The 144,179-nt window shown below is 42.8% G+C and overlaps 5 protein-coding genes across 13 annotated transcripts; 2 read left to right on the top strand and 3 right to left on the bottom strand.

Moving 5' to 3' along the window:
* Positions 1–36,965: 36,965 nt before the first annotated feature.
* LOC110501007 (tetraspanin-11) lies at positions 36,966–100,498 on the bottom strand. 4 transcript variants are annotated; one of them, XM_036957119.1, is made up of 9 exons: positions 75,515–75,640; positions 72,653–72,754; positions 67,110–67,301; positions 51,715–51,789; positions 50,759–50,863; positions 50,202–50,360; positions 48,204–48,290; positions 41,419–41,541; positions 36,966–39,178 (listed from the first exon to the last, which is right to left on the bottom strand). In XM_036957119.1, the coding sequence occupies exons 2-8, from the start codon at positions 72,737–72,739 to the stop codon at positions 41,464–41,466; spliced, it is 783 nt and encodes a 260-aa protein (XP_036813014.1). In that variant the 5' UTR covers positions 72,740–72,754; positions 75,515–75,640; the 3' UTR covers positions 36,966–39,178; positions 41,419–41,463. The 4 variants fall into 4 exon arrangements, with proteins under 4 accessions (XP_036813014.1, XP_036813015.1, XP_036813016.1 ...); XM_036957120.1 differs by having other exon boundaries at positions 75,524–75,640; XM_036957121.1 differs by lacking the exon at positions 75,515–75,640 and adding an exon at positions 74,985–75,479.
* LOC118942893 (protein arginine N-methyltransferase 8-B-like) lies at positions 85,718–104,095 on the top strand. 2 transcript variants are annotated; one of them, XM_036957117.1, is made up of 10 exons: positions 85,718–86,561; positions 87,374–87,598; positions 91,522–91,677; positions 92,623–92,686; positions 95,992–96,134; positions 97,010–97,094; positions 98,224–98,339; positions 99,517–99,667; positions 101,340–101,461; positions 103,325–104,095. In XM_036957117.1, exons 1-10 carry the CDS (start codon positions 86,496–86,498, stop codon positions 103,406–103,408), a joined length of 1,212 nt encoding a protein of 403 aa, XP_036813012.1. In that variant the 5' UTR covers positions 85,718–86,495; the 3' UTR covers positions 103,409–104,095. The 2 variants fall into 2 exon arrangements, with proteins under 2 accessions (XP_036813012.1, XP_036813011.1); XM_036957116.1 differs by having other exon boundaries at positions 85,726–86,561; positions 97,007–97,094.
* Positions 104,096–104,117: 22 nt separating this feature from the next.
* LOC110499861 (ras and EF-hand domain-containing protein) lies at positions 104,118–120,100 on the bottom strand. 4 transcript variants are annotated; one of them, XR_005038540.1, is made up of 18 exons: positions 119,950–120,100; positions 117,446–118,338; positions 116,034–116,145; positions 115,425–115,617; positions 114,745–114,891; positions 109,825–109,915; positions 109,518–109,613; positions 108,767–108,954; positions 108,519–108,590; positions 108,367–108,415; positions 108,119–108,201; positions 107,075–107,708; positions 106,673–106,811; positions 106,123–106,204; positions 105,828–105,942; positions 105,604–105,705; positions 104,949–105,080; positions 104,118–104,778 (listed from the first exon to the last, which is right to left on the bottom strand). XR_005038540.1 is itself a non-coding variant. In XM_036957114.1 (18 exons), the coding sequence occupies exons 2-18, from the start codon at positions 117,671–117,673 to the stop codon at positions 104,771–104,773; spliced, it is 2,469 nt and encodes an 822-aa protein (XP_036813009.1). In that variant the 5' UTR covers positions 117,674–118,338; positions 119,950–120,100; the 3' UTR covers positions 104,118–104,770. The 4 variants fall into 4 exon arrangements, 3 of the variants coding, with proteins under 3 accessions (XP_036813009.1, XP_036813008.1, XP_036813010.1); XM_036957114.1 differs by having other exon boundaries at positions 104,118–104,831; positions 105,004–105,080; XM_036957113.1 differs by having other exon boundaries at positions 105,004–105,080.
* A 395-nt stretch (positions 120,101–120,495) lies between these two features.
* Positions 120,496–122,526, bottom strand: LOC110499863 (thyroid transcription factor 1-associated protein 26 homolog). The gene is given in 7 exon segments (XM_021576924.2): positions 120,496–120,811; positions 120,813–120,878; positions 120,880–120,897; positions 121,002–121,097; positions 121,099–121,111; positions 121,566–121,935; positions 122,291–122,526. Coding segments are annotated over 7 exon segments (876 nt in total). The 5' UTR covers positions 122,436–122,526; the 3' UTR covers positions 120,496–120,643.
* A 65-nt stretch (positions 122,527–122,591) lies between these two features.
* LOC110501003 (methyltransferase-like protein 25) lies at positions 122,592–142,997 on the top strand. 2 transcript variants are annotated; one of them, XM_036957112.1, is made up of 13 exons: positions 122,592–122,997; positions 123,150–123,320; positions 123,565–123,677; positions 124,062–124,724; positions 125,027–125,174; positions 132,983–133,080; positions 136,127–136,156; positions 136,947–137,020; positions 137,567–137,660; positions 138,764–138,838; positions 139,275–139,346; positions 142,328–142,396; positions 142,446–142,997. In XM_036957112.1, exons 1-13 carry the CDS (start codon positions 122,766–122,768, stop codon positions 142,482–142,484), a joined length of 1,878 nt encoding a protein of 625 aa, XP_036813007.1. In that variant the 5' UTR covers positions 122,592–122,765; the 3' UTR covers positions 142,485–142,997. The 2 variants fall into 2 exon arrangements, with proteins under 2 accessions (XP_036813007.1, XP_036813006.1); XM_036957111.1 differs by having other exon boundaries at positions 122,596–122,997; positions 142,328–142,997.
* The last annotated feature ends 1,182 nt before the right edge of the window (positions 142,998–144,179 follow it).

The raw sequence follows: 144,179 nt of genomic DNA, 5'->3' as shown, positions 1-144,179 counted from the left end.
GTGGTTAAGGTTAGGGTTATGGTTAAAAACCAGATTTTATTACTTTGTGGCTGTGCCAGTTACTAACCTGTGCCTCTTAAGGAACATTACATTACATTACTAGTAACTGTAACAGATTACATTTAGAAAGTAACCTACCCAACCCTGCCTATATCTGTAGATGTATTTCAACAAACTACATATTATTTGACATTAAAACATACTGTACCTAAGACAAACAGCTGAAAATGACATGTAGCCCAAATCATGGAAACATTTAATCCCTCAAACAATTGTTTTCTGATTAGTGTCGACGTTGGCCTCCAAATAAACAAAAGTTGTCCAGATGTGAGCTCTTTCTGGTGTTTATTCCTGTCTTGTCGATGTTGGTCAAAGGAACGGTTTGATCAACTGGACATTATTTACACCACTGATTTCCCAACATTTCAAACTTTAGTTGTGTAACTGTTAGATCAAACCCATTCTGTGTCATTAACAACTGTTTTCTACAGAAAACTTGCAGCTTTCAATTATCGTCAAATCCGTGAGAAACACACAAACACTCCACCAAAGTGATTCACTTACATTTACGCACTAAGTTAATATGACAAGCAGTTTACCGACGGCAATGAAGCTGAAACCTGAAAGAGAGATAAGAGTTGAAACATTCCTGGCAGCTAAGACCACTCCTGAACAGGGAAGTCATCACAGTTCCTGGAATTAAAGACATCATGAAGCGAAGGAGAACATTGAGTTCAGGAATAGATACCATCTGAGAGCCATTACCCAGTGTTCTCTGCCTCCTCAACAGGAAAGAAACACAAACATGAATACGCCTCAGAAACGCAAGTCGTTTATTGTTCTTAAACCTTGTCTAATCAATGTTTTAGAAACAGGAATGGTCCGGAACGGTTCTTTATAACTGAGAATGTGACTGCACCTAAGGGTCTAGAGCAGGGATCATCAACAAGATTCAGCTGCGGGCCAATTTTTTATTGAGCGGATGGCCAGGGGATACCTAAGGGCCGGGCTGTTGGGGGGAACCCTGGGACAGAGGGAAGCTGAGTGGGGTGAGAGGTGAGGGGTGCAAGAAGCTTCACAGACCATTGCACCTCAAGACACTAGTGTGTGCCACTGGTTGGGGTAGGAGTTCAGTCTGGCTTCAGTCTCTGCATGCCATTCAGTATGGCTACAGTCTCTGCATGCCATTCAGTCTGGCTTCCGTGTGTGATTTCCTGTTTGAGCTGTATTATTACCATTTATCTCCAAGATGGCACCCAGCCCACCTTGTGTCTGTGGGATAATCTACATCTCCATTCAAACTGCCTGCTGTAATGCTGGGAATGGATGACATTGAAACGGCATCTCGATTTCACTGATTATCTTAGCAACATCTACAAGTGATGCGCCAAGTGTCATCCGCTGACATTGATTCCCCGGTTCATCGGCCAAACCACTAATATAGCTACCGTAAACGGTCTACGCAGCCAAACAAAGTTGCATCAAGTTCAGACCTTGAAGGGAATTGTGGAGAAGTTGAAGGGAGGAGTATAGAGAACAAACCATAGATGCTGTCAGGAGATCATTGAAAGGATCTGACTACAAATGAGTCTGTGGGTTCATGGTAATGTGAGGCCTTCATCAGAAGAGTACAGGCTCCAGATCCCAGTGGTATTAGAGAGGCCAGGAAGGCAGCGTCATATACTCTGATCTTCATTGAGCCATCTATACTGATGACATAAGGGAAAGACTGCACAACACCACGTGTCTAATGTCAGATTCCTGTCCCGTTTTATTGAAACATGCCCAAAGAGCGAACTTGCAAAGGTATCTTGTAATATAAATGTTCCATTGTGATTTCCTGAATCAAATTGGTTTGAATTTCAATTGAAGTTCATGTGGTTTATAGAGCGTAGTACAATACTTGATGCAACTTTTAGCAGACTGTATCCCTGCAACAGATGAGTAAAAAAACGACAAAGTATGTTCATTTATCAAGGCATGTGCCGAAAGTTAGCAGGTGTTATCCCCTTACATCCCTAACACCCCCAAAACGAAGACTAAAACACTACCCCCATTCATTCTCCAAGGACACACAACCCTGGTGAAAGTTTTGCCCTCCTCCTCCACCCTCAATGCAGTCATTTTTAAAACCAGGAGGGCACAAGTGGTAAAACAATCAGCTATAAGTGAGAGGGAGTGGTGGTAGGGGAGGGGAGGGGAGAAAGGGGGAGAAAGGGGGAGGCGAGCGTGGTCTGTTCTGCTTAAACAAACAAGGGTTATTAGCACTTCCAGAGGGAGCACGGCAGGGGGGCCGAAGTTTAGGAGTTTGATCTCAGTGAGTGTGTCTGAAGCCATGGAACCCGGGGGCACACACAAACCATGGGGAGGGCACAAATGGTAGAGTGATCACAGGGCAACCAAAGGCCTCGTATAAAAGGCCAAATGGTAGAGTGATCACAGGGCTACCGAAGGCCTCTTATAAAAGGGGTCAGGTGGCTTTTTCTATCTCTGCCAAATGAGCCTGGGGAAAGTGACGTGATGTACCAAAGAAGGGCTCTCTGTGATTGACAGACTCTGAAGAGGGGAGTGGGGAGGTTAGGGTTAATGCTATTCCATTAACTCCCTTACTGAGCACGTCTAAACAAAAGAACAATAAAAGGAGAGAACAGCCCGGTCTCTTTTTCTCTGAGGCAGGAGGATATAAAAAATATTGGACTTTTTATCTGACGGAGATAAACTGTCAGTTTTAATGGGCGGTGGTGTAAGAGCCCTGTCCAATGATCAACACAAGGGAGCCAATTAAAAAGCAGAATCTGGCAGCCGAATGCATTACTCTGACCCTTCTGTGAGGCTGGAAACAACAGAAACCGTTGGGGTTTTTGGTACAGAACTCAACCCACCCCCCTCCATCATCCCATCAGATGGAGGGAGAGCGCACTATGACAAGGTCACTCTAAGGGAGGAAGTTTCCTCTTCTTGAGATAACACACTTCAAATGAGACTACATTCCTCTCTTCCGTTCTGTCCATCTCCACTGTATAGATCAAAGCTTCAGACAGTGTTTACAGTCTTTACTTGAGTTTGTCTTCTTTCTCCAGGTTTAGCTTAGTTTTTCTCCCACTAATTGGAGGGAAGACTCTGGGAGGAAGATAGCTGGAACTAGAGGAGGTCAGAGATATCCTGCTCTTTTATTCGATGCTTTGAAATGGATTCCGAAGCACAATCACGGTTTCCCTGGAGACAGAGAGGGGTACTGAAAGCTGCCAGGTGACCGTGATGAAGCAAGGAGGACTCTGCCAATTGAGAAGCGTTAAAAACACAGAGCATGCAGATATAAAGACTAGCACATGGGACCAGTGATTACTTGTTATACAATCAGTCTCAAAATAAGAATAGACCAGGTTAACTAACAGACTGTGCATCCTGGAAAATATGTAACATGTAGGCCCTATTATATTTTATTGGGACATGCTGCATGAGCATAGGCATTCATATAGTGCTCATAGAACATTTACAATTTCCTATTATTTACAAAACATATCCCAGACAACTCAGCGTGCTATATGGACGGACATCAATATCAATCTAAAAATCGCATTGCATGTAACCGGCTTAGGTTGTAATGTTTCCACATCATAGTAGAAACATTGATGGACTTGGTGACAGAGATAGTGAGTGGTGCATGTCAGAGATGTTTGAGTGTATCCACCCGACCCTGCATCGTAACCGCCAGAGAGCTGGGTGAGGCCAGCTGGAAATAGCAGTCCTCAACGAGGCTTCGGAGTCTCCTCATTTTACACTCATATGACCGACATTTCCACCCGACTCACATTCAGTGTTTTAATATACTCACCGAAAACAAATAAAAGTTAAATGAGGCTTTGAGGGTCATACCTGTCATTCCTTGTCGGTGTTTTATCATAAGCTGCTGTAGTTAGTCATCCTTGTCTCCGAGGTGGGTTGAGTCACCACGTTGCTCCTTTTCATCAAGCGTCGCCGTTTTCTAACGGAGAAATCAGACGGTTCTTCTATCATCCCCTCCCCGGACTTCCAGCAGCATGCTACATCTGTCGAGCAGCCTGCCAAACATCCTCAAGACTGATTACATGTCACATCTGTACCATTCACAATAACTGTAATTCTTCCGTTTGAAGCAGCCTATCGAAAACACATGTCTGTCATTCACCCTTAGGACACGGGGGAAAACAATGCCATAGTTGGAGAGAGTTATGGCTTGTTGCCGATGAACTAGGAGATGTTGGCCCAAATGTGGCATTACTGAACATTAAATTAACGCAGATCTTAGGACGTGTACTTAACACCCCTTTCAGCCAGTCACAACCCTATGGGTTTCCCAGAGGGTGTCTTTCCGAAGAAGCTAAAAGTAGTATCCCAGATCACAGGTCAAGGGTCGGGGGTTCAAAGGGTCGCTGCCAGTCAACACATCAATTGGACACATTCTCTGCCCGACGTCTTTCTTAAGGTGTTATGAGTTATGGCCGCAGTCCTCAACAGTGGAAGTTCAAGCACAGTTCACACGTGGCCCATTGTCGTTGGTAGAACATACTGTATAAAGGCAGAGTAAACATGTCAAGAAGCCTCTCGCTTATCACTCGAAAACAAAAATCAGCTGAAGAAATCAAAGAAATGTGGATGTTTAGCAAACACGCTAGAGCAATGCTTTACTGTGGTCAAGTCAGACTCATAGACTTCGATAGACATCGTCTCATTATGGCATCTGTGAGAGCATGGGCAGTGCCATTGAGGACATCTCCATTTTGAAGTAGTGCATTTTCTTCTTCTACTATTCCTATGAGTTGACAAACAAACTGAATGGGTGCATACTGCACCTAGAGTGTGTTGTTTTAACAGGTATAAAGCCAAGGTTTGCGATTTAAGCCAAGGTTTGCGATTCACAACCTGCAGTTGTGGAATGTTTGCTCACAAGTATAATTAATTGGCTGATCCCCCCCCCTGATGCCCGGATGGAATCATGTGATCCTTCCTTAACCAATAGGAAGTCCCATCCAGTTGACTACTTCCTGCTAAAACAGGCTTTTAGGCACTAGAGTCCTCCATCTATATCTATGGTCAGACTTCAGTGGTCCAAACCTGAGTGACTAACCTTCCAATGCCATTGAAAGCACAGCCTTGTCATTGGCCACAGCTTGTTGAATGAAGACATTTGGGAAGGTATTATTGCTCATAAGGATTAAGGCTAGTTGATCATACAAATAAATAGTGTTTGGGTGTGGTGAGAACTTCCTTACCGCACACTATTCTGGGATTGGCATGAGCCTGTCTGCAGACGGAGTCATCTTTCCAGTCGGGAGAATGTCAGTGCGGCTGCCTGGATTCCTTCCCCTGGTTCTGGGGGTTTGACCTTTGCTCCAGTCTCAGGCCCACCTCCAAGATGGCGCCCGAGGGAGTCGTGACCGGCAGATGAGACGGAGGGAAAGGGGCTGGTTCTCATCAGTCACATTCACCTGTGGTGAAGGCCTTTTAGACAGGGATCCGTTACGCTGTCTGTTAGTAAGGCTGGAAGACTCATTTGCACTTTTCAGTGTTCAGACCCTTTTTCCATTACAACCTCTAAGGCCCGTTTCAGAAAGTGTCCTTAGTCCTGACCACCTAGCCAGTTGTGTAGATCTGAAGGGTCGGATAGGTGTAAGGAGTGTGGCAACAAATGCAGAATCAGAAGACAAGGTGAGGTTAACTATATTTCTAAAATATGATGAATAAAGGGGTTGAGGGGAGTTCATGGACAAGGCCTTTCTCTTCCCTTCTTACTGCTTCTCTCCTACACAGTCTCCCCAATCTTTTCATCGCTCACTACCTCTCCCCCTGCCTCTTCCTCTACCTACCCTGCTCTCTCTATTTCTCCCCCACCTACTCTGTGTGTCTCTCTCTCTCTCTCTCTCACGGTGTAGTGCCTGAAATCTCTCCATCACTGAGAGGCACTGGAATCAGACAGCTTCTAGAGCAGGTGGTAATTAAACAACTCAAGCCTCTGGTAATTACCTCATGCCGGGCCTGATTACCCCATTCTCAGGGTAATTACTGCCTATGAGGGGGGTTACTGTATAAAGGCCCCTCCCTAGGAGTGAAGGGGGAGGTGGGGGACAGTGTGGGAGTTGTCTGAGGCATTAATGGTGTCATTGGGTAAATGAGCAGGTACATTAGCACTGGGAGAGATAGTTGGTCTCTGACAGGATGAGATTACAGCTCTGTGCAGGAAATGACCCATTAGTGTCAATTTGCCCCGATGGGGGAGCTGGAAAGCGGGGAGCAGGGAGCGAGAAGGAGAGGTAGGATGGTGGAGTTAATGTCCCTCTCATGTAGTCGCAGGTTGAGGTTTATTGGGATTAGTCTTGTCCTGGAGGCAGAACTGAGCGATTTCCGTAGATGGGCCAGCTGCGAAGTCAAAATTGTCTATATTGTTTTAAAAAATCATGAAAACAGAAATGAGCTTTTTGGTCTTAATTTAAGTTTAGGGTTAGGTATTAGGGATAGCAGTGTTGTTAAGGTTTGGGATAAGCTTAGGGTTAGGTTTAAAATCTGACTTTACAAATTTGTGGCTGTGCCAGCTAGTGACTGTTCTGTAGAGCTGCCTCCTGAACAAGATTCATGGTGGAAAAATGGTCATGTAGACCATGTAGACACCAAATATACTCCCGAGTGGCATTGGACTCATCACAGAGGGGAGTTGGCACAATGTCAGAGAAACATGTCACAATGCACCAGAGAGGGTGGTTAGCTGTTTGCATTTATACTCCATGTGAATATTTTACCAACCCTGCAATTACTGCTACCATTACAAACAGCCATAGCCACCCCAGGTCGATTTTATTTGAATTACAGCAAGCATTATGACCTCTACCACTACTACCAATGCATTAACAACCTTTATGTCAGCTTTTGTTGTTAACATTACTGTACAGTATGCCTTGAAACTTGGCCAAGAGGCTACAGCTTATCGCGTCCATCATGCTGTGTACCGGGAGTGTATCGTCCACAGCCCAGCCCGTCCCCTCTCTCTGTCTCAGCGTTTTCTGGGGGCCGTGCTGCTCTAAGCACATCTCTCACCATCCTTCTGGACTGCTGACTCCTACAGGGGAGCGGGAAGGGGGATGGATGGGGGTCAGGGAGGGATCGATGCTTCGCTCCGACAGACAACTGTGTGTCGATTCAGCACCTGACTGGAGGACGAAGAAAAAAACACATCACCTCCAAACTAGGAAGAACTCCCCACAAACTAGGAAGAACTCCCCACAAACTAGCAAGAACTCCCCACAAACTAGCAAGAACTCCCCACAAACTAGGAAGAACTCACCACAAACTAGGAAGAACTCCTCACAAACTAGGAAGAACTCCTCACAAACTAGGAAGAACTCCCCACAAACTAGGAAGAACTCCCCACAAACTAGGGTGAACTCCCCACAAACTAGGGTGAACTCCCCACAAACTAGGGTGAACTCCCCACAAACTAGGGTGAACTCCCCACAAACTAGGGTGAACTCCTCCACAAACTAGGAATAACTCCCCACAAACTAGGAAGATCTCCCCACAAACTAGGAAGAACTCCCCACAAACTAGGGTGAACTCCTCCACAAACTAGGGTGAACTCCTCCACAAACTAGGAAGAACTCCCCACAAACTAGGGTGAACTCCCCACAAACTAGGGTGAACTCCCCACAAACTAGGGTGAACTCCCCACAAACTAGGGTGAACTCCCCACAAACTAGGGTGAACTCCCCACAAACTAGGGTGAACTCCCCACAAACTAGGAAGAACTCCCCACAAACTAGGAAGAACTCCTCCACAAACTAGGAAGAACTCCTCCACAAACTAGGGTGAACTCCTCCACAAACTAGGGTGAACTCCTCCACAAACTAGGAAGAACTCCCCACAAACTAGGAAGAACTCCCCACAAACTAGGAAGAACTCCTCCACAAACTAGGGTGAACTCCTCCACAAACTAGGGTGAACTCCTCCACAAACTAGGGTGAACTCCTCCACAAACTAGGGTGAACTCCCCACAAACTAGGGTGAACTCCCCACAAACTAGGGTGAACTCCCCACCAACTAGGGTGAACTCTCCACAAACTAGGAAGAACCCCCCACAAACTTGGGTGAACTCCCCACAAACTAGGAAGAACTCCCCACAAACTAGGGTGAACTCCCCACAAACTAGGGTGAACTCCCCACAAACCAGGAAGAACTCCCCACAAACTAGGGTGAACTCCTCCACAAACTAGGAAGAACTCCTCCACAAACTAAGAAGAACTCCCCACAAACTAGGGTGAACTCCCCACAAACTAGGGTGAACTCCCCACAAACTAGGGTGAACTCCCCACAAACTAGGGTGAACTCCCCACAAACTAGGAAGAACTCCTCCACAAACTAGGAAGAACTCCCCACAAACTAGGAAGAACTCCCCACAAACTAGGAAGAACTCCCCACAAACTAGGGTGAACTCCCCACAATCTAGGGTGAACTCCCCACAAACTAGGGTGAACTCCCCACAAACTAGGGTGAACTCCCCACAAACTAGGGTGAACTCCCCACAAACTAGGGTGAACTCTCCACAAACTAAGAAGAACCCCCCACAAACTTGGGTGAACTCCCCACAAACTAGGAAGAACTCCCCACAAACTTGGGTGAACTCCCCACAAACTAGGAAGAACTCCCCACAAACTAGGGTGAACTCCCCACAAACTAGGAAGAACTCCCCACAAACTAGGGTGAACTCCCCACAAACTAGGGTGAACTCCTCCACAAACTAGGAAGAACTCCTCCACAAACTAAGAAGAACTCCCCACAAACTAGGGTGAACTCCTCCACAAACTAGGGTGAACTCCCCACAAACTAGGGTGAACTCCCCACAAACTAGGGTGAACTCCCCACAAACTAGGGTGAACTCCTCCACAAACTAGGGTGAACTCCCCACAAACTAGGGTGAACTCCTCCACAAACTAGGAAGAACTCCTCCACAAACTAAGAAGAACTCCCCACAAACTAGGGTGAACTCCTCCACAAACTAGGGTGAACTCCCCACAAACTAGGGTGAACTCCCCACAAACTAGGGTGAACTCCCCACAAACTAGGGTGAACTCCCCACAAACTAGGGTGAACTCCTCTACAAACTAGGGTGAACTCCTCTACAAACTAGGGTGAACTCCTCTACAAACTAGGGTGAACTCCTCTACAAACTAGGGTGAACTCCTCTACAAACTAGGGTGAACTCCTCTACAAACTAGGGTGAACTCTTCTACAAACTAGGGTGAACTCCTCTACAAACTAGGGTGAACTCCTCTACAAACTAGGGAGAACTCCTCTACAATCTAGGAAGAATCCTTTATGAAGGTGAGTCACTTTATCACAGAGCCATGAGGGGACCTCCAGGGATGGCCTCGTCCTTCAAGAGGAAAACAACCCAGGAAAAGGTCAGTGATATGGGGGAGAGCAAATGAAGGCTCTGCAGTGCCATGGATAAGAGCGAAACGACACCCAGCCGCCGTACCCCACGCCTGGCGCCCATTTGTCCCAATAATGGGGGTTTGTTTTGCCATTGGCTTCATTAGCATACTGCTTTGGCATAATTTATGCACAGCGGCAACGGACGGCAGATCAGAGCGAGACATCTGCCGCACGTTGAGTGAGCAAGGAAAGGCTGTGTGAGCCAGCGAAGAGGCCCTGATTGATGTCACACATCAGCGAATCCCGGAGGTCCCATTAGCCGCTACAGTCTGCATTACTGTCACTCCCCGTCACCTCTGATGGAGGACTCCTTTAAAGCCGTCACTGTCGGTAACCCCCGCTCGGGGAACAACGCGTGTGGTAGACAAATTAAATGGATTGCACGTTCCCCAAATGAACAGGGGTTGAAACCAGAGATGAGCTACACTTTAATACGGCCCGCAGCCCCTGTGAAATCGCCTCGTTTCCACCAGAGTGCATTTGGCATTCATCAAAATCGATATCGTCTTTCAGGCCTGTCGCTTCCGCAGTCCATTCCCAGAAATGTAATGAAAACCGAATCCTGTATGATTCCTTAAGAATATTTACATGATAACAAAATATGATACTCTGTATGCTGAGCAGCCTCAATGATCCAGATGGCAGATTTCATTACAACTGTTTCTCTTGGGGTGGATTAGTAATATAGTCTCTTCAGTTCAGGTGGTGAAGATTTGAATCACCCCCACGACAAACAGTCTGTGTAGGAACACAACGTTCTTGTTGTTGAAGACGCAATGTCAGCCATCTGAACTCCAGGGGAGTTCTGGAAAACTAAGACATGTCTCAAGTAGCTTCAGTCTAGTTGGATTACATAGAAAGCCTCGGGGACATAGCCATATGCCACAACACATCCTAAATACTAATTAAACATCTTAGCTATTCAAAGAGCCCGGTGTTTGACAACAGGAGACAATGTAACAAAACAAAAAGTTATTGTAGATTTCCTCTAGTGGTGAGCCACATCCACAGAACAATTAGCTACCTACATGACAAGGGAGAATTCTCAGTTGTGGTTGAGGGAAAAAATATTCACCCTTTCCATTTAATTATCCCTCTTCCTCTATCGCTACCAGGCTTATACCTTACAATGGAGATGCTTCTGAAGAACAGAGAGGGGATTTTAACTGACATAACTGAGATAAATATGTGTCCCAAGCAAGAAAAACAACCACACTGTAATTGAATTGAGTAATGAAAAGATGGGTTTTGTGCTCAACGTGTTCACTGACAGAAGCCCCAGTGATAGAGAATCAATAGAGAGCTGAAGTCTTTGACAGCTTCATCTGCGTGTGTGCGCATTTGCATTATTTTGGTTTGTGTGTAACTAAATGTGTGTCACTCATTAAGCAACATGTGACATACAGTACATCACTGAATCTCAAGGACACCAGATATAATCAGTGTCTTGGCTGGGGCTAGATAGTTCACTTCAAAGAAGCAGGCTGTTTATGAAAAGAGCAGACAATAGTCAGATCTCACTGGGGCTTCATGTGGGAAACACAGAAGATCTTCTGATGTCATTCCCTGAACATTTAAGCCATAGGCCATGTACTTTAGTTTTTTGTTTTGTATTCAATTACATGCAAACGTCTTTCACCTGAGCTCTGTTTTCCAAGGGAATCTATTCAAGTTAACATTCCCTAGATGTTGTCACGACCTCCACCGAAGTAGGTTCCTCTCCTTGTTCGTGCGGTTTTCGGTGGTCGGCGTCACCGGTCTTCTAGCCATCGGCGATCCACTTTTCATTTTCCATTTGTTTTGTCTTGTTTTCCTACACACCTGCTTTTCATTTCCCTCATTAATTGTTGTGTATTTAACCCTCTGTCTTTGTGTGGGATTGTTAATTGTAAGTGCTTGTGCACATGGTGACTGGTGTGCGAAGGGTTTTGTACCCATGTTTTGTTATTCTTTATGCCGTTGGTTTTGAAATGAAACTGCTCCGGCTATTACCTAGTTCTGCTCTCCTGCTTCTGACGTCCCTGCCACCGGTTACGCACCCCTTACAGATGTACTGTAACTTAGCACCACTGTGCTACATGTACAGCGCAGACACTGATATACTGTGTACTCAAGTTTCCAGCTGTATTTGTCATGTGTACAGGATACACATGGTATACACTCTCCAACAAAATGCTTACTTGCAGGTACCTTCTGGACAACGCAACAATAACATGAAATAAGATAAGAATCCGAACATAAAGTAAATGGCTCATGGAGCAGCGGTCTAAGGCACTGCATCTCAGTGCTAGAGGCGTCACTACAGACACCCTGGTTTGAATCCAGGCTGTATCACAACCGGCCGTGATTGGGAGTCCCATAGGGAGGCGCACAATTGGCGTAGCGTCGTCCGGGTAAATAAGAATTTGTTCTTAACTGACTTGCCTAGTTAAATAAAGGTAAAAAAAAAAATAATAATAAAAGAACAGAATAATCCTTGTAGCATACGTATAATGCTTATTACTGAAACTGAAATTATGTTGCACTACAGGGCTTATAGACCTATAAGAAAACTGACATTCCATTATATAATAGAGCTGATATTGATCTACTGAATCTGAAATACTGCAGAATTATAGTGCATGCTTGGGAATACTGTTGGAACTGAAACAGATGTTTTGAAACTAAAATGCTGCTGAGATTAATTGCAGACATTTTGAATCTGAAAGCTAGGAAACTGAAAGGCTCCTGCTACGTTACAGAAGACATATCAGGAAACAGAAAGCCTTCTGCTATGTTACAGAAGACATATCAGGAAACAGAAAGCCTCCTGCTATGTTACAGAAGACATATCAGGAAACTGAAAGCCTCCTGCTACGTTACAGAAGACATATCAGGAAACAGAAAGCCTCCTGCTATGTTACAGAAGAAATATCAGGAAACTGAAAGCCTCCTGCTACGTTACAGAAGACATATCAGGAAACAGAAAGCCTCCTGCTATGTTACAGAAGACATATCAGGAAACTGAAAGCCTCCTGCTACGTTACAGAAGACATATCAGGAAACAGAAAGCCTCCTGCTACGTTACAGAAGACATATCAGGAAACAGAAAGCCTCCTGCTGTGTTACAGAAGACATATCAGGAAACTGAAAGCCTCCTGCTACGTTACAGAAGACATATCAGGAAACAGAAAGCCTCCTGCTATGTTACAGAAGACATATCAGGAAACTGAAAGCCTCCTGCTACGTTACAGAAGACATATCAGGAAACTGAAAGCCTCCTGCTACGTTACAGAAGACATATCAGGAAACAGAAAGCCTCCTGGTACGTTACAGAAGACATATCAGGAAACTGAAAGCCTCCTGCTACGTTACAGAAGACATATCAGGAAACTGAAAGCCTCCTGCTGTGTTATAGCACAAACATACTCAAATCATAATAGTTTGTAGATGGTGAGTTATGTTATAGCATTGACCTGTTCTAAATGTAACATGTGGTTAGTACACAGACAATAAACCTGAACCACTGCTGTGGTTGGCACACGTCACAAACTGAACAGCCATTATACTTCAATTGTAACACCACTGAAAACACATCTCCTAACAACCACTGTTTCAGTGCACATTTTTTACTTGAAATGCTGTCATACACACAATGTACGCTGAAGTAGCGTAGAAAATGCTGTTGTGACTGAAGTACTGTAGTAGTCTGGTACACAGTGCATTGCTCTCTGTGACTGAAGTACTGTAGTAGTCTGGTACACAGTGCATTGCTCTCTCTGACTGAAGTACTGTAGTAGTCTAGTACGGAGTGCCTTGCTCTCTGTTACTGAAGTACTGTAGTAGTCTAGTACGGAGTGCCTTGCTCTCTGTGACTGAAATACTGTAGTAGTCTAGTACGGAGTGCCTTGCTCTCTGTGACTGAAGTACTGTAGTAGTCTAGTACGGAGTGTCTTGCTCTCTGTTACTGAAATACTGTAATAGTCTAGTACGGAGTGCCTTGCTCTCTGTTACTGAAATACTGTAGTAGTGTAGTACGGAGTGCCTTGCTCTCTGTTACTGAAGTACTGTAGTAGTCTAGTACGGAGTGTCTTGCTCCCTGTTACTGAAGTACTGTAGTAGTCTAGTACGGAGTGCCTTGCTCTCTGTTACTGAAATACTGTAGTAGTCTAGTACGGAGTGTCTTGCTCCCTGTTACTGAAGTACTGTAGTAGTCTAGTACGGAGTGCCTTGCTCTCTGTTACTGAAATACTGTAGTAGTGTAGTACGGAGTGCCTTGCTCTCTGTTACTGAAGTACTGTAGTAGTCTAGTACGGAGTGCCTTGCTCTCTGTGACTGAAATACTGTAGTAGTCTAGTACGGAGTGTCTTGCTCTCTGTTACTGAAGTACTGTAGTAGTCTAGTACGGAGTGTCTTGCTCTCTGTGACTGAAGTACTGTAGTAGTCTAGTACGGAGTGCCTTGCTCCCTGTTACTGAAGTACTGTAGTAGTCTAGTACGGAGTGCCTTGCTCTCTGTGACTGAAGTACTGTAGTAGTCTAGTACGGAGTGCCTTGCTCTCTGTTACTGAAATACTGTAATAGTCTAGTACGGAGTGCCTTGCTCTCTGTTACTGAAATACTGTAGTAGTGTAGTACGGAGTGCCTTGCTCCCTGTTACTGAAGTACTGTAGTAGTCTAGTACGGAGTGCATTGCTCTCTGTGACTGAAGTACTGTAGTAGTCTAGTACGGAGTGCCTTGCTCTCTGTGACTGAAGTACTGTAGTAGTCTAGTACGGAGTGCCTTGCTCTCTGTTACTGAAATACTGTAGTAGTGTAGTACGGAGTGCCTTGCTCTCTGTGACTGAAGTACTGTAGTAGTCTAGTACGGAGTGTCTTGCTCTCTGTGACTGAAGTACTGTAGTAGTCTAGTACGGAGTGCCTTGCTCCCTGTTACTGAAGTACTGTAGTAGTCTAGTACGGAGTGCCTTGCTCTCTGTGACTGAAGTACTGTAGTAGTCTAGTACGGAGTGCCTTGCTCTCTGTTACTGAAATACTGTAATAGTCTAGTACGGAGTGCCTTGCTCTCTGTTACTGAAATACTGTAGTAGTGTAGTACGGAGTGCCTTGCTCTCTGTTACTGAAATACTGTAGTAGTCTAGTACGGAGTGCCTTGCTCTCTGTTACTGAAATACTGTAGTAGTGTAGTACGGAGTGCCTTGCTCTCTGTTACTGAAATACTGTAGTAGTCTAGTACGGAGTGCCTTGCTCTCTGTTACTGAAGTACTGTAGTAGTCTAGTACGGAGTGCATTGCTCTCTGTGACTGAAGTACTGTAGTAGTCTAGTACGGAGTGCCTTGCTCTCTGTGACTGAAGTACTGTAGTAGTCTAGTACGGAGTGCCTTGCTCTCTGTTACTGAAATACTGTAGTAGTGTAGTACGGAGTGCCTTGCTCTCTGTGACTGAAGTACTGTAGTAGTCTAGTACGGAGTGTCTTGCTCCCTGTTACTGAAGTACTGTAGTAGTCTAGTACGGAGTGCCTTGCTCTCTGTGACTGAAGTACTGTAGTAGTCTAGTACGGAGTGCCTTGCTCTCTGTTACTGAAATACTGTAGTAGTGTAGTACGGAGTGCCTTGCTCTCTGTGACTGAAGTACTGTAGTAGTGTAGTACGGAGTGTCTTGCTCCCTGTTACTGAAGTACTGTAGTAGTCTGGTACGGAGTGTCTTGCTCTCTGTTACTGAAGTACTGTAGTAGTCTAGTACGGAGTGCCTTGCTCTCTGTTACTGAAATACTGTAATAGTCTAGTACGGAGTGCCTTGCTCTCTGTTACTGAAATACTGTAGTAGTGTAGTACGGAGTGCCTTGCTCTCTGTTACTGAAATACTGTAGTAGTCTAGTACGGAGTGCCTTGCTCTCTGTTACTGAAATACTGTAGTAGTGTAGTACGGAGTGCCTTGCTCTCTGTTACTGAAATACTGTAGTAGTCTAGTACGGAGTGCCTTGCTCTCTGTTACTGAAATACTGTAGTAGTGTAGTACGGAGTGCCTTGCTCTCTGTTACTGAAATACTGTAGTAGTCTAGTACGGAGTGCCTTGCTCTCTGTGACTGAAGTACTGTAGTAGTCTAGTACGGAGTGCCTTGCTCTCTGTTACTGAAGTACTGTAGTAGTCTAGTACGGAGTGCCTTGCTCCCTGTTACTGAAGTACTGTAGTAGTCTAGTACGGAGTGCATTGCTCTCTGTGACTGAAGTACTGTAGTAGTCTAGTACGGAGTGCCTTGCTCTCTGTGACTGAAGTACTGTAGTAGTCTAGTACGGAGTGCCTTGCTCTCTGTTACTGAAATACTGTAGTAGTGTAGTACGGAGTGCCTTGCTCTCTGTGACTGAAGTACTGTAGTAGTCTAATACGGAGTGCCTTGCTCCCTGTTACTGAAGTACTGTAGTAGTCTAGTACGGAGTGCCTTGCTCTCTGTTACTGAAGTACTGTAGTAGTCTAGTACGGAGTGCCTTGCTCTCTGTGACTGAAGTACTGTAGTAGTCTAGTACGGAGTGTCTTGCTCTCTGTTACTGAAGTACTGTAGTAGTCTAGTACGGAGTGCCTTGCTCTCTGTTACTGAAATACTGTAGTAGTCTAGTACGGAGTGCCTTGCTCTCTGTTACTGAAATACTGTAGTAGTGTAGTACGGAGTGCCTTGCTCTCTGTTACTGAAATACTGTAGTAGTCTAGTACGGAGTGCCTTGCTCTCTGTTACTGAAGTACTGTAGTAGTCTAGTACGGAGTGCCTTGCTCCCTGTTACTGAAGTACTGTAGTAGTCTAGTACGGAGTGCATTGCTCTCTGTGACTGAAGTACTGTAGTAGTCTAGTACGGAGTGCCTTGCTCTCTGTGACTGAAGTACTGTAGTAGTCTAGTACGGAGTGCCTTGCTCTCTGTTACTGAAATACTGTAGTAGTGTAGTACGGAGTGCCTTGCTCTCTGTGACTGAAGTACTGTAGTAGTCTAGTACGGAGTGCCTTGCTCTCTGTGACTGAAGTACTGTAGTAGTCTAGTACGGAGTGCCTTGCTCTCTGTTACTGAAATACTGTAGTAGTGTAGTACGGAGTGCCTTGCTCTCTGTGACTGAAGTACTGTAGTAGTGTAGTACGGAGTGTCTTGCTCCCTGTTACTGAAGTACTGTAGTAGTCTGGTACGGAGTGTCTTGCTCTCTGTTACTGAAGTACTGTAGGAGTCTAGTACGGAGTGTCTTGCTCTCTGTGACTGAAGTACTGTAGTAGTGTAGTACGGAGTGCCTTGCTCTCTGTTACTGAAGTACTGTAGTAGTCTGGTACGGAGTGCCTTGCTCTCTGTGACTGAAGTACTGTAGTAGTCTAGTACGGAGTGTCTTGCTCCCTGTTACTGAAGTACTGTAGTAGTCTAGTGTGGAGTGCCTTGCTCTCTGTGACTGAAGTACTGTAGTAGTCTAGTACGGAGTGCCTTGCTCTCTGTGACTGAAGTACTGTAGTAGTCTAGTGTGGAGTGCCTTGCTCTCTGTGACTGAAGTACTGTAGTAGTCTAGTACGGAGTGCCTTGCTCTCTGTGACTGAAGTACTGTAGTAGTCTGGTACGGAGTGTCTTGCTCTCTGTGACTGAAGTACTGTAGTAGTCTGGTACGGAGTGTCTTGCTCTCTGTGACTGAAGTACTGTAGTAGTCTAGTACGGAGTGCCTTGCTCTCTGTTACTGAAGTACTGTAGTAGTCTGGTACGGAGTGCCTTGCTCTCTGTTACTGAAGTACTGTAGTAGTCTAGTACGGAGTGTCTTGCTCCCTGTTACTGAAGTACTGTAGTAGTCTAGTACGGAGTGCCTTGCTCTCTGTGACTGAAGTACTGTAGTAGTCTAGTACGGAGTGTCTTGCTCTCTGTTACTGAAATACTGTAGTAGTGTAGTACGGAGTGCCTTGCTCTCTGTTACTGAAATACTGTAGTAGTCTAGTACGGAGTGTCTTGCTCCCTGTTACTGAAGTACTGTAGTAGTCTAGTACGGAGTGCCTTGCTCTCTGTTACTGAAGTACTGTAGTAGTCTGGTACGGAGTGCCTTGCTCTCTGTTACTGAAGTACTGTAGTAGTCTAGTACGGAGTGCCTTGCTCCCTGTTACTGAAGTACTGTAGTAGTGTAGTACGGAGTGCCTTGCTCTCTGTTACTGAAGTACTGTAGTAGTCTAGTACGGAGTGCCTTGCTCCCTGTTACTGAAGTACTGTAGTAGTGTAGTACGGAGTGCCTTGCTCTCTGTTACTGAAGTACTGTAGTAGTCTAATACGGAGTGCCTTGCTCTCTGTGACTGAAGTACTGTAGTAGTCTAGTACGGAGTGCCTTGCTCTCTGTTACTGAAGTACTGTAGTAGTCTAGTACGGAGTGTCTTGCTCTCTGTGACTGAAGTACTGTAGTAGTCTAGTACGGAGTGTCTTGCTCTCTGTGACTGAAATACTGTAGTAGTCTAGTACGGAGTGCCTTGCTCTCTGTTACTGAAGTACTGTAGTAGTCTAGTACGGAGTGCCTTGCTCTCTGTGACTGAAATACTGTAGTAGTCTAGTACGGAGTGCCTTGCTCTCTGTTACTGAAGTACTGTAGTAGTCTAGTACGGAGTGCCTTGCTCCCTGTTACTGAAGTACTGTAGTAGTCTAGTACGGAGTGCATTGCTCTCTGTGACTGAAGTACTGTAGTAGTCTAGTACGGAGTGTCTTGCTCCCTGTTACTGAAGTACTGTAGTAGTCTGGTACGGAGTGTCTTGCTCTCTGTGACTGAAGTACTGTAGTAGTCTGGTACGGAGTGTCTTGCTCTCTGTGACTGAAGTACTGTAGTAGTCTAGTACGGAGTGTCTTGCTCTCTGTGACTGAAGTACTGTAGTAGTCTAGTACGGAGTGTCTTGCTCTCTGTGACTGAAGTACTGTAGTAGTCTGGTACGGAGTGTCTTGCTCTCTGTGACTGAAGTACTGTAGTAGTCTAGTACGGAGTGTCTTGCTCTCTGTGACTGAAGTACTGTAGTAGTCTAGTACGGAGTGTCTTGCTCTCTGTGACTGAAGTACTGTAGTAGTCTAGTACGGAGTGCCTTGCTCTCTGTTACTGAAGTACTGTAGTAGTCTAGTACGGAGTGCCTTGCTCCCTGTTACTGAAGTACTGTAGTAGTCTAGTACGGAGTGTCTTGCTCTCTGTGACTGAAGTACTGTAGTAGTCTAGTACGGAGTGCCTTGCTCTCTGTGACTGAAGTACTGTAGTAGTCTAGTACAGAGTGCCTTGCTCTCTTGAGTGGAAGAGAGATAGCAGAGACAGAGCCAAACAGCCGCCACCCAGCTAGGCCTTGTGGTGTCAGTAACGAGGATTACTGGTGTCTTGGCTGCAGCGTCTCAGCCTCATTGATCAAGGCCCTGTGGAAGACAGATGGGCTGCAGGCCAGGAGAGAGCTGTTCACATGCTTTAATTCCACTTTAATCCATTCCAATTTGGACCTTATTGATAACCCCTCCCGACCCTGTAGCAAGTACAGTAGTAGACCGTGTTAAAATGCACCCCGGAGCAAGTGGCCTTCAGCCCCCTATAGACTGACATTGATCATCAGGAGAAAAGGGCAGTTACTATAGACTGACATTGATCATCCGGAGGAAAGGGCAGTTACTATAGACTGACATTGATCATCCGGAGGAAAGGGCAGTTACTATAGACTGACATTGATCATCCGGAGGAAAGGGCAGTTACTATAGACTGACATTGATCATCAGGAGGAAAGGGCAGTTACTATAGACTGACATTGATCATCCGGAGGAAAGGGCAGTTACTATAGACTGACATTGATCATCAGGAGAAAAGGGCAGTTACTATAGACTGACATTGATCATCCGGAGGAAAGGGCAGTTACTATAGACTGACATTGATCATCAGGAGAAAAGGGCAGTTACTATAGACTGACATTGATCATCTGGAGAAAAGGGAAGTTACTGTAGACTGACATTGATCATCTGGAGAAAAGGGAAGTTACTGTAGACTGACAATGATCATCCGGAGGAAAGGGCAGTTACTATAGACTGACATTGATCATCAGGAGAAAAGGGCAGTTACAATTGGGAAACTTTGATGCAGGGAAAGCGCACACACGACTGTGTTGGTAGATGCAACCAACCGATCCACTATGTGTGAAGGCTATGTCACTCTGTGTGAAGGCTATGTCACTCTGTGTGAAGGCTATGTCACTCTGTGTGAAGGCTATGTCACTCTGTGTGAAGGCTATGTCACTCTGTGTGAAGACTATGTCACTCTGTGTGAAGGCTATGTCAATAAGAGTATTCATGGTTACTCTGGATGGGCAGTTCAGAGACGAATGACTCGATTAAGTTTTGTTAACGCTTGATTAGCTCTGGAGTCGCCCACATCGATCGGATTTACCAATCCAGCACAGAGGGAGCCGCTGGGGGCAAGTGAAGCTCTTTCTGATGCAGGGGCAAGTTCGTCTTCACGTAGATTTTCACCCCCCCCCCCCCCCCCCACACACACACACACACACACCCACTACTCCATCGTCTTCTTCAATAGTTCTGTTTGGTTGGAAGGTTGGGGGGCAGATTTGATGGACCATTGTGCCACCCTCCCTCTCCCTCTCTCCCTCTCTTCTTTCCCTTCCTCTTTCAGCCTCATAAATGTCATCTCACTCTGTCTGGGCATTAATCTCTATGAAGCTTGGGCGAGTGACTCCCCCACAAACGCAATTTTGTTGTACTGCTCCCCACTGAACTAGGGTTGGCAGGGCTGGAGGAAACAGAGGAGAAGGGGGAGGGGGTGTTGTCTCAGCCTATTTCTCAAGCAGAGGAGACGGCAGCAGCGGGGTCTCCAGTGGGAAAATATGAGGGGTATTATATAGAGGGCCTATGGCCCCTGCCATCACCCTCAATGAGAGAGGAAGCACAGTGACAGGACACACAGAGGACACACTCACCCAGCACTCAGAGAATACAGAGAGAGAGAGAGAAAGAGAGAGAGAGAGAGAGAGAGAGAGAGAGAGAGGGGGAGTGAAAAAGAGAGAGAAAAAGAGAGAGAGAGAGTAAAAAGATAAATGAACAGGTTTGTACTGGGAAAGAGAGCTATGGAGAGGCATAGATGGTGACATACATATGAAACAGAGACATACTGACACAAAAACAGAGAGAGAAGGGAGAGAGACAGAGAGAATGCATTGATAAACAACAAGCGAGAGAGAGAAGGAGAACACACCTATCAACCCAGCACAGAGCTGTGTCATGTGTCCTCCAACACGACAAGACACCAGTCTAGGCACTCGGCGAACACAAAAGTCCCCCGCCATCTGCGGCCCACAACACACCAAGCTGTCCGTCACCCGCTCACGACATGCCGGTGACATCATCCACCGGGTCCACTCACTGACAACTGGGGCCCGGTGACATCATCAGCGTTGGCCGGCGGCGCGACATGCCAAACAGTTAACCCCTGCAGTGGAGGATTTGAGTAATCTAGGCTTGGATTCCACCTCTAATGGTTATTCTGGATGTGTGGGAGGCATGAGGGAGAGACCGTTCAGACCGGAGCGAGCGAACGCTGGAACTGACCCAGAGTCAGTAATCTTCCTGGGGCATTTGGGAAGCTGTGGAGCTGGGGAGGTGGTGGCTGTTCCAGAATCAGAACTGCCAGTCTTTCTTTCTCCATCCCTCTCGCAATCCGAGTGGCTTGAGAACAGCTGTGGGTCTCGAATATGTCTAACACTGCACAGGGTGCTGGACTGGTCTGTCTGTCAAGTATGACTGACATCTGACATGGGGTGGTAGATACCCATGGAGGGAGAACAACCCTTGACCTGGATATGAAAAACAAACACTGGGGCCTGGGTTTATTAGTTACAGGGACTGGGGTCTAGATTGATGTCACTGGCTGGTAAATAACTCTGTTGTTTATGGTCTTTCAAGTTCCAGTTTATAATATGATTTATGCCAATTATGATGAACCCAGCGCTTGGGAGTATCTAAAGATCAAAACGACACAGAACCACTGCCATCCACGACAGCTGTAGAGACCGAAATCTCCCCTATCTATTTTGACTGACTTTCTCTGAATGCGAGCCTCTCATTCAATCCCTCTGAATAATCTATTCATACATGTGTGCCTGATTGCTCTTCAGCAGAATAGCAGTGCTGTGACTAGTTATCCTCATTTAAATAAGCTTTAGAAAAACTTCTCGTTTTCAAAAAGGTAAAGAAAAAAATAGTCAATAGCGTGCCCATGGCAACGGGTGAACTATCAAGTCCACTGAAAAAGAGGGGATCAACCTTGTATTCATTTTTCTGTGACGAGAAATGGAGATGTCTAGGGTATCTGAAAAAGATGACATCATAGACGTAGTCTGGAAAAAGCGGGCCAGTTCCAACAATGCATGCCGTACCAGAGCCATGGCCGGTATATATACGGTATATATATACACACATATATCGGAGAGAACAGTGGCTCTCCCTGGGCAGGTATCCAATTGGCCCTCCGATCCCAAAGCTTTGATGAAGTGGCCTGTCATGATGTCAGCCTCTCCTGGTCGCCTCTCACCTGGGACTTCTCACCCTCTAACAACTGCTGCCCGGGTGGAAAGAAAGGACAGAAGGAAATAAGGAAAGAAACTCACCCCTCCATCCCTCCCTCCATCTCACTTTCTTCCCGCCTTTCTCTTTCTTCAGAAGTACCTCACCGAAAAATAATAAGGGGAAGGTAATTTCCCACGAGCCTTCACTCTGAAGACAGGTCTCGGGCTGAGTCCATGTGCAAAACCGTCTTGTCTTCTCTTTGCTATCTTCCCGCTCTCCTTCTCACTGTCAGGACTTTAAAAATGGCCCCTGGCTGCGATCAACGGAGAAACAATTCCTCATCTACAGACTGACTTTATACTGTTGCACTCCCCCAACTCTAGGCGTGTGTTCTTAATTAGAATCTGCCCTGGTAAAATGATCAGAGCTTATATTGCATAATAAGCCTTCATAGAATACTGCAGATGGAATTGATACTGTGCCGATGCTATAGTGGGTTTATGTATCAGGGTAACAAATAGGAGCCTTGGTGGAGTGAAAGTAGCACCATAATGGCTATTGCTGAATAAATGCTTTCAATATATTTATTGTCATAACAAATTCTTAATAAATCCATTACAAGTATTAATAGCCAAGATTTAGAATCCAACAATAAACTGTTTAGAATTTGAAATTAGTTTTTAATGCTCTTACAATGATGTACTGTACTGTACTGTACTGTACTGTGCCTTTTCACATGTGTTTTTTAAAAGATTTCACGGCACCATTTGGTCAGGAGTAGCCGTGGACGACTCTTGTCCACCAAATGGAGGCATGTGCCATCTCCTCACAGACATTTTAATTCCAGGATATTGCCAGCTTTTGTTTGGAAGCGCACACTTAAATGGCCGTCTCCATGGTGATTGTTTTAGAGCACATGTGAACTTGTACTCATGCATCTGTTTGCCTGTTCTTCCCCTCACTTCAACCCACTACATTATTTACCCACTACATTATTTAAATCTGATCTCTAATTATTATAATCTGTTTTCCTGTTCTTCCCCTCACTTCAACCCACTACATTATTTACCCACTACATTATTTAAATCTGATCTCTAATTATTATAATCTGTTTTCCTGTTCTTCCCCTCACTTCAACCCACTACATTATTTACCCACTACATTATTTAAATCTGATCTCTAATTATTATAATCTGTTTTCCTGTTCTTCCCCTCACTTCAACCCACTACATTATTTAAATCTGATCTCTAATTATTATAATCTGTTTTCCTGTTCTTCCCCTCACTTCAACCTACTACATTATTTAAATCTGATCTCTAATTATTATAATCTGTTTGCCTGTTCTTCCCCTCACTTCAACCCACTACATTATTTACCCACTACATTATTTAAATCTGATCTCTAATTATTATAATCTGTTTGCCTGTTCTTCCCCTCACTTCAACCCACTACATTATTTACCCACTACATTATTTAAATCTGATCACTAATTATTATAATCTCTCAGGATTTATATTCTCTTCCATTGTAATGAGTTACTTAGCCCTAATCAAAAAGGTTGTCAACACAGCATCAAATGTGTTCATTTCTGTCGTCAGACACGTTAGCTAGCTGCTATCATCATCAGAAGGCACCAAATGCTGGGATTTGGCTCACCCGGACTTGATGGCAGTGGATGTTAACAGTACATGAATGCCAAAACTCTCATTTAGACCACTGGGTCCCTCTGCTGGTCAATACGAAACCTGCAAGTGGCAATATGTTCACACAGCTGTATATGCAGCGTATGCCCAACTTGTTTGGTATTTGGCAAGCCTTTCTCATGGTTAAGATATCTGTAATCTAAAACACTGGGAAGTAGTACTATTTATACAATTGTAATATACTATTGGAGACGCACCGTCTCTCACACACAAATGTACACAGACAGACAGCCAGACACACACACGTACATCTCCCTTGTAGAAGGGCTGAAGACGCCAGGAGTAATGTGAGGCATGTGTGTCAGAGACAGTCTAAACGCTGTGCTATGTAAGGCATGGATCCCCTCCTGGCAGTGGGACAGTAGACAGAGAGAGAGAAACAGACACACAGAGAGAGAGAGAGAGAGACAGAGAGAGAGAGAGAGAGAGAGAGAGACACACAGACAGAGAGAGACAGACAGAGAGAGAGAGACAGAGACACAGAGAGAGCGAGAGACACAGAGAGAGAGCGACAGACACAGAGAGAGAGAGAGAGAGAGAGAGAGAGAGAGAGCCACATCGAGACACACAGACAGAGACACACAGAGAGAGACAGAGAGTGTGTGTGCATGTGTTTTTCTACCTACATGTCTCTCTCTGTGTGTGTGTGTGTGTGTGTGTGTGTGTGTGTGTGTGTGTGTGTGTGTGTGTGTGTGTGTGTGTGTGTGTGTGTGTGTGTGTGTGTGTGTGTGTGTGTGTGTGTGTGTGTGTGTGTGTGTGTGTGTGTGTGTGTGTGTGTGTGTGTGTGTGTGTTCCAAAGCTGAAAGTATACATGCTTCAGAGTCAGCCAGAGTTTCACATACTCCTGCGGAAAAGGAAACGACTACACTTCCCCAGCCACACAGGAGAGTGGCTTACCACTGTCTACTGGACTGTCTGCACCCAACTATTCTTCTGCTGACTCCAGTTTATGTCTGACTCTGGATCAGTTATTCTTATTGCAGCCTTAATCTAAACCCATTATCAGCAACAAATACAGCTGTCCTGGAATCAGTAGTTAGGTTATGCCGACACCTCAAACCATAGGAAAATATGGCATAGGCTATAGGCCTAGTCCAGTGATGTGTTATGGGTAAGTAGCTCTCTAGCATGTCATAATGGAAATCGTACATGATATGGAAAAAATGTGTATAAACATTTAATTGGCTAATATCTTATACAGATTTAAAGAAACACCAACCGGACCAACAAAGAACATATGAAGACACTGAATCATGTTCACAGGAGAAATCATGATTTATTGAGACACATATTAACCTGGAGGAAGTTTTAAAGGATATCCAGATGGATAAAGGACTCGTATATTCTAACAGATGCAAACCTAACCCCCTAGAGTCCATGTCCACGCCCACTGGGAAAAATTAGCATAATAAAGAAATCCCCATAAGAATCCATCAGTTTAAGAGAAACTGTATCTGTTTTTTTGTCATTGGATACGTCTCAATCCACCACATGCGCCGATGTTGCACTTCTGCATCTGCAGTGAAAGGTGACAGAGCTATAGCAGTGTTGGTCAGACCATGAGACATGCTGAAAATCGGTCTTCTCACAAAATTGTCTGTAGCACCCGAATGGTTTGGCCTACAAACTGTTACTTTCTGAAGGTCCCACGGGAGCAGTTGAAAAAAATGAATGGAAGTACAGTTTATAATGGATAATTTTAGTGTCACAAATAAGGGGTTAAATACATGTAAAAAATATATATATAATAATGTTTCCTGATCTTTCTCATATCCCTCAGATATAGGACAGACACTTCAGAACAAACTTCCTTTAGATTTTAATGGGAGGGGACTATCTGCAGTGAATCTGTTATTCAATGCATTGGTACCGGCTAACAGCGTGAAGGCCAAATAAACATTTTTTTTAAATTGAAAAACTACAAAAAATTCTTGATTCTTCAAGGGGTCTTACAATTCAAAATCAAATAGCAAAATGATCCTTGGTATGACCTTTTTAAAACAATTCCATATACAGTTGAAGTCTGAAGTTTACATATACCTTAGCCAAATACATTTAAACTCTAGTAAAAGTTTACACCCTAGTAAAAATTCTCTGTCTTAGGTCAGTTAGGATCAACACTTTATTTTAAGAATGTGAAATGTCAGAATGATAGTAGAGAGAATGATTTATTTCAGCTTTTATTTCTTTCATCACATTCCCAGTGGGTCAGAAGTTTACACACACTCACAATAAGTTGGGTGAATCTTGGCCCATTCCTCCTGACAGAGCTGGTGTAACTGAGTCAGGTTTGTAGGCCTCCTTGCTCGCACACGCTTTTTCAGTTCTGCCCACATATTTTCTATAGGATTGAGGTCAGGGCTTTGTGATGGCCACTCCAATACCTTGACTTTGTTGTCCTTAAGCCCTTTTGCCACAACTTTGGAAGTATGCTTGGGGTCATTGTTCATTTTGAAAACCCATTTGTGATCAAGCTTTAACTTCCTGACTGATGTCTTGAGATGTTGCTTCAATATATCCACATCATTTTCCTACCTCATGATGCCATCTATTTTGTGAAGTGCACCAGTCCCTCCTGCAGCAAAGCACCCCCACAACATGATACTGCCACCCCCTGTGCTTCACGGTTGGGATGGTTTTTTTCGGCTTGCAAGCTTCCCCCCTTTTCCTCCAAACATAACAATGGTCATTATGGCCAAACAGTTCTATTTTGGTTTCATCAGACCAGAGGACATTTCTCCAAAAAGTACGATATTTGTCTCCATGTGCAGTTGCAAACCGTAGTCTGGGTGTTTTATGGCGGTTTTGGGTTCTTCCTTGCTGAGTGGCCTTTCAGGTTGTGTCGACATAGGACTCGTTTTACTGTGGAAATAGATACTTTTGTACCTGTTTCCTCCAGCATCTTCACAAGGTCCTATGTTGTTGTTCTGGGATTGATTTGCACTTTTCGCACCAAAGTCCGTTCATCTCTAGGTGACAGAACGCGTCTTCTTCCTGAGCGGTATGACGGCTGCGTGGTCCCATGGTGTTTATACTTGCGTACTATTGTTTGTACAGATGAACATGATACCTTCAGGTGTTTGGAAATTGCTCCCAAGGATGAACCAGACTTGTGGAGGTCTACAATTTTTTTCCGAGGTCTTGGCTAAATATTTTGGATTTTTCCATGACATCAAGCAAAGAGGCAGTGAGTTTGAAGGTAGGCCTTGAAATACATCCACAGGTACACCTCCAATTGATTCAAATGATGTCAATCAGCCTATCAGAAGCTTCTAATGCCATGACATCGTTTTCATACATTTTCAGAAATGGTTATATACAGTAATATCAAGATTTAGGAAGGTTAAAATGGATTGGGCATGCTGTACATGCACAGTTGATAGGTAGGTTAGATACAGGTAAATATGGTGTCAGCCAGGAAACTATCGCTGATTTCCCTGTTGGCCCAGCCTAGCTCCTACTCTATCAGCAGATATTTTTTATAGGCCTACCTATCAAATAATTTCAGATTTACAGTAATATTTCAGATCTACAGTAATATTTCAGATTTATATTAATCTTTCAGATCTACAGTAATATTTCAGATTAATATTAATATTTCAGATCTACAGTAATATTTCAGATTTATATTAATATTTCAGATCTACGGTAATATTTAAGCCAGCTGTTTTTAGTCAAGACTTTCGTATTTTTAATGTCAAATGTTTTTGTTGTACTGTATGTGTGTTTATAGTTGTGTTTAATGTTGTGTTAGTGTATGTAAGTTGTTTTGTCTGAAACGTTGTTCCCCTGCTGCTATTGGACCAGGTCTCTCTTGGAAAACAGATGTTATCTCAATGAGGAAAACCTGTATAAATAAAGGTCAAATAAAAATAAATCAAAAAATATTTCAGATTTATATTGATATTTCAAATCTACGGTAATATTTCAGATTTATATTGATATTTCAAATCTATGGTAATATTTCAGATTTATATTGATATTTCAAATTTACGGTAATATTTCAGATTTATATTGATATTTCAAATCTACGGTAATATTTCAGATTTATATTGATATTTCAAATCTACGGTAATATTTCAGATTTATATTGATATTTCAAATCTACGGTAATATTTCAGATTTATATTGATATTTCAAATCTACGGTAATATTTCAGATTTATATTGATATTTCAAATCTACGGTAATATTTCTGATTTATATTGATATTTCAAATCTACGGTAATATTTCAGATTTATATTGATATTTCAAATCTACGGTAATATTTCAGATTTATATTGATATTTCAAATCTACGGTAATATTTCAGATTTATATTGATATTTCAAATCTACGGTAATATTTCAGATTTATGTTAATATTTCAAATCTACAGTAATATTTCAGATTTATATTGATATTTCAAATCTACGGTAATATTTCAGATTTATATTGATATTTCAAATCTACGGTAATATTTCAGATTTATATTAATATTTCAGATCTATGGTAATATTTCTGATTTATATTAATATTTCAGATCTATGGTAATATTTCAGATTTATATTGATATTTCAAATCTACGGTAATATTTCAGATTTATATTGATATTTCAAATCTACGGTAATATTTCTGATTTATATTAATATTTCAGATCTATGGTAATATTTCAGATCTAGGGTAATTTTTCAGATTTATATTATTATTTCAGATCTATGGTAATATTTCAGATCTAGGGTAATTTTTCAGATCTATATTAATATTTCAGATCTAGGGTAATATTCCAGATTGACAGTAATATTTCAGATCTACAGTAATATTCCAGATTGACAGTGATATTCTAGATCTACAGTAAGCGTAGAAGGTAGAAGGTAGGGGCCGATGTTCCATTCAGATCCTGTCATGTGGTTATGGTAAGATGAACTGAGAAACTGTAACCAGGACATTGCTAGACTATGCAGTTGAAGCCTTACTTTGGCCTGGATAATCACACCAGATCAGTGGTTTGGTCAAGAGAAGAGGAAGGAAGAGAGCATTTATGAAGTACAGTTGATGAACAGCATGCCAATCCTGCACATTTCTATCCATTGACCACAAACCACTTTCCCTCAAACAGGCCAATGTTTTTTTTTTCAGTCTCTCCTATTTTGTCTCGTATTCCTCTGAAAGCCCCCAAGGGCAGCGCTGCACCCGTAAATGTGAGTGTTTACTTCCCCTTGGAAGTGAAATAAGGCTGTTTACCTTCCATTCTGATGATTCACTCTGTGTCCTCACTGCTCACCACTCTAAGGTCAAGCCAAAGTCTCTCTCATCTTTCCTTACCGTCAATCTCACACGATAAAGTGAACTCTTATTTCCACCCTCTCTCTCTCTCTTCCTCCTGCTCTCTCTCTCTAGTTCCCCGGGCGTCCCTCACACAAACACAAGGTGACAGCCTAATCTGTTTTAAATGGCGTTCCTCCTCTCTTTCTATTGGCTTAGAAAACAGGGTTAAATCTAATGGCAGACATTCTCATTACTCGGCCCATTGGGGACAGCATTGAGGAAGAAGAGATGCTCAGATATGATTCTGTGTAAACATTCACACAAAAAGTATTTCCCTCTCTCGAGGACCATAAATATCTAAATGTCCGGGAGCACACACACTCGTGCAAATGTGTGCCCACACACAACAAACTAAAAGTATCAGGCCTACATAAAACAACCGTATACTGTCAGTAACAAAAAGAAGGTTGGATGCAAGATGCAGCTTGGAACTCCATGCATCCACAAAAACGCAAACACGCAAACAAGCTCATTGGTTGATCTCGATTTTGTTAGGGGGCTGACCCAAGTGGGGGGAAATGAAGGGGGCTTCCAGAAAAACAGTCGCTTTCAAACTAGGGACTTCGCGGCTAACTGAGGTAAGACAGTAATTCTGCATGTGTGAACTACACATTGACACATCAAGCGCAAAGCAGGAGGTTCAAAAACAAAAACGTAGTAGTCGCCAAAGTTCTGAAGCATGTGATGAAGAGATTCACAGTCAGAAGCTAGTCTGACAAAGCATTACAAATCACAAACACAAATTCTTTAACACCTCCAGACCAGTTAGAAAGTCAATACAATGCACCAACATGACCTGGGCACTGACCCAAACACACCAAGCTAGACTACAACACTGACAACTATTCTTCAGTTCTGTCACTGCTGGGGCCTGTTCACTTGTCTTCAACACAGTGGGAAATATAGTTAAACAATGGCAGATCACTTACCTCCAGGTGACAGCTATTCCTAGGGTTTGAACTTCGTCCTTCTGTTGAGTGGTAGAATGCACTGCGCTTCCATGTCACGGCCAGAGAGCAGCAGGAAGCCGGACCGGCATCCATCTAGGTGTCCATTTTTAACTCCCATGTCAGAGACTCCTGCTGGGTCTTTCTCATTGTTTACAGCAGCTTCCTTTTTGAAACGCCATTAGAGACTGGAAAGGAAATGTCAATCCTTCATGGTGTGGCCATGGTAACCTTCAGACCACCCTCCTAATGTTTGGCATCCATCATCATCATCATACACCTGGATTTGAAATCCGTCTTGAAACACTTTACATTGTTTTCCATCTCACTCTGATTGAACACAACATACATACCTTGAAAACCACAGCTTTCTCCACATGCTTCCTAGTCCCACGCTTCCTGTTTAAGGAAAGTTCAAAGGTAATTATTGCATGCGGGCTCTTGTAAATGGCAGGGGGTTTCTCATTGGGTTGTATTCAGAGTATAAAGACGACACCACAACGACTGATTGATGGAGTGGATCTAAGTATTTACTTTTGGCCTCCTTCATAGAAAGGTCAAAGGTCATTACTGCATAGAGTTTTATAAAGCGATGGAGCAAAGTATATGGTACAAGCTTACAAGATATTACAACATTAATAAATGATGTAACATTTGCATTCCCATATCAAAAAAGCAGTATATTTACAGCTCTAATGAATACAATAACCCTCGGTGTCAGACCAGTGAAAATACAAACACACTGGTTCTACCAAGGAAAAAAGAGATCAAAACTCAGCATGCAACTTTAAGCTATGATCATCCTGTGTTATTTCCTTTGGTAAAAACCAGTGTATTTATGGGCCCTGGCTAATACTAGCAGTTGAAGCATGGAAATGGCTGTGAACATTCTGTTGAGTTAAGCTGGACATGCTTATCAGGGGGTGCTGCAGCACCCCTACTTCACAGGGCTATGTAGCTGGGGCACAAATATTCTATTCGAAGAAACATAAGTGTGACTTTGTTCACACATAAGTGTGAGCAAAGTCGACAAGGGAAATATTACTACTTTGTAAAAGCAATGGAGCGATATTTATACATTTTAGTGTCAGAATAAATAGAGTAGAAAAGTGCCTACCTTCTCGCAGGTGAGGTAAACTGAAAAGAGTGCAAAACAAATGGGTTTGACTAGAAGGGATGCAGCCTTTATAAAAATGGACTATTCGTGGCAGGTTAGGATAAGTTATGTAGCAGGTTAGAAGAATTAGGTTGAGGTTAGGAAAAGGGTAGGGTTAGCTAAAATACAAAAAATATCAAGGTACAATATTCATGTCAATTTACACACTTAGTTTATACCACATGTAGCCATAGGCTGCCACTCTAAAGTAAGAAATACATACAGATAAATTATTATATTGATCACACAGGATTTTGTAATAATACAATTGGTAAGTAAAGAAAAAATAAATAAAAAGAGGTGGGCCTACATCCAAAACTCCCCATCCCATTCCCCCAACCCCCCATTCCCCCAACTCCCCATCCCACTCCCCCAACTCCCCATCCCATCCCATTCCCCCCAACTCCCCATTCCTCTCCCCCAACTCCCCATCCCATCCCATTCCCCCCAACTCCCCATTCCACTCCCCCAACTCCCCATCCCATCCCATTCCCCCAACCCCCCATTCCCCCAACTCCCCATCCCACTCCCCCAACTCCCCATCCCACTCCCCCAACTCCCCATCCCATCCCATTCCCCCCAACTCCCCATTCCACTCCCCCAACTCCCCATTCCCCCAACTCCCCAGCCCATTCCCCCAAACTCCCCATTCCATTCCCCCAAACTCCCGGTCCCATTCCCCCTAGCCCAACATGTCCCCCAACTCCCCATCCCATCCCCCCAACTCCCCATCCCATTCTCTCCAACTCCCCATCCCATTCCCTCCAACTCCCCATCCCATTCCCCCTAGCCCAACATGTCCCCCAACTCTCCATTCCATTCTCCCCAACTCCCCATCCCATTCCCAAAGCCCAACATGTTCCCCAACTCCCCATTCCATTCCCCCCAACTCCCCATCCCATTCCCCCCAACTCCCCATCCCATTCCCCCCAACTCCCCATCCCACTCCCCCTAGCCCAACATGTCCCCCAGCTCCCCATCCCATTACTTCCAACTCCCCATCCCATTCTCCCCAACTCCCCATCCCATTCCCCCAGCCCAACATGTCTCTGTCCAAGTCCGTGTGACTATTGTTCATTAATTGGTGTGGTGTCATCACTGTGTTCATATCCTGGACAATAGGCAATATACTAATAACAAAGTCCAGTACTAATAGTAATAATGTTCATTGTACCATCTGGAGGGGGTGTCCTCGTCATTGTCTTATGCTGAGGACAGCATCATAGCCATAGGGCTAGGCTGTGTGATTGTACAGGGATAGCATACCTGAATATTGAGCTAATCATAACGTGCTTCCATCTGTCGACTCGTCAAAAATCTACTTTTGATGTCAATTTGACAAAACCTGTATCCCATCTAGACATGACCTGAAAAATGTAACGGTTAAACCAGGAAATGGACTGAACCATTGTGATATTTTACCTTCATATTCTCTTATAGCTGTGCTAAGATTAGACATACAGATCAAACAGATTTGCATTGATTTGAGAAATTACACAATACTATTGTTATGGTAAAATACTAAGGCAGTACACATTAATAGATGTGTTAACCCCTAATGTGACCTCATTGACCCAGTCCACTCTATCACTCCTCTGCTGAGTCAAAATAAATGTTGCAGAACTCTGGTATTTCAAAGTAAAATAGCTCTTGTTCCTAGACAACCTAGACTGGGGAAACAACATCCCCCCCTTTATACTAACATAATGGAATACATCTCTGTTCAGGAAATTAGTTCATGCATTTGTCATGTGTTTCTACATCTTAATTCAATTTCATGGCCAAGATGTGTAAACCTCACATAGCCTTCATTCTCAGGCTAAGTGATATATTTAATGAGATGAGAAGCTAACACAATGTGAACTCTATCTAAGATAAGAGGTCACATGCTAACCACAGATCGGATCAGATTACCCCACCTCCGAGCCTAAACTCAACCATAATACCAATCAAATATATCTGACCTCAGATCAGTGGTTACAGGCATCTTCCGCCCACTCTAACCAGCACATCTGGCATCTCTCTGTGTTTTTTGGTTCTGTGACGCTGACAACACATGGCCGTATGCTGACAGCGATATTATGTTGGATTTATGCTGGCTCTCTGGCCTCATGCACTCTGCCTGCCGGTGCTTTGGTTATCCCCCTTTGATCCCTGGAGGAATCTGTCCGACACATTTACTGCCGCAGCTAATATAATGCATTCATTCCCACAAGTAGCCCAGAGGGGTATACTACATAGCAGGGTCAAGGAGCTAGACAGCCAACTTGGCTGAATATTTTTAAATAACTTTTTATTTCTTTTGAAAGATAAGCTTGAAATGAGCACGATTTAGTTTATCCAGCAACCAAAAACACATATCAAGTTTAGCATTCTTAATGAACCAGAACATGTGTGGTTATTTCTGGTTGTTGATCAAAGTTAGTTGGCTAACTCATTGATGCTTTGTAGTATACCCCACAGGAGCAGGGACAGGAGGAGCCCCATTCAGCAGCTCTGAGGTCTGGCTGAGGACCACTGGGAGAAGGTCCAGACTAGTCCAGACCCCAGGTAACAGGCAGTCTAGAATAGGTCTAGTCCAGACCCCAGGTAACAGGCAGTCTAGAATAGGTCTAGTCCAGACCCCAGGTAACAGGCAGTCTAGAATAGGTCTAGTCCAGACCCAGGTAACAGGCAGTCTAGAATAGGTCTAGTCCATACTAGTCCTGACCCCGGGGAACAGGCAGTCTAGAATAGGTATAGTCCAGACCCCACGTAACAGGCAGGTCTAGTGCAGACCCCAGGTAACAGGCAGTCTAGAATAGGTCTAGTCCAGACCCCAGGTAACAGGCAGTCTAGAATAGGTCTAGTCCAGACTAGTCCAGACCCCGGATAACAGGCAGTCTAGAATAGGTCTAGTCCATACTAGTCCAGACCCCAGATAACAGGCAGTCTAGAATAAGTCTAGCCCATACCTCAGGTAACAGGCAGTCTAGAATAGGTCTAGTCCAGACTAGTCCAGACCCCAGGTAACAGGCAGTCTAGAATAGGTCTAGTCAATACTAGTCCAGACCCCGGGTAACAGGCAGTCTAGAATAGGTCTAGTCCAGACTAGTCCAGACCCCGGGTAACATGCAGTCTAGAATAGGTCTAGTCCAGACCCCAGGACCCAGGCAGTCTATAATAGGTCTAGTCCAGACCCCAGGACCCAGGCAGTCTAGAATAGGTCTAGTCCAGACCCCATGACCCAGGCAGTCTATAATAGGTCTAGTCCAGACCCCAGGTAACAGGCAGTCTAGAATAAGTATAGTCCAGACCCCAGGTAACAGGCAGTCTAGAATAGGTCCAAATCTTTCCAGACCAAGTCTAGACCATAGAATCTCATTCTAGATCTCTGGTCCAGATCTAGTCCAGGCCATGTTTAGACAGACAATCCAGATCAAGTCTAGACCAAGTCTGGACCTAGTCCAAATCCATTCCAAGTCTTATCTGGACCCAATCCACACAGAAAGGTCAGATCTGGTCCAGGCCCAGTCTAAACCCAGTACAGACCCAGACCACTTACAGTCTCATGACTCCACAGGCAGGTGAGGAGGAGTTGCATTTACACACATGCATCAGTTTACACAGGGCCTACGGCACTTCCTTGTACTGTACATCAACCGTATTTATTCATAGCTAAGCCTCCCAGCGTTTTCACACATATTGAGTGCAGGTGTAGGCCTACTGCTCGGACAATGGTTGTGTTGTAAAGTGCCATGATATATTATATGTGTTGAGGACAAAACCCTTTTCTGACATTAGATATCTATGCCACAATGATATCATCATACACTGAGTTCCACATGGCATAGGAATCAATACGGGTCATTTGTAAAAATGACTCCTATTCAAGCAGCATATTATCAATGTAAAAAGATATCCAGACCAGAAGTGTATGTGTGTCTGTGTGTGTGCATACGCCTGCGAGTGAGTGTATGTGTGTGTACAATATGGTATGTAGAGATGGAGAGAGTGTGTGGAGACCACAGCATGTGTTAGTAGCTGACTGCTGGATATCTCCCTCTGCATCGTCCATACCCTGGCTGTCAGAGGGTGAGATATGGGAGAGAAAGAAACGTCCACCCCCTGGCTGTCAGAGGGTGAGATATGGGAGAGGGTGTGTGTGAATGATGTGTATGATGTGCAGAGTCCACTATGGGAGGAGTGTATCTCCAGCTGCTTCCAATTCACCCCCATGTGTCGGCACCAGCAATGTGTGTGTAAAGCACGCTGTGTGTGTGTGTGTGTGTGTGTGTGTGTGTGTGTGTGTGTGTGTGTGTGTGTGTGTACAATATGTGTGTGTCCACATTAAAATATACTATAGTATACTACGGCTAAATACTATAGTATTTACAGTAGTTTTTGCGGACTTTACTGTAGGATTCACTTCACTGTTTCTGCAGACTTTACTATAGTATTTACTGTAATGTTTTGTGGACATTCCTGTAATATTTACTGTAGTGTTTTTGAGGTCTGTAGTATACTGTAGTATTTACTATAGTATACTACAAAATTATATAGTAAATAATGTATTATTCTATAGTAAACTGTAGTATTCTGTATTATTCTATAGTAAATACTGTATAGTAAAACTGAATGTTTTTTTCATGTGGGTGTGTCTGTGTGTTTGTAAGCTCTATCAGTGTGTGTGTGTTTATGTGTTTACAGTAGGTGTTTATGCATGCATGTACACCCTCACTCCAGGGTGTGTGTGACATGCTGTGGAAATAGGAGCCATCCTCTGCTTGCTGATGGAGATGGAAGTACTGACAGACTGACAGACTCCTCTGGCCCCATGTCTTGGACTATGTCCCAACACTCTAAACTGGCTCCCCTTCCTCATCTCCTTCCCTAACCGACTGATGTCTTGGACTGTCTCCCAACACTCTAAAATGTCTTCCTCTCCTTGCGTCCTTCCCTTACTGAGATATTAAAGCATTGGATCACACTGCGTCACAATGCACTCACTTAACATGTCATTTCAGATCAGTGGTTGTGAAAGAAACCAAATTTTGGGACACATCCACAGTCATATGGTAATACCGTTAACCTACAGATGAATCCTGCTATGGCCACAGCACTCTTGTATGTGTACTATGGCCACAGCACTCTTGTATGTGTACTATGGCCACAGCACTCTTGTATGTGTACTATGGCCACAGCACTCTTGTATGTGTACTATGGCCACAGCACTCTTGTATGTGTACATAACGGTGTATTGAGTTGAGGGTATTTAGTTGTCATAAGTGCAAATACAGTCAGCAAGCATAGTGAAGCATCACTACTGTAAGATTGATGGAGAATAGTAGCCTTGTATTACCAGACTGATTACCTCTGAGCTATGGTTGTACAAGGTTAGGAGAATAGTAGCCTTGTATTACCAGACTGATTACCTCTGAGCTATGGTTGTACGAGGTTAGGAGAATAGTAGCCTTGTATTACCAGACTGATTACCTCTGAGCTATGGTTGTACGAGGTTAGGAGAATAGTAGCCTTGTATTACCAGACTGATTACCTCTGAGCTATGGTTGTACAAGGTTAGGAGAATAGTTGAATATAACAGAGAAACAATGATCATGGCTTTTAAGTTTAGATTTGAAGGATGTACTTTTTGTGCTGTGAAAAATAACCTGTTAACAGGTTAACGGAAGTGGTAATAAACATGAACATTTTCTAACTAACTGATAAATCCATACAGGAACTGAGGAAGACAAAACATCCTGGGATGATTACCTTCAAATGCTTGCCAGGGGCACAACTTTGTCTCCACCTAGTGACAACATATCACCATAACATACACTATATCCACCACAACTAGACGATTCAACCCAACCACAATCTTCCACAACATTAATAAATAATCATATAAATATTCAGTAATATAGTATTATATTTATTGAGTAAGGTTTAGAAACCATGTATGTAGTCATATTGTATAGAACAAGTCACACAGTGCATCCCAATACCATTGTCACATCAGCTTTGACAAACATTTCCATTGTAGTCATTTAGCAGACGCTCTTATCCAGAGAGACTTACAGGAGCAATTGGGCTAAAGTGCCTTGCTCAAGGGCACATTGACAGATTTGTTTACCTTGCACCACTCTTAAAAGATAGACTACATGTCGCTGAAGATGAATGTGCCCATCCATATGCACTTCTTTCAAACATGGTCTGTGCACGTATAACCTTCTTCATATCTCAGAGTTTAAATATCAACATTTTATGATGTCTTAAAGTAGCAATAGTCATATACTGTAACAAAACATTCAAGACCTTGATGCAAAGAGACCGGCAGGGAATAATAATACCAAACCACTGAATGATGTAGGAAACACAAATAAAGTCTATCTGGTTAAAGACTACCATCAACATCAATTCAAAAGCTATTATGACATTGTTGTTAAACAGACAAAGGTATACTTTGATTACTACAGTCTACAGTATAGAAAGAGCCCAGATCATATATGTTTTATTAGATATTTTATATTAAACATACTATAATGTTATATCATATTTTGACCCATTTCGATTAGAAAAATACATGAACAACAAGAACAGCTTTCTGTTGGTCACTAGGAGGAATAGAACAAATACCATCTGTATAAGGGTCTACATGTCTTGGAAAACAGCAAAACATCCATAGAACTTTGACAAAGGATTGTTGTCATTGTATCAACTGGAACTGGTCAGCTGAATTACCAGCACTCCTAAAAAACAAAGACCCATGTCCTATCTTGGTAATGGGCAACCAATACTATTTGAATGTGTCCTTGACAATAGTCAAGCCAATGAATGCTCTCTTTGAAAGTGTCCTCTTGTGGAAACGTGTCAGACATAAGCAGACAATCCGGAATCCCCCAAACAGGATTTCTGGAAAACCAGGGAATTTATTGAAAGTTCTCCAAATTTTGCAACCTTACACAGAATACTACAGGAGCACTGCACAGGAGTATATACCAATATCTACCACTGGATGGGGATACTAACCCACACCAGAGGAGAGGACTGACTCATGACAGTTCAAACCTCTCCCGTTCAACTAGAAGTCACCCATAACCCCTGAATCCTAATCTTAACCAGTAGCGTGACAGAGAAAGATCTGACCCTGTATCAGTAGTAAATCACAACATGTTTCTCCAGCATAATAAAAGTGGTCGTAAAACAAGTCAACTGGTCCTGGTATTGAAAGATGAGTGGTAGGTTTATATGGTACTGCAAGAAAGGCGATTTCGTCGATATCAACACCTTTAGCATAGCATACAACACAGAACCAGATGTGTTAGTCAAACTACGGAGGCAACACATACAGAAATGCTGCAACGTTACTCTTAGCAGCGTTTAGTGCTGTTTTCATTCATATCAAGTATAGGTTTTCCCCATTTCTGCTTGATTATTCTGTGGATATCAATCAACTCATGATTGTTTTCTTTGTGACGTAGATCAAACATCGATTGACCATGGGATTCCCTTTGTGGTGAACCATTACATTGGTGTAACATTGCTATCAAAGAATACGTGATAAAACAATGACAGAGGCACGTTGGGGGCCACATCCGTGACACACTGGATATAGCACTAACTGAATAACCCTTCGTAAGCAGCAACACCATGAGAGTGTGTACAGTACACTTGATTCTCAGTCACAACCACTTCGGGTTGCCTTCCAGTTGTGTGGAATGTTGTGAAATCTACAGTAAGGATTTGACTGTATTGACAACATACAGTAAGAGCTACCTTACATAAACAGCAGTAGGTTACCTACAGAAAATAACAATACCATAATACCAAATCATCTCTTCTTCATTGGCCTTGTCTTTGAGAGGGGGGGGGGGGGGGGGGGGGGGCTATGCATGCATCCAAGCCAAGGGAGGGGTGCAGAAGGATTCAGGAGGGTCCAGGCAGGGTTGGATCGTAAGGTTCAGAGGTTAGGAGGGGTTAGAGGTCAAGGTTGAGTGTTCAGCAGGCATCGTTGCTCCCTGGCCCATGAGGCAGGATGGTGTTGGGGGGGCTTGACGGTAGGGTTCAGTAAGGATCCAACTTAATCCTTCTGTGTAAGCAGCATGTGAACACCATCCCACAGATCTGAAACACACACAATTGTTGTGAAGGTCAATCAAGGGTAAAGGTGAGTCGTCATGGTAGCATAGTGGAATAGCATGAGGAAGTGTGTGGTTACTATGGGAACAGGAGTGCCGAGCAGCCAGCAGCAGTGGTGTAATTGGGCCTGTGGTGAATGTTAAAGCTCCCACTATGACTGTTGGTGGAGAGAGATAATCTGTGAACAAACATTCATTTAGCAACTTCCATTTTTCAAAGGACATTTCTCTCTGAAGCCCTGCCAATGTTCTCAAAACCATAATTTAGTGTTATAATCCATTAATAATTAATCTACTAAAAATCACATGATTAAACTGAGGGAAAATATTGGGTACAATTAAATTGATGTTTTATAAAGTGAAGCATGTTTTATGATGTTTTTGTCATTTTCTGTGAGGCGTTTAAAATAATAAGAAATAACAAATTATGAATGTAACATATGTAAATACTTAGAAAGAAGTCTATGGACACAAGGAGTGTGGCATTTTGGAGGTTTGTGATGCAAAACATTTTGCCTAGTGCACTCCAAATTCTCCCACTTGATATTTCTTCTCCTTAAGTATTCTATAAAGTACATTCAAAGCTCCACTTGTGAGTTGGACTGCTTTAAGATCCTATGAATACGTTTGTGTGTAGGAAAAATAAAGAAGTGAAGTGATGCTGGGATACAACAGACCTGTGTCGGTACTTTGGTTGATCTGAGAACAATAAGTCATTTTCAGCCAGCGGCAGGACGGTCAGAGAGCTTTAGTTGGCGCTTGTTTGGATGAAGAAGCCGACATCAATAAGATGAGATTAAGGTAGAGAAGAAATGGGAGGATACAACAGGCCTTGACGCACACAACATAGCAACACACACACTTGTGCTTTCACTCTGCCAAAAGCATTAAACTGTCCTTATTTCTAACAAGATCATCCCACGTCATCACTATTAAGGGATAGGGGATATGAAAGGTCTCATTGATCTGTGAGACAACAGCAGAGTTACAGTAATACACAGGGAAAAGGCTGAGAGGTTAGGACTTAGATGAGGCACATTCGCTGGACGGGTGTTTGGTGTGTGTGTGTGTGTGTGTGTGTGTGTGTGTGTGTGTGTGTGTGTGTGTGTGACGGATGACAAACGACAAAGAGAGGAGGGCTGAGATTCAATCAACGGCCCCCCTGCAAGTCTTCTCCTCTCTGAGGGTATTATCGACCGGGGTCACAACATGGGGAGTAGATTCCTCAAAGAAGGCCTTGGCGGCTCGGCACTCAGGGCGGTTTTATGATGCCTCTAACCCTGCCAGCACCACTGAGAATTCAGATGACAGAGTGAGGAGGTAGAGAATGAAACTCACAACTCACAGAGAGATGGAGGGAGCTGGAGAAGGAGGAGGGAGGAGGGACGAGGAGACAGGGGATCAAGGAGGAAACGGAGGAGGGAGGAGCAGCCGGAGGGAGGAGGGAGGGAGGAAGGAGGAGACAGAAGCAAGGAGAAGGAGACAGAGGATGGAGGACAGAATGTGCTAAACTTCCTTTCTGCTCGTTAGTTTAGCATTTGGAATGACAAGGAATATATAGAAAGTAGTTTCAATGTGGCAGGTGAAGACAGTGACAAGAAATAAGTGATGTGCTGCAATCATAAGAAACTATGAAGAAAGAAATCATGAAGAATACATTTAGCAGTGTCCTCTTTTCTTATTATTACCCAATCTCAGATGATGAGAAATGTATTGTAAGGGTTTATTTCAAATCTGGTCCAGCACAGCTGTCATTCGCGTTTATCTGTGGGCATTAATCTCATAGTCTAGTCTGTGGGAGCACTTCAGTGAACTGTTTGTTTGTCCTTGGATTGTGGATAATATTGTCAAGACCTTTCAGCCATGCAAAGGTCAAAGGTCAACATGCATGTGGCGGTCAGCCTGGTGTCCCTATTGGGGTGGGCGTTGCTCGGTGGTACCGAGAATAAAGCATAGGCCAGGCAATATAGCATGCATGATCTGTGATCAACTGTCTCTTTGTCTTCTTCACACACACACTCACATATAAACAGAGACACACACAGGCACGCGCGCACACACACAGAAACACCCGCATGCACACACTCGCGCACACACACATGCACGAGTGCGCACACACACAAACATGCAGACAACACATATCTACATAAAACCACAAAAGACACAATCACAAAAATGAACAAATAGACACACACACAGAACACATTTCCAACAATGCCCTCCAACCTTGTCCCGTCCCCACTGAGTGTGACCAGACAGAGGCTTAGCCAATCACACGGCAGAGAAGTCCTCCTCCTCTTCTTTATACAGCAGATAGATAAAGCAGGCCGTCAACATGGCCCCGGCCAGCTATAGAGGTCACACACACACACACACACACACACACACACGCACACACAAAGAAATACAAGGACGTACAGAAATACATAGACACAAACGTAAACACACACATGCATACAAACAGACATACATAGAGATACACACACATACACACACAGAGGGGTTAGTGACCTATATTAGACAAAGTATAGGGGAACACTGAAAGAGGATAGAGACTAAATTGATTAGCGTAATTACAACCAAACTAAGAACAAAGCTACAGAGACTATGACTATTTCAGTTATTAAAGACAGAGGAACAGTTGACACAGAGACTATGACTATTTCAGTTATTAAAGACAGAGAGGAACAGTTGACACAGAGACTATGACTATTTCAGTTATTAAAAACAGAGGAACAGTTGACACAGAGACTATGACTATTTCAGTTATTAAAGACAGAGGAACAGTTGACACAGAGACTATGACTATTTCAGTTATTAAAGACATAGGAACAGTTGACACAGAGACTATGACTATTTCAGTTATTAAAGACAGAGAGGGACAGTTGACACAGAGACTATGACTATTTCAGTTATTAAAGACAGAGAGGAACAGTTGACACAGAGACTATGACTTTCAGTTATTAAAGACAGAGAGGAACAGTTGACACAGAGACTATGACTATTTCAGTTATTAAAGACAGAGAGGAACAGTTGACACAGAGACTATGACTATTTCAGTTATTAAAGACAGAGAGGAACAGTTGACACAGAGACTATGACTATTTCAGTTATTAAAGACATAGGAACAGTTGACACAGAGACTATGACTATTTCAGTTATTAAAGACAGAGAGGAACAGTTGACACAGAGACTATGACTATTTCAGTTATTAAAGACAGAGGAACAGTTGACACAGAGACAGTAAACATAGAGACATCACTGACAGACTGACATTACTGACATACAATCAGACAGAGACCTTCAAGCCCAATAGAGAAGAGCCCATTTAGATCAAAAGCTGGTCTAAATTAGTTTGGGACAAGATGGGTGATTTGTCAATGGACCACTAACACATATTAAGGACATAGCTACAGTAGTTATCTTACCCATGTATGCTTCATATATGTGTGTGGAAAAATGTCAGCGTTTTATTTGGGAATATTTTGTCTAAAAGGGGGAGGGTCTTTGGGCTAATAAAACATTTGTTTTTCTTAGGAACCCCAAATTCCCATGTAGACAGTCTCCACGGTGACAAGATCACATGACTCCTCTGTGGAATTCCAAGAGAAAAGCTATGGGAACACTGAGAAGAGTGGGAACCCTGGTTGGTTGGAAGGAGTAGCCAAGAGGGAGCCAGTACCGTATGTTCAGGTTTGGTCTGAGCTAGGGTGGGGCCGATATATGATTAAATCTAATATCATGATATTTGACAATGACGATATATCGTGAAGTGCAAGACTATACTTTATCTGAAATGTACAAATCAAAACGGTGCAGTTTTATCAGTTAGGCTGTATCAAAATGTTAGATCAAATCTAAATGAATTAACAAAGCCTTGTTTTCTTGCCATACAAAGATCATTTACGGAGAATACGACAATAATATTGTAAATAAGCAAAGAAATGGCACAGTCTGGAATTATTAACAGAGTGAAGTGGTACCACAGCTCCTGACCGCAAAACATCTAGCCTGGTCCCAGATGTGTTGATGCCGTATTGTGTGCTGTATATAACTGACTGATGTAGCATGACGAGAGTTGGCTAGAGAGCAAAAACTAAATCTGAGATTTGGCTACTAAACATCACCGGACTGCAATAAGAAACCTCTCAACCCAATCTATGAACAGCATTGGCTGAACAGTAAACCATTCTCAGGAGATTTTCAGGAGATCCATGCTGGGGGATGGAGAGTCCAGTCCAGTCCCTGTGGAGTTTATCTGCAGAGAGAAGATCGATGGTGGAGAGCAGCCGCCCCATCCAAGTGTTATTACAGAGCATGCTGGGAGAGAAAGGTATACAGTTTCCTGTCCATGGCCCCATTTCAATGTATCTTTCCTTGATTCTTTACTTCCTATCTCCTCACTTCCTCTTCAAAACACATTGGTCTGAGGGGGGGGACCTTTTTCTTCCGATACTGCTGAGAAGGGTTATATCGATCAGAAACGTTACGATACTGCTGAGAAGGGTTATATCGATCAGAAACGTTACGTTACTGCTGAGAAGGGTTAGGGTTATATCGATCAGAAACGTTACAATACTGCTGAGAAGGGTTAGGGTTATATCGATCAGAAACGTTACGATACTGCTGAGAAGGGTTATATCGATCAGAAACGTTACGATACTGCTGAGAAGGGTTAGGGTTATATCGATCAGAAACGTTACGATACTGCTGAGAAGGGTTAGGGTTATATCGATCAGAAACGTTACGATACTGCTGAGAAGGGTTATATCGATCAGAAACGTTACGTTACTGCTGAGAAGGGTTAGGGTTATATCGATCAGAAACGTTACGATACTGCTGAGAAGGGTTATATCGATCAGAAACGTTACGATACTGCTGAGAAGGGTTATATCGATCAGAAACGTTACGATACTGCTGAGAAGGGTTAGGGTTATATCAATCAGAAACGTTACGATACTGCTGAGAAGGGTTATATCGATCAGAAACGTTACGATACTGCTGAAAAGGGTTATATCGATCAGAAACGTTACAATACTGCTGAGAAGGGTTATATCGATCAGAAACGTTACGATACTGCTGAGAAGGTTTATATCAATCAGAAACGTTACGATACTGCTGAGAAGGGTTAGGGTTATATCAATCAGAAACGTTACGATACTGCTGAGAAGGGTTAGGGTTATATCAATCAGAAACGTTACGATACTGCTGAGAAGGGTTATATCGATCAGAAACGTTACGATACTGCTGAGAAGGGTTAGGGTTATATCGATCAGAAACGTTACTGCTGAGAAGGGTTAGGGTTATATCGATCAGAAACGTTACGATACTGCTGAGAAGGGTTATATCGATCAGAAACGTTACGATACTGCTGAGAAGGGTTATATCGATCAGAAACGTTACGATACTGCTGAGAAGGGTTAGGGTTATATCGATCAGAAACGTTACGATACTGCTGAGAAGGGTTATATCGATCAGAAACGTTACGATACTGCTGAGAAGGGTTAGGGTTATATCAATCAGAAACGTTACGATACTGCTGAGAAGGGTTAAATCAATCAGAAACGTTACGATACTGCTGAGAAGGGTTATATCGATCAGAAACGTTACGATACTGCTGAGAAGGGTTAGGGTTATATCAATCAGAAACGTTACGATACTGCTGAGAAGGGTTAGGGTTATATCGATCAGAAACGTTACAATACTGCTGAGAAGGGTTAGGGTTATATCGATCAGAAACGTTACGATACTGCTGAGAAGGGTTAGGGTTATATCAATCAGAAACGTTACAATACTGCTGAGAAGGGTTAGGGTTATATCAATCAGAAACGTTACGATACTGCTGAGAAGGGTTATATCGATCAGAAACGTTACGATACTGCTGAGAAGGGTTAGGGTTATATCGATCAGAAACGTTACGATACTGCTGAGAAGGGTTATATCGATCAGAAACGTTACGATACTGCTGAGAAGGGTTATATCGATCAGAAACGTTACGATACTGCTGAGAAGGGTTAGGGTTATATCAATCAGAAACGTTACGATACTGCTGAGAAGGGTTATATCGATCAGAAACGTTACGATACTGCTGAGAAGGGTTATATCGATCAGAAACGTTACAATACTGCTGAGAAGGGTTATATCGATCAGAAACGTTACGATACTGCTGAGAAGGTTTATATCAATCAGAAACGTTACGATACTGCTGAGAAGGGTTAGGGTTATATCAATCAGAAACGTTACGATACTGCTGAGAAGGGTTAGGGTTATATCAATCAGAAACGTTACGATACTGCTGAGAAGGGTTATATCGATCAGAAACGTTACGATACTGCTGAGAAGGGTTAGGGTTATATCGATCAGAAACGTTACGATACTGCTGAGAAGGGTTAGGGTTATATCGATCAGAAACGTTACGATACTGCTGAGAAGGGTTATATCGATCAGAAACGTTACGATACTGCTGAGAAGGGTTATATCGATCAGAAACGTTACGATACTGCTGAGAAGGGTTAGGGTTATATCGATCAGAAACGTTACGATACTGCTGAGAAGGGTTATATCGATCAGAAACGTTACGATACTGCTGAGAAGGGTTAGGGTTATATCAATCAGAAACGTTACGATACTGCTGAGAAGGGTTAGGGTTATATCGATCAGAAATGTTACGATACTGCTGAGAAGGGTTATATCAATCAGAAACGTTACGATACTGCTGAGAAGGGTTAGGGTTATATCAATCAGAAACGTTACGATACTGCTGAGAAGGGTTATATCGATCAGAAACGTTACGATACTGCTGAGAAGGGTTAGGGTTATATCAATCAGAAACGTTACAATACTGCTGAGAAGGGTTAGGGTTATATCAATCAGAAACGTTACGATACTGCTGAGAAGGGTTAGGGTTATATCAATCAGAAACGTTACGATACTGCTGAGAAGGGTTAGGGTTATATCAATCAGAAACGTTACGATACTGCTGAGAAGGGTTATATCGATCAGAAACGTTACGATACTGCTGAGAAGGGTTAGGGTTATGTCGATCAGAAACGTTACGATACTGCTGAGAAGGGTTATATCAATCAGAAACGTTACGATACTGCTGAGAAGGGTTATATCGATCAGAAACGTTACGATACTGCTGAGAAGGGTTAGGGTTATATCGATCAGAAACGTTACGATACTGCTGAGAAGGGTTATATCAATCAGAAACGTTACGATACTGCTGAGAAGGGTTAGGGTTATATCGATCAGAAACGTTACGATACTGCTGAGAAGGGTTAGGGTTATATCGATCAGAAACGTTACGATACTGCTGAGAAGGGTTAGGGTTATATCAATCAGAAACGTTACGATACTGCTGAGAAGGGTTAGGGTTATATCGATCAGAAACGTTACGATACTGCTGAGAAGGGTTATATCAATCAGAAACGTTACGATACTGCTGAGAAGGGTTAGGGTTATATCGATCAGAAACGTTACGATACTGCTGAGAAGGGTTATATCGATCAGAAACGTTACGATACTGCTGAGAAGGGTTATATCGATCAGAAACGTTACGATACTGCTGAGAAGGGTTATATCGATCAGAAACGTTATGATACTGTTGAGAAGGGTTATATCGATCAGAAACGTTACGATACTGCTGAGAAGGGTTATATCGATTAGAAACGTTACAATACTGCTGAGAAGGGTTATATCGATCAGAAACGTTACGATACTGCTGAGAAGGGTTAGGGTTATATCGATCAGAAACGTTACGATACTGCTGAGAAGGGTTAGGGTTATATCAATCAGAAACGTTACGATACTGCTGAGAAGGGTTATATCGATCAGAAACGTTACGATACTGCTGAGAAGGGTTAGGGTTATATCGATCAGAAACGTTACGATACTGCTGAGAAGGGTTATATCGATCAGAAACGTTACGATACTGCTGAGAAGGGTTATATCGATCAGAAACGTTACGATACTGTAAACTGAATGAGTTTCAAATATGGAAATATAAAGTGCACATTTGGACTCACGGGTGTGTGGTTTGCTTGTATGACATCAAAGCATTATTTATTATAATCCTCAACGCCTCATCTTTCCGAACATGTCGACTCCTCTCGATTTACAGCATTTATCTCACTCAGACAACAACAAATGTGCAAACGTAGCCCAATTAGCGGGAGGGATGGGGGCATCTTCTTGTCGCGGGCTGTGCTCAAGTTAACGGCTGTCAGTCAAAACCCATACAGAGCTGTGAAGCGGAGACCCAGAGCTCTGAAGTCAGGTATAGCATGTTACTGTACAGCCACTTGGATCCAATTCAGGCGCTTATCAATGACAAAATCTGCCATTTTGAAGCCGTATACGGGATGACAGGGGCTGTGAGTGGATTGGGCTACGAGCTTGGTCCATCTGAGACCGCAGCAAATCAAATCCCAGAATGTGAATGGGATCAGATTACAGCTGAGAGGATATAGGGAGGTAGAGTGCATTGAAAGGTTGTCTGACCGGTAATAGGAGTTACTGGATGCATCTTTGAGGTAATAGGAAGATTATGGCCACATTGATGTTTATAAAAAAAAAAAAAAATCGGAAAGGCTTTTATCATGTGGATATATTTTGAGACTGATATAAAAAATAAATAAAAAATTCTTAAGCTCACCTCTTAACCCGTTACTCTACTAAGAGGAACAAGCAAAGTTAACCTCGCCTTCTCTCTCTCTTTCTGTTCACAATCTCCCCACCTATCCATCTAGATACTAGCTAGCATTGAAGACATTTCAACAGCAAGGCTACCAATATCCACAGTAGCAGATTATATCCACTATTATCACTACATTATATTGATATCCACGACATCGGTGATACCCCAAATCCCCCAAAAACTAAATGATACTTTGTGATAGTCTGATAGTGATAGCTTGTGTCTGTTGTGAGGTGCTACCACAGTACTGAAATATAATAAGGCCTCGTCATTTCCTGTTAATAAAGACACTGGCCAGTGTTAGGGGACCGACCTGTAGACAGGCCACTCCTATCCCCACAGCTCCGATGATCAGCAGGTGGTCAGCCAGGAACTGCTCCAGCTTGGTGATGCAGCCACCCTGTGGGGCAAAGGTTACAGGTCAGGGGTCAAATCACTTCACACACACACACACACACACACACACACACAAGCACGCATGATGCACACGTATACATTATGAACACACACACAGACACACCTGATTGGTGTAGTCAGTGTCTATCATATTTGGATCAAACCAATGCTTTTAAATCCTTGAGGGGGTGTGAACAAGGAGAATTGAAATTGAGCTATGCTCTTCATTTACCATAGTATATTTATCAACCCTACCCTCTCCAGCTTTTTCTATGTCTGTCTCCAAATTGCTGCGTTAATTGTGTGTGTGTGTGATACAGAATTACACTGCAGAGAACAAACTACAGTAAGATAAAGGACTTGGGCAGTGTAAAGATAGTTTAAGATAATACACAACACAGAGGGCTAAAGGTCAAGAGGGAATTAACCATGAATGGAAATAGTGTTTTTTCTGTAATAGGGAATGAATGATCAATGGGTCAGAGACATGGGAGGAATTTGTCTATACATTGAGCCTGAAATAGGATACTTGTTATTTGGCCAGTGGCCCAGTTTATTTGCAAGGAATTCTAATTGGTCAACCCCAGGCTAGGGTTGGGTTATAAATTACATCCTGTCTCTTTGTTCTGTGGAGAGAATCACTGAGGACAGGGAATAATGAACATCTACCTCTCAGCATAACATCTATGATTTTTCCTCTTTGAATAAACCTATTTTTCTCCCCCTGATTTGCTTTGGGGTCTGTGTTATTGAAGAGTAACATCAACTGCTAACAGGCAGCCTGAGAGAAGTAGAGAGAACAGTGGGATTTATTAGGCCTCTCTCAGGAGGCTCCTTCTCTGACCACACACACACACACACACACACACACACACACACCACTCAGAAGTGGGTAGAGGGGGCATTGAGGAGCCATGGCTGTATGGAGTGCACGTACACGTCCATGTGCAGTCACCTCCGTACATCCGTGTCATACTGTTTTACCAAAGAGCTTTGACCAAGTAGGTTGTTTTAAGCCATGTTGTGAGTCACAGTTCTGAGGACATCTCGGCTTCCTAGACAAGTGAAAACACATTGACGAGCACATTTTTAACCCAAGTGTTTTCCGAGTGTGTGGGGAGCTGTCAACCACAGCTGACTCCCTAAATGCACAGTAAATATTTCAGTTCCACCCATAAAAACTTTGTTTAATTATAAAGAGAATTTATCAAAGTTTCACTCCTCTGAACTGGAGTGACATTGACAAGTGGAATGATGATAGCGGGAACCAAGGAGCGAGACGTGTTTGTGTGTGTGAGTGTGTGAAAGAGAGAAACAAGCACAGACTTCTCCTGCTTGTCACAGATAAAAGCGAAAGGAGCATCTCAAATATTGTATGAAATATTCTCCGAGCTCTTACACTCTCAGCCCTTACTGATAAGAAAGCCTGTCAAGTAGAGAAAAGTTGTTGGCTAAAGTGACTTTCCAAACCAGATTATTTGACTGTTTCACTTTCATTGACAGAATAAGAAAGGAGACAGTTGAGCTCTGAGGGACATATCATCTGTCTGTCCCCATTTCAGACATTAGAAATCATTTGATGCCAAATACAACCATCTGGTCCTGAAATATTGATCAATTGTTCCATGTCGAGATCCATTCATTTTTTTTGAAATATTTATTTGAAGGAATATTTTAGGATCCAACTTGAATTGCATTGATCCATTAAATATGAACAAATGGTTAGATCTGAAATCATGATGGACCGTTCCATTCCACTGACAGTGCTGGGCTCTGCTGTCATCGCTATGAAATAGAATGACAACATAACACATTTTTACTGTGAAAGAGTCGAGTTATGACATCCTAAAGTCTGCTGGAACCCATTTGGCACATATTTGCTGTTGAATGATGATTTTCCAATGGTCCCACCCACCTCAGTCTTGTAGATGTTGGAGGGGTGGTCTCTGCGGCCACAGAGGGTGGTGATGGTCTTACAGCAGCTGTCCGGGACCACCCTGCCCTCCGACACAGCCGAGGTCATGTACACACTATGCAGCCAATCAAATGAGTTGTTGCTGCCACAGCACTTGAACTGACCAACAGAAGAAGAAAAGTGGAATTGTGTTTATCATTAGCTACACTTAGTTGATGTCTGAAAACCATCACATCTAATTCAAATCAATCAACAACATAATGAAGAGGCAGAAAAAAACACATCACAAAAAACATTTGTAAACCAAGTAGTCATAACTACGTATTACAGACTGCATTGACATCTTGCATCATACTGTACCCATATAGTGGATGTGACCTCGCATATGATTAACATTGAACCTCACATGCTTCAAGGTGAAAAGGGATGATTGTGTGTGTGTGTGTGTGTGTGTGTAACAACTATGTACCATAACTAGTATCAACCAGCTTTACCACTGGCGCTCCTGTCCCTTCAAGAAAAACTAAGCAAAGGCTAATGGGAGATTGAGTCCATACATCCTGCTGTAGTCTGTCCACAGCCAGGGTGATGGCCTCTTTCCCTGGCTGGGCGTAGTTCTCTGTCATGGTCTCATTCAGGTGCTGCTTCAGCTCCTCACTGAGCTAGGGGAGGGAGGGAAGGGGGAGAGAGGGAGAGAGAGAGAGAGAGAGAGAGAGAGAACACCTCAGTTAGAGTGGCAGAGGAGAGTGAAGTGGGGTTGCCTTGCTTGTGTGATCAGGGCTCAGGATTGCGCTCTGTCTGGAGATCAGGGCTCAGGGTTGAGATCTGTCTGGAGATCAGGGCTCAGGGTTGAGATCTGTCTGGAGATCAGGGCTCAGGGTTGAGGTCTGTCTGGAGATCAGGGCTCAGAGTTGAGGTCTGTCTGGAGATCAGGGCTCAGAGTTGAGGTCTGCCTGGAGATCAGGGCTCAGGATTGCGCTCTGTCTGGAGATCAGGGCTCAGGGTTGAGATCTGTCTGGAGATCAGGGCTCAGGGTTGAGATCTGTCTGGAGATCAGGGCTCAGGGTTGAGGTCTGTCTGGAGATCAGGGCTCAGAGTTGAGGTCTGTCTGGAGATCAGGGCTCAGAGTTGAGGTCTGCCTGGAGATCAGGGCTCAGAGTTTAGGTCTGCCTGGAGATCAGGGCTCAGGGTTGTGCTCTGTCTGGAGATCAGGGCTCAGGGTTGTGCTCTGTCTGGAGATCAGGGCTCAGGGTTGTGCTCTGTCTGGAGATCAGGGCTCAGGGTTGAGCTCTGTCTGGAGATCAGGGCTCCAGATACATGGTCTTTACACAGGTATCATACACACACCAGGTAAGCATGCACACACATGGCCGCTCAAATGCAATGGAGATCCCAGAACTGCACTCCAGACTCAATGAATTGATGTATTTAAAAATAAAACAAATACAGGGGGGGGGGGGGGGGGGGGGTACACAAGAGGATAAAAGATGAAGGTGGAGAAGTAGTCACTCACCCTCTGGTAATACACGTAGGCCAGGACTCCTGCCACCAGCTCTATGAGAAAGATCAATAACAGACAGCAGAAATACTGGAGAGACAGAGAGACAGAGAGAGACAGAGAGATCAGTCTTAACACAGTTCAGTTCAACACTTACAGGCAAAACTCTCTTGAATATAAGACAAAATGCATCATTAACTGTATGTCTCTGTTTAGAACAGTCTCACTTAACATCTTTACCAACACTCACTCTCAGACTCCTACCAAAAATCACAGTTATTGTGACAATGCAGATATAAAACGTTCCATCAAGTGTCTTTGTATTGTCACGCACCCGCATTCCCAAAGCTGACAGAGAGAATGAAAAAAGACCAGAGGAATAGAGAGCAATATGACAGACTATGCAGAATGAGGAGAAATTGATTTTGGGGTGTGAGGTGTCTGTCATACATCTCCTAGCAGAGAAAGAGAGGGGGGAATAGGGAGCGAACAGTGTAGAGGGGGGGATACATTTAATATTTGAGAGAGAGAGAGCAGGAGAGAGAGAAAAATAAAAGCGAGAGAGAGGTTTTGATTTCCGCCACAGACAGCTAAATGTACTGAGAACTAAGAGAAACATAAAACACCACTATCTCATGAGGGAACAACAATGAACAGAACACCACAAACCCTGCAACACCTCCAAACCAGTCCTCAGTAAAACAAAAACTGCAACACCTATAAACTAATAGTTAAAACCCTACAACACCTCCAAACCAGTCCTCAGTAAAAAAAACTGCAACACCTCCAAACCAGTCCTCAGTAAAAAAAAACTGCAACACCTCCAAACCAGTCCTCAGTTAAAAAAAAACTTTTAAAAAACTGCAACACCTATAAACTAAATAGTAAAAAAACCTGCAACACCTCCAAACTAATAGTAAATAACCCTGCAACACCTCCAAACTAATAGTAAAAAACCATGCAACACCTCCAAACTAATAGTAAATAACCCTGCAACACCTCCAAACTAATAGTAAAAAACCATGCAACACCTCCAAACTAATAGTAAATAACCCTGCAACACCTCCAAACTAATAGTAAAAAACCATGCAACACCTCCAAACTAATAGTAAAAAACCAAGCAACACCTCCAAACCAGTCCTCAGTAAAAAAAAACTGCAACACCTCCAAACCAGTCCTCAGTAAAAAAGAAAAATGCAACACCTCCAAACCAGTCCTCAGTTAAAAAAAAACTTTTAAAAAACTGCAACACCTATAAACTAATAGTCAAAACCCTGCAACACATCCAAACCAGTCCTCAGTAAATAACCCTGCAACACCTCCAAACTAATAGTAAATAACCCTGCAACACCTCCAAACTAATAGTAAAAAACCAAGCAACACCTCCAAACTAATAGTAAAAAACCCTGCAACACCTCTAAACTAATAGTAAAAAACCAAGCAACAACTCCAAACTAATATTAAAAAACCAAGCAACACCTCCAAACTAATAGTAAGAAACCCTGCAACACCTCTAAACTAATAGTAAATAACCCAGCAACACCTCCAAACTAATAGTAAGAAACCCCACAACACCTCCAAACTAATAGTAAGAAACCCAGCAACACCTCTAAACTAATAGTAAAAAACCCTGCAACACCTCTAAACTAATAGTAAAAAACCAAGCAACAATTCCAAACTAATATTAAAAAACCAAGCAACACCTCCAAACTAATAGTAAGAAACCCTGCAACACCTCTAAACTAATAGTAAATAACCCAGCAACACCTCCAAACTAATAGTAAGAAACCCCACAACACCTCCAAACTAATAGTAAGAAACTGTAATGAGTTTCGTCTTCATACGAAGGAGAGTCGGACCAAAATGCAGCGTGTGGTTTACGATCCATGTTTTAATGAACAAACGTAAAACACGAATCAATGCAAACACTACAAAATAAAGAACGTGATGAACGTAACGAAAACCTAAAACAGCCTATCTGGTGAAAAACACATAGACAGGAACAATCACCCACAAACACACAGTGAAACCCAGGCTACCTAAATATGGTTCCCAATCAGAGACAATGACGAACACCTGCCTCTGACTGAGAACCATATCAGGCTGAACATAGAAATAGACAAACAAGACATGAAACATAGAATACCCACTCAGATCACACCCTGACCAATCAAAACATAGAAAATACAAAGTAAACTATGGTCAGGGCGTGACAGTACCCCCCCCCCCCAAGGTGCGGACTCCGGCCGCAAAACCTGAACCTATAGGGGAGGGTCTGGGTGGGCATCTGTCCGCGGTGGCGGCTCTGGCGCTGGACGTGGACCCCACTCCATGACAGTTTTAATCCCCCTCCTAAACGTCCCTAAATAGGTTACCCACCACAATGATAACATGGGACAGAGGGACAGCTCGGGACAGAGGTAACTCGGGACAGATGGGTAGCTCAGCACTGAGAGGAAGCTCAGCACTGAGAAGAAGCCCAGGCAGGTAGTAGAAACTACCAGAACCTGGCTGGCTGGCGGTTTCAGCAGATCCTGGTCGACTAGCAGATCTGGAAGAATCTGGTCGACTGGCGGATCTGGGAGAATCTGGTCGACTGGCGGATCTGGGAGAATCTGGTCGACTGGCGGATCTGGGAGAATCTGGTCGACTGGCGGATCTGGGAGAATCTGGTCGACTGGCGGATCTGGGAGAATCTGGTCGACTGGCGGATCTGGGAGAATCTGGTCGACTGGCGGATCTGGAAGAGTCTGGACGACTGGCAGATCTGGAAGAGTCTGGACGACTGGCAGATCTGGAAGAGTCTGGACGACTGGCAGATCTGGAAGAGTCTGGTCGACTGGCAGATCTGGAAGAGTCTGGTCGACTGGCAGATCTGGAAGAGTCTGGTCGACTGGCAGATCTGGAAGAGTCTGGTCGACTGGCAGATCTGGAAGAGTCTGGTCGACTGGCAGATCTGGAAGAGTCTGGTCGACTGGCAGATCTGGAAGAGTCTGGTCGACTGGCAGATCTGGAAGAGTCTGGTCGACTGGCAGATCTGGAAGAGTCTGGACGACTGGCAGATCTGGAAGAGTCTGGACGACTGGCAGATCTGGAAGAGTCTGGACGACTGGCAGATCTGGAAGAGTCTGGACGACGGGCAGATCTGGAAGAGTCTGGTCGACTGGCAGATCTGGAAGAGTCTGGTCGACTGGCAGATCTGGAAGAGTCTGGACGACGGGCAGATCTGGAAGAGTCTGGACGACTGGCAGATCTGGAAGAGACTGGTCGACACAGACTGGCTGCTCTGGCTGCTCCATGCTGACTGACAGCTCTGGCTGCTCCATGCTGGCAGACTGCTCTGGCTGCTCCATGCTGACTGGCAGCTCTGGCTGCTCTGGCTGCTCCATGCTGACTGACAGCTCTGGCTGCTCTGGCTGCTCCATGCTGACTGGCGGCCCTGGCTGCTCTGGCTGCTCCATCCTGACTGGCGGCCCTGGCTGCTCCATGCTGACTGGCGGCTCCGAACAGGCGGGAGACTCCGGCAACGCTGTAGAGGCGGAAAGCTCTGGCAGCGCTGAACAGGTGAGAGACTCCGACAGCGCTGGAGAGGAGGAAGGCTCCGACAGCGCTAAACAGGCGAGGCGCACTGTAGGCCTGATGCGTGGTGCTGGCACTGGTGGTACTGGGCCGAGGACACGCACAGGAAGCCTAGTGCGGGGAGCTGCTACCGGAGGGCTGGGGTGTGGAGGTGACACAGGATGGGTTAGACCGTGAAGGCGTACTGGAGATCTTGAGAGCGGTGTTGGCACAGGACATGCAAGGCTAGGGAGGTACACAGGAGGCCTGGTGCGTGAGACTGGCACTGTCTTCACCAGCTGACTAGCACGCACCTCAGGACGAGTAGAGAGCACTGACCCAGGTGCCAATAAATCCCCGACACGCTCCTTCGGGCGAATATCATATTTAAAGCACCAACACAGCAACTCCCTCATTTCACTCTCCTCCAATTTCCCCATTAACTCCTTCACAGTCTCTGCTTCGCTTACCTCCAACACCGGTTCTGGTCTCCTCCTTGGCTCCTCACGATAAACAGGGGGAGTTGGCTCAGGTCTGCGACCTGGCGTAGCCATACTCCCTGTTAGCCCCCCCCCAAGAAATTTTTGAGGCTTACTCTCGGGCTTCCATCCGCTCCGTCGTGCTACTTCCTCATATTTGCGCCTCTCAGCTTTCGCCGCCTCCAGTTCTTCCTTGGGACGGCGATATTCTCCCGGTTGAGCCCATGGTCCACCATTATCTAATTCATACTCCCATGACGCTCTCTCCCACTGCAGCTGCTGCTGCTCCTGCTGCCTCTGTTCCTTCTTCGGCTGCACCTTGGTGCGGCTATACTCCCCTGGTTTAGCCCAGGGTCCTCTCCCGTCGAGGATTTCCTCCCATGTCCAGAAATCCTTACAACGTAACTCCTCTTTTTGCTGCTGCTGCTGCCTGTTGACACGCCGCTTGGTCCGTTGGTGGTGGGTGATTCTGTAATGAGTTTCGTCTTCATACGAAGGAGAGTCGGACCAAAATGCAGCGTGTGGTTTACGATCCATGTTTTAATGAACAAACGTAAAACACGAATCAATGCAAACACTACAAAATAAAGAACGTGATGAACGTAACGAAAACCTAAAACAGCCTATCTGGTGAAAAACACATAGACAGGAACAATCACCCACAAACACACAGTGAAACCCAGGCTACCTAAATATGGTTCCCAATCAGAGACAATGACGAACACCTGCCTCTGACTGAGAACCATATCAGGCTGAACATAGAAATAGACAAACAAGACATGAAACATAGAATACCCACTCAGATCACACCCTGACCAATCAAAACATAGAAAATACAAAGTAAACTATGGTCAGGGCGTGACAGAAACCAAGCAACACCTCCAAACTAATAGTAAATAACCCTGCAACACCTCTAAACTAATAGTAAAAAACCCTGCAACACCTCCAAACTAATAGTAAAAAACCCTGCAACACCTCTAAACTAATAGCAAAAAACCAAGCAACACCTCCAAACTAATAGTAAAAAACCCTGCAACACCTCCAAACTAATAGTAAGAAACCCAGCAACACCTCTAAACTAATAGTAAAAAACCCTGCAACACCTCTAAACTAATTGCAAAAAACCAAGCAACACCTCCAAACTAATAGTAAGAAACCAAGCAACACCTCTAAACTAATAGTAAAAAACCAAGCAACACCTCCAAACTAATAGTAAGAAACCAAGCAACACCTCTAAACCAATAGTAAAAAACCCTGCAACACCTCTAAACTAATAGTAAGAAACCAAGCAACAGCTCTAAACTAATAGCAAAAAACCAAGCAACACCTCCAAACTAATAGTAAGAAACCAAGCAACACCTCTAAACTAATAGTAAATAACCCTGCAACACCTCCAAACTAATAGTAAAAAACCCAGCAACACCTCCAAACTAATAGTAAGAAACCAAGCAACACCTCCAAACTAATAGTAAAAAACCAAGCAACACCTCTAAACTAATAGTAAGAAACCCAGCAACACCTCCAAACTAATAGTATAAAAACCCTGCAACACCTCTAAACAAATAGTAAAAAACCCTGCAACACCTCCAAACTAATAGTAAAAAACCCTGCAACACCTCCAAACTAATAGTAAAAAAAACCTGCAACACCTCCAAACCAGTCCTCAGTAAAAAAAACTGCAACTCCTCCAAACCAGTCCTCAGTAAAAAAGAAAAATGCAACACCTCCAAACCAGTCCTCAGTAAAAAAGAAAAATGCAACACCTCCAAACCAGTCCTCAGTTAAAAAAAACTTTTAAAAAACTGCAACACCTATAAACTAATAGTCAAAACCCTGCAACACATCAAAACCAGTCCTCAGTAAATAACCCTGCAACACCTCCAAACCAGTCCTCGAAAAAAAAAAAACTGCAACACCTATAAACTAATAGTCAAAACCCTGCAACACATCCAAACCAGTCCTCAGTAAATAACCCTGCAACACCTCCAAACCAGTCCTCGAAAAAAAAAAAACTGCAACACCTCCAAACTAATAGTAAAAAACCCAGCAACACCTCCAAACTAATAGTAAGAAACCCAGCAACACCTCCAAACTAATAGTAAATAACCCTGCAACACCTCTAAACTAATAGTAAGAAACCCAGCAACACCTCTAAACTAATAGTAAAAAACCCTGCAACACCTCTAAACTAATAGTAAAAAACCAAGCAACACCTCCAAACTAATAGTAAAAAACCCTGCAACACCTCCAAACTAATAGTAAAAAACCCTGCAACACCTCCAAACTAATAGTAAAAAACCCTGCAACAACTCTAAACTAATAGTAAAAAACCCTGCAACACCTCCAAACTAATAGTAAAAAACCCTGCAACACCTCCAAACTAATAGTAAAAAACCCTGCAACACCTCTAAACTAATAGTAAAAAACCCTGCAACAACTCTAAACTAATAGCAAAAAACCCAGCAACACCTCTAAACTAATAGCAAAAAACCCAGCAACACCTCTAAACTAATAGTAAGAAACCCTGCAACATCTCTAAACTAATAGTAAAAAACCCTGCAACACCTCGAAACTAATAGTAAGAAACCAAGCAACACCTCCAAACTAATAGTAAGAAACCAAGCAACACCTCCAAACTAATAGTAAAAAACCCTGCAACACCTCTAAACTAATAGTAAGAAACCCTGCAACACCTCCAAACTAATAGTAAAAAACCCTCCAACACCTCCAAACTAATAGTAAAAAACCAAGCAACACCTCTAAACTAATAGTAAAAAACCAAGCAACACCTCCAAACTAATAGTAAGAAACCAAGCAACACCTCCAAACGAATAGTATAAAAACCAAGCAACACCTCCAAACTAATAGTAAAAAAACAAGCAACACCTCCAAACTAATAGTATAAAAACGTAGCAACACCTCCAAACTAATAGTAAAAAAAACAAGCAACACCTCCAAACTAATAGTAAAAAAACAAGCAACACCTCCAAACTAATAGTAAAAAAAAACAAGCAACACCTCTAAACTAATAGTAAAAAACCAAGCAACACCTCCAAACGAATAGTAAAAAACCCTGCAACACCTCTAAACTAATAGTAAGAAACCAAGCAACACCTCCAAACGAATAGTATAAAAACCAAGCAACACCTCCAAACTAATAGTAAAAAAAACAAGCAACACCTCCAAACTAATAGTATAAAAACCAAGCAACACCTCCAAACTAATAGTAAAAAACCAAGCAACACCTCCAAACTAATAGTAAAAAAAAAAGCAACACCTCCAAACTAATAGTAAAAAACCCTGCAACACCTCTAAACTAATAGTAAGAAACCAAGCAACACCTCCAAACGAATAGTATAAAAACCAAGCAACACCTCCAAACTAATAGTAAAAAAAACAAGCAACACCTCCAAACTAATAGTATAAAAACCAAGCAACACCTCCAAACTAATAGTAAAAAAACCAAGCAACACCTCCAAACTAATAGTAAAAACCAAGCAACACCTCCAAACTAATAGTAAAAAAACCCTGCAACACCTCTAAACAAATAGTAAAAAACCCTGCAACACCTCCAAACTAATAGTAAAAAACCCTGCAACACCTCCAAACTAATAGTAAAAAAAACCTGCAACACCTCCAAACCAGTCCTCAGTAAAAAAAACTGCAACTCCTCCAAACCAGTCCTCAGTAAAAAAGAAAAATGCAACACCTCCAAACCAGTCCTCAGTAAAAAAGAAAAATGCAACACCTCCAAACCAGTCCTCAGTTAAAAAAAACTTTTAAAAAACTGCAACACCTATAAACTAATAGTCAAAACCCTGCAACACATCAAAACCAGTCCTCAGTAAATAACCCTGCAACACCTCCAAACCAGTCCTCGAAAAAAAAAAAACTGCAACACCTATAAACTAATAGTCAAAACCCTGCAACACATCCAAACCAGTCCTCAGTAAATAACCCTGCAACACCTCCAAACCAGTCCTCGAAAAAAAAAAAACTGCAACACCTCCAAACTAATAGTAAAAAACCCAGCAACACCTCCAAACTAATAGTAAGAAACCCAGCAACACCTCCAAACTAATAGTAAATAACCCTGCAACACCTCTAAACTAATAGTAAGAAACCCAGCAACACCTCTAAACTAATAGTAAAAAACCCTGCAACACCTCTAAACTAATAGTAAAAAACCAAGCAACACCTCCAAACTAATAGTAAAAAACCCTGCAACACCTCCAAACTAATAGTAAAAAACCCTGCAACACCTCCAAACTAATAGTAAAAAACCCTGCAACAACTCTAAACTAATAGTAAAAAACCCTGCAACACCTCCAAACTAATAGTAAAAAACCCTGCAACACCTCCAAACTAATAGTAAAAAACCCTGCAACACCTCTAAACTAATAGTAAAAAACCCTGCAACAACTCTAAACTAATAGCAAAAAACCCAGCAACACCTCTAAACTAATAGCAAAAAACCCAGCAACACCTCTAAACTAATAGTAAGAAACCCTGCAACATCTCTAAACTAATAGTAAAAAACCCTGCAACACCTCGAAACTAATAGTAAGAAACCAAGCAACACCTCCAAACTAATAGTAAGAAACCAAGCAACACCTCCAAACTAATAGTAAAAAACCCTGCAACACCTCTAAACTAATAGTAAGAAACCCTGCAACACCTCCAAACTAATAGTAAAAAACCCTCCAACACCTCCAAACTAATAGTAAAAAACCAAGCAACACCTCTAAACTAATAGTAAAAAACCAAGCAACACCTCCAAACTAATAGTAAGAAACCAAGCAACACCTCCAAACGAATAGTATAAAAACCAAGCAACACCTCCAAACTAATAGTAAAAAAACAAGCAACACCTCCAAACTAATAGTATAAAAACGTAGCAACACCTCCAAACTAATAGTAAAAAAAACAAGCAACACCTCCAAACTAATAGTAAAAAAACAAGCAACACCTCCAAACTAATAGTAAAAAAAAACAAGCAACACCTCTAAACTAATAGTAAAAAACCAAGCAACACCTCCAAACGAATAGTAAAAAACCCTGCAACACCTCTAAACTAATAGTAAGAAACCAAGCAACACCTCCAAACGAATAGTATAAAAACCAAGCAACACCTCCAAACTAATAGTAAAAAAAACAAGCAACACCTCCAAACTAATAGTATAAAAACCAAGCAACACCTCCAAACTAATAGTAAAAAACCAAGCAACACCTCCAAACTAATAGTAAAAAAAAAAGCAACACCTCCAAACTAATAGTAAAAAACCCTGCAACACCTCTAAACTAATAGTAAGAAACCAAGCAACACCTCCAAACGAATAGTATAAAAACCAAGCAACACCTCCAAACTAATAGTAAAAAAAACAAGCAACACCTCCAAACTAATAGTATAAAAACCAAGCAACACCTCCAAACTAATAGTAAAAAAACCAAGCAACACCTCCAAACTAATAGTAAAAACCAAGCAACACCTCCAAACTAATAGTAAAAAAAAACAAGCAACACCTCTAAACTAATAGTAAAAAACCAAGCAACACCTCCAAACTAATAGTAAAAAACCCTGCAACACCTCCAAACTAATAGTAAAAAACCAAGCAACACCTCCAAACTAATAGTAAAAAAAAACAAGCAACACCTCTAAACTAATAGTAAGAAACCAAGCAACACCTCTAAACTAATAGTAAAAAACCCTGCAACACCTCTAAACTAATAGTAAAAAACCAAGCAACACCTCCAAACTAATAGTAAAAAAAAACAAGCAACACCTCTAAACTAATAGTAAGAAACCAAGCAACACCTCTAAACTAATAGTAAAAAACCCTGCAATACCTCCAAACTAATAGTAAAAAACCCTGCAACACCTCCAAACTAATAGTAAAAAACCAAGCAACACCTCTAAACTAATAGTAAAAAACCCTGCAACACCTCCAAACTAATAGTAAGAAACCCTGCAACACCTCTAAACTAATAGTAAAAAACCCTGCAACACCTCTAAACTAATAGTAAAAAACCCTGCAACACCTCTAAACTAATAGTAAAAAACCCTGCAACACCTCTAAACTAATAGTAAAAAACCCAGCAACACCTCCAAACTAATAGTAAGAACCCTGCAACACCTCCAAACTAATAGTAAGAAACCCTGCAACACCTCTAAACTAATAGTAAGAAACCCTGCAACACCTCTAAACTAATAGCAAAAAAAACCTACAACACCTCTAAACTAATAGCAAAAAAAACCTACAACACCTCTAAACTAATAGCAAAAAAAACCTACAACACCTCTAAACTAATAGCAAAAAAAACCTACAACACCTCCAAACTAATAGCAAAAAAAACCTACAACACCTCTAAACTAATAGCAAAAAAAACCTACAACACCTCTAAACTAATAGCAAAAAAAACCTACAACACCTCTAAACTAATAGCAAAAAAAACCTACAACACCTCCAAACTAATAGCAAAAAAAACCTACAACACCTCTAAACTAATAGCAAAAAAAACCTACAACACCTCCAAACTAATAGCAAAAAAAACCTACAACACCTCTAAACTAATAGCAAAAAAAACCTACAACACCTCTAAACTAATAGCAAAAAAAACCTACAACACCTCTAAACTAATAGCAAAAAAAACCTACAACACCTCCAAACTAATAGCAAAAAAAACCTACAACACCTCCAAACTAATAGTATAAAAAACCTACAACACCTCCAAACTAATAGCAAAAAAAACCTACAACACCTCCAAACTAATAGCAAAAAAAACCTACAACACCTCCAAACTAATAGTATAAAAAACCTACAACACCTCCAAACTAGTACTCAGTAAAGAAAACATAACACGTCCAAACCAGTACATTCAGTACTTTGTTCAGTGGAGCAACAAAACACCAGAAAACAACAGCAATATTGACAGAATCAAAAAGCTTTGATCCAGGGATGAGCTACTGTATGATTATGTTGATATAGAGCTGAAATACAGGCTTCATGGGAGACAGAATACAGGTAAGACTTTCTTTGAGTCACTTCTGGATAATTAATAATAATACTAATAACTCATTTAAACTACCTTTCAATAATGAGTTATATATGATGCACTGGAGGCATACATACATTTATATTCACTCATATGGGTCATCAGCCATTATGAATGAATCAAGTGTTATAATGCATTGTGCCACCAATGTCCATCCAACACATTCCTAAAAGGAGCTATGAGCTGTTATGGATTTTTTTCCAGCAATGCTTATAAAGGCTACGTTACGGGGTGATATAACTACGGTGCTATAAATAAATCTACTGTGGATGTTTCATAGAAATCGTTGCCACAGAATGCAACATTTATAGAAAAACACTTTGTTAAAACAAAACCATCATTAGTATGCTACTGGAGAAGAGAGGACATCACACAAGTTTCAGTGACCTTATTAGCACCTTATTAGCCAATTAGTCTGGAAGATATCAATATGTGTATTTTATCAATGAGAAATGGGGGTGGCTGGGGGATAGGCGGTTCCAACCAACCATTATCTGCTGTGTAAAATCTTCTTCTGTATCATTGTGACATAACACTGTTTGGATTTAACAGCAGAGTATGTAAATGGTGAGAATGTTTCACCCACACACACACACAACCACACACACACACAACCACACACACACACACACACACAGCCACACACACACACACACACACACACAAACAACCACACAAACACAAAGCAACAATGGACTAACAAGACGGGTAGTTGAGCTTTTTAGAGAGCTATACACACACGCACATTCATGCACATTCACACACACACTCCCACACGTACACACACACACACACCAAGGCTAATTAGGCACACCTGTTGTAGAGGCGGGACACAAAGCGTTTGGCGTGCAGCGTGGCGCTCAAGGCCATCACCGGGAGACAGATGCTCATTCCCAGCCTGGCACTGATGTGACGCGTGGAGGTGAGGAAAAACAAAGCTATGCCAAAACCATTGTTTGTCACACACACACACACACACACACACACACACACACACACACACACACACACACACACAAACACACACACACAGATGCAGGGGAGCCTTCATTTAGGAGACCATAGTCTATAACAGAGTTAAAGCAGCCATTTCCTCTTTACCTTGCAGGCTACTGTCGTGTCTTTGGCATCATTAAATTGAAGACTGTTATTTTATCAAATCAATTCTCTGCAATTATTATTACGTGATTAAACTAATCATGTAAATGTAATTAACTAGGAAGTCAGGGCACCAAGGAAAATCATCAGATTACAAAGTTATAATTTTTCTAATATAACTTTTCCGATATTTTAATATCTGATCAATTAGTCTTCTAATTAATTAATTATTCTTTACCTCACGTTAGCCTCATTCCAAACGCCGTAAATTGTTGGCTATCTGCATGAACCCAGTCTTCACTATGAGTCATCCATACACCAATTGTCTTAATCATTTATTTACTAACTAAATAATCACAGAAATGCATAACAAACAAACAAAAGTAGATATGGTTACAAGGAAATGATCGAGGATGTGCCCTAGTGGGCTAAACCGATATGACGGTTTGGTAGACAAAGGGACTGAGAAGGCCGGGAAAGACAAAACACACTACACAGTTGATAATTATAATAATTGAAATGCTAATCCTTTGCACATGAACGCTCACTCATTCGGGAATAATTGCAATCAGTATATATATTTACGCTCAGTGTGTCGTCATGATCTCTGTTGGAATCGTCCGTCTTTCTGTTGGAAAGTTCATCTGAACTTCTCTTTGCGTCCCTGGAGTCTTCGTAGTTAGAATGGATACTTCAGAGTTCCATTCAGAATTGTTCTTATAGAATAGATGTTTCAGCGGTTGTCGGTCTTCGCATTCAATGGTACATAATTCCTAGCTGCAGACTAGTAATTAGTATTGAAGAGTTGCTCTTATTCTGTCGGTACTGATAGTCTCAGAGTTTAACCACGTGGTAAAGTTAAGAATTCAGCAACCATTACAACCTTAGCATGTCCTGAGGTTTTTCTGGTCTCTACTCAAACCTTAGCTCCCTCAACTGACCGAGGTAGGCATGGTCTAAAGAGGATTTCTCCAGGTGGGGGTTGTATTCAGAACTGTGGAAAAGCTGTCCCATGACGCCAGATCGATGTCTGTGCTCATGGGGGCGGGCCAATGACTTAGTGAAACTTTAAACAGAAATACAATTCTCTCACATTAAAGGTTTAAAATCACATAACACCACTTCACAAATAGTTTAATCTTTACTCATTCATTTTATACAATAATTAGATGCAAGCCTCAGAACAGAGGCTCCTGTATAAACAGAGTTATGGTAATGTGGCTGTATTGTCTTTCCTGAGGTCACAATCATAAAACAAAATGGACCGGTCGTAGCTGGATTCTCCACCGATCGTTTCCACATTCTCCAAAACATGGATATTGTTCAGTTCTCAAGTTCTGTGATGTAGAAGAAGTTCCTTTGTTCTACTGTGAAACTCTCTCTCTCTATACTGCCTGGCCATGAGGAGAGTCTCCTCTAGGAATGTACGACCTGAGATAACAGAACCTGGGTGTAAGTGTGAGAGAGGGGGAAGGCACTCGCTATACCCAAAGAGGGCCACGTCATGACACTACACACACACGTGCACCCGCATAGCCACACGCACAAGCACACACACATCATCAACAAACACAGTGTGTGTGTGTGGTAATGCCAGAATATTGGTTATGGCAGATGGAGGAAGGTGGGAGGTGTATTATTACACACCACACTAAAGCTAATTCCTAACAGCCATTGTTGATTGGCAATAACATTGAATTATATTGTATTCTACACAAACACACACACAGACACACAAACACATCTCTCTTTCATACAACCCCACAACCATAGTGATCTGATGAACACCAACTCTTCACTCAAGCCTCTCCTTTAAACACACACTCACACTAACCCCACAACCAAAACACACCCTCCACCAGTGTTGGTAAAAGTACTCAATTCTCATACTTGAGTAAAAGTAATGATAGCTTAATAGAAAATGACTCAAGTAAAAGTGAAAGTCACCCAGTAAAATGCTACTTGAGTAAAAGTCTAAAGTATTTAGTTTTAAACATGCTTAAGTATCAAAAGTAAAAGTATAAATAATTTAAAATTCCTTATATTAAGCAAACCAGGCAACAAACCAGGCAGCAAACCAGGCAGCAAACCGGGCGGCACCATTTTCTCGTTTTTTTTAATTTACGAATAGCCAGGGACACACTCCAGCACTCAGACACAATTTACAAATGAAGCATTTGTGTTTAGTGAGTCCCCCAGATTAGAGGCAGTAGGATGACCAGGGATGATCTCTTGATACGCGTGTGAATTGGACTGTTTTCCTGTCCTGCTAAGCATTTAAAAGTATTTTTAGATGTCAGGGAAAATGTAAGGAGTAAAAAGTACATTATTTTATTTTGGAATGTAGTGGAGTAAAAGTAAAAGTTGTCAAATATAAATAGTACAGTACAGATACCCAAAAAAACAACTTAAGTAGTACTTTAAAGTATTTTTCCTTAAGTACTTTATACCACTGCCCTCCACCACCCACAGCCCCCTCTCCCTCCTCCATCAGTTTCATGTATGACTACTAATGCCTGACTATAACCAATCCTGCTGCAGTAGCAGAGTTAGTGGCTCACCTCCGGCCTGTTCCTCTCCTGCCTGGACTGTCTCTTTAAAACAATGAGGACAGTATTGTCAGCTCATTTGTCAGCTCCCAGCGTACACACACACACACACACACACACACACACACACACATGCTCGCGAGCACATGCACAAGAGAAAGACACAAGTGGAGTTGTGAGAGCAGGGGTGCAGGGAAGGAGCGTCAGGTACAGGGACGTTTCAAAGGAAACTGGTATCTGGGGTAAAGGAAAGTATACAATGTAGCCAAAAGTGATGAGTGCAACCAAGGTGAGTTTGAATTGGAACAAGCTAAACGGATGTTCTAAATGAACATTCCCTTAAGGAGAACAGAGTGCAGATAGCTCCATTCTCCTTGTTTCATTGTGCGCTCTCATTTCACCTACAGTATATAACCAGCCCCTTTCTTATGCAAACACCAACACTGCCATTAAAGAGATATCACACGCAAACTACAGCATTAGTTAGTATCTTACCCTGAAAGTTATCTATGAGCCATACACTACTTTCAATATAATGCATCTAACTAATGTTGTAATATGTGAAAACTATCCCTTCAATCAACATAAACATTTCGAAGACCCAGGGGCCTTCCAGACATCCAGAAAGCCTGGGGCCTAGAGTAGTCACCCTGCCCAAGGAGGGCTCCCTCACCGTGGACAGGCAGCTCCTCTGCTCCCTGATGACGGCGCAGCAGCCCAGGAAGCCCGTGACCATGACCAGGGCCCCGGCCAGGATGAGGATGTAGGCGGACACGGCGAAGGTGCTGGAGGCCAGCAGGCTCAGGTAATCACTCTTGTCTATCAGGGTCCAGATGCCCACGCCCATCACCGCCGCTCCACCAACCTGAGGAGAGAGACAGGTTGAGGTCATGTGTTCCCATATGTTTGTTTTGGCTTTACATGTTTCATGCCAATCTAATTGAATTAAATTGAATTGAGGAAGAGAGAGAGAGAGAGAGTAGGAACAGTGACAGGAGGGGTGTGAGGGGGGAGAGTGTTGGCTGTCAACAAGTGAGTCAGAGAGGAAAAGGGGAGACAAACAAAGACCAAGAGAGGGAGAAAGAGAGATAGAAAAACAAAGAGGGAGAAAGAGAGATAGAAAAACAAAGAGGGAGAAAGAGAGACAGAAAAACAAAGAGGGAGAAAGAGAGACAGAAAAACAAAGAGGGAGAAAGAGAGACAGAAAAACAAAGAGGGAGAAAGAGACAGAAAAACAAAGAGGGAGAAAGAGAGACAGAAAAATAAAGAGGGAGAAAGAGAGACAGAAAAACAAAGAGGGAGAAAGAGAGACAGAAAAACAAAGAGGGAGAAAGAGAGACAGAAAAACAAAGAGGGAGAAAGAGAGACAGAAAAACAAAGAGGGAGAAAGAGAGACAGAAAAACAAAGAGGGAGAAAGAGAGACAGAAAAACAAAGAGGGAGAAAGAGAGACAGAAAAACAAAGAGGGAGAAAGAGAGACAGAAAAACAAAGAGGGAGAAAGAGAGACAGAAAAACAAAGAGGGAGAAAGAGAGACAGAAAAACAAAGAGGGAGAAAGAGAGACAGAAAAACAAAGAGGGAGAAAGAGAGACAGAAAAACAAAGAGAGGGAGAAAGAGAGACAGAAAAATAAAGAGGGAGAAAGAGAGACAGAAAACAAAGAGGGAGAAAGAGAGACAGAAAAACAAAGAGGGAGAAAGAGAGACAGAAAAACAAAGAGAGGGAGAAAGAGAGACAGAAAAATAAAGAGGGAGAAAGAGAGACAGAAAACAAAGAGGGAGAAAGAGACAGAAAAACAAAGAGGGAGAAAGAGAGACAGAAAAACAAAGAGAGGGAGAAAGAGACAGAAAAACAAAGAGGGAGAAAGAGAGACAGAAAAACAAAGAGGGAGAAAGAGAGACAGAAAAACAAAGAGGGAGAAAGAGAGACAGAAAAACAAAGAGAGGGAGAAAGAGAGACAGAAAAACAAAGAGGGAGAAAGAGACAGAAAAACAAAGAGGGAGAAAGAGAGACAGAAAAACAAAGAGGGAGAAAGAGAGACAGAAAAACAAAGAGGGAGAAAGAGAGACAGAAAAACAAAGAGGGAGAAAGAGAGACAGAAAAACAAAGAGGGAGAAAGAGACAGAAAAACAAAGAGGGAGAAAGAGAGACAGAAAACAAAGAGGGAGAAAGAGAGAGAGAAAAACAAAGAGGGAGAAAGAGAGACAGAAAAACAAAGAGGGAGAAGGAGAGACAGAAAAACAAAGAGGGAGAAAGAGAGACAGAAAAACAAAGAGGGAGAAAGAGAGACAGAAAAACAAAGAGGGAGAAAGAGAGACAGAAAAACAAAGAGGGAGAAAGAGACAGAAAAACAAAGAGGGAGAAAGAGAGACAGAAAAACAAAGAGAGGGAGAAAGAGACAGAAAAACAAAGAGGGAGAAAGAGACAGAAAAACAAAGAGGGAGAAAAGAGAGACAGAAAAACAAAGAGGGAGAAAGAGAGACAGAAAAACAAAGAGGGAGAAAGAGAGACAGAAAAACAAAGAGGGAGAAAGAGACAGAAAAACAAAGAGGGAGAAAGAGAGACAGAAAAACAAAGAGGGAGAAAGAGAGACAGAAAAACAAAGAGGGAGAAAGAGAGACAGAAAAACAAAGAGGGAGAAAGAGACAGAAAAACAAAGAGGGAGAAAGAGAGACAGAAAAACAAAGAGGGAGAAAGAGACAGAAAAACAAAGAGAGGGAGAAAGAGAGACAGAAAAACAAAGAGAGGGAGAAAGAGAGACAGAAAAACAAAGAGGGAGAAAGAGAGACAGAAAAACAAAGAGGGAGAAAGAGAGACAGAAAAACAAAGAGGGAGAAAGAGAGACAGAAAAACAGAGGGAGAAAGAGACAGAAAAACAAAGAGGGAGAAAGAGAGACAGAAAAACAAAGAGGGAGAAAGAGAGACAGAAAAACAAAGAGGGAGAAAGAGAGACAGAAAAACAAAGAGGGAGAAAGAGAGACAGAAAAACAAAGAGGGAGAAAGAGACAGAAAAACAAAGAGGGAGAAAGAGAGACAGAAAAACAAAGAGGGAGAAAGAGAGACAGAAAAACAAAGAGGGAGAAAGAGAGACAGAAAAACAAAGAGGGAGAAAGAGAGACAGAAAAACAAAGAGGGAGAAAGAGAGACAGAAAAACAAAGAGGGAGAAAGAGAGACAGAAAAACAAAGAGGGAGAAAGAGAGACAGAAAAACAAAGAGGGAGAAAGAGAGACAGAAAAACAAAGAGGGAGAAAGAGAGACAGAAAAACAAAGAGGGAGAAAGAGAGACAGAAAAACAAAGAGGGAGAAAGAGACAGAAAAACAAAGAGGGAGAAAGAGAGACAGAAAAACAAAGAGGGAGAAAGAGAGACAGAAAAACAAAGAGGGAGAAAGAGAGACAGAAAAACAAAGAGGGAGAAAGAGAGACAGAAAAACAAAGAGAGGGAGAAAGAGAGACAGAAAAACAAAGAGAGGGAGAAAGAGACAGAAAAACAAAGAGGGAGAAAGAGAGACAGAAAAACAAAGAGGGAGAAAGAGAGACAGAAAAACAAAGAGGGAGAAAGAGAGACAGAAAAACAAAGAGAGGGAGAAAGAGAGACAGAAAAACAAAGAGGGAGAAAGAGAGACAGAAAAACAAAGAGGGAGAAAGAGAGACAGAAAAACAAAGAGGGAGAAAGAGAGACAGAAAAACAAAGAGAGGGAGAAAGAGAGACAGAAAAACAAAGAGGGAGAAAGAGAGATAGAAAAACAAAGAGGGAGAAAGAGAGACAGAAAAACAAAGAGGGAGAAAGAGAGACAGAAAAACAAAGAGGGAGAAAGAGAGACAGAAAAACAAAGAGGGAGAAAGAGAGACAGAAAAACAAAGAGGGAGAAAGAGAGACAGAAAAACAAAGAGGGAGAAAGAGAGACAGAAAAACAAAGAGGGAGAAAGAGAGACAGAAAAACAAAGAGGGAGAAAGAGAGACAGAAAAACAAAGAGGGAGAAAGAGAGACAGAAAAACAAAGAGGGAGAAAGAGAGACAGAAAAACAAAGAGGGAGAAAGAGAGACAGAAAAACAAAGAGGGAGAAAGAGAGACAGAAAAACAAAGAGGGAGAAAGAGAGACAGAAAAACAAAGAGGGAGAAAGAGAGACAGAAAAACAAAGAGGGAGAAAGAGAGACAGAAAAACAAAGAGGGAGAAAGAGAGACAGAAAAACAAAGAGAGGGAGAAAGAGAGACAGAAAAACAAAGAGGGAGAAAGAGAGACAGAAAAACAAAGAGGGAGAAAGAGAGAGAGAAAAAGGAAAAGAAAAAGAGAGAGAAAGGAAGAGAAAAAGAGAGAGAAAGGAATAGAAAAGGAGAGAGAAAGGAAGAAAAAAGAGAGAAAGGAAGAGAAAAGGAGAGAGAGAAAGGAAGAGAAAAAGAGAGAGAAAGGAATAGAAAGAGAGAGAAAGGAATAGAGAGAAAGGAAGAGAAAAAGAGAGAGAAATGAATAGAAAGAGAAAGGAAGAGAGAAAGAGAGAGAGAAAGGAAGCGAAAAAGAGAGAAAAAAGAGAGAGAGAGCCAAACAGAGCCAGAGTGGAGTGATTTGTTTCCATAAACAATGGTGGCCACATCAGAGGGGTGACGTGGCGATGCCATTAATCTGTTTTCCCATCTCTGTCATCTATGACACACCCGGACGTGCAGGAAATCCCAGGGAGAGTTGCTCCTATTCAGCCTTCCATCCCTTTCCTCCTCCTCTACATGCCAAGCCCTTACTCCCAAACAACAAGCACTGCTGCTACAGATGTAGGATCTTAATGTGACCCCCCTGTTGCAGAACTTCTCTGCAATGCAGGAAATGTCAAACATGAAGCGTATTTTAGGTTTAAAAAGGCTTCTGACGTTTGTCATTTCCACTGGAAAATGTATCAACCCCTATAAAAATGTCCATTAATTATAATTCGCATAATAACACATTTCCTGTTGCTGCAGGATTATTGGATTATTTTCCTTCTGTAGCAAACTGGCTCAAATTCAGATCTGACATCTGTAGTGCTAAAACAACATGCCATGGGAAAAGGTGATTGTTTAAAGGAATGGGCAACTCTGGAGTATTAGTAGGTAGTATCTTTGGGTGCAGAGTTACAATATAGAGAAACAGGGAGGCTGGGGCTGTGGCCGTTGGGGAAAGTGGGAGGCATTACTGTTACGCAATGTGGGGTTTGAAGGGAAGTCGTTAGGTTAGTGTGAAATGTAAAGCGAGAGACATAAAAGAGAACCTGTTTGAATCTGATCCCTTACTCTGTAGACAGAGAACAACTGTTTTCAGGCCCAGCAGAACATAGCTTTAATAGTTAACTGTGTTATTAAACATTCAACGTACACCAGCTGCCAGGGACCAGGTTTGATCCACAGCCCATCGGTTCAACACCGACAGGCCATAAATATTAGAGTACACTGGGCCAAGTCCATTTCTTTGCGCTCCTAAATGTAATCTCCCACTCCATTTCTCTGTCATGTTTTTTCTCTCCCTCTGTGTCTCTTTTTCCTCACTCTGTAACTCTCTCCCTCTCGTTCCTCACCGTAACTCTTTCCCTCTCGTTCCTCACCGTAACTCTCTCCCTCTCGTTCCTCACCGTAACTCTCCCCCTCTCGTTCCTCACCGTAACTCTTTCCCTCTCGTTCCTCACCGTAACTCTCTCCCTCTCGTTCCTCACCGTAACTCTTTCCCTCTCGTTCCTCACCGTAACTCTCTCTCTGATTCTCTCGCTCTCTCGGCTAAGAAAGAGCAACACAAGAAGTCACACAAGAAGTCTAACTTTGATGTAAAAACCTGTCAAATATCATTCTTCCCTGTGCATGCCTTCGTGAACGTTAACCCAATTCACTCTCTCCCCGAGTCCCCTCTTAAATAAATCAACTATGAACCTGTCACTGGAAGAAAACTATTGTTTCTGTGTACTAGAGGTTTAATACAGCCTGATCCCAGATCTGTTTTGTGCTGTCAAGCCAACTCACTTAGTCTTTCCCAACACAAAAATATCTTACCAGGCCAGTTTTTCAGGCCATCTTACCAGGCTAGATTGCTACTCACCCAGAAGAGAAAGTTGAAGACAAACAGGAGGGCTTGCTAATTTGCTATAGCCTGATCCCAGATCTGTTTGTCATGTATAGCAAACTCCTATGACCAACTCCCATGGTTGTTGGCTACTGCAGCACAAACAGATGCAGGGTAGCTTGCTAGTGCTACTCACCCAGAAGAGGACATTAAAGACGAAGAGGAGGTACTTGAGGCAGACGGTCATCCAGTCACCCTGGTCGTCTTTGTACATGGCCGTCATCTCCCCTCCACAGCTCTGGACAGACAGGGCACAAAACTTCAACTGGCAGTTCTGAATCTGAAGTACTTGACTGTTATCATTACAGTCAGCAGGGTTGAAAACAGGGTAGAAACCCCCAAGCAGCAGTTCTCACAGACTTTCTGTTCTCACAAGATTCTCCAAAGTTTGAAGAATATTCTAAGAACAGGGTACAAAAAAATCAGGCCAGGAGTTCTGAGCACTTGACAGTTCACATAGCATTTCAAGTGGCTGAAAAACGGTCTAACAACATAGAAAATGCAAACCGGTTATTCTAATGCAAATTAAGACATAAAATGTGGGGACATTTTAAGGACAATAACACATCACACAAGGTATGACATGAGCAGAAACAATAACCCAAATCACAGTCAGTCAAACTGTTGTTGGTTACTTCCTCCCTTCTGCACAATAACTAGCAACTGTAGCCTTGTAGCACACCAGACAAGGGACATTGACTATCCTCACACTCTGCGAACACCCTGTGAAGAGGCGTTGGGTGTTATAACAAAAGCCAAAACAAAGGTATTTGTGGAGACATGCACACGCACATGCACACGCACACACACAATCAAATTAAATAGAGGGAGAAAGATGCTGCTGTAACGGATGTGAAACGGCTAGCTAGTTAGCGGTGTTCGCGCTAAATAGCGTTTCAATCGGTAATGTCACTTGCTCTGAGACCTTGAAGTAGTAGTTCCCCTTGCTCTGCAAGGGCCGCGGCCTTCGTGGGTGACTGGGTGACTCGTGGGTGACTGTTGTTGATGTGTACCTGGTTCGCGCCCGGGTATGTTATACTGTTACACTGCCAAGCCTCTGAAGGCCTTTGATCCACACATCGCCATGACAATATCACTGGACAGCATCACTGAACAGCGTAATCTAATATGACATGGCTATCCACTTCTTCATTTCTCAGACCTGTCAATCATGAGCTACTAACAAGAGTCAACTATTCCTGTCTGTCTTTATAGACTAGTTATGCCATTTTCATTGCATAGAATGGTTCTAGTCACTGTGGCACACACTGTGCCATGTGGATAGTACTTCTAGATGCTGCTGACCACACATATCCAATAACAGCAACAGGTAAATAAATTATTCACAGAAGTGGACTTGACTAGAAATACATAAATCATTCATTAAGCACACACTTGCAGCACTTTAAATAAAAGGTGAGCACTTAAGCCTGCCACATTGATCTGCCAATCAACAGACAGCAACGAATGCCACTGCAAGCCTTTGGAGACTTCTCTCAGTTCTATCTCAAGCTAATAACTGTGTGTGTGTGTGTGTGTGTGTGTGTGTGTGTGTGTGTGTGTGTGTGTGTGTGTGTGTGTGTGTGTGTGTGTGTGTGTGTGTCCATCCTCCCATGAGAAAATATGGCAACCTGCTAATTATAGATTAGCCACATTGATGCCTAGGAGGAGTTTAGCTCATGCCATTACAGCCCAACTATACACATTGCAGTAACACATCTGCAAAAATGGCTTTGTCTATCAGCTGGACTAGAACTAAACCCTAAACTGCATCAAAACGGTTTTGTTTTCTTGGTATCTGTATCTTTAATTGTGCTGGTATGTGTTTATAGGCTACTGTTACAACACCTAAAGCTCCCTTCTATTCTATTTTACACTGTTCGTTTTATATATTCTATTATTTTCTGTATTCATTCTATTCTACTCTTGGGGAAAATACAGTGATTATAATCTATTAGATTTTGATATTCTACTGTTTGTATTATATACTCATGCTCTACTCAGCTCTTGTCCTATTCTATTCTATTCTATTCTAGGGGAGTTCTTTGTGAAGTTGCTGGCTCAAACGTTATTCAGCACAATGGGTGTACTGTGTGTACTGCTCCTTCAAACCAGTGGCTTTGGGCTATAGGGAGTTCCAGTACACAGGGAATGGATTGAACTGTCTGAACATGCATTATCAAAGCGCACAAGCTGTGAAATGTGACTTACAGGCTACCGGTATGTCGTTCACTGGTTGAAAACAAACGAGCTGAAAGTTTTGTCCTCGGACTAATAAATCCGTTACTGTGTAACTTTGATGGGACAGACAAGAAACAAAAACAGAACATTCTAGAATATGCTTTGGACAGAATGTTTCACAAGTAGGCTACCTATGCAACCAGCCAGGCCAGCCGGCCAGCGACATGTAGCCTGTAATATTATATCCACGATAACATGGTACATGCAATCACATTTAGGCTACCCACCCTGTGTGAACATATGTGATGGATGTATGTTTACGGGCACTTGTACGACCAGAAGGCAGGCAGGGTCCGCGAAATCGATTTTCCCCAGCATAAAAAAATCCATGAAGAGATGAGTGCTTGATAAACTTCATTTCAGAGAAGGGATCCCCACCGTCAATATGAAAATCTAAATTGCCATAGATCATCACGTTTGTCTATCTACGTAGCGTCCATTTCGCTCGCTGATCAGTGGAATAGGCTGGACGTTGGTTTGCAGACTCACTTTTAACGTTCTGACTGTCTACAAAACCGAATAAGGAAACCGGTGCCTATCCACTAGACAATATTTTCAAAACATAAAAAATATGATTTCATTATTAATTTCCCATAACGTCTTGCTACATTTGGAGGCCATGGACACTGAGCAGGTTTCCCTATCAAAACACCGCACACTGGATGCACTTGCATTGAGCTGCGTGTAGCAGACAGAGTTCACGAAATTGCTTATATTTTTAGGATGCATCTCAATTTAGGAAAGTAGCCTTAATTACCTCACTCACCAAATGCACGGCTTGCTTCTGATGGAAAACGGACAAATAGCCGTCTCGTTATTGTAGCATAGGCTATGTGATTCAATCAAGCATGTTGCTTCCCTAGCGTCCAGTCCGTGGAGAAGAATGAGGGGTCATTATGGGGTGAAAAGGAAATGAATGAAACTACCCGCCCCCATTGGATTGGATACTATTGAAGCCGCAGTGCAACTGTTACAGTGCATTGGCCTATAGGCATATACAATGTAACAAGCGGTTATTACGTTGTTTTTCTGTGTTTATTCACACAAGTGCAAGTCTAGTACGTTTGTTACATATTGTCTTGTTTTGAGTCTCGTTTGGTGATAATATCAATCCAATGAATCAAGTGCACCCTGTAGATGAGGTTTATGGGGTTTAAAAAATACACATTCTGGGAAAATATTGTTATTTACCCAAGCAAAGTGTGGACTGATGCAAATCATTTCATTTGACACCTCATGCGGTTAGTGCATATTTTAGAGACTGATCGGTGGTAATTTGAGGTTTAAAAAACACTTCACGTCATCCATTCTGATCAAGTGGTCAACAAGGAGGCGCGGGCGGTTCTATCAACAACAGCTCCCTCTTCATTATGCAAACTTGATGAAGTTGCCGGCTCTCCGAACCCCACAGGCTAAGGTTAATTTGGTATTTCAACAGAGAGCAGAACATCAATGATTTGACTGGCGTGGTCAATTATTTTAAGAATGCTGAAAGTGAAAATGAGTTTGGGTCACACAATGAATACAAAGATGACGTCGAAAAACAAATCGGAGGTAACAGCAGTATGATTGGAAATAATGGTGTTTTTCTGCAGGGGGAGTTCAGGTCGAAGCAAACCTCCACAAGCACAAATGAACATTCCTAGGCCTCAGCATGGCTGTGGGTTCTACATGACAATTACAGGGCACATGGAAATATGTTGTGGTTTTGGAGAAAGTGCCACATAAGATTATAATTCAGGTGTGTATGTGAGGGAAATAGTTTGGGTGAGAGGCCTCCAGTTGAATAGCTAGGGCAATTGGGAAATAATTGCCCAAATGTCATTGTGTCAGATTTGTAAACCTTTAATCTTTCCCAAATATGAATTGATTGAAAAACAATAGAGAGGGCCTATCATAATTGTTTATGGCTACAAGCCTATTGATCCTAGACTGGTTCCAGATCTGTCTGTGATGTCTTGTAAACAAGGTCATTGTCACGCTGGGGTTGGAATGACAGCACAAACAGATCTGGATTCTGGAACCAGGTTATATTTATCCTGTTGCTCAGCTCTATGTTTATTTTTTTCAATGTTGTGTTCTCCCCAGTTTTTCCACATACGTTGTCTTCAGATCGCTTCCTTTCTAACAAACAGGATGACTATTGTGTATTCCCCTCTAACCTCATCTCAGTAACCCAATAATCCCCACAGCCCATTAGGAACTGATGAAGTGCCACCAAGAAAGGATGTGTGGATGTTACCTGCTACAGCAACATCAGTCTCCCCAAACTACATTACAGAAGGGGATGCTATGATCCATCATGGCTTCTGTGTTTCATTGAGCTAATGGGCAGAAATCACAAACACAGCAGCTGTTTATGAGAGGGAGATCATCACAGCTCTGAATTTGAAGCCAATTTTAATCACACTCTGGAGATTGAAAATAAACTCTGAGGCAACTCAAATGAGAGAGAAATAAACAGCGTAAGTATACTTCCTTCTCTCAGAACTCAACTTATTTATATTCCTCGCCAGCACCTGTCTGTCCCTTCCCATTCCACCGTCATTAGTTTATCGCCCATCGTTTGTAGCCCGCTAAGCTCTTTAATGCCTTGTATCACAGGAGGGGCTAAGCTTGGGCCACGGTCGAGCAGACAAAGTCAAAGACAGGACTGGCAGAGGAGACAACAAACACATCTATCTGTCTGTGTGTAAAGGGGGTGGGGGGGCTGTGTGTGTATATATAGAGTGTGTCTTTATGTGTATGTGTGTGTGTGTGTCTCAGTTAGCTTCACTGTAATGACAGTGGCGTCTGTGTGATCATTGCTAACAGTGCGTCCCTCTCACTGTGACCAAAGGACATAAAATGCACTTTAGGAGCCTTCACACTGTTTTTCGCCTTCTTGGTATTCGTTATGTGACCAGTGGCAACCCACCTCCACAAATGTCTTGTTAACAAACTATAGTTTTGGCAAGTCTGTTAGGACATCTACTTTGAGCATGACACAAGTAATTTTTCCAACAATTGTTTACAGACAGATTATTTCACTTATAACTCAGTGTATCACAATTCCAGTGGGTAAGAAGTTTACATACAGTCAACTAAGTGTGCCTTTAAACAGCTTGGAAAATTCCAGAAAATTATGTCATGGCTTTAGAAGCTTCTGATAGGCTAATTAACATAATTTCAGTCAATTGGAGGGGTACATGTGGATGTATTTTAAGGCCTACCTTCAAACTCAGTGCCTCTTTGCTTGACATCATCAGAAAATCAAAAGAAATCAGCCAAGACCTCAGAAAAATATTGTGAGACCTCCACAATTCTAGTTCATCCTTGGGAGTACATTTTACTAGGATTGAATGTCAGGAATTGTGAAAAACTGAGTTTAAATGTATTTGGCTAAGGTGTTTGTAAACTTCCGACTTCAACTGTATATGTACTACCTCAGTCCTAGCTCGCACATGAATGTCTTCATTGAAATTATGGATTGCCTCTTATCAGCTCGTCGTTCCCTTATAGTTTGTACATCTCAATTGTCAGTAGAAACACCATTTGTTTAAGCAAGTCAGCCATGTCAGCTATGTTTTTTAAAAGGCAGTAAATGAGGCTGAATGAACTGTTTCGCTGCCAGACAAGGCTCCGCTGCTAGCCAGGGTAGTGGTGGTAAGGATTCACTCCATGGTGCTGAAGGAAAGCTCTGCTGTTGGGACAGCTTTATGTAGACCCTAACAGTTTGTCACACTTTTAGTCACCATTATAGTGCAATTAATGTATTGTTTAGTGTTGTGTAGTGACTTTGCTGGCATGTATCTAAAAAAAAAAAATTGAGTTTGCCCCACCAAGATTTACATGCTAAAATCGCCACTGTGACCCAATCTCCTTTTCACTTCCATCATTATTTAATTGACAACGCCAGTCAAATCAATGATGTTCTGCTCTCTTTTTAAATATCAAATGAACCTTTGTCTGTAGGGGTCGGAGAGACCGCCACTTCATCAGCGGGCAGACTACTTTTCATAATGAAGAGGGAGCTGTTGTTGATAGAACGCCTCCTTGTTGACCACATTTTTTCAAAACCTCAAATAACCCCAAACCAGTCTCTAAAATATTAATTTCACGCATGAGGTGTCAAATGAAGTTATTTGCATCAGTCAACACTTTGCTTGGGTAAATTACATTATTTCACCAGAATATGTATTTTTTTTAACTCCAAAAGCCTAATCTACAGGGTGCACTTAATTAATTAAATTGAAATAGTCAACAAACAAGACTCAAAACAAGACACTGTGATTAAAGGACACAACACGTGAGGGAATGCACTTTACGTGCATTCACACTGCACCTTAGCCCAGGGCTAATAGCCCTGAGCTAAGGGAGATTTAGCCAGGGCTAAGCGAGTGTTCACACTTGCACATTCTAGTGGGTTAGCACCAACCTTAGCCTAGAGCTATCTGGCCCTGAACCAGTACCTGTGCGTTATATGTATGTTTAATGCCCAGAGAGCGCCAATTCAAACTCCCATTTACTAGCTCTGCATGCGTTATAATGTCAGAATAAGTTTGTTGATCACCAAGTTTCGCTGAACAACTATTTTCCTTTACTCCCATTAAGGCTGGCCGGTATGTACTTCCAGAAAAGGTCCAAATAAAAATGTACAAGCAACTGAAAAAATGCTTTTTCGGCACCTCCAATATAAATCACTCATTACTGCCACGCACAGGTCAATACATTGGAGGCGCCGAAGAGGCGTTTTTTTTGGTTGCTTGTACATTTTTATTTAGACCTTTTTTGGAAATACATACCGACCATAACCCAAGTAAATTAAGATAGTTGCTCAGCGAAAGTCCATATTTGATGATCAACAAATGGATTTTGAGAAAGCCTATATGTTGGAGGTCAGAGACCCGGCAGTCTGTGGCGTGTATTCCTGACAGTCAGTGGTGTGTGTTTTGGGGAATCCAGGTTTCCCCAAAAAATTGACAAAAAATAATAATAATTTATCTTTCCTCTCTGTTTCACAGTGCCCCTCTGTCTCTCTATGTGTTAGCCATCTATCTGATGCTGTCTGGTCCAAACGAGTATGACATTGTTGCCGCCCATAGCATTGAAGGCAAGGGATGCCAGCGAGAATCTGGCCTCCCATGACAAAAAAAGTATACAAAATGTGCAAATCAGCGTTGAGCTAAACTGAGCCCGCTCAACTGTGAATGCTCCTGGCACATGACAAAAAAGTGTCAAGGGAAGCTAGGTTGGAATTGGCTTCACTCCTAACAAATCCCATTGAGAGCATATGTCATTGACAGCAAAACTTGAAATGTTTCATCTCGTTGTGTTGTTGTCCTCAGATGGCTAGCTAGCCAGCTACCTAAAATTGACCCTTGCCTAAATTAGCCATGGATGAAAATAGGGATTTTTGACTTGTGGTTTTACTTAATTCTACTGGCCAATGATTGTAATGGCGATACTGATCCAACCATTAATTCATACATTGTTGTGCCCCTGGCCTGAGAGGATGGAAGTTCAATATGTAGCTAGATGTAGAAGGCTAATGTTAACTAGCTAACGTTGCCGATGAATGGAAGTTAGGCTAGCGAGCATTTTATCCAGGTAGCCTAGGACAACAAAAAATAAAAGCGTGTACTGTATGACAGAGTGATAGGCCAATTCGGCATTGGCGTTTCTCTACAATTAGGGTGAGTCAACATGTTTTTCTACTTTGCGGCTAACGCGCACGCACACACACACGCACACAGAAATCATAAACATGGACAGCCACATCATATTTAACTTACGTTTATTGGACTGAATTGTTTGTGGTATCTTTTGGTTGAGGTGATTTGATGATGTTGGAATGTTGAAGTTGAAATGGTGCTGGAATAGTGGAGGCAGCTCCTGCTTTCTTTGCGACTTGCAGTGGTTTTAACTCAACAGTTGTTTAGGGGTCCTAAAATGTCAGAAACATTAACTTGCTTGACCATGCTATAGGTCATGTATCTGTCTGTTACTGTACATGCAATATGATTTGGGGACTTCACTGGACAGAGGTTGGTATCCGGTTTTGTGATAAAACAAAGTTGGGGTTGAATTTATTCTGCCACTGTGCCTTGTTATCGTCTCAGCCTTTAGGCCTATATATCATGGTCGCAAGGAATATGAATTAACAGGTCATAGAGCAAACAACACAATTATCACAACACATAGGTTGTAATATGGATTTTTCTTGGGGGGGGGGGGGGGGGGGGGTTCAGTTTATGTGACAGAGCAAGCATGTATAATGTAGGGAATCATTGTACCATCTAAACCGCTGTGAAATATTTTTTCCATAACCCAAAATATTGTTTTTTTCAGCTGTTTGAAGCTTGTGTACGTACAAAACCAAAAGTAAGAGATACAAAAATTCTACTTAAAAAGAGGAAGCATAAAAATAGGGCACATAATACAGATCTACCGCTTCTTAGAGTTGCTTTCAATTCGGATGACAGATCTATAACTCATATTTCTATGTGATTTTTTTGGGGGTCGCCCAAAAGTTAGGCTACATATTGCTGCTTTAACCAAATAGCCAACCTGGACTATCTACATTGACCCTTTTGGCACTGACTTTATTTTACTCATCACATACCGCTGCTGCTACTGTTTATTATTTGTGACTTTATTACTAGTTATATGTACATATCTAATCTATCTCAGTTACCTCCTACCCCTGCACATCAACTCTGGTACCGCGTGTATATAGCCAAGTTATCGTTACTCACGGTGTATTTATTATTACATGGTTTATTATTATTTTACTTTCTACTATTTCTCTATTTTCTTTCTCTCTGTATTGTTGGGAAAGGCCCATGAGTTACCATTTCACTGTTAGTCTACACCTGTTATTTACTAAGCATCTGAGGAATAAAATGGGATTGATTTGATGTCTCTTCGGTGCATAGCATTCTCTGTACAGGGGCACAAATTTCAAAAGTGAAATATTGTTCCCGAAGGTCGGACAGGTAGACAGCAAGGTTTATACAAACCATCACTGTTGCAAATAAAATACGAGGCCAGAAGCCAGAGGAAATGTGTTAATAAATGCAGAGAAAAAAGTTTCAGAGATACAGTGGCTTGCGAAGTTATTCACCCTCCTTGGCATTTTTCCTATTTTGTTGCCTTACAACCTGGAATTAAAATAGATTTTGGGGAGTTTTGTATCATTTGATTTACACAACATGCCTACCACTTTGAAGATACAACATATTTTCTATTGTGAAACAAACAAGAAATAAGACAAAAAAACAGAAAGAGTCACATTTTGCAGCAATTACTCTTGTGGCATGTCTCTATAAGTTTGCACATCTAGCCACTGGGATTTTTGCCCATTCTTCAAGGCAAAACTGCCTCAGCTCCTTCAAGTTTGCTGTACAACAGCGGAACCCATCTACCTTTAAGTCATACCACAGATTCTCAATTGGATTGAGGTCTGGGCTTTGACTAGGCCATTCCAAGACATTTAAATGTTTCCCCTTAAACCACTTGAGTGTTGCTTTAGCAGTATGCTTAGGGTCATTGTCCTGCTGGAAGGTGAACCTCTATCCCAGTCTCAAATCTCTGGAAGACTGAAACAAGTTTCCCTCAAGAATTTCCCTGTATTTAGCGCCTTCCATCATTCCTTCAATTCTGACCAGTTTCCCAGTCCCTCCTGGTGAAAAACATCCCAACAGCATGATGCTGCCACCACCATGCTTCACTCTGGGTATGGTGTTCTCGGGGTGATGAGAGGTGTTGGGTTTGCGCCAGACATAGCATTTTCCTTTCCTTGAATTTTAGTCTCATCTGACCAGAGCACCTTCCTCCATATGTTTTGGGAGTCTCCCACATGCCTTTTGGTGAACACCAAACGTGTTTGCTTATTTTTGTCTGGCCACTTCTGTAAAGCCCAGCTCAGTGGACTGTGCAGCTTAAAGTAGTCCTATGAACAGATACTCCAATCGCCGATGTGGAGCTTTGCAGCTCCTTCAGGGTTATCTTTGGTATCTTCATTTCCTCTCTGATTAATGCCCTCCTTGCCTGGTCCGTGAGTTTTGGTGAGCGGCCCTCTCTTGGCAGGTTTGTTGTGGTCCCATGTTCTTTCCATTTATTAAGAATGGATTTAATGGTGCTCTGTGGAATGTTCAAAGTTTCTGATATTTTTTTATAACCCAACCCTTATCGGTACTTCTCCACACCTTTTCCCTGACCTGTTTGGAGAGCTCCTTGGTCTTCATGGTATCGCTTGCTTGGTGGTGCCCCTTGCTTAGTGGTGTTGCAGACTCTGGGGCCTTTCAGAACATGTGTATATATACTGAGATCATGTGACAGATCATGTGACACTTAGATTGCACACAGGAGAACTTTACTTAACTAATTATGTGACTTCTGAAGGTAATTGGTTGCACCAGACCCCCCCCCCCCCCCCCCACCCCCTTTGCATTATCGCACACACTCAATTCTTCATTGCTGTGACTTGCTTGCTAGTTGAGATTCCTGCTCTTCACTCCGTTGTCAGTTTAGCCTACATTTCACTGGTCTTAGTAGCAGAAAGCATTTTTATTTGTGTCCTTCAAGGCAGCTGTCAATGATCACATTAGGCTGCGATTCATTTTATTATTTGATGGTGGTTTGATCGCGGGGGAGGCACTCGTAATGTCTGCAGTTTTCGGTTTGGTGTATTAGTCTATAAATAAATATCTTTGCCAAAATTAATCTCTCCCATGTCTTATTCTATCCTGACGTGAAGTTTGTTCTAAAGAAATTATTTGATTCTGATGTGTGCTATAGAGAGTATTTGACTCTAGCCACAAAATTAAGGAAATTAGAATGGGGTGGGGGGGTGATTTAGGCAAGGCCATTGTTTTGGCACAACACCTGTTGCATGTTGTGTTTGTCCGTTAGCCCAGGGCATTGGAATACACGTGTGAATCCTTAGCCCAGAGCTCAAGCTTAGCCTAGACTTAACAGATGCTTGTGTGAACACAGGATAAGCTAGCCCATGGCCAGTCTTCCCTGTGGCTAAGAACAACACTGTGTGAAAAAGCCTTTTATTGTTTCACATCTGAGACGTTGATATTGTGTGGTGTATTGCAAGCTGGTCTCAACAAAGTAATCAGTATAGGCTGGCTCCCACAGGGTTCTGGTCAAAAGTAGTGTATAACTGTGCAGAGCCGTGGCTGAGTGGGTTGCATCCCAAATCTATCCTCTGGAGACAAGCGTTCAGTCCCTGCGTCTACTTTATACACTGTTTCTCCATCCTGTCTGGATTTCCGTTAACATACCTTTAATTTTAATTTAAAAATGTAAACGTAGTGCACTAGAGAGAATATGGTGACATTTGTGATGCAACCCTAGAGTCTTTAACATCATAATGCTTGTCATTGTAATTAGGCTAATATTGTAGCAACAATGCTACTGCTATGTATGTCACTAACACAATCAGAGTGCAGACTTGAGGTATCATCTAACAATGATTTTCATACTAATGCAACCGTAGATACTTATTTCCTCAACGTTTGTGAACCTTGTAAAAAGCAATCAATGATAGTCCATCTCCCACTCCCTCTCATGGTACACAGACAGACGTACTGGTACTTCTACTAAAAAGCTGCCCAAGGCTATTGCCACCCACAGCTGTGGTGTGTGTGTGTGTGTGTGTGTGTGTGTGTGTGTGTGTGTGTGTGTGTGTGTGTGTGTGTGTGTGTGTGTGTGTGTGTGTGTCCTTGAGGTTGTTGCATGGGCTGGTGTCCTTGAGTACAACCAGCAGATAAGGCTCATGCATATGACTGTTAAAGAAAGTACATGTACAGGGAGGACGGACAATTTCTGGATTTGTCCTTGTGTAATTGTATTCTTTCTTCTTTTAAATTGCTTAAGGAAAATGTATTTGAATATGGTTTGATGCTGTCTGTCTGTCTGTCTGTCTGTCTGTCTGTCTGTCTGTCTGTCTGTCTGTCTGTCTGTCTGTGTGTTTGCACACTTGTGTATTACCATTCTCAGCATCTGTGAATGGAAGCATGGCTCCCCAGTTTCCTTCAGCAGCTGTGCCACTGTTGAGGCATTACACAAGCAGGGAAGTGGGAGGCAGGCAGGCAGGCAGTGGTAATGTGGGGGAAGCTGCTATAGCTGCCTAACAATAAACTCACACCTCCTCAATCTATAATCAGGAACAGGCTCGAGGCATCTGCTCTAGAACAAGATTTCGCTTTAGTCGAAAGACACTTAGTCATATGGTGTTTTGCGGATAATATACAATGTGTCTGCAAGTATCACAATTTAGTGTTGAAATACAAGGCTGTTTGTGCAAATATGCGCCATTAAATGAATGGACTTTACTTTTTTCTGTTTTATTATTCTATGAATATATAAGATAGAAATAAGATAGAAAAATATATGGATGATGTTTTGTAAAACACCAAGAGAAGTAGTAACACTGTTGCGTTGCAATAACGTTTTCTGGTTCTGATTCTTAGGTCTGGTCAGTGTGATGCTGAACATATGATAACGGATGATACTCATTACAGTATGTGTAGCCCATCAATCATAGAGATTTTATATTTTGAAATTGCAGTGCATCCTTAAAAGCCGCAATTATTGTATCGCGATCCAAGTGCTCATTACGCATAATGACACTTTGGGGAAATAAACTAAACACCTGTAGGCGATTAGATTTCCAACTTTGCAATGAATCTGCAAATTAGATCATTCACAAATGTTCACATTTAAGATCGAATGGCACGCCTGGGAGAGTGTCAAGAGTCATTCGTATCATTTAGGAAAAGTACGCACAGTTTCGATCCATTTTGCCCCAAATGATTGAATGTCTTTCTTGTGTTAATTACGAAAGTAGGCTAGCTAGAACATGCCTTCAAGGTCATGGCTCATATAAAGTAGGTTAGATACAGTATGGGGGAAACGTATGCTGCAAAGGTACAGACACTTTCGTGCTCATAAGAATTGCCCTGCACGGTGGGAAATCCTGCGAAAGTCGAGAAGTACGGCAATTGGTCCGCTATATACAGCATCTCTCTATATTCTGCCGGAAAATCTGTTGTGAAGGTGAAGAGAGGCATCTGGCGCGTGGGAGCCATCGATTTATAACTTCTGATCACGAGCCGGTTCTTGGAAAAACGGGTGCCTGACTGCCTGTAAAACCGTAATGAACAACTCCAACTCAATACTCAAGTTCAACTTTTGCCATGGGAACGTAGCCAAGTCAAACGGAGGATAGCGCATCCTTCTCCGAATATAAATATCACTGATGGGGCGATTTCAAGCCAACGACTTGTGAGATCTGTTGATAGACGTGGAAAAAAACTGTTGAGGAGAAGCCGAGTATGAGGATGTATTTTCCTAACGTGGACTACAGGCATCTTGGTATAGTTTGCTTGCATCATAGACATATGTTGCAGTGCGCAAGAGGAGAGAGGAAGGTTATTTCGGGGTGCTGGTGTATTTGATGCCCAAGTGCCTCTATAGGAACCACCTGTAACTTTTACAAAATGGATACCTGTCGTTTTTATCGATGTGAAACAAACGTTTTAGAAGAGCATGATAACTTTTTAGGGGGATAACAATAAGTTAGAATTTAGCCTAAAATATTTAGTATTTCCGATATTAAACGTTTGCATCATTTATGAAAGTCAATCTAGAGAAAATAAATCTAGCTCATCGAAAGAGAGCTACTAAGTTTATTTTATATACGATTTTTCCCTCCCTGGGTTGAAGAAATCTCGTTGGCTCATATGGGACTGAGGCACTCGCGTTGCCTGCTCCTACGGAGAAAAATGGCGGAGCCGGACAATTCTGAGGTATGTCAGTTCGCTGGTAAATGATCGAAGGAGTGACATATGCTGGTCAAAATCTTTCGTTATATTGCTATAATCGATAATAATCAACTACTGATGGTTCTGTTTATTAATGTTTTAGTGTCTTTGTCAGTTTTGAAGTAATCAATATTGTATCGACTACTGGTGTCTGTAAAAACCAATGCAGACACATGCAACGTTTAGTTGTTTTTGTAAATTGTTATGGCATATATCCCGTTAAAATATTACATTTGCAAAGAAATGCAATGCAGAAATGATCTGTAGTGGTTAGCGTGTGCGCTGTCCTTGGTGCTGATTTCACTATCCATTCTGCACAATCTGTCGCATGGACTCCTGCTGCTCTGAAAACGGGTAGATGCGTAACATGATGTAATCTAGCCTACCAAGTGACCTCTAATGCATTCTAAGTGTTTCATTGTATTTGTAAATAACACATTTAGCCATGTAATGCTATAACAAATGGTTTTGAATCAAAGTGCACTGTATTGAAAGCGATTTGTTACTGCAAACAGATCCAGTCCTGTTGCTCTTCTCTGATAATGTTCAAGTGCCCTCTTTTCAAATACACCTACACTCACTTTTGTCTGTCCCTAATTCTCAATCTCTCCCTGCTCTCCCTTCCTCCATCTCTCTCTCTCCCTCCCTCCCTCCCTTTTCATCTCTCACTCTCCCATCTCTCTTTCCTCCCCACGTTGTCTATCTTTATTTCTGTCTCTTCATTTGCTCTATCCCTACCCTCCTCTCTATCTTCATATTCCCTATTTCTCTCTGCCTCACCCCCTCCTCTCTCTTAGCGGCAGTGTACCATCACTACCCCCCAGTCGCAGTCCTTTCAGCCTGCCTCCTTGCCCAAACCTGTGCCAACTGTCCACCATGTGCCACACCCTCCACATACGCCCCATGTAGCGGCCCTTCCCACCTGCCCCGGGCGCGGCAAGATGGCAAAGCTGCTCAACCCAGAGGAAATGACATCACAGGACTACTACTTTGACTCCTATGCCCACTTTGGCATCCATGAGGTAGGTAGGGGACTCATACATGAAGTGGGTAGGAGACTCATCCATCAGATAGGTAGGTAGGGGACTCATACATGAAGTGGGTAGGTGGGTAGGAGACTCATCCATCAGATAGGTAGGTAGGGGACTCATACATGAGGTAGGGGACTCACCCATGAGGTAGGTAGGTAGGTAGGAGACTCATCCATCAGATAGGTAGGTAGGAGACTCATCTACGAGGTAGGTAGGTAGGTAGGATACTCATCCATGAGGTAGGTAGGAGACTCATCCACGAGGTAGGTAGGATACTCATCCACGAGGTAGGTAGGATACTCATCCACGAGGTAGGTAGAATACTCATCCATGAGGTAGATACAGTGCCTTCAGAAAGTATTCACAACCCTTTACTTTTTCCAAATATTGTTGTGTTACAAAGTGGGATTAAAATAGATTTAATTGTTGTTTTTTTGTCAACAATCCACATACTCTGTAATGTCAAACTGGAAGAAAATGTTGATTAAAAAAACAAACAAAAAAACTAGTTATACAAAATAAAATACTAATATATCTTGATTAGATAAGTATACAACCCCCTAAATCAATACATGTTAGAATCACCTTTGTCAGTGATTACAGCTGTGAGTCATTCTGGGCAAGTCTCTAAGAGCTTTGCACACTTGGATTGTACAATATTTGCACATTATTCTTAAAATAATTCTTCAAGCTCTGTCTAATTGGATGTTGATCATTGCTAGACAGCCATTTTCAAGTTTTGCCATAGATTTTTAAGCCAATATAAGTCAAAACTGTAACTAGGCCACTCAGGAACATTCAATGTCGTCTTGGTAAGCAACTCCAGTGTATATTTGGCCTTGTGTTTTAGGTTACTTTCCTGCTGAAAGGTGAATGTGTCTCCCATTGTCTGTTGGAAAGCAGACTGAACACGTTTTCCTCTAGGATTTTGCCTGTGCTTAGCTCTATTTCGTTTTTTTTATCATTAAAACATTAAAAATACTCTCTTCCTTGCCAATGACAAGCATACCCATAACATGATGCAGCCACCACCATGCTTAAAAATATGAAGAGTGGTACTTAGTGATGGATTTGCCCCAAACATAACACTTTGTATTCAGAACATAAAGTGAATTTCTTTGACACATTTATTTGCAGTTTTACTTTAGTGCCTTATTCGAACAGGATTCATGTTTCGGAATATTTTTATTGTGTACAGGCTTCCTTCTTTTCACTCTGTCAATCAGGTTAGTATTGTGGAGTAACTACAATGTTGTTGAGCCATCCTCACTTTTCTACTATAACATCCATTAAACTCTGTAACTGTTTTAAAGTCACTATTGCCCTCATGGTGAAATCCCTGAGCATTTTCCTTCCTCTCTGGCAACTGAGTTAGGAAGGACGCCTGTATCTTTGTATTGACTGGGTGTATTGAGACACCATCCAAAGCATAATTAATAGGTGCCCTTCTTTGGGAGGTATTGGAAAACCTCCCTGGTCTTTGTGGTTCAATCTGTGTTTGAAATTCACTGCTCAACTGAGGGATCTTACAGATAATTGTATGTGTGGGGTTCAGAGATGAGGTAGTCGTTCAAAAATCATCATGTTAAACACTATTATTGCACACAGAGTGAATGCAATTAATACGTACATTGTTATGTGACTTGTTAAGCTAATTTGTACTCCTGAACTTAGGCTTTCCATAACAAAGTGGTTGAATACTTATTGCTCAAGACATTTCAACTTTTCATTTGTTATTAATTTGTACAAAATTCTAAAAATGTAATTCCACGTTGACATTATACGCTATTGTGTGTGGGCCAGTGACCAAAAAAAGGCTGTAACATAACAGAATGTGGAAAAAGTCAAGTGGTGTTAATATTTTCTGGAGGCACTGTAGTTAGGAGACTCATGGATGTTCTTACTGTCCTGCCTGTTGGGATGTTTTGTAAGCACTGTTGCCTCTGCTTGCTCTCTGGGGGGTTTAGGCTTTACACATTTTCGGATGTAGCTGCCAGCAAATTTAATTTATGGATTGCCAAGCAGCCATATAGACGGACTGACTGAACAACTAAGGAACTGACTAATGGACTGACTGGTTTACTGCCTGCCTGCCTGCCTGCTTAACTGGCTAACTATCACGGGACTGACATTCTGTTACCTGGCATGGATAAGGAAAAAGGGCGAGGTATTGAAGTGTCAGACTCATACCACAGAGGTGATCTATTGAAGTGTCAGACTCATACCCCAGAGGTGATCTATTGAAGTGTCAGACTCATACCCCAGAGGTGATCTATTGAAGTGTCAGACTCATACTCCAGATAGTGATCTATTGAAATGTCAGACTCATACCCCAGATCGTGATCTATTGAAGTGTCAGACTCATACCCCAAATGCTCTAGGTATCCTAAAAGAGAATGGGAAAAACCAAAAAATGTGTTTCTATCGAGGTCCTTATTTAGCATGTGGGTCAGGTTACAGTCTGAATGCCAAGCAGACCCAAGAACAGAACTGCCCCCGATAAAATGTGTGAGTGTGTGTGCAGATAGATGGGTATCAGATAATCCCAGTAGGGTTTCGTTATAGACCTACCTCTATTTAAAGAGCCTGTGCCAGTGATGCGGCCTAAATACTGCTTCTGTCACTATGATCGTTTTCTATTAATAGAAATCCAGAAGCTGTCGTTTCTACATGTTTAAGAGAACATGCACTACGTCCCAAATGGCACCATATTCACTATGTAGGGCACTTCTTTCAACCAGGACCCATAGGGATCTGGTGGAAAGTAGTGCGCTATACAGTATGGTGACATTTGGGGGACACACGTGTCCTGTACCTCCCACTTCTGAATTGTTCAGTGTAGCATATTCATTACATCCTGTATGAGGACATTTATATACACATTCTCCACACTCTGATGATTCTCTCTTAGCCTGATATTAACTCAATGAGTCCTACCGTATTGCCAGGGCGTTTTGGACATCTCAGCCCTTTTTAACATGGTGTGTTTGGGTTACAGACTTCTGGGTTGTACCATTGGATTTGTTCATTTCTTCTGCACCCATAGACACCATTAGTCTGTGTGATTAATGGGGGCTGCACTACAGCGGTGTTTTTGAGACAAGGGTGGATTCCAAAGGTGTCTGGGGACGGGTCTTTAATACAAAATGTCTGTCGAGTCCGAATGGTTTGAGCTGCAAACTATTAAAGCTGTCTATGAAAAACAACTTTGCTCTATGAAGCACACAAGCCACACAAGAGTGATTAGAAGGTAAGGGGTTCTTCTACATAGAAGATCATAGGAAATCCCAGGACATACTGTCTGTAATACTATAATAAGCTCACATAGTTGATGTCACAAACTCCAAACAGTTGTTACTGACTAGGTAGATATACATTTTTTCACAGACCTTAGTTTTTAAAAGGACATTTGTCAATAAAACCCATGAATGCAACTGTTTAAGTCAAATTATGTTTTGTGTTCTACTTGTAGCCCTGGTTGTCCTGAAAATAAAATGGTAAAACACTTTATTGTGAGGCTAAATATGAGGGCTGGACATGCAGATAACTGATAGTCAGATGAATGGAAAGCCGATCTTTGCTGGGATCTCGGGACTGATAGGGTTAAGGCTCTCTGAGCTTGACGTCCTCTGTGTATCATGTTTTTCCTGACCCCATGACCTGACCAGGTAAAACTCCTGGACAAAGTCATTGTCACGGAGCTACAAAGTCTTGCACATTCTGGAAATCCTAACTTCCACATAAGTCAAATATTCACTTAGTCTCCCATTGACACCAATGCATGACTAAAGGCTGGATATTCTGCGATAAGGTTTGAATCCAGTCCTAAGTGAAAATTGGACTTAAGTTAGGATTCAGCTCTCTGTGAGATTCCCAATCCCATCAACATTCCCATCTTGTTCCCTGTTGGACAGGAGATGCTGAAGGATGAAGTACGGACCCTGACCTATAGGAATGCCATGTACCACAACAAGCACATGTTCAAGGACAAGATAGTTCTGGACGTGGGCAGTGGGACAGGCATCCTGTCCATGTTCGCTGCCAACGCGGGCGCCAGGCACGTGTACGGGGTGAGTCCTTGTCCTGCTTTAAACACCAAACACCTTTTTCGCACGGTTCATTTGACAAATGTTGTCGAATGTTGAAGGTAGACATTCCATGAATAGGGCTGATGTGATTCCTTAATTCTCCATGTGGAGAGGCATGTTCGTTCTACATAGCCGATTTCCATGTAAACATTCCAAAACGTTGCGTCCTTCTGAACGCGCCCGTCTATGCATTTCACAGATGCCTGTTGGACACCATAGGGCCGAGCTGAAACATACCCTGCTGGTTTTTATATTTTCCTTTCACATTGTCCTTTTCCAGCATGGCACAAGCAGCCATGGTGGATGCGTAACCAGGCCAGCCCAGATCGGCATGTAGTGTGTAGTGTGAACCAGGCTGAGGAACAAATGGACTTGATGGTTGATATTCGACTGTCGTACAGTCGTCTGATCTGTCTGTTGAGTTGAAGTGGATATAAATTATATAAGTCTTGGTGGGTGTAGCGCTGACACTTGTTCACCTGCACACACGCACGCACGCACACGCACGCGCACACGCACGCACGCACGCACACAAACCAGCACCCTGCTCCCGGTTCATGGTGTAAATTGTCATAACACTCTACTCTACCTCCATTAGCATCTTGGCTAACCCTTCTGAGATCCTGCCATGTAACTACACCAGTGTCGCCTCTGTAATGCTAACAAGCTAACACACATCAGAGGCACATCTCCAGGCTCCCGTCCAGATGATCGCTAATGCAGAAGATCATATAGTCAATGTCTGCATCCCAAATGGTCTTATGAATCATATATAACGCCAATGGAGGAGAGAGGGAAAAGATACAGCACATGGATAACATTTGTGATAAAGTGGAGATTGAATCTAGGATGAGTGGTAAAGCTGCAATGATTGCAGTGGGTGCCCTCATCAAACCTGTGTTTGTTCCTTCTTGTTATGTTCCCCAGATTGAGTGTTCAAGTATATCAGAGTATTCTGAGAAGATCATCAAGTCCAACCACCTACACAATGGTAAGAGCTACACTACATACCAATCATGTATATAGATTCACACAGTGTAGCCGACATGGCTATGTCCTGTCAAAGTTACATGCAACAAGTTAACTAGTCAAGGGACAAGGATTTGGGGAGGATAAACTGAACTGTGTCTAAAGGCAACTTCTGATTCTAGAACTGTGTCTAAAAGGCAACTTCTGATTCTAGAACTGTGTCTAAAGGCAACTTCTGATTCTAGAACTGAGTCTAAAGGCAACTTCTGATTCTAGAACTGTGTCTAAAAGGCAACTTCTGATTCTAGAACTGTGTCTAAAACCAACTTCTGATTCTAGAACTGTGTCTAAAGGCAACTTCTGATTCTAGAACTGTGTCTAAAGGAAACTTCTGATTCTAGAACTGTGTCTAAAGGCAACTTGCAACCATAATATGCATAGTACACATATTAGGCTACTCATGTTCTGTGGATCCGTATTACTATATGGGTGCAGTGGGGGGAGACAGATGGCTTACTGAGAGATAACATGATGTATTAACATTGATAAAGTATCAATGAGAGAGACAGAGAGGAGGGAGAGGGAGAGAGGGAGAGAGAGAGAGAGAGAGAGAGAGAGAGAGAGAGAGAGAGAGAGACATAGGAGGGAGAGGGAGAGAGAGAGAGGGAGAGGGATGGGGAGAAGGAGAGGGAGAGGGAGAGAGAGAGAGAGGGCGAGAGAGAGAGGGCGAGAGAGTGAGAGAGGGAGGGGGAGAGAGGGAGAGAGAGAGAGAGGGAGGGGGAGAGAGGGAGAGAGAGAGAGAGAGGGAGGGGGAGAGAGAGAGAGGGGGCGAGGGGAAGAGAGAGAGAGAGAGGGAGGGAGAGAGAGAGAGAGGCAGGGGGAGAGGGAGAGAGAGAGAGAGAGGGCGAGAGAGGGAGGGGGAGAGAGAGAGAGAGAGGGAGGGGGAGAGGGAGAGAGAGAGGGCGAGAGAGGGAGGGGGAGAGAGAGAGAGAGAGAGAGAGAGAGGGAGGGGGAGAGAGAGAGAGAGGGAGGGGGAGAGGGAGAGGGAGAGAGAGAGGGGGGGAGAGGGAGGGGGAGGGAGAGAAAGGGAAAGAGGGGGGAGAGGGAGAGGGAGGGGGAGAAGAGAGAAAGAGGGAGAGAGAGAGAGAGAGAGAGAGAGAGAGAGAGAGAGAGAGAGAGAGAGAGGGAGAGGGAGGGGGAGGGAGAGAAAGAGGGAGAGAGAGAGATATTCAGACAGATATCTTCACTCTGGACTCCGGCTGGCAGCTCTGTCTGGCAGCTCTCCTCCCAAACAAAACATCCCTAAACTGAGACATCAATCAGAATGAGCTGTATGTCACTGATCACCACTCTGAAATGTCACATTGATGGAACTCCACAGATGGACATCTAACTGAATGACCCAGAACAAAAAGTGGAACATTGACACTTGATCAATGTTATTCTAACATTTAGAATATATTTTTGTTGTAGTGGAGTGTTTGGTGTAGTGGAGTGCAGTGTTTGGTGTAGTGGGGTGTTGTGTTGTGTACTGGAGTCTTTAGTATAGTGGAGTCTTTAGTGTAGTGGAGCGTTTAGTGTAGTGGAGCGTTTGGTGTAGTGGAGTGTTTAGAGGAGTGAAATGTTTAGTGTAGTGAAGTGTTTACTGTAGTGTAGTGTACTGTTTGGTGTACTGGAGTGTTTAGTGTAGTGCAGTGTTTAGTGTAGTAGAGTGTTTAGTGAAGTGTAGTGTTTAGTGTAGTAAAGTGTTTGGTGTAGTGAAGTGTTTAGTGTAGTGAAGTGTTTGGTGTAGTGAAGGGTTTAGTGTAGTGAATTGTTTAGTGGAGTGGAGTGTTTAGTGTAGTAAAGTGTTTAGTGTAGTGGAGTGTTTAGTGTAGTAGAGTGTTTTAGTGTAGTAGAGCGTTTTAGTGGACTGGAGTGTTTAGTGTAGTGGAGTGTTTAGTGTAGTAGAGTGTTTTAGTGTAGTAGAGTGTTTTAGTGGACTGGAGTGTTTAGTGGACTGGAGTGTTTAGTGGACTGGAGTGTTTAGTTTAGTGGAGTGGAGTGTTTAGTGTACTGGAGTGTTTGGTGTAGTAGAGTGTTTAGTGGAGTGGAGTGTTTGGTGGAGTGGAGTGTTTTGTGTAGTGTTTAGTGTAGTAGAGTGTTTAGTGTAGTAGAGTGTTTGGTGTAGTAGAGTGTTTAGTGGAGTGGAGTGTTTGGTGGAGTGGAGTGTTTTGTGTAGTGTTTAGTGTAGTAGAGTGTTTAGTGTAGTAGAGTGTTTGGTGGAGTGTTTAGTGTAGTAGAGTGTTTGGTGTAGTGGAGTGTTTAGTGTAGTGGAGTGTTTAGTGTAGTGGAGTGTTTAGTGTAGTAGAGTGTTTAGTGGAGTGGAGTGTTTGGTGGAGTGGAGTGTTTTGTGTAGTGTTTAATGGAGTGGAGTGTTTATTGGAGTGGAGTGTTTTAGTGGACTGGAGTGTTTAGTGTAGTGTTTAGTGTAGTGGAGTGGAGTGTTTAGTGTAGAGTAGTGTTTAGTGTAGTAGAGTGTTTAGTGTAGTAGAGTGTTTAGTGGAGTGGAGTGTTTAGTGTAGTGGAGTGTTTGGTGGAGTGGAGTGTTTTGTGTAGTGTAGTGTTGAGTGTAGTAGAGTGTTTTAGTGGACTGGAGTGTTTAGTGTAGTGTAGTGTTTAGTGTAGTGGAGTGGAGTGTTTAGTGTAGAGTAGTGTTTAGTGTAGTAGAGTGTTTAGTGGAGTGGAGTGTTTAGTGTAGTGGAGTGTTTGGTGGAGTGGAGTGTTTTGTGTAGTGTAGTGTTTAGTGTAGTAGAGTGTTTAGTGTAGTGGAGTGTTTAGTGTAGTAGAGTGTTTGGTGGAGTGGAGTGTTTAGTGGAGTGGAGTGGAGTGTTTGGTGGAGTGGAGTGTTTTGTGTAATGGGGTGTTTAGTGTAGTAGAGTGTTTGGTGGAGTGTTTAGTGTAGTAAAGTGTTTAGTGGAGTGGAGTGTTTATTGGAGAGGAGTGTTTAGTGTAGTAGAGTGTTTAGTGTAGTGGAGTGTTTAGTGTAGTAGAGTGTTTAGTGTAGTAGAGTGTTTAGTGGAGTGGAGTGTTTAGTGTAGTAGAGTGTTTAGTGTAGTAGAGTGTTTAGTGGAGTGGAGTGTTTGGTGTAGTGTAGTGTTTAGTGTAGTAGAGTGTTTAGTGTAGTAGAGTGTTTAGTGTAGTGGAGTGTTTAGTGGAGTGGAGTGTTTAGTGTAGTGGAGTGTTTGGTGTAGTGTAGTGTTTGGTGTAGTGGAGTGTTTGGTGGAGTGGAGTGTTTAGTGTAGTGGAGTGTGTGTTGTGAGTGACATTCTGTGTCCTGTCCTTCAGTCATCACTATCTTCAATGGGAAGGTGGAGGAGGTGGAACTGCCAGTGGAGAAAGTAGACATCATCATCTCAGAGTGGATGGGCTACTGTCTCTTCTACGAGTCTATGCTCAATACGGTCATCTTCGCCAGGGACAAATGGCTAGTAAGCGTGTGTGTTTGTTTTTGTGAATGTTAATGGGTGTGTGTGAGAGAGAGAGAGAGAGAGAGAGAGAGAGAGAGAGAGAGAGAGAGAGAGAGAGAGAGAGAGAGAGAGAGAGAGAGAGAGAGAGAGAGAGAGAGAGAGAGAGAGAGAGAGAGAGAGAGAGAGAGAGAGAGAGAGAGAGAGAGAGAGAGAGAGAGAGAGAGAGAGAGAGAGAGAGAGAGAAAAAGAAAGATAGAGAGATAATACAGGTGTAGGGTCTTAATTTGGTCAGTCTTTTGTTGCTGAGACTTTTCTTGCACCACAGGAAATGCAGCGTTGAGCTTTGAAGATTTACATAAATTCACTGAAAACCCACACTAACACATATTAACAGTATTGCACTTTTCATGTAGCATATTTTTGTCCAGCTAATAGCCTAACCACCGATCCAGCAACGTTATGGACTAAACGTTCAAATCCTGTTGCTCTAGAATAATTTTTCTGTGACAATATAGATCAAATGAAGATCATACACCTGTACATGTATGCATGTATGTGTGCAATGATGTGTGTGCATGTGTGTGTGCATGTACGTTTGTGCGTGCGTGTGTGCGTGCGTGTGTGTGTGCGTGTGTGTGTGCGTGTGTGTGTGCGTGTGTGTGTGTGTGTGTGTGTGCATCCACATATCGACAAAGGTCCTGCTTATAGCGCCCAGCGAGAGGGTGATCTGGTTTCTAACCAGTGTTGCTGCTTCAGGGTTTTAGACCGGGTATGAGCTAATGTTACATACAGGATGCCAGGTGTGCAGACAATGCATGTGACTGTAGGATGTCTCTATTCTCTATGAGGTGTATCTCAACTCAATTTATGTTGGTGTCTCCTCTCACATTCAGAAGCCTGGAGGGCTGATGTTTCCTGACAGGGCTGCTCTGTATGTGGTGGCCATCGAGGACAGGCAGTACAAGGACTTCAAGATACACTGTGAGAACATCCTTCCGTCTCCGTTTCTTAGCTACTGTGTGTATACTGTATGTATGCTGGAGGTATCCTGTCCTCTCCCTCTTCCAGTAGGTTCTCTCCTCCAGCCTCTGGGTTGGACTAGACTACAGAGAGATGTGTAGAGGAGGGATGGAGGGAAGAGAAGGAGAGCCTGTCTGCTCTGTTCTTAACCCGAACTGAAGTAGACCTATAATACAAGGCTGTCAGAGGTAGTAGAAGAGTATTTAACGCCCCTGTCTCTCACTAGGGGAACACCAGATAGACACACTAAGGGAGGGTGGCAATTGTTTTTGGCAACTGTAAAGCTGTGCTATCTTTCCACTGTTTCTGAGGGTTGTTATCGATCCTAGGCAGCAAGTAGAGAATAACAGTTTTAATCTCAATCTAAAACTTGAGACACTCTTCCAATCCAACACAGTGCCAATAGAGTCTGTGTGATGACCACCACTAAGAGAGTGTGTGAGAGAATCTGTGTGAGAAAGTCTGTGTGATGACCACCACTGAGAGAGAGAGAGAGAGAGAGAGAGTCTGTGTGATGACCACCACCGAGACAGTCTGTGTGATGACGACCACTGAGATAGAGTCTATGTGATGACCACTACTGAGCGAGAGCGAGAGAGAATCTGTGTGATGACCAACACTGAGAGAGAGAGAGAGAGAGAGAGAGAGAGAGAGAGAGAGAGAGAGAGAGAGAGAGAGTCTGTGTGATGACCACCACTGAGAGGGAGAGAGAGAGAGAGAGTCTGTGTGATGACCACCACTTAGAGAGAGAGAGAGTCTGTGTGATGGCCACCACTTAGAGAGGGAGAGAGTCTCTGTGATGGCCACCACTTAGAGAGGGAGAGAGTCTGTGTGATGGCCACCCCTTAGAGAGAGAGAGAGTCTGTGTGATGACCACCACACAGAGAGAGAGAGAGAGAGAGAGAGAGAGAGAGAGAGAGAGAGAGAGAGAGTCTGTGTGATCACCACCACTGAGAGAGAGAGAGGCTGTGTGATGACCAACACTTCAGACACAGAGTGTACCAGATACCAGATTTGCTCATATCTGAGTGTGTGTGTGTGTGTGTGTGTGTGTGTGTGTGTGTGTGTGTGTGTGTGTGTGTGTATTCAGGGTGGGAGAACGTGTACGGTTTTGACATGACCTGCATCCGTAACGTGGCCATGAGAGAGCCCCTGGTGGACGTGGTGGACCCCAAACAGGTGGTGACCAACTCCTGCCTAGTCAAGGTTAGTGTGTGTGTGTGTGTGTGTGTGTGTGTGTGTGTGTGTGTGTGTGTGTGTGTGTGTGTGTGTGTGTGTGTGTGTGTGTGTGTGTGTGTGTGTGTGTGTGTGTGTGTGTGTGTGTGTGTGTGTGTGTGTGTGTGTGAATTACTGCATGAATCCAGACAGACTTAAAAAATGACTTTCCAAAATTGAAGTGTCACAGAGAGACTACCAGCCAAGAATTATGATGAGCCCTAAATGGGTTCCGTGTCCCTGTCTGTGATTTGCATGTCAATGAATGTGTCTAGACTGTGTGTTTCTAGACTGTACAGACTTCACAGTGGGACCCATGCCAGCCACCGTATCTGAGCCATAAATAGGCATGGCACTCCCGGGTCTGTGTCGCACATTGGGATTTAACACTGCTGTCCTGTCCTGTCCAATGACGGCCTGTCTGTCCTGTCCAATTACGGCCTGTCTGTCCTGTCCGATGTCACATCAATCATCCAAAAGAGAGGCATGATATGAGATGCTGTGTGAATTATCTTCAGGAGGAAAGTATTTGATGCTGAGAGGTGCCATGCTTTCTAGGGCGTATGAATGAAAGGATGGATGGATGAATTGAACAGATGAAGGAATTAATTAATAAAACAGATGATTGACTGACTGGATTGAATAAATGAATGAATAAATGAATGAATGAATGAATAAACAAATATATTGGGTGGAATTGAATGAAATAAAGAGTAGAACACAAACATGGAAGGAGAGGTTAGTCAGGTACAGGGTGTGGATTCCATTTCCAGGTACAAGCCTGAAGTGCTCTAGTGTGACAGAATACATTAGAGCTCCTGACACACAGGTTTCACTGACTGGGAAGAAAACACCGCAGAGAGGGGGGTAGGTGTGGGGGGGGGGGGGGGGATAATAGATAATGGATAATAATAGATAATGAGGTTGAAGGGCAGAATGGAGCCAAAGACGTGTGTTTGAGAGATGTGCATTTGTGTATGTCTGACAGTGCTTTTATGTATGAGGGAGTGATAGATGTAAGGAGAGAGAGATTGAGAGGGATATGTTGAAATAGAGGAGAAAGGAGAAGTGTATGTGTGTGTGTGAGAGAGAGAGATAAGAGAGAGAGATATCTTTCTTCCGATGCATGTCACCCTGTACCATATTTCCCTTGTAACCTATGACCCAGGAAGTGGACATCTACACGGTGAAGCCTGAGGACCTGTCTTTCACCACGGCCTTCTGCCTGCAGATCCAGAGGAACGACTATGTCCACGCCATGGTCACCTACTTCAACATCGAGTTCACCAAGTGTCATAAGAAGACTGGCTTCTCTACCGGTTAGACCTCACCACACACATATGGGTTGTGTTCATTTGGCACCAAGAGTCAGAAAACAGACTGAAACAGGGAAGAACTACCTGAACTAGTCCAATAAGAAATACCTACTTTTGTTTTCCATTGCAAAAATGTTTTGCTACGGTGTGCACTAATGAACATACCCCACGATGTGACCACATTCAAGTACACTAAACGCTAGGTCCTTTGAAAATAGGTGTATGACAATATAAGTTACATGTCTTCCACACAAGCCACTTGTGTTGTTAAAAGGTCTGGAACCTGAAGCCACTAGAGATCTTTTACAGGGAGAGAACCACCATGTTCAGTTTCTGGGTCCTGTCCAGGTTATGCAACAATGGAAAGTTGTCATTTCAAACAGACATCAATCATTTTGTGTAAATCAGTCAATTGTAGCACTTGTACAAATAAGCCAGGGTGAAAAACTGTTCTCATACCTGTAGTTGTGGAGATTCTTGTCTTTGGCAATGATCCTTTGGTTTTGTTTGGAAGATTGTGGAAGCACAGCACATTTTTTGCATGTTAATTCATCAAGGTTTTGACAAGGGGAGGGTGATATTATTGTGAGGTGTAGGTTTGAGGCTGATGATCAAAAGGTACTGCTAGACATAAAAGCATGTAATAGTAACATACTTTGCTGTTTCCTATAATGACAAGTTGACTTGGGTTCTCAGCTCTTGACCCCCTCTAGTGGTGTGAAGTGGAACAGCACCCCTCTCGTCCATCTCCCCCTTCCTCTCTTCTTCCCCTCCTGCTATTCCTCCCCCTCTCTTCCATCTCCCCCTCCTCTCTTGTTCCCCTCCTCCTAATTCTCCCCCTCTCTTCCATCTCCCCCTCCTCTCTTGTTCCCCTCCTCCTATTTCTCCCCCTCTCTTCCATCTCCCCCTCCTCTCTTGTTCCCCTCCTCCTAATTCTCCCCCTCTCTTCCATCTCCCCCTCCTCTCTTGTTCCCCTCCTCCTATTCCTCCCCCTCTCTTCCATCACCCCCTCTTCCTCTCTTCTTCCCCTCCTGCTATTTCTCCCCCTCTCTTCCATTTCCCCCTCCTCTCTTGTTCCCCTCCTCCTATTCCTCCCCCTCTCTTCCATCTCCCCCTCCTCTCTTGTTCCCCTCCTCCTATTCCTCCCCCTCTCTTCCATCACCCCCTCTTCCTCTCTTCTTCCCCTCCTGCTATTTCTCCCCCTCTCTTCCATTTCCCCCTCCTCTCTTGTTCCCCTCCTCCTATTCCTCCCCCTCTCTTCCATCACCCCCTCTTCCTCTCTTCTTCCCCTCCTGCTATTTCTCCCCCTCTCTTCCATTTCCCCCTCCTCTCTTGTTCCCCTCCTCCTATTCCTCCCCCTCTCTTCCATCTCCCCCTCCTCTCTTGTTCCCCTCCTCCTATTCCTCCCCCTCTCTTCCATCTCACCCTCCTCTCTTGTTCCCCTCCTCCTAATTCTCCCATCTCCCCCTCCTCCTCTCTTGTTCCCCTCCTCCTATTCCTCCCCCTCTCTTCCATCTCCCCCTCCTCTCTTGTTCCCCTCCTCCTATTCCTCCCCCTCTCTTCCATCTCCCCCTCTTCCTCTCCTTCCCCTCCTGCTATTCCTCCCCCTCTCTTCCATCTCCCCCTCCTCTCTTGTTCCCCTCCTTCTAATTCTGCCCCTCTCTCCCATGGCCAGCTCCTGACGCCGCCAGTACCCACTGGAAGCAGACAGTGTTTTACCTGGAGGACTACCTGACTGTGAGGAAGGGAGAGGAGATACTGGGCAGCATCGCAGTCAAGCCCAACGATAAGAACGTGGTGAGAATAGAGCTACGCTATATTAGAACTGCAGCTCACTCCAGGCCAGCAGTGAATAAAAAGCTGTTTTTAAAAAAAAAATCTAGATGGGGTTTTTCTATAGATGTCAAGTCTTTAACATGATCTATGAATATGTCTTTCTAAGAGTGAAGCCCTACATGAGTATTAGCTCAAATGCCGCAAAACCGCCATCCTATTGCTGTACCACCCACTGACTTTAACTGTTAAAAACTCTACAAATGCATCCTCCCTTCTTCCCTTATTTGAAGTATTCACAGATTGGAGAGGGTTGGATTGGTGAAAGAGGTACGGTGGGAAACTTGCAGTCACTTATCCAACCTTATATACAGCTGTAGTTTACATACACTTAGGTTGGAGTCATTAAATCTCGATTTTCAACCACTCCACAAATTTCTTGTTAACAAAATATAGTTTTGGCATGGATTATTTCACTCATAATTCACTGTATCACAATTCCAGTGGGTCAGAAGTTTACATACACTAAGTTGACTGTGCCTTTAAACAGCTTAGAAAATTCCAGAAAATTATGTAATGGCTTTAGAAGCTTCTGATAGGCTGATTGACATCATTTGAGTCAATTGGAGGTGTGCCTGTGGATGTATTTCAAGGTCTACCTTCAAACTCAGTGCCTCTTTGCTTGACATCATGGGAAAATCAAAAGAAATCAGCCAAGACCTCAGAAAAAAATTGGAGACCTCCACAAGTCTGGTTCATCCTTGGGAGCAATTTCCAAACACCTGAAGGTACCATGTTCATCTGTACAAACAACAGTACGCAAGTATAAACACCATGGGACCACGCAGCCATCATACCGCTCAGGAAGGAGACGCGTTCTGTCTCCTAGAGATGAACGTACTTTGGTGCGAAAAGTGCAAATCAATCCCAGAACAACAGCAAAAGGACCTTGTGAAGATGCTGGAGGAAACAGGTTCAAAAGTATCTATATCCACAGTAAAACGAGTCCTATATCGACATAACCTGAAAGGCCGCTCAGCAAGGAAGAAGCTACTGCTCCAAAACCGCCATAAAAAAGCCAGACTACGGTTTGCAACTGCACATGGGCATACTGCACAAGCATACTTCCAAAGTTGTGGCAAAATGGCTTAAGGACAACAAAGTCAAGGTATTGGAGTGGCCATCACAAAGCCCTGACCTCAATCCTATAGAATATTTGTGGGCAGAACTGAAAACTTGTGTGCGAGCAAGGAGGCCTACAAACCTGACTCAGTTACACCAGCTCTGTCAGGAGGAATGGGCCAAAATTCACCCAACTCATTGTGGGAAGCTTGTGTGACCCAAGTTAAACAATTTAAAGGCAATGCTTCCAAATACTAATTGAGTGTATGTAAACTTCTGACCCACTAGGAATGTGATGAAAGAAATAAAAGCTAAAATAAATAATTCTCTCTACTATTATTCTGACATTTCACATTCTTAAAATAAAATGGTGATCCTAACTTACCAAAAACAGGGAATTTTTTACTAGGATTACATGTCAGGAATTGTGAAAAACTGAGTTTAAATGTATTTGGCTAAGGTGTATGTAAACTTCCAACTTCAACTGTAGGTCAGTGACTACTTTAAATGGAGGGAGGGAAGAAGGATGTCTTTTCAAAGCATTCAAAAGGGCTAAATATCCCTACTGTTGTGTCCATCTCAAATACCCTTTTCCCACTACTAAGCCAAGCCGTACTGTGCTGGCCTGGTTACACATCCGTAGTTACTGAAATTGTAGGAGGCCAATGCGAAAAGAAAATACCAGAGGCAGCACCTCTGGTTGGGGTCGACACGATACTGTCAAATGGTTATAGGTGGACTGAAGAGTCTTCTCTTGTATTACAGCGGGACCTGGAGTTCACCTTGGAGTTGGACTTTAAAGGACAGCTGTGTGATGCGGCCATTTCCCACGACTACAAGATGCGCTAGCTGACCAGCAAAGGGCGATATCCCCCTCCTTGAGAGGGAGGGCACAGGCTCTCCATCAGGCCCTCTTATTGGTCCGAGGGGGACACAATACGCATCTGATTGGATGACAGCGCTCCAGCACCTAAGTGATGTCATAAAAACAAGCCATTTCGAAGCAATAGCGCCATCACCTGCCACATTTTTAAAGCTGCCCTGAGAATGTAATATCCCTGATGAACTTGATTTGTTATTTTTTTCAGGTTGAGTTTCAGTGTTATCAGTACTAGAGCTAAAGGAGTTATAGGGATTTTAGATGCCAGTCCAGAGGCACTTTAAGGACAAACTCTGAGCATGTCTTTTATCAAGGAAAACAGACAAGCTGTTTTACAGCTGTCTTTCAAAGTTCAACGAATGCAGAACCCTAAGAGTTTAACAGGAAAGTCATTCAGTGTTTGTTCAAGTTAGTTATATTTTGTTGGTTTTCAGTACTGGTAAGTTATGTAGCATGTTTAGCTTTTTGTTCTTGGTTGATTTCAAGTATCATGATTTGATCATTTGAGATATTCACAATTGCTAATGGAACGTGTTTAATGATAGAAACCTGTGAGAAATGTCTTGTCTTCCATCTCCAGCTGGAAGTTATTTAGCCATTTTGATTTTGGGGTGTGGTGTAGGAGTGATGAACAAATAAAGAACATTTACTTAGAATTGTTGAGAAAGAATCAAATAATTAGATTTCACATCAGTATTTTAATCAAATTTATGACAATCATTATTTTGTAACAGACTACCAACTTAATCAAGCTCTTATTTACATATCCATTCTGTGTTTTGAGTAACAACATAATCACAACTAAAGAAAAACAGTCATTCTATACATTGAAATGGTTGATCCACTTTTTAAATTGACCAAATATACCATTAGTTCTACAGTAGAACACATGTCTATTGCTCATTACAGTCAGGAGGTCCAAATAACAACAGAAAAAGAGTTGTAATGTAGACTAGAGCTAAATCCACTAGGATCCAGCTCAACTGGGCTCTTTGCCTTTAACAAAACAGGTACTGAAAGAAGGGCCGTCCTAATTTGAGATATTGATTAACAAATGTACACAAAGTTAGGATTTGGCTCCGAGAGCACAGAGAAAGAGTTAGATTGAAGAGTTCCTTCACTTGTTATCAGGAGTCTCTAGCCATTCCAAATGCTCTCTCTCTCTCTATTCTGTCAGAGTGTCTTTACTTGTTATCAGGAGTCTCTAGCCATTCCAAATGCTCTCTCTCTCTCTATTCTGTTAGAGTGTCTTCACTTGCAGCAGGCTTTCTTCTTGACGGGCAGGACCTCCAGTAAGACAAACGTGTCTCTCACCCGATCCTCCTGCTCTTTCAGCACTCTGGACACACAGACAGATGCATTGACATGTCACACACTGTCCCCAAATTGACTCTGGAGAAAGAAGAATGTATTTGGAGATTTGAGTTCATCTGAAAGGATTAGCATCCATACAAAATTCCTATTCTAATTGATCAGAGGGGGAGGTGGGAACATTAACATAGCTTATACCTGTCCAATTCATTCAGATCTGGATACCTAGGGGCTGACCCTCTCCCTCCCTTACCTGGCCAGGTGGATCATGGCCTCTGTCACATTGTAGCCGGTGTAAGCACTGACCTCATAGAATATCACACGGGTGTCCTACAGGGGAGAAGAGACTCAGGTTCATTTGAGCCAAGTTGGAAAATAATCCTGCAGCAACAGGAAATGTTAATTATAATTAATGTACATTTATTTTTTAGGGGTGCCAGCTACTGACCCTCCAACACCACCTCCATTAGCATGTGGTCTCCCATCCAGGGAATGACCAGGACCGACCCTGCTTAGCTACAGAGGCAAGCTAGCAGTAGGATGCACGATGGCATGCTGCTGGCAAGTCAAACAATTTTATGTGGAAATTAAACTTTAGAAGATTTTTTTTTATACCCTGAATATGCTACAAGTTTACATTTCCTGCTGTGCAAGAAAATTTCTGCAACAGGATGGTCAAATTAAGATATGGCATCTGTAGAGGACCTACAGATGGCAATAGTGACAGCTATGCAAGGTCTCGTCCATATTTATAGACAGTGAACAGATTTCCCCCACTCTGTGTTGGTCGTTCAGTTCTTGAGATAAGTGTGCTATAGGATGATACTTATGATTCCCTAAACGGAGAACTCACGTGGGCCAGAGTCTCTGCATCTTTAAGTGGTACCTCCCTCTCGGACGTCGCGTCCATCTTGTTGCCCAGGAGCAGGATGGGAATGCCCACTCCCGCAGCCTCCTGGGAAAACAGAGGTCAATCAAAGGTCAGGCGTCTGCTTAAAACGTTCAGATAAAAATAAACTGGAGAACAGACAATTATTTGTCATGTCCTGTCTGGCCAAAGGCCAAATGTGAGCTGACCTGGACGTTGATGAGCCAGGGTCGCACGGCCTTGAAGCTGTCCAGCAACGTGATGTCGTACATGACCACCACGCCGTCTGCCTTACGGAAGAACTGCTTGGTGATGCTGCGGTACCTGTAGCCAACACAGAGAACAGTTACAACTGGACAAAATGGAACCCTGTTTATTTTGCCAAAGTGCCAAATGCCAACCTGGACTATCATAAAGGCAAAAATAACACATCACATTCTTAGCTACTGTTATCTATTGGTGAGGTTTTGGCAATACTATTTTCACTGGTCCGTGGCCACTCACCTCTCCTGCCCGGCCGTGTCCCACAGCTGCATGGCTACCTGGGTGTTGTCCAACATTAGAGTCTTCACACTGTAGTCAATACCTGTCAGGAATAGCACTCAGACTGGTTATTAGGGTAAGAGAAATACACAGCAATAATATACCGTAGCATTACATCCTTTCATTAATGAACACTAGAGGGGGTAGTTGAGCTATTCATCAAGCTTCATGCTTCGGTAATTGTCTTTCACAGTCAAAGCGGTGAAATCAAACAAGCTGTCCTAGAATGGGGAACCAAGGGGATTCAGAGGAGAATCAAATGGATTCGATGTGACATAATCTGCGGTGGTACAATGTGTACCGGGGGTTCATAGACTGGGAGTGTGACTTTACGAGTCCTTTCATGTGATGCTGCTTTGCCCTTCAATCTTCTGATAGTAACACACACACACACACACACACACACACACGTACATAAGAACGTGCGCACACACACGACCGCTGCCACTGTATTAACACACAAAAGGTCCGCGACACCCGTGGTACACAGTAATGTGTTGTCGGCTCTCACCCACAGTAGCGGGGCTGGAGGGGTGGAAGCGGCCATCACAGAAGGTGCGCAGCAGGGAAGTCTTGCCCACACTGGAGTTGCCCACCAGAACCACCTTAAACAGCCGGTCTGGGGCAGGCACGGCCCTCTCCTTCACCCTCTGGAGGGATAGGCAGAGAAAGAGGTCAACAGAATGATATTTTCAATTGATTGCATATTGAAGAGCTTTGGAAATGTTGTTGATCACTCAGATGAAGGGTTTTAGTTCTGATGCTTAACACAATGACAATAGATTTGATCTTATTAGGTAATGTCCTACTACAGCAGGGTCTTCAACCCCTTGCAGGGTTGGGGTCAACTTCATTCTAACTGAGTAATTCCAAACTGAATTCAAATACAATACATGAATAGAGATTTGCTCACATTTTGGGTCTCCTTGCCGACGGGCTGTCCTCGAGGTGACGAGGGGATATTTCTCATTCTGCTGAAACTACCTTGGTGTTTGAAGGGGGACACTGTCGTGACCGGGACAGGTAGAGGAACAGGGGCGAAGAAGATACTACTCTCCAGATCTTCCTTCCCTTGCTCCTCCTCGTCTTCCTCACTGAGCTGGTGCAGCAGAGGCTGGGGCCCTCCATGAAGCAGGTGGGGGAGGTGGTCCTCCTCGATGGAGATAACCCGACGGAGAGGCCACCCATCTGGGGGACCGTCCAGCCCATCGCCCCCAACCTCCGGCTTACTCTGGTACTCTGTATGCCTGTCCCTTTCATTCTGGGTGGGGGCGAGGGTCTTCTCTGACTCGAACTTGGAGAGCCTCTCCTTCACCCTCACCCCCTGCGCCTCCACCTCAACCACTTGGTTTGGAGACGAGGTGTTGGAGTCGTGGTAGCCGTTGGCCAGGCCGTAGTTGGTTTTCGGTGAACGTGGTGGACAAGCGGTGTCAACATCGTCCTCGCTAGATGAGGAGGGGGAGGAGACAAAAGAGATTTGAAGGTGTTCTACTGGCAGCGCATCAAGGAACTCATAGGAACCCCCATTGTGGGTGAGGAGTGAGGCTCTTTGGAGACAAGAGGAAGAAACAGAGGATATCGGATCAAAAAAAATAGTTTCTGAGTCCCATGTTGCCAAGGCACTTTCACGTTAGTCTCTCGTTACCGAGCATTATCATTAAATGGTAACTCAAAATGGTTCTGGGTGCTGACATTACTGTCAAGAGCAGCGCAGAAGTCACTACAATATATTGTTAGTATATTATATTGCAAATACACTCCTTACACTGTAAAGTACCTTACATTAAATTGACTAATTTGGTGCCTTGGCCTCAAAAACAATTTTTTTGATTGCACATCCTGTTTCTCCTCTTTAATCCAATGTTGATTTAAATCACAGACATAAAATCAGTTTCCTTTCACACACTACAAGACTGGTTAATTATGTTCAGGGCACTTCTAAAGGAAATGACCTCACCTTTTAACCGGCTGCTGGCTAGTGTCCGCAAACAGATTGACCAAGCCGGCTCTCTGCTTCTGTTTGAGGGACTTCCTGGGGTTCTGTAGAGCAAAGAGAACACAACAGAATGGAATATCATAGAAACATTTTTGTTGTTGTCAATGTCCATATAATGTGGAAATAAATGTGCCTTTGGCTTGAATATGTCTTACCATTCAATATCGCCACAAAGGTAACAGTCAAAATATCATGAGTCAAGAACTCACCACAGCACAGTATATGTCTCGCTCATCTTTTAAATGTTTGTTCATCTCTCTGGATAGATATTGCAAGGAGGACAAAAACAATAAGTTGTCAAATTAAATGTATAACATGCATACTGTGTGTGTGTGTGTGTGTGTGTGTGTGTGTAACTTACCTGAGAAGGTCTAGTTGTTTCATCAGACTCTGTTTCTCTCTCTGTAGTCCCTCAGTGACTCGATACATTTCCCTGAGCAGAGAGAGAGTCACCAAAGCTCACTGAACCACACCTGGACAGTAATCTAGTGAATGTTAGCTGTACTAGGAGTGACATGCCATAGCCACTGATGGAACGTTTGTGTGATGCCTAGGTGAGTGAGTGTGTTTGGTCATTACATCTAGTGGTAATATTAACTATTAACCCACATCTCTCTCTCCTGGTGCAGGCGGGAAGCCTGGTCCTGCAGCATGGTCAGTTGTTCCTGGGCCAAGGACAGTTCCTGACAGGTGCTCTCCAGCTCTCTGCTCAGTTCCTCGTTGGTCATCTTCAGCTTGACATTCTCCACCCGGCTCTCCTGCTGCTCACTGCTCAGGTCGCGACACTGGAGATCCAACTGGGGGGGTCAAAGGGTAATATTGTTAGGGAGACATGTATTCTATTATAATCACAGCTTCTTTGTCTTTTACTTTGCTTTATCTGCACCGAAAACACAAAGACTGATATCAAGAAGGGGGATTAGCACCGCAGGAGACCAGAGGTAGCCAACCTTCCCCCTGGAGAGTTACAGGAGCCCCGAATGGTATCATTTCTGGAATGTTCCAACAGGAATCTGTTCCAAAAACTTCTTAAAGTACAAGGTTGCCAACAAATAACGCATACAAAAGTAACGTGATCTATTCACCTAGCTAACTAGCTGTCCAGAAGGCATCAACTCACCATGTAGCTTATTCTTAATGTTTGTCCATAGACGACCAGAGTGAGGACAGACATTATCAGGAATAAACATGGGGAGTGAAACCTTAATGAAATAGCCCCCTCCCTACCCGGTATCTTATTCTGCTGCTATACAACTTTGTATGTGTTGTTTGTTGACAACCTTGTTATTTACTACATTTTTGGAACAGATTCCTGTTGGAACATTCCACAAATTATAGAGGAGGCACCTCAGTCACTCACCCTCCTCTGTTTCTGGAAGAGCTGCTCCAGCTCTCTCTCCTTACTGGACAGTTGGTGCTCCAGGTCGTGACTACGAGACTGGAGACGCTCCGAGTCCTGGAGGAGAGACGGGGACAGCACATTAGGATAGGAGAAATTAAACAGAAATACAGTGCAACACAACCTTGTTGAGTCCATTGGGTGACTTGTTCAAGGGTATATAGAAGGTAGGGATCCTGCAGGTGTCTAGAGTTTGGTGTTAAGAGACACAGTCCAGGTCTGGGAGAGGGTCTCAAGTCATTTAAACTAACTAATCAACTATATGTACCTGGAGGAGCAGCCGGTCCTTCTCGCTTTTCATTTGTTGCTCCATTTCTTCATACAGACCGCGGATCTCACTGTCGTGTGTGGCTTCTTTCCTGCATGTATGGGGGAGAATGGATTTAATACATCTAGATTTAATAACAACGAAATAACTACTTAACCAGATGCTGTTTACAAGTGGCAGGTTTGAGAGTGATTATGGGTCATTCTGTTTATGTCATAGCCTCACAGGTGTGACTAATTGCCAATGTTAATTCATCAAGCCTTCTCATTGGACAACTGACTAATTAACAAAACAGTTGGCATGTATGTAAACCCTGTTTCTCTTTTAGGCGGCCGCCCATGGGAGGTGATGCAGTCCAGAGGTATGGTGGCGCCTGGGAGTAATGGAGGGAAGAAAAATGGATGTGTGCCTCCCGCCTGTGATTTGTGAATGTGTTAGTGGGCCAGAGATGAGCCACGCTGAAAAGGTGAACTTGTGAAACCGTTCCTTCATTTCTTTAATGTTTGAACATGTATTTTTGTTGTCTGTTTCTACTTCACTCTGCCTGCTCAACCCAGAGCCAAAGAACTGGTCACATTACGTTAGTCTACTGCATTGCTTTTCCATCTGTAGCTACACAGACTGGTACATGCACGTACCAGCACACGGTCTGTGTAGATACAGATGGAAAAGCACTGCTCTTGGAATTTTGCATTCCTTTAACATTCCACCACCTTATTAAGCAACCAATTAGTGAGAGGACTGAAGTTGTCTTAAGTGGTACCACACAGTACCATGAGAACAATGCATTAGTATTACCTAACACAACGGGGACCACAGCCATACAAATACCTAGCCAGCTAGTCATTGTCTATCATCAAAGGTAGTATAGTGTACATTGTTTCAGGGGAGAAAAATACATTCTCATCTCTGTCTACATGGCAGCCAATTCCTCAGGCTTGCAATCAATGTTCCTTTTTGAGAATATGATCTCTGAGCTTAGCGGTCCATTGAAAGGGATAATTGGGGCATTATGGTAAACACACATAGAGCTCTGTGTCTACAGGCAGAAACAAAGGCTAGCTTTTTCAAACAGAAATTTGCATCCTGTAGCACAAACTCAAAAGTTCTGGGACACAAGTCCATGGAGAATACGAGAACCTCCTCCCAGCTACCCACTGTACTGAGGCTAGGAAACACTGTCACCACCGATAAATCTAAGAGAATTGATAATTTCAATAAGCATTTTAACACAGCTGGCCATGCTTTCCAACTGGCTACCCCTATCCCAGTCAACTGCCCTGCACCCCCCACAGCAACTCGCCCAAGCCTCCCCCATTTCTCCTCCACCCAAATCCAGATAGCTGATGTTCTGAAAGAGCTGCAAAATCTGGACCAGCAGCGCCTCTTCAACATCAGGAGGCTGAAGAAATTCAGCTTTACACCAAAAACAAAAACTTTTGCAGATGCACAATCGAGAGCATCCTGTCGGGCTGTATCACTGCCTGGTACGGCAACTGCTCCGCCCACAACCATAAGGCTCTCCAGAGGGTAGTGAGGTCTGCACAACGCATCACCGGGGGCAAACTACCTGCCCTCCAGAACACCTACACCACCCGATGTCACAGGAAGGCCAAAAAGATCATCAAGGACCTCAACCACCCGAGCCACTGCCTGTTCACCCCGCTATCATCCAGAAGGCGAGGTCAGTACAGGTGCCTCAAAGCAGGGACCGAGAGACTGAAAAACAGCTTCTATCTCAAGGCCATCAGACTAACATGGAGTGGCTGCTGCCAACATACTGACTCATCTCTAGCAACTTTAATAATGGAAAAATGTATGTAATAAATGTATCACTAGCCACTTTAAACAATGCCACTTTATATAATGTTTACATACCCTACATTACTCATCTCATACGTATATACTGTACTCTATACAATCTACTGCATCCTTACTATGCCGTTCGGCCATCACTCATATTTGTATGTACATCTTTTTCATTCCTTTACACTTGTGTGTATAAGGTAGTTGTTGTGAAATTGTTAGGTTAGATTACTTGTTAGATATTACTGCACGGTCAGAACTAGAAGCACAAGCATTTTGCTACACTCGCATTAACATCTGCTAACCATGTGTATGTGACAAATAAAATGTGATTTGATTTGACCCTCTCTTTCTAAAATGATCTGCCGAAATTGTTGCAACCCCTATTACTAGCCTGTTCAACCTCTCTTTCATATCGTCTGAGATTCCCAAAGATTGGAAAGCTGCCGCAGTCATCCCCCTCTTCAAAGGGGGAGACACTCTAGACCCAAACTGCTACAGACCTATATCTATCCTACCCTGCCTTTCTAAGGTCTTCGAAAGCCAAGTTAACAAACAGATAACCGACCATTTCGAATCCCACCATCGAATCCCATATTCTCTGCTATGCATCGATAAGAGACAATAGTGTGCAGCCGTATTCATCGACCTGGCCAAGGCTTTCAATCACCACATTCTTATCGGCAGACTCAACAGACATGGTTTCTCAAATGACTGCCTCGCCTGGTTCACCAACTTCCCTGATAGAGTTCAGTGTGTCAAATCGGAGGTCCTGTTGTCTGGACCTCTGGCAATCTCTATGGGGGTGCCACAGGGTTCAATTATAGGGCCGACTCTTCTCTGTATACATCAATGATGTCGCTCTTGCTGCTGATGATTCTCTGATCCACCTATACGCAGATGACACCATTCTGTATACTTCTGGCCCTTCTTTGGACACTGTGCTAACTAACCTCCAGACGAGCTTCTATGCCATACAACACTCCTTCCATGACCTCCAACTGCTCTTAAATGCAAGTAAAACTAAATGCATGCTCTTCAACCGATCGCTGCCCACACCTGCCCGCCCGTCCAGCATCACTACTCTGGACGGTTATGACCTAGAATATGTGGACAACTACAAATACCTAGATGTCTGGTTAGACTGTAAACTCTCCTTCCAGACCCACATCTCCAATCCAGAATTAAATCTAGAATCGGCTTCCTAATTTGCAAGAAAGCATCCTTTGCTCATGCTGCCAAACATACCCTCGTAAAACTGACTCTTACCGATCCTCGACTTTGGCGATGTGATTTACAAAATAGCCTCCAACACTCTACTCAACAAATTGGATGCAGTCTATCACAGTGCCATCGGTTTTGTCACCAAAGCCCCATATACTACCCACCACTGCGACCTGTATGCTCTCGTTGGCTGGCCCTCCCTTCATACTCGTGGCCCTCGCTTCATACTCGTCGCCAAACCCACTGGCTCCAGGTCATCTACAAGTCTTTACTAGGTAAAGCCCTGCCTTATCTCAGTTCACTGGTCACCATAGCAGCACCCACACGCAGCACGCGCTCCAGCAGGTATATCTCACTGGTCACCCCCAAAGCCAATTCCTTCTTTGGCCGCCTTTCCTTCCAGTTCTCTGCTGCCAATGACTGGAACGAACTGCAAAAATCACTAACTTCAAGCACCAGCTGTCAGAGCAGCTCACAGATCACTGCACCTGTACATTGCCCATCTGTAAATAGCCCATCCAACTACCTCAACCCATACGGTATTTATTTGCTCCTTTGCACCCCAGTATCTCTACTTGCACATTCATCTTCTGCACATCTACCACTCCAGTGTTTAATTGCTACATCATAATTACCTCACCACTATGGCCTATTTTATTGCCTTACCTCCCTTTTCTTACCTCAGTTGCACACACTGTATATATACTTTTTCTACTGTATTATTGACTGTGTTTGTTTATTCCATGTGTAAATCTGTGTTGTTGTTTGTGTCGAACTGCTTTGCTTTATCTTGGCCAGGTCGCAGTTGTAAATGAACTTGTTCTCAACTAGTCTACCTGGTTAAATAAAGGTGAAATATATTTTTTTAAATGTGAAAAAAAAAACAGGCGTTGGAAAGCATGGCCAGCTGTGTTAAAATGCTTATTGAAATTATCAATTCTCTTAGATTTATCGGTGGTGACAGTGTTTCCTAGCCTCAGTACAGTGGGCAGCTGGGAGGAGGTTCTCGTATTCTCCATGGACTTGTGTCCCAGAACTTTTGAGTTTGTGCTACAGGATGCAAATTTCTGTTTGAAAAAGCTAGCCTTTGTTTCTGCCTGTAGACACAGAGCTCTATGTGGGTTTAACATAATGCCCCAATTATCCCTTTCAATAGACCGCTAAGCTCAGAGATCATATTCTCAAAAAGGAACATTGATTGCAAGCCTGAGGAATTGGCTACCATGTAGACAGAGATGAGAAAAAAAACAGGTTCAACGAGTAATATGGAATTTATGTCTGGAGTAGTTGACTTGATAGAACCTCGCTGCATTCATTCACTGAAGGCCTGTATCAACCTTTTGAAGCTATTAACTACTCAGTGCTTTCAACTTGCATGTAATAGGACTACTTTCAATGGGATAGAATCCTGAATCAAATGTTATTTGTTCTACAATCTGGTACACAAACAGACCTCTATAGTAAAATAGACCATAGATCTATCACATGGGTTGGAACTGAACAAGCTATTGTCAGTTCTATGAATCAATGACTGCTGTTTGAACTGAATAATTACACTCTGATGAGCTGCAACCGAGAAGCCGAAGACATACTGGCCGTGCCTTTACAAAGCTGCAAGCTGTTAGTATTGTGGTTTAAATGGCTGTGGTTGCAGTCCACTAAACAGTCACAGTGAAGATATCACACATAATGATCACATAATCATGCCTAAATGCCAAAGGGACAGTCTCAGACACAGATCAAGTTTTGTCCTGGACTAAAAAGCACTTTCCAAAGAGATTCTCCCTTGGTAATGCTTTGTAGTCTGGGACTAGGCTTAATCTGTGTCCGGTAAACTGGCCCAGGGAGTAGCAGTGACAACAAAGAGAGGAGGTACTTGTGGTCTCCAACCTCTGGAGGGCGCTCTCCATCTCCCTCCTCTCCTCTTTGGCCTCTTTGATCTGGAAGGTGACCCTGGCCAGGAATTCCTCAAAGTTCGACAGGAGGTGAGGCTCGTCCCTCCTCAGCTGGGCCCACAAGCTGCGCACCTCGCCTGGACTGGAGGGGGGGGGGGGGGGGGGGGGGGGGGAGTGGAAACAGACAGACAGAGGGTAAGAGTTCTGATAAAATTACAGGGACCGGTCACATTCATCTTACTGGTTGACCTCCACTATATCAGAAACCATTGGAATCACTGTAAAGACACAGGGGTCCAAAAGTGTAGAGGGGTGGTGCCCAAACAGTTCTGTACACCATGAACCAGCTAAAGCCATGACGGGCAAGTTGAAAGTTCAACCCCACACTTTCAGTGCCAAACAGTTCTGTACACCATGAACCAGCTAAAGCCATGACGGGCAAGTTGAAAGTTCAACCCCACACTTTCAGTGCCAAACAGTTCTGTACACCATGAACCAGCTAAAGCCATGACGGGCAAGTTGAAAGTTCAACCCCACACTTTCCAAGATGAGGCAACAACCCCAAACAAAGATATTTGGGGAATACATATAAGGTGCAATATTGTAATGTTGCATATGTAATATTGTATAGTAATAAAGTAAGTAATAATGTGAGGTGTGGTTAACTCCACCCACTCCTGGAACACGTTGCTGGCCCCTAGGCTCTCCAGCAGCATACAGAAGTGACTCTCCTCCTCATCCTCCCACCCTCCAGTCAACCTCTCATCCCATTGGCTCTGGTACAGGGCTTCTGAGGGCTTCCTAGAAGTGGGGAGGGCGGGTGCTGCGTCCTCGGCTACAGAGATCCTCCGGCTGTGCAGGAACTGACCTGGGGACAGAGCAGGAAGCATAAGCATCACCAGCAAGATGTCGTAACATCAGTTTGAATTACAAATCAGGGGGTGTTTAAATTTTGAAAGTGCCCTGCACTCACAATTATCAAGTTTCTGATGGTTGTGAAAAGAGAACTCAAGTTTAAGTTTGTAAGTGCATTTTACACAGAGTACAACCTATCCTTACCTGGGTGAGCATCTACTCCCTGCCAGCTAGGAGATAAATTAATCTATACCTTATCTTTGTCACGTTTGAATGTGGTCCCTCACTCCATTGATCTCAAAACATAAGTTATTGAACCAAGAGTAAACCATGAGACATACAGCAGATTGTCCCTTGGGGATGAATAAAGTCATATTTAATTGAAATTGAATGTAGGGAGAAAAAGAGAAAAAGAGATAGGGAACTCACTGAATCCTGATGAGAACACTTCGAGGGTGAGGTAGCCGTTCTGGTCAGTGTTCAAGGAGTCAAAGACATTCTCCAGTTCTTCAGCAGTGAGGGGTAGTTCTCTGTGAAGCCTCTGTGGAACACAGACACGCACACACACACACACACACACACACACACACACACACACACACACATGCACAAACACAAGAAATAGATTGTTTCTTCTGCTAAGAGATGTAACACAACACAAGCCCAACAGTCCTCTCCTGCTTCACTCCAAAGAGAAAGATATTCAAGTCAGTAGCATTGGATGTGCATCTACTACAGCTGTAATATCTGTCACCCTGGACCTTGTCCTACCTCTCTGAATACAAATGTGTCAAGGAAAGCACGTGAAAGAAAGCCATTGAATAGAAAATGGGAGTGATTAACTGAGTTTACACCATTATTGTGGATTTCATATTGTCAGTGCCAGTGGTGTGATCAACACTAGACCTGATTGCAAAAAGGGACAGGAGAATATTGGCACAGAAGATATAGGCCATATGATTGTATTCATTAATAGGCAATTACATGTTACATTATCCTTAGATAATGCACACGTCAACATCACCATTTTCCAGGTGATTCTTCTGTTAGCCTTTTTAAGCATTTTCTACGAACTATATAAATGTACAAATGTACTATCCCCTCTAAGCCCGGACAACAACAAAAGCCGTCTCTTGTTCATTTCTAAACAGCACTTGAGTGAAATACAAAAATTATGTGTGTAAGTGTGTGCATGCACATGTTTCTGATGGAAATCCATCCAGTGTTCCTGGACACAGTGATCAAAGGTGCCGTGCTATTGAGTGGCTGCTTCAGTGAGCAGGTGGAGAGGTTCTCGATATGAAAAACCTCTGAATGGTCAATGAGGTAGAGAACCATAGCACAAAGCACCTCCTGCATATCACACTGTCCTCTGGTAATCTAATTTGTGTGTGTGTGTGTGTATGTGTGTGTTTGTGTGTGTGTGTGTACCTTAACCCTTGAAATTAACTTGTTTGTTTGTCTAGTTTTGATTTACATTTGTCAACTAATGTGAATTCAACAAAAAATGTCACTATGTCATTGAATTAAGGTTAAAGGTTAGGTGAAAAAAATACGAACATCCCTTTGTTGATGACTTTTTTCAAATCCAATTATTTTCCCACAGTGATTCAACGTCATCAAATTAAATGTTTTGGTTGAAATGACGTGGAAACAACGTTGATTCGATCAGTTTTTGCCCAGTGGGTTTTGACATAATTCCCATAATTGTCCCTCTGTCAAAACGATTATCTAAGCATGGCTGCATCAATGGGGTAGACATCTATGTCCATAACATCTAAGTTTCTAACAAGTGTAAAACTGAGACAAAACAAGCCCCCCCCATCGCCCCCTCCTCGAACCCTCATATCGGTGCGTGTGATGAAGCCTTTGCCCTCCACATCGCAGGTCTGGAAGAATTCCTTGGTCTTATCCAGCATGGCGATGCTTCCCCAGTCAGAACCCCTCCTGTCTGAACTCTTCCTCATGGGGACAGCTCCTCCTCTGCCCTTGGCCTCAGACTCCTCCATGTCACTAGATATACTTCTGCAGAGTATTCTGGTGGCTCTGAACAAGGTAGAATCAGACATGGCTGTCTCACTCCTCGGCCTGGCCGGTTGGGGTCATGGTGAGCGATGAGACCAGGCACCACAAGTCAGTAGTGATGAGGCCACAGAGACTAAGAGTTTTCATATCTCAGTAAATGGTCTGTCTAGGAGTTTTCATATCTCAGTAAATGGTCTGTCTAGGAGTTTTCATATCTCAGTAAATGGTCTGTCTAGGAGTTTTCATATCTCAGTAAATGGTCTGTCTAGGAGTTTTCATATCTCAGTAAATGGTCTGTCTAGGAGTTTTCATATCTCAGTAAATGGTTTGTCTAGGAGTTTTCATATCTCAGTAAATGGTCTGTCTAGGAGTTTTCATATCTCAGTAAATGGTCTGTCTAGGAGTTTTCATATCTCAGTAAATGGTCTGTCTAGGAGTTTTCATATCTCAGTAAATGGTCTGTCTAGGAGTTTTCATATCTCAGTAAATGGTCTGTCTAGGAGTTTTCATATCTCAGTAAATGGTCTGTCTAGGAGTTTTCATATCTCAGTAAATGGTCTGTCTAAGAGTTTTCATATCTCAGTAAATGGTCTGTCTATGAGTTTTCATATCTCAGTAAATGGTCTGTCTATGAGTTTTCATATCTCAGTAAATGGTTTGTCTAGGAGTTTTCATATCTCAGTAAATGGTATGTCTTGTTCCCAGGTTCCTGGGAAGAATAAAAAGGAAAGACATTAGAATATAACTTTACATCTGTTTGAAAAGTGGGTACATGAAGACCATGATGATTACAGAGAGCATCACAATGTAATGTTTTCATTTTAGATTTATACGCTCTCATAAGTCATTGTTTGACTGCTTTTAAACAGGTGATATTTTGATATTTTTTCCACTAATTGTTTTTTTGACCAATCACATCAGATCTTTTTCAGAGCTGATCTGAATTGTCAAAATACCAATTAGTGAAAAAATATCAGAATCGGTCTGCCTGTCTAAAGCAGCTTTTGAGATGTGTGTCATGTTGGTAGTGTGTTGTAGGCTAGTAATGCATGAAAGCAGAACTCTTTCTGTGATGTAAGTCTCTTATCTTTGTGAAAGAATACAGGAAAGGGGTTAGTGTTACTATTGAGTAACAACTATGAGAAAAGTTTGGCCTTGAACCACGTGTCAGCAGTCCTTTGGGTATAAATTCCCTTTTTCATAGGCTGAGACTTTCCTCCTAGCTAACATGCTGGGAAGTATGTAAACATAACGGCTTATCTTAATACCGAAGCACACAATCCTCACAACTATGTTAATTCCTGCATACCATAGACTACAGTCTAGACATTGTGAATAAAAACCACTCAATGAAATTCTCTTCAGGTTTGGGAACACTGAATATTAGAAGTCGGTAGGCTGCCTGTATCTTCTAAACACAGAAGTATTACAGTCTGTGCTCTAGAGAGTAACATCCTTGAGCTGCTATCAGTCTGTTGCTAATCTGCACCCTGAGCTGCTATGTTTTTCACTACATTGTAAAGCAGGGCTACAGTTAACCACAACAAATTGGGGGGGAGGAAGTGGTTATAGCGGGTAGGGCTTCTGTGGAAATGGCGAACGTTAGGTGTGGGTGACAGCATCATGGGCTTCAATCAAGACCGATCAGACTTGAACTCATGAGGTCTGTACAGTAGCAGTTTTAGTTGAGGTAGAAAAATAACATGACATGCTCTGTAGGTGTTGACTAATGTGGGTAACATTATTCACAAATGAATACATACCATACGAAACGTAACATATCATACAAAATGGAGTGTCTCTGATTTACATACAGAATAATACGGAATGCTCTGAGACCGGGTTGGTAGCTGATAGCCTATCATATTACAAAACACTGTATTCCACTTTGGGACCAGGATGTCCATCTGCCTTTTACTCATCTAGCCAGACCAAGAAAGAATGTAGCATCCCATTTAGAAGGAAATGTCAGTTTGGTTAGTTCTTATTAGAAGGAGAATATCCAACATAAATGGCAACAGTAGGATCTTTGTTTAATTAGGCATTAATTATGTATAAAACCTTCAGAATCTAAAAAAGAAAACAATACTATAATTTGTGCAAGATGTTTGTTGCCCTTTCTGACAAAAATCGAAACTAGAGTGTGTGCTTGTCACCATGTATACCATTTTTAAACCGATGGGTGTGAAAATGTCAAATTTCTTACGTCTATATGATCTATAAAAATGTTCATATAGGCAAGTTCATGCATTCTATATTGAGTAAAATAAGCAACCAAATTATTTATCGGATAAGCAAAAGAAAAACACTAATAACTTACCTTTTTATATCCAAAAGATTAAGATATTAGCCCTGAAACTTACAACGTGGACCAAAATACAGAAAGCGATGATCGCACTTCCTATTTAGGAAGTTCTTGCCTCTCAAACGACGCTTTGAAAAGTAATTCGCATACCATGTGATGTCATGGGGCAGTCGCCTGGGGGATTTAGGGTTCGAGTTCTCACTAATAATCACCACTTAGGGTAGACAGAGCTCCCGTTAAATATCAACACGCAACAGGTAATTAGTACTATTAGAATGACAGCGATAGTGGAAGGGCAGCATGGACATCAAAAGATTTGTGCGCGACACATAATCTGTAACTATGACAACGCCTGGGCAAGGTACACGGTGCCGTCCAAAGGGTGTCCAGGACACGGTCTCTATTTTGTCCCGCTACAAATTAAACACTACATTTATAACTCTCAATTCTGCAGTCTACTTGGATCAACAGTAGCTTTAGTTTTTGGTGCCACTCATATATAGAATAATAAACCAGACTTCGCTTACAACATTTTATTAACATTGAATAGAATGGTGCTATTTGAAAGGAATATTTAAATATTTTACAAGAACAGCTCATCTCACAAATGCCACCTTGTGGTTCAAAATGTAAATAAACCGCTAAAAAGTCTGAAAATCTATATGATACAATCTATTCAAAGTGGCAGTTCACAAAATAAGAACAAGACTCATCTATGATATAAAACCATCACAGTAAGAGTTCCAACTGTATATTTGCTATTTGAAACCTTCGACGTCCATTTTTCTGGGTCATTTTCCGGCCCGGTCCCTTGAATCTTCTGGAGCAGGTATTCCATCTGTAGGTTCAGGTTGGGCCTGCCCCTTCTCGTCTTTTTTGCTCAGCATCTGAAATGTCTCCATTTTCTTCTGTTTGTACTTCTTGATAGCTTCTTCTTTCTGCTCCCTTGTTCTTCAAAAACTCCTATATGGAGGAAGAAAATACCACTCGTTGAGAAACAGTCCAACGCTTTTGACCTGCGATAGTACTTTTCTGAGGGCTTTAATTGAGAACGTGAAAAACTATACCTCTTTCTTATTCTTCTGCTTTTCTTTAACACTTTCAAACTCCTCTTTTGTTTTCTGATAGGAAGTCTTCCTCAGCATTTTCTTTTTACTCCGGTTTACTCATGGGTAGACTGGAACACAACGACACATTAACATGTTGCACTGTAACTCCTTCAAGTGGTTGGCCTTGACTGCAACGACATTTCGCACAAAGCATTGCCACACTTCATTGACAGCAATTACATTTCACACAGTACACTGCAAATGGATAATGCATTTAAATGTTTTGCACAAACTGCTTTACTCCAAACCAGATTAGCAAATTGTATGGTCACATACACATATTTGGCAGATGTTATTGCGGGTGTAGTGAAATGCTTGTGTTCCTAACTCCAACAGTGCAGTAGTATCTAACAATTCACAACAATACACACAAATCTAAAAGCAAAATAATGGAACTAAGAAATATATCAACATTAAGACAAGCAATGTCGAAGTGGCGTTGACTAAAATAAAGTAGAATATAATACAATATATACAAATGAAATGAGTAAAGCAGTATGCAAACATGATTTAAGTGACTACCTGTCATTCTTTGAGGCCGCAACTCCTGGAGTGGGCTGTGGGGCAGAGTCAGTCTTGTCAGAGGAGATGTCCTCTGCAGGATCTATGGCTGTAGCTAGGTCCGTGGGGGCTTCATTCACAGCCATGGGAGCTGCTTCCTCCTCTACTGGACCAACACCGCCAGCCATCCTAGCTTTGGTTCTGTTGATTCTGTTCGTCTTAACCTCATTCCTCAGTTTCTCGGCCTCAGCCTCGTAGAGATGCCTCAGATGTTCAGGGTACTGTTCTGTATATTGGGTTTTGACCTCTGTGTTCTTCCTCCTCTCCTTCCGAAGCAGTTTGTTGTATTCATGTTTCACTTTCTCCTTCCTTTTGAAGGCAAAGCCCTGGCCTGAGTAAAGAGAGGTTTATGGTTCAAGCATTAATGTATATCTGCAAAAACACTGTTTGTTAACTTACACAAACATTTAGCCTCCCGTGTAGCTAAGTTAGTTTTTAGCTAATTGATCGGGGGGGGGGGGGGGGGGGGTCTAGTTATCTTGTCACTCTAACATATTGAATGACTTCATTTTATACAATGTACATTAACTGCAATTCTAAACACACTTTAGATAGCTAGATAGGCTAGCTTAGCCTGGTTGCCGTCTCTGTTCAGCTAAATATTATATTCCAGTGGCAAGTTAGCTAGCTAAAGTGACTGGAACTCAGACTATGGCTAGCTAGCACTGGCAAGCGAGCTGAGCTACCTTCTCCAATACTGCCGTCGAATACTTTGTGCTCAGAGACCCACTTCTTCCTGCCCCCTGGTCGATTGTAGGGTTGGTTTCTATTGGCACGTTTTCCGTCAAATGTGCCCTTGGTCTTAATTTTCTGCTGTGCTGGTGGTGCCATTTCACAAATTTTTAGCAAAATATCGCACGTTTCATGTGTTTACGTCGCATGTGCTTTTCGTCGCATTGTTATGACGTCGTGGTGGTCTCAGAAGACATGACAAATCCATCCACGAGCAATCGACCACGAGGGACGTCATTTGTGTTGGTGCGTAAGTAAGGATAGCGTCCGTAGAACTCAATGTATTTCGGTACACCCAACATGGCTGCCACATTCGTGCTAAGAAAATCATCGTCGTTCAGTTGCAACTAGTTATGCCTGATTATACTGTAAAGAGGGGAGTCATTCTTGGACCTGCTGTAAACAGGTCTAGGTTAGAGTTTTTATTCAATGGCATCTTCCATTAACTCTCTGGAAGCGATTCAGAAAAAAATAGATGCTGTTAAACTCTTCCTCTCTGTTTCACTGAGCATCGCCAATGCCCACACTGTGGATTTCTACACTTGCGATGTATGGGACCAGTTCATGGCTGTGCCACCCGTGGAGGTCTTGACAGAGATCACTTTGAATGGTGACCACAAGAGGGCGCCAGAACGCTACATAAATCATGGCAGTGGTACCAGTAAGTGTTATTTTGTCGATGGTTCATTGACAAATATGAAATGTTTAATATGTAATTGTTATTACACGGTTGTAATATTTATCAAAGTCAAAATGTTGAATAAAATAAACAAAGGACAACTTATGTTTCTTTTCTTTTTTACTCTCAAAAAGCCAAGAAGATCACCTTTGGTTTCTGTGATGATAGTAAGCGCCTGGTGGATGTGGCTGAGCTCTTGGAGGCTGCCTATGCCCACTCCCTGCCTGGCCTCGGGGTCTGTGTGGGCCGCACAGAGCTACTGCAATCCCTCAGACACACTGACAACGCTCAACCCCTGGAGGAAGGTACAAAAGAATGGACACTATCCTAACCTATCCTAAGAATAACTAAAGGGGAAATGTTTGTTTTAGTCTAAGGCCTTGGTTCTGTCATTGTAACACACTGTCATTAGTGTCACTGATATAGAAATATAATTATAGTAATTCTATGGTTTGGTCACAGGTCTCTCAATAGCAATGCACAGATAGTGTACAGTTCTGCCATCCATGCAAGGATTCACTGACATTGCACATGTGTGTCCATTGACAGTTCCAGCTGCTGTGGTGGAGAGTGAAGAGTTTATGAACTCCAAGAAGTCCCACGAGGTGCAGGCCATGTCAGAGGTGGTGGCCAGCCTAGCCCAGCGCTGCCGGGTCAAACAGGTGAAAGACACAACCGGGTCTCATTTTAGCAGGCACAAAACAGAAGAAAACACTCAAACAGACTGAGGTACCTTCTGATATTGTCGGATAAGAAACTCTTTTTAAAACGTTAATGTTTTGCTACCGTGTGCCCTGGCCCTGACCACAACAGTGTTCTTCAAGCCTGCTCCTGGGTACCTACAAGGTGTATGCAGGCTTTTGTTCCTGCCTTACACACCCGACTCAACTTATCAAGGGCTTGATGATTAGTTGATGAATTAAACAGTGGTGGGCTAGAACGAAAGCCTGCACACCCTATCAGTAGTGCACCCAAGACCAAGCTTGAACAACATCGACGGGACTACATTATTTTCTGACCCATCACAATAAATCTTTGTCTCCCAGGTGATTGATGTGGGCTCGGGGAAAGGTTACCTGTGCTCCTTCCTGTCGCTGCAGTACGGCCTCCAGGTGTACGGCATCGACTCGTCCAGCGTCAACACGCACGGCGCCCAGGAGAGGAACAGGAAGCTCAAGAAGTACTCCCGGGCCTACCAGAGGCACAGCAAAGCCAATAGGACTCCGACAGTGATGCCTCCTTCAGGCCAGAAGGATATTGCACCCGGTGAGAGAGAGAGAGGGGATATGGTTAAGACGAGTGGGGATGCCGAGAAGGAGGAGGGGAAGGGGAGAAGAGATGGGGAGGCACAGACCAACACAACAGGGTTAACAGATCAGAATGAGGAAGATGCAATGACATCACTTACCTCCGCCATTTTGTTAGAGGACAATTCCCTTCCAGGGTTGGACCAAAGTGACCCAGCCTCAGCTCCAGAGGATCCTTTTCTCAGTGCCCTGTGTGTGGGCATGGTGGAGCCCATCTCCCCCCGGGTTCCCCCCAGTGAGTTGAGCCTGGAGGAGAGGGAGAGGAGGAAGAGGGAGAACCTGGAGAGGAAGGCCAGGAGCTGGGTTAACAGTGGTGGCATGGGCAGCGGCATGCTGTACTCACCTCTGACCTCCTACGTTACCGCGGCGACGGAGCTCAAAGAAATTATTGGGGAGTTAGAGGTAGGTAACACTCACTGTCGACCAATAAGACAACGACAACGGCAAAACCATGCTCTTTTGAATGCAAATGTCACCAACTGCGGTTGTGTGGCAATTCATTCATTTAGATAGCTTAAGTCTCTAAGATTCATATTCACACCATAGTACAAACACATTCAAGTAGACATTTTCTTTCAAATGTGTGCTTGTGTCAATGTGCCTATAATATAATTGTATGATTATTCATGCCAGCTCTGCATCACATTGCTAATGTAGGCCTGTTTCAGTGCTGAGGCCGCTCTCTCCCTGTTTTCCAAACCCAGGATGCGGTCATGGTTGGTCTGCACACGTGTGGAGACCTGGCGCCCAGCACCCTGCGCATGTTTGTGGCCAAACGGGAGCTCCTCTCCGTCTGCAGCGTTGGCTGCTGCTACCACCTTCTCTCTGAGGAGTTTGATCCCACCAGACAAGGTAATTACATGGCCAGGGGGATAGTAAAGGTTGGCATACAGTGAGTGTGAGAGAGTGTGAGAGAGTGTGTGTGAGAGAGTGTGAGAGAGTGTGTGTGAGAGTGTGTTTAGAAGAATAGGTTATTATTAATATGTTTGACTTCTTCTTTGGTCAGTGTATGTTTTCCACCACTCAACCCTTATTGTGGGTCGCAACTCAAATGACACCTCCATTGGTGGGTCACGAAGCAAAATAGTTTGGGAACCCTGGACTTCATGACTTGACTGAAACCCTTTTGCTCTTTGAGGAGCATAGATCATTCCCAAAGTTCCTCCAGTGGGAATGGACTAGATACTGTAGGTTAGAATGACTGTGTCTCTCACCTATCAAGTCTGTTCAGATCAGTCAGAGGGACAGGGAAAGGAGGCAGGGACAGTGGACTTACCATCTAATTACCAACCTGGTGTACAGAGAGGCTTTTGTGTGTTCCCCAAGGGAAAGGCTTCAATTTCATTAATTCATTAGCTACACACAGTATGCAGTGCATGCATACATACATACATCTATACATACATACATACATACATACATACATACATACATACATACATACATACATACATACATACATACATACATACATACATACATACATACATACATACATACATACATACATACATACATACATACATACATACATACAGTACATACATACATACATACAGTATGCAGGCAGGGAGACACAGTCACCAGCAAACAGACCCACCCTCCTCCACCCCTTAGAGAACATATGGTTTCCATTGTGGAAATCTCAACCAGAGCCAAACTCTTACTTAGGACTACAGACTGCAACTGCCCCCTCTCCCCCACTAGGAGCCCTGCAACCTGTCCACAGACATCCCCCAGTTTTTATGCTAATCATAATTCTGTCACCATGCAGTGTCTACTTTGTCACTCTCACCAGCCCAAGGGAAGCATAATTCTCTCACAAGCCAAATATGAAGTAGCATAAACACTGATGTGGGTTGATGAGTTGGGTACACAGCCAACTTGCGCTCTCTAGATTCAGTTAGCTAAGAAGAGACTGTTAGAATCATTGAATGGATTTATCGTCTCAGGATAACAGTTTAGAGGATTGCAAATGTGATATTTTTGACCCGCTAATGTTCAGGTGTTGAATTGGATATGATTTATCCAGCATGTATTCTGACTTCATACGAGAGCGCTGTGGTATTTATATTCCAATCACACTTAATCAATCCAGAAAAACTTCATGAAGTCATCATTCTAAATGTACAATACACTAAATAGGATCTACTCTACACAGAATATAAAGACCCATAGGGCTATATAGTATAGAAAACACTATGTACTCTATACAGAATATAAAGATGCATAGGGCTATATGGTATAGAAAACACTATCTACTCTATACAGAATATAAAGATGCATAGGGCTATATGGTATAGAAAACACTATCTACTCTACACAGAATATAAAGCCCCATAGGGCTATATAGTATAGAAAACACTATCTACTCTACACAGAATATAAAGACCCATAGGGCTATATAGTATAGAAAACACTATCTACTCTACACAGAATATAAAGACCCATAGGGCTATATAGTATAGAAAACACTATCTACTCTACACAGAATATAAAGCCCCATAGGACTATATAGTATAGAAAACACTATCTACTCTACCCAGAATATAAAGACCCATAGGGCTATATAGTATAGAAAACACTATCTACTCTACACAGAATATAAAGCCCCATAGGACTATATAGTATAGAAAACACTATCTACTCTACCCAGAATATAAAGACCCATAGGGCTATATAGTATAGAAAACACTATCTACTCTACACAGAATATAAAGATGCATAGGGCTATATAGTATAGAAAACACTATCTACTCTACACAGAATATAAAGACCCATAGGGCTATATAGTATAGAAAACACTATCTACTCTATACAGAATATAAAGCCCCATAGGGCTATATGGTATATAAAACACTATCTACTCTACACAGAATATAAAGAGGGCTATATAGTATAGAAAACACTATCTACTCTACCCAGAATATAAAGAGGGCTATATAGTATAGAAAACACTATCTACTCTATACAGAATATAAAGACCCATAGGGCTATATAGTATAGAAAACACTATCTACTCTACACAAAATATATAGACCCATAGGGCTATATAGTATAGAAAACACTATCTACTCTATACAGAATATAAAGATGCATAGGGCTATATGGTATAGAAAACACTATCTACTCTACACAGAATATAAAGATGCATAGGGCTATATGGTATAGAAAACACTATCTACTCTATACAGAATATAAAGATGCATAGGGCTATATGGTATAGAAAACACTATCTACTCTACACAGAATATAAAGATGCATAGGGCTATATGGTATAGAAAACACTATCTACTCTACACAAAATATATAGACCCATAGGGCTATATAGTATAGAAAACACTATCTACTCTACACAGAATATAAAGACCCATAGGGCTATATAGTATAGAAAACACTATCTACTCTACACAGAATATAAAGATGCATAGGGCTATATAGTATAGAAAACACTATCTACTCTACACAGAATATAAAGACCCATAGGGCTATATAGTATAGAAAACACTATCTACTCTACACAGAATATAAAGCCCCATAGGACTATATAGTATAGAAAACACTATCTACTCTACCCAGAATATAAAGACCCATAGGGCTATATAGTATAGAAAACACTATCTACTCTACACAGAATATAAAGACCCATAGGGCTATATAGTATAGAAAACACTATCTACTCTACACAGAATATAAAGACCCATAGGACTATATAGTATAGAAAACACTATCTACTCTACACAGAATATAAAGATGCATAGGGCTATATAGTATAGAAAACACTATCTACTCTACACAGAATATAAAGACCCATAGGGCTATATAGTATAGAAAACACTATCTACTCTACACAGAATATAAAGACCCATAGGGCTATATAGTATAGAAAACACTATCTACTCTATACAGAATATAAAGCCCCATAGGGCTATATGGTATATAAAACACTATCTACTCTACACAGAATATAAAGAGGGCTATATAGTATAGAAAACACTATCTACTCTACACAGAATATAAAGACCCATAGGGCTATATAGTATAGAAAACACTATCTACTCTACACAGAATATAAAGACCCATAGGGCTATATAGTATAGAAAACACTATCTACTCTACCCAGAATATAAAGACCCATAGGGCTATATAGTATAGAAAACACTATCTACTCTACCCAGAATATAAAGAGGACTATATAGTATAGAAAACACTATCTACTCTATACAGAATATAAAGAGGGCTATATAGTATAGAAAACACTATCTACTCTACACAGAATATAAAGCCCCATAGGGCTATATAGTATAGAAAACACTATCTACTCTACACAGCATATAAAGATGCATAGGGCTATATGGTATAGAAAACACTATCTACTCTACACAAAATATATAGACCCATAGGGCTATATAGTATAGAAAACACTATCTACTCTACACAGAATATAAAGACCCATAGGGCTATATAGTATAGAAAACACTATCTACTCTACACAGAATATATAGACCCATAGGGCTATATAGTATAGAAAACACTATCTACTCTACACAAAATATATAGACCCATAGGGCTATATAGTATAGAAAACACTATCTACTCTACAAGGAATATAAAGAGGGCTATATAGTATAGAAAACACTATCTACTCTACACAGAATATAAAGATGCATAGGGCTATATGGTATAGAAAACACTATCTACTCTACACAAAATATATAGACCCATAGGGCTATATAGTATAGAAAACACTATCTACTCTACACAGAATATAAAGATGCATAGGGCTATATGGTATATAAAACACTATCTACTCTACCCAGAATATAAAGAGGGCTATATAGTATAGAAAACACTATCTACTCTACACAGAATATAAAGATGCATAGGGCTATATGGTATAGAAAACACTATCTACTCTACACAAAATATATAGACCCATAGGGCTATATGGTATAGAAAACACTATCTACTCTACACAAAATATATAGACCCATAGGGCTATATAGTATAGAAAACACTATCTACTCTATACAGAATATAAAGAGGGCTATATAGTATAGAAAACACTATCTACTCTACACAGAATATAAAGCCCCATAGGGCTATATAGTATAGAAAACACTATCTACTCTACACAGCATATAAAGAGGACTATATAGTATAGAAAACACTATCTACTCTACACAAAATATATAGACCCATAGGGCTATATAGTATAGAAAACACTATCTACTCTATACAGAATATAAAGACCCATAGGGCTATATAGTATAGAAAACACTATCTACTCTACACAGAATATAAAGACCCATAGGGCTATATAGTATAGAAAACACTATCTACTCTACACAGAATATAAAGAGGGCTATATAGTATAGAAAACACTATCTACTCTACACAAAATATATAGACCCATAGGGCTATATAGTATAGAAAACACTATCTACTCTATACAGAATATAAAGCCCCATAGGGCTATATGGTATATAAAACACTATCTACTCTACACAGCATATAAAGAGGACTATATAGTATAGAAAACACTATCTACTCTATACAGAATATAAAGAGGACTATATAGTATAGAAAACACTATCTACTCTACACAGAATATAAAGAGGACTATATAGTATAGAAAACACTATCTACTCTATACAGAATATAAAGCCCCATAGGGCTATATGGTATATAAAACACTATCTACTCTACACAGCATATAAAGAGGACTATATAGTATAGAAAACACTATCTACTCTACACAGAATATAAAGAGGACTATATAGTATAGAAAACACTATCTACTCTATACAGAATATAAAGACCCATAGGGCTATATAGTATAGAAAACACTATCTACTCTACACAGAATATAAAGCCCCATAGGACTATATAGTATAGAAAACACTATCTACTCTACCCAGAATATAAAGACCCATAGGGCTATATGGTATAGAAAACACTATCTACTCTATACAGAATATAAAGCCCCATAGGGCTATATAGTATAGAAAACACTATCTACTCTACACAGAATATAAAGACCCATAGGGCTATATAGTATAGAAAACACTATCTACTCTATACAGAATATAAAGATGCATAGGGCTATATGGTATAGAAAACACTATCTACTCTATACAGAATATAAAGATGCATAGGGCTATATGGTATAGAAAACACTATCTACTCTACACAGAATATAAAGCCCCATAGGGCTATATAGTATAGAAAACACTATCTACTCTACACAGAATATAAAGACCCATAGGGCTATATAGTATAGAAAACACTATCTACTCTACAGAGAATATAAAGCCCCATAGGGCTATATAGTATAGAAAACACTATCTACTCTACACAGAATATAAAGCCCCATAGGGCTATATAGTATATAGAAAACACTATCTACTCTACACAGAATATAAAGCCCCATAGGGCTATATAGTATATAGAAAACACTATCTACTCTACACAAAATATATAGACCCATAGGGCTATATAGTATAGAAAACACTATCTACTCTACAGAGAATATAAAGCCCCATAGGGCTATATAGTATAGAAAACACTATCTACTCTACACAGAATATAAAGCCCCATAGGGCTATATAGTATAGAAAACACTATCTACTCTATACAGAATATAAAGACCCATAGGGCTATATGGTATATAAAACACTATCTACTCTACACAGAATATAAAGACCCATAGGGCTATATAGTATATAAAACACTATCTACTCTACCCAGAATATAAAGAGGGCTATATGGTATAGAAAACACTATCTACTCTATACAGAATATAAAGAGGGCTATATGGTATAGAAAACACTATCTACTCTACACAGAATATAAAGCCCCATAGGGCTATATAGTATAGAAAACACTATCTACTCTACCCAGAATATAAAGAGGACTATATAGTATAGAAAACACTATCTACTCTATACAGAATATAAAGAGGGCTATATGGTATAGAAAACACTATCTACTCTACACAGAATATAAAGCCCCATAGGGCTATATAGTATAGAAAACACTATCTACTCTACACAGCATATAAAGACCCATAGAAAAGTCCATAGTAGTGTCTATATCCTGTTCCCCTTGCTTTTTCCCCCTCCAATTTACAATACATTTGTTTCCCTGACATCAACAGTGAAATATTCTCTCTTATAAACTGGGTCGTTCAAACACTGAATGCTGATTGGCTGAAAGCCGTGGTATATCAGACCATATACCACGGGTATGACAAAACATTTATGTTTACTGCTCTAATTACGTTGTTAACCAGTTTTTAATAGCAATAAGGCACCTCGGGTGTTTGTGATTTATAGCCAATATACCACGGATAATGGCTGTCCTAAGAACAGCCCTTAGCCATGGTATATTGGCCATATACCACACCCCCTCGGGCCTTATTGCTTAAGTCTCCATTCCTCTTTTAACCTAGAAGACTCAATATCATGTGGTTCTTTTCTCCCTGTCATAGCTAGATATACATTTAGCTTCAGACAGATGTGATGGGTCAGAATGTTAGCTCCAGTTGCTCCTGGGTATGTTTGCTGATTCACTGCTCCCCCTTTATGAGGTATGAAACCTGGAATCCTCTCTGTGTGTGATGACAACCACTGTGTGCTTTTAACAGTGATTCGGCACTGTGGTGTGGTGAGCTGCTTCCTATCACGCTGTCCCTCTTAACACTGCGACCCCTGACCTGTGACTCGCCACTCTGTTGGGTCCGCCAATAATGACATCACAGCGTTTTGATTGAAAACACTTGAGTTGTGCCAGACGTCCTTGCATTATTCTCGCTCCTTCTTCCTCGCTCTCTCGCGCTGCCCGGCTTGCAAAGAATTCTGGGATGCGGGCCAAACCCTGCAGTGTACTTCCTCACCCTAAAAGATGGGAACCCAAACTACTAAATGAGCTCAAGACTATAAAAGTGTGGAGATCCTTAGCTAAGTCGTATAGGAAACATCCATTCAATTGTGTCGTAGGGAACGAGAGCCACTGGACTGCACCATTCGCCATAGTCATTCAGTCTGGTGGATTTAGCTGAAGTCAGCTTCCCTTAACATAAACTGGCCTTGGACCAGTCCTTAAGGGCGTGAAGTAAGCGTGCTGCAGAGCCCTAGAGCCACTGTCTCCTTCTTCCTGACTGTTGGGAACTAACAGATGCCTCGTCGCACGCTACAATATTAGAAACACTTGTGTGCGTGTGTGTGTGCCAGGGAAGGGGGCGAGCAGTGCTTGGCCCTCGAGATGTGGTCAGTTCAGTGTGGCTGAGATAAGGCTAGCGTGCTAGCAAAATGTAAACACTCCACAACGTATACTGTAAGCTAGCCTTCAAACTCTAGCAAAGCCTGTCTGCTCCAATTGACTCTGACCAGGACTGCCTCTGCTAATACCACTACCATGTGTTCAACAGGAGTGGAGTCAAAGAGCAATGTGGCTAAGGGGTTAGCGACACCCGCGCTCTCGGGTTTTTCGAGTTTGAAACTTCAAAGCTAGTTTGGGAAGGCTCTGAATAGCATTAATGTTTCCCTTTGGACTTTTGTTGGTGGCCTATCAACTACCATAGTCACACTTTCCTATAGTGTTAAATACACGGGGCAGTTCTGACACAGCTGGTGTTAAAGTTTGTTTGTTTGTTTCAGAGTGTCCAAGCAGCAGCGTATGTGGTTTCCCCCTGAGTGGCTACCTGAGGGAGCAGTCCTGGTTCTGTGGCAGAAATGCCAGGATGTCGGCGTGTCTGGTGAGCCTGACTCACCTTAGGTGACAGATATTTAGCCAACTGTCATTTCATATATATATATATACACTGCTCAAAAAAATAAAGGGAACACTAAACTAACACATCCTAGATCTGAATGAATGAAATATTCTTATTAAATACTTTTTTCTTTACATAGTTGAATGTGCTGACAACAATTATCAACCCATGGAGGTCTGGATTTGGAGTCACACTCAAAATTAAAGTGGAAAACCATACTACAGGCTGATCCAACTTCGATGTAATGTCCTTAAAACAAGTCAAAATGATGCTCAGTAGTGTGTGTGGCCTCCACGTGCCTGTATGACCTCCCTACAACGCCTGGGCATGCTCCTGATGAGGTGGCGGATGGTCTCCTGAGGGATCTCCTCCCAGACCTGGACTAAAGCATCAGCCAACTCCTGGACAGTCTGTGGTGCAACGTTGTTGGTGGATGGAGCGAGACATGATGTCCCAGATGTGCTCAATTGGATTCAGGTCTGGGGAACGGGCGGGCCAGTCCATAGCATCAATGCCTTCCTCTTGCAGGAACTGCTGACACACTCCAGCCACATGAGGTCTAGCATTGTCTTGCATTAGGAGGAACCCAGGGCCAACCGCACCAGCATATGGTCTCACAAGGGGTCTGAGGATCACATCTCGGTACCTAATGGCAGTCAGGCTACCTCTGGCGAGCACATGGAGGGCTGTGCGGCCCCCCAAAGAAATGCCACCCCACACCATGACTGACCAAACCGGTCATGCTGGAGGATGTTGCAGGCAGCAGAACGTTCTCCACGGCGTCTCCAGACTCTGTCACGTCTGTCACATGTGCTCAGTGTGAACCTGCTTTCATCTGTGAAGAGCACAGGGCGCCAGTGGCGATTTTGCCAATCTTGGTGTTCTCTGGCAAATGCCAAACGTCCTGCACGGTGTTGGGCTGTAAGCTGTGGACGTTGGGCCCTCATACTACCCTCATGTAGTCTGTTTCTGACCGTTTGAGCAGACACATGCACATTTGTGGCCTGCTGGAGGTAATTTTGCAGGGCTCTGGCAGTGCTCCTCCTTGCACAAAGGAGGAGGTAGTGGTCCTGCTGCTCGGTTGTTGCCTCCTACGGCCTCCTCCACGTCTCCTGATGTACTGGCCCGTCTCCTGGTAGCCCCTCCATGCTCTGGACACTACGCTGACAGACACAGCAAACCTGAAGTGTGATTGACTTGGAGTTATATTGTGTTGTTTAAGTGTTCCCTTTATTTTTTTGAAATGAAATGACCACTGAACAGAAATATAATATATCTTGGCAAAGGAGAAATGGTCACTAACATGTTGCCTTTATATTTCTGTTCAGTGGTCATTTCATTTCAAAAAAATAAAGGGAACACTTAAACAACACAATATAACTCCAAGTCAATCACACTTCTGTGAAATCAAACTGTCCATTTAGGAAGCAACACTGATTGACAATACATTTCACATGCTGTTGTGCAAATGGAATAGACAACAGGTGGAAATTATAGGCAATTAGCAAGACACCCCCAATAAAGGAGTGGTTCTGCAGGTGGTGACCTCAGACCACTTCTCAGTTCCTATGCTTCCTGGCTGATGTTTTGGTCACTTTTGAATGCTAATGTGTTGGTCCCATGTTTTATGAGCTGAAATATCTCAGATTTTGTACATACTTTTGTTTAGTACTTCTGTTAGTGACCATTTCTCCTTTGCCAAGATAATCCATCAACCTGACAGGTGTGACATATCAAAAAGCTTATTAAACAGCATGATCATTACACAGGTGCACCTTGTGCTGAGGACAATAAAAGGCCACTCTAATATCTGCAGTTTTGTCACACAACACAATGCCACTGATGTCTCAAGTTGAGGGAGTGTGCAATTGACATGCTGACTGCAGGAATGTCCACCAGAGCTGTTGCCAGAGAATGTAATGTTAATTTCTCTACCATAATCCGCCTCCAACGTCGTTCTAGAGAATTTGACACATACGTCCAACCGGCCTCACAACTGCAGACCACGTGTATGGCGTTGCATGTGCGAGCTAATGGGTTTGCTAATGTCAACATTGTGAACAGAGTGCCCCATGGTGGCAGTGGGGTTATGGTATGGGCAGGCATAAGCTATGGGCAACAAACACAATTTCATTTTATCAATGGCAATTTGAATACACAGAGATATCATGATGAGATCCTGAGGCCCATTGGTGTACCATTCATCCGCCACCATCACCTCATGTTTCAGCATGATAATGCGTGTCGCAAGGATCTGTACACAATTCCTGGAAGCTGAAAATTTCCCAGTTCTGGCCTGCATACTCACCAGACATGTCACCCATTGAGCAAGTTTGGGATGCTCTGGATTGATGTGTACGACAGCGTGTTCCTGTTCCCGCCAATATCCAGCAACTTCGCACATCCATTGAAGAGGAGTGGGACAACATTCCACAGGCCACAATTAACAGCCCGTTCAACTCTATGTGAAGGAGATGTGTGGCGCTGTATGAGGAAAATGGTCACACCAGATACTGACTGGTTTTCTAATCCACAGCCCTACTTTGTTTTAAAGGTATCTGTAACCAACAGATACATATCTGTATTCCCAGTCATGTGAAATCCATAGATTAGGGCCTAATTTATTTATTTGAATTGATTTCTTTATATATGAACTGTAACTCAGTAAAATATTTGAAATTGTTGCATGTTGCATTTTATATTTTTGTTCAGTATATATTTCTGTCAGCAATGCATTCGCTTCAACGCACCATCTGTCAACTAGACAGTATAGTTGAGGGCACTATAAGGTTAGGTTGTGCCACAGTATTGACGTTTTAGTGCCCACAACTGTTCAATGCTGTACAGTTGGTCCTCAGTCTGTTAATGTCGTGAGACTAACTAACTGATATCTTCTACCTTTTGAGTACCACATGTTGTAAGAGCAGTGTAACGTTTCTAACTCTGTGAGCCCTGGGAGAGTCCATTCATGGGGTCCTAATAAATACTGAATACTTCATAACATTTCACTTTATTTTCTCTTGTTCAGGCTTTGGAGAGAGTTGCCAAGGGCCAAGGGGTAAGTACTATATTCATGTATATCAATACGTTGGACACATTTGGCCAAACTACAGTTCAATGAGTTGTCTGTGTGAGAATGACATCATGCAATCACAGTTCAATGAGTTTTTTTGGTTGCTACAAATTTGTGCTCATCAAAGATAATCAAAGATGATCAATTGAATGATTGCTTCCAGCAACTGGCCACGTGCGTTTCCCAGACGCGACAGATCCTGTTTTTATTTTCTGCGTTCCAGAGCAAGTGGATACGGATGCCTTAGAGCACACTGTTCCCATACTTCTCCAGGGTCTTTCACATACAATAAGGCTTGATTGAGACTTACAATACTATAGATATTTGAGCCGCCGACCTTAGGGTTGCGTCCCAAGTGGCACCATATTCCCTATATAGTGCACTACTTTTGACAAGGGCCCATAGGGCTCTGGTCAAAAGTAGTGCACTTTATAGGGAATAGGCTGCCACTAGGGACGTTAGTGTACGGGGTCAAACCCGTTACACGATACCGCCCGGACCATTCATAAATATTTTTTCTGAATATTAATGTAATCACTAAGGGATGGGATTGCGTGCTTAAACGGCAGCTTGCGTCCAACAACCAGTCTGATTGCACTCAGATCATATGTTGAGTTTGGTATAAGCATTGGGCATTGTCATAAAAACGTTTCCTCCAATGGGTTTTAATACACACCCTAATCACTGGCAGAGAATGAATGAATATCTCAAGAAAATGTTATTTTTTTGTAAGCGAAGACAACATGGGATCTTTGATTATTTTCTGTCTCCACAGATTCAGATGGAGTCACTCTTCTATAGGGCCGTCCTCCATGTGATTCTAAGGGATCACTACAGCTCCTTTAAAAGGTAGGTTTGGTCTCCCTGGTTAGGGGACATCCAAAGCAGTAGGCTATACCAGACTACTGAGAGAGTCCAGGTGCCCCTGTCTTGGGGGTCTGCAGTACCGTTGACAAAACCTGTTAGCTTTTACTCTAGTGGGTTTTTTACTAGCCCTCATTTTATGGTTTGTGGCCACTTTGTAAGAATCTCCACTTTCTCAAATTCAATCAGCTAGGATACAAATACCCTCTGTATTACACACACACACACGATGACAACCTCACCTCTCACTGACATGTCTATCCCCGTAGCCTACAGGACACTGGGTCCCTCGCTGAGTGAAATCAGGATGCCATTAATGGACCTGACCACCTCTCTACTATTGCATGTGTGATGACTGTTTCACTTTGGTTGCCAGGGTGTTGTAGCGTAGCGTAGCGTAGCAAGGGAGGAGAAATAAGAGAGGGAAGAGGAGAATCGGATGCCTATGACTTAATATACACTGGTAGGCTAATTTCAGCGATGGTGATTTGGGGGTTGAAAGAGCGGTCTTCACGTGTGTGTCGTTGGCAGCGAGAAGCGTGTGGGGAATGTCTACTCCAAGGCCACCTCGTTCGTGGACTACGTCTGGAGAGCCCTCCGGAGGCTGGAGCTGGATGAGTCAAAGGTCAGTGATGGGAGATATCACAATATTAGGGCGTTTTGGGAACAGACTTGGGAATGTTCTTCAGAGCAACACATCCTCAGGGGGAATCCCACACTGCTGCTTTGGACACCAGGAAAGCAACCCATAATGGATTTGGGGTAAAAAATAAATAAAACACAACAACGTATTCTTGGCGTAATCCCGTCGAGAGGACAAGCTTTTAGCATAGCTCTGTACAATTGAACTGACAGTAACGATTATCTGTAATGGTACCTGAAATCCCTGTACAGTTGAACGTCTTTGGTTGCTCTAAACCATCTTTGAAACTGACACATGGAATCGAAAGGGCTCTTTAGAAAAGGACAAGTTGTGTAAAATGCACCTAGAGTACTGTGTGATCATGGGTATGGCATTGTTAAACAAACAGCGAGTGCAGGGATTAGGGAATATGTCTCAACTGGCTCCCTCGAGTTCTATAAATGAGAGATTTGTTGCTCGTAAAGCCTGGGATTAAAAGTGTTCAATGGGTTGTGTGTTACCACTCTCATGTTACTCACCTATCACCTCCACACATGACCCTGCTCTGTCTCTTAACACTTCCCACATTCTTCTCTTCATCCCTCCCTCCCTCTCTCTCCCATCTCTCCCTCCTCCATCTCACTACCTCTTCTCTGCCTCCCGCCCTCTCTCCCTCCTTCCTTCCCTCTCTCCCATCTCTCCCTCCTCCATCTCTCTACCTCTTGTCTGCCTCCCGCCCGCCCTCTCTCCCTCCTTCCTTCCCTCTCTCCCATCTCTCCCTCCTCCATCTCTCTCTCACTACCTCTTCTCTGCCTCCCGCCCTCTCTCCCTCCTTCCTTCCCTCTCTCCCATCTCTGCCTCCTCCATCTCTCTACCTCTTGTCTGCCTCCCCCCTCTCTCCCTCCTTCCTTCCATCTCTCCCTCCTCCATCTCTACCTCTTGTCTGCCTCCCGCCCTCTCTCCCTCCTTCCTTCCCTCTCTCCCATCTCTCCCTCCTCCATCTCTCTACCTCTTCTCTGCCTCCCCCCCTCTCTCCCTCCTTCCTTCCCTCTCTACCTCTTGTCTGCCTCCCGCCCTCTCTCCCTCCTTCCTTCCCTCTCTACCAGCTCTCTGACAGTGTCATACAGGGTTACCACGACACATACCGACCCAGGATGGTTGAGATGGAGGCCTTTAACATGGTAGGTCCCAACTGGGATACTATAGCACTACTACCTAGAGGAAGTATCATCACTCTGAATGAATGGCTCACACAGGACTTCTATGGCTATAGGAGCATTGGTTCTCTTTGTCCAGAACTTTCTATTTTGGAGTGGTTATTAAGCCTTATTAAAGTTGGTTTACGTTTACACAACTCCCTCAATGACTTGTGTAAACTCTACTCTGTGTAAATCATCTGGCAAAAAAAAGTGATATTTTTACTGTCCTCAGGCTGCTAATGAAACCTAGTTTTGAAATCAGAGGGGTTCTATTTCAATGACATTACAACAGCCCTGCTCTGCTCTGCTTTGATAAGGTGCCTAGTTGTATTCCGTTGGATCCCATAGTGTTGAAGTACACTTAACAGAAGTACACTTAAAACTAGTGTTTACTGACCTGCTTCCTGTGTTTACCCAGCTGAAGGTGACTTTGGCTCCCTGCATCGAGGGTCTGATTCTCCTGGACCGCCTCTGCTACCTGAAAGAGCAGGTACAGGAACAGCCTCAACCACAGTGGCACACAACAGACTTGGGATGCATCTCTCTAGTCTAATGTGGCTGCCTCTCCTTGTCTCCTTCATATGCACTGATCTGAATAGGGATCGGTGAGACTAAAATGGTGGATGTCTACTGGGGATTTGCTTTCACCTGTCCAGTTCCTACAGTTCTGTGCAGATAAAGGAGAGGAGACAAGGGATGGGGTCCACTATTGAGTTGCACCCCAACTACAGCACACCAGTCATTGTTACTAAAAAAGGAGAGGCCTCACTTCCTCCTTGTTCATTCTCTCTCAATCCCTCCAGCCTGTGGTCACACACAGACACACATAAACACACACAGACACACACAGACACACACCAACCCACACAGACACACACCAACCCACACAGACACACACAAACACACACAAACACACACAGACACACACAAACACACACAGACACACACTAACCCACACAGACACACACTAACCCACACAGACACACACTAACACACACACAGACACACACTAACACACACACAAACACACACAGACACACACTAACCCACACAGACACACACTAACCCACACAGACACACATAGACACACACACACAGACACACACTAACCCACACAGACACACACTAACACACACACAGACACACATAGACACACACACACAGACACACACTAACCCACACAGACACACACTAACACACACACAGACACACACTAACACACACACTAACCCACACAGACACACACTAACACACACACTAACCCACACAGACACACACTAACCCACACAGACACACACTAACCCACACAGACACACACTAACCCACACAGACACACATAGACACACACACACAGACACACACTAACCCACACAGACACACACTAACACACACACAGACACACACTAACACACACACTAACCCACACAGACACACACTAACACACACACTAACCCACACAGACACACACTAACCCACACAGACACACACTAACCCACACAGACACACATAGACACACACACACAGACACACACTAACCCACACAGACACACACTAACACACACACAGACACACACTAACACACACACTAACCCACACAGACACACACTAACACACACACTAACCCACACAGACACACACTAACCCACACAGACACACACTAACCCACACAGACACACACTAACCCACACAGACACACATAGACACACACACACAGACACACACTAACCCACACAGACACACACTAACACACACACAGACACACACTAACCCACACAGACACACACTAACACACACACTAACCCACACAGACACACACTAACCCACACAGACACACACTAACCCACACAGACACACATAGACACACACACACAGACACACACTAACCCACACAGACACACACTAACACACACACAGACACACACTAACACACACACTAACCCACACAGACACACACTAACACACACACTAACCCACACAGACACACACTAACCCACACAGACACACACAGACACACACAGACACACACTAACCCACACAGACACACGCAGGCCAGATATAGTGGTCCGGTCCCTATGACTTCAAACGGCCGCTGCGCGACACCAAACATCTCTTTTCCTCATTGTCCCATAATTACCCGTGTCTGGTTCCCCATAGCTAAGTAGTGGGTGAAAACATGACCTCAGCCGCCAGACCAATGGAGGGAACTATTGTTTCTCCCTCCCAGCTACAAACAGAGGAGGTCTGGGCCTGGAATGCACATTGTCTGGCTAATTGCTATAGGGTGTGTTCATTGATTCACAATGTGATAGGACAAAAAGGAGAAGGATTCTTGGAGTGTGGTTTTAGTGGCTTTCGCTGCTACAGAGACCATGGCTACACCGATCAAGGCTGGTCCCAGATCTGTTTGTGCTATATATGCAACATTGACCATAGACGTTGGCTATACAGCACAAACAGATTTGAGACCAGCCAAATACTGTACCTGGTTAGCTGTTCCATTAATGTTTTCTCAGAAGGGATTTTGGATGACGTGGTTATGTAGACTATTAGTTGTCTTCGGTCCATCTCTTTAAAGTGATACAGTGGTGTGGCCCTTAGAATGGTTGAGCTATTTACTGAATGACTTGGTACGTGTCATTTAAGGCCCCTAAACTCAGCTGCTATAAATGCTGTATGTTTATCCATAGGTCTTGGTGGTTTGCTTGTCCCAAACATTAAAGGAGCTTTGCGACTACATTACATTTCCCCGACGACAGATCACTTAAGTCGGGAGAAATCAGAGAGGATGCCATTAGGGTTGAGTTCGCGCTGTGGAGAGTTTGAAGTGTCCCCCTTATTACAGACCAGGGGTGTAACTTCACACCGTTGTACCCCGGCCAAAACTAATGACGTAATCTGTGATTTGAGTGATCGTAATGAGCTATCTAAGTTTGATGCCTTGTACAAAAGTGTTCCCTAACAGGAATATGTAACAGGAATATGTAACAGAAATGGATTAGAATGCAGATTTTTTTTCCAAGTTCAACCAAGTGTCCGCACTCAAAATGACACACATACTGTGTGTGAGCATGCGTGCATGTGGTGGTCAGTGCAGACTGTTGATTTAGCTTTGTACAAAAGCATAGCTCTCAGTGCAGGCCTACCAATCACATGGTGCCGTAATTGGTCAGTATGTGTAAGGTATCAAGCCAGACTGTGTTCAAACATAAAGACAGTATTCAAACATGCTGCTTCCAGCCTGTCAGAGTCCACCTAACACAATATTTGCACAGATGTGACTACTCGAGGGAAACGTTACAAAGATCTTTTACAGAGGAGAGAACAGTTCTCATCTGAGGCCCCTCGTGGTGTGGTTCAAAGACAAACTCTGCGGTGCGGTGGTGTGTCTTGGGGGGGGGGGGGGGGGGGGGGGGGTCTTTGACGTTGTTTTCAAACTGTTTTTGTTCGTCTTGTCATTGATGTCTGTTACAGGAAGACGTGGCGTTCTCCACTCTGGTGCAGCTCTTTGATCCACTGTTGTCGCCACGCTGTTACGGAGTTGTCGGAGTGAAGACACCTGGGATGGAGTTGTCAGAGTGAAGGCACTTAGGTCGGAGTGAAGGCATCTGGGATGGAGTTGTCGGAGTGAAGGCACATGGGACGGAGTTGTCGGAGTGAAGGCACCTGGGGCGGAGTTGTCGGAGTGAAGGCACCTGGGGCGGAGTTGTCGGAGTGAAGGCACCTGGGACGGAGTTGTCGGAGTGAAGGCACCTGGGACGGAGTTGTCGGAGTGAAGGTGAAGGCACCTGGGACGGAGTTGTCGGAGTGAAGGCACCTGGGACGGAGTTGTTGGAGTGAAGGCACCTGGGACGGAGTTGTCAGAGTGAAGGCACCTGGGATGGCATCATAGAGTTCTTGGAGATGGGACAACCTGCATTTCCTGCCATTTGTATGTTTTATTTTTTTCAATTTGCTGACCATGATTTTAGCAAGGGTTTAATGTGATTATGTACTGCTTACTCAGTCACGTACAGATGTGGGAATGGGATCATTGTTTAGTGTTTTCTCTACTTTTGCCTTCTTTGGTTTCTGCCAGTCATACTGTGCTATGGGGTGTACTATACCATATTGTATTAATAAATCATTTTTAGAAGATAAAAAAGTTCCTGGTGTGTTTCTGCTCTTTTCCCACCACGGCTGGTCTTGCTCTGAGTGCCTGCCTTAGAGGACCAAACATTAAAACCACATGGTTAAATCACCTGTAAAAAACATCTATCCTTCCCTCATTTCTCAGCTCTTACCTCTGTCTTTTATTGATTTATTTATACTGAACAAATATACAAATGCAACACACAAAGATTTCAACGATTTTACTGAGTTACGGTTCATATAAGGAAATCAGTCAATTGAACTAAATAAATTAGTCCATGGATTTCACATGAATGTGCATAGGACCAGCCATTGGTGGGCCTTGGAGGGCATAGGTCCACCCACTTGGGAGCCAGGCCCAGCAAATCATTTTATAATTTATCTTTATTACAGACAGAAATACTCCTCAGCAACCCCCCACCCTCCCTCAGACAATCCCACCAGTGAGGAAGCTGGATGTGGAGCTTTTGTGAGCGTTTTTAATTTGCACCCTTATGCAGACATTGCTCCACCCACATCTAGCACCCGATGTCACAGGAAGGCTAAAAAGATTATCAAGGACAACAAGCACCCGAGCCACTGCCTGTTCACCCCGCTACCATCCAGAAGGCGAGGTCAGTACAGCTGCATCAAAGCTGGGACCGAGAGACTGAAAAACAGCTTCTATCTCAAGGCCATCAGACTGTTAAACTGCCATCACTAGCACAGAGAGGCGGCTACCTACATACAGACTTGAAATCCTTGGCCACTTTAATAAATAATAATGCCACTTTAATAATGTTTACATATCTTGCATTACTCATCTCATATGTATTTACTTTATTCTATATATATTGCATCTTCATTGGTCATCCATATATTTATATTTACATATTATTATTCCATTCCTTTTCTTAGATTTTTGTGTTAGATATTTGTTGTGGAATTGTTAGATGACTTGTTAGATATTACTGCACTGTCGGAATTAGAAGCACAAGCATTTCGCTACACTCACAATAACATCTGCTAACCATGTGTATGGGACCACTAACATTTGATTTGATTTGATCTGTTCCGTGCATCGAATGGGGTTGGAGTCAAGGAAAAATAAACATGTGTTCCTCACAAATATAACAATGGGCATTACATAAACATTCTAATAAAGTGTGTACATAAAACGTCTGTAAAACCACAACGAGGACATCGACCTATCAAG

The sequence above is a fragment of the Oncorhynchus mykiss genome, chromosome 21, assembly GCF_013265735.2.
Source record: "Oncorhynchus mykiss isolate Arlee chromosome 21, USDA_OmykA_1.1, whole genome shotgun sequence".
Classification (NCBI taxonomy): domain Eukaryota; kingdom Metazoa; phylum Chordata; class Actinopteri; order Salmoniformes; family Salmonidae; genus Oncorhynchus; species Oncorhynchus mykiss.
This window is presented reverse-complemented; position numbering and strand designations above follow the sequence as displayed.

What these genes read in the sequence shown, in the direction of transcription:
- LOC118942893 (XM_036957116.1), top strand. Translation starts at nt 86,496, where the DNA reads ATGGGACTGAGGCACTCGCGTTGCCTGCTCCTACGGAGAAAAATGGCG. An exon ending in CCCACTTTGGCATCCATGAG is followed by an intron (nt 87,599 to 91,521) that starts GTAGGTAGGGGA and finishes CCTGTTGGACAG; the next exon opens with GAGATGCTGAAGGATGAAGT. An exon ending in TCGCCAGGGACAAATGGCTA is followed by an intron (nt 96,135 to 97,006) that starts GTAAGCGTGTGT and finishes TCTCACATTCAG; the next exon opens with AAGCCTGGAGGGCTGATGTT.
- LOC110501007 (XM_036957118.1), bottom strand. Translation starts at nt 100,207, where the DNA reads ATGCAAAAAATGTGCTGTGCTTCCACAATCTTCCAAACAAAACCAAAG. An exon ending in AGAGGAGCTGCCTGTCCACG is followed by an intron (nt 51,790 to 67,109) that starts GTGAGGGAGCCC and finishes CTGTCTCTCCAG; the next exon opens with TATTTCTGCTGTCTGTTATT. An exon ending in CCTACGTGTATTACCAGAGG is followed by an intron (nt 50,864 to 51,714) that starts GTGAGTGACTAC and finishes TCCCTCCCCTAG; the next exon opens with CTCAGTGAGGAGCTGAAGCA.
- LOC110499861 (XM_036957113.1), bottom strand. Translation starts at nt 117,673, where the DNA reads ATGTCTGATTCTACCTTGTTCAGAGCCACCAGAATACTCTGCAGAAGT. An exon ending in TCTTCCAGAAACAGAGGAGG is followed by an intron (nt 108,955 to 109,517) that starts GTGAGTGACTGA and finishes TGACCCCCCCAG; the next exon opens with TTGGATCTCCAGTGTCGCGA. An exon ending in ATGCAGAGACTCTGGCCCAC is followed by an intron (nt 105,081 to 105,603) that starts GTGAGTTCTCCG and finishes TCTCCCCTGTAG; the next exon opens with GACACCCGTGTGATATTCTA.
- LOC110501003 (XM_036957112.1), top strand. Translation starts at nt 122,766, where the DNA reads ATGGCATCTTCCATTAACTCTCTGGAAGCGATTCAGAAAAAAATAGAT. An exon ending in CGCTCAACCCCTGGAGGAAG is followed by an intron (nt 123,321 to 123,564) that starts GTACAAAAGAAT and finishes GTCCATTGACAG; the next exon opens with TTCCAGCTGCTGTGGTGGAG. An exon ending in AGATGGAGGCCTTTAACATG is followed by an intron (nt 138,839 to 139,274) that starts GTAGGTCCCAAC and finishes GTGTTTACCCAG; the next exon opens with CTGAAGGTGACTTTGGCTCC.